A 144,179-nucleotide genomic window follows, 5' to 3' on the forward strand; every position below is an offset into this window, starting at 1 on the left:
GGGATTGTAGATAGTTCCATTTGGTCTTCAATTCCAACTTTGAAAACAGATTTCAACAAACTAAGCAGACTCAAAGAGATATTGTTTCAACAAGCAGTCGCTCTCAGATCAGCTCGAGAGACCTTCGAATTGCAGGTGGGGAGAACTGCAAGTGAGATAAAGTCATTACTAAACATGAATCTCCCACTTCATTTTGGAGGATTAATATATCAAAAAAGTAATGCCTCTAACACGGAAGGCCTCGCTTACTTTTTTACACTTGTGGGATCAGGCCTTATTTCTTCCTTTGAGACTATTTTTGGAGTAATACCAACCTTTATTCATTCTATTTTTTCCAACGCCTTCGAATGGTTTCCCCTGTTGCTCCTGTTGACTTGCAGTGTGCTGGTTCTTATACTGTTGCTTCAAAATGGCGGCTGGATTTGTGGAACTGCCAGGCCCGGTCCAGTTGCAGCTGTAACCATGATCAGATGTGGCAGCTTTTTGGTTCTATGCCAGTGATGTCCTTTGCTATCGACTATTGGCTGACCTTCCACTATGCCTACTTCACCTGCGTGCAACCTGTGTTCCATCGCCTCCGGTGCCCCTTTCAATTGGCCCTGGACCTCTGCCTCTCCAATACCACATGAGCCACCCTGGATTACAATCTGCTAATGGGTCCCTTAAAGGCCCATGACCAGGAATGTGCCATGGGTAGGCGCCTGTTGTGCAATCCTTTGCAGGAACGAATGGCAGAGTTGAGTACCTGCTCCCTGCACAGTGCCTCATTACTGAGAGTTTCGTCGAAGTTGATGCAGGTTGCCCTGAAATGCTCGTAAGAGCCTTTGGATATGAGGAGCATGTGTGTTCGTTTGATCTCATCAACTGGATGGCAAACGTTTTTGCAATGGAAGGGACAGAAAACATTCTGGAGTTCATGGCATTCCGCTTTTCCCGCAATGTTTTGGTCACCGACGACGACATGTAAATGGATGGGCTTTCGAGCACCCAATTGGCAAAATGTTGTCTTTCCAAACAATATACTCTTGAAATTATAAAAAATGTTGAGCCTTTTTGCCAATCTCAATTGGACTCTGACTAAGACGCTTTGCCTCTGCTTATCTCTGATTTCTGATTCCACATATGGCTAACGCCTTGGCCAAGGGTATCGCTGTGTTCACTCTCTGCAAGTTCCTGGGATTTTGACTGAACATTATGTGCATGGTCGAACAACAATGCCCCCTGTTATTTTGTTTTGGCAAGACCTTAGCCCTTAGAGAAAACATACTGATGCAGCTGGTGTCTGGACAGTGTACTTGTTTTTTTTAGGAGGGTACATGAAGAGGTGAGACACACTTGGAGAGGGACCTTTCCAGGGAGAAGACATATGACATAATATATACCATCTATAGGCTAAGGTATGGGGTCTGCTGACAAAGCCCAGAGATCTTATATTATATAATAATACTTCTTCTTAGCAAGGGGAGGGGGGTTAGGAACTGTAGTCTTTTTCTCCAAATTTGTATTAGGCATTTTCCTGCTTGTTGTGGCACATATACTGCATGTAAGGGCACATTAGTTCAAATAAATATTTTAAACTGTTTCGTGTCTGTCAGATCTTATTGTGGACAAGTAGAACAGTGTGAGTGAAAGGGTGTGCCTTGTTACTGCGATTCCTGAGAGATCTGGGAGTGTTGTGTTCTAGGTTGTCTGTCATGGGTTTGTGGGTACTAAGGTGGTAGGAAGACCCAGTCTCTATAGACCAAGGTCCCATAGTCCTGTGCATAGTTCTGTATTGGTGCAGAATCCCTGCAAGAATACTAGACCTATAGGACACAGGTATACATTTGAATGTTTCTTTTATATATGACTAGCTTACCCGTCGCGCGTTGCTGGGATCTCCGAAGAAAGGAAATTCAAGGAAACTCGTTATGATAACATTCAATTTACATTGTGTCATTTTTATTGAAACTTGTTCATTTTAAAAACATTTCAAAGTGTTGTTTTAATTCTATTTATTTATTCGAGTGCTTGTGGATACATGATTTTTTGGTTTTCCGTCTGGTGCGTTCATCAGTATTCGAAGAATTATGAGAGCCCTGGGGGGCCGATATTTAAAAAAATGTTATGCCAGAAACCTTTGCGGGAGTGTACTCAACAACTTACAAAAGTTTCCTGGTGATCGGATGAATGCTGTTTTAATTCTATTTATTTATTCGAGTGCTTGTGGATACACGATTTTTTGTTTTTCCTTCTTCTGCGTACATCAGTATTTGAAAGATTATAAGGGCTCTGGGGGGCCGATATTTAAAAAACAATCATGCCAGAAACCTTCGCGGGAGTGTACTCAACAACTGTCCAAAGTTTCATGGCGATCGGATGAATGGTGTTTTAATTCTATTTATTTATTCTAGTGCTTATGGATACACGATTTGTTGTTTTTCCGTCTGGTGCGTACATCAGTTTTCGAAAGATTATGAGGGCCGTGGGGGGCCGATATTTAAAAACATTTTATGCCAGAAACCTTCGTGGGAGTGTACTCAACAACTTCCCAAAGTTTCCTGGCGATCGGATGAATGCTGTTTTAATTCTTTTTATTTATTTGAGTGCTTGTGGATACACAATTTTTTATTTTTCCGTCTTGTGCGTACATCAGTATTCGAAAGATTATGAGGGCCCTGGGGGGCCAATATTAAAAGAAATTATGCCAGAAACCTTTGCGGGAGTGTACTTAACAACTTCCCAAAATTTCATGGCGATCGGATGAATGGTGTAGTAATGCATAAAGGCCAAACAGACAGACAGACATACATTCGTTTTTATATATATAGATGGAACTAGCAAAAGGCACAGACACATATCTGCATGGTTTCAGGAACATCGTGAGAGTTACAACAGAGGAATGCTTAGAGATGCTGCTTTATATTTGGTTAAGCCCAACACTTTGAGTAGTCACTGAAAAGTGAAACCACAAGATAAAAGTGAGGTTTAAGACTTGCTGGCAGGGCGATTAGTGATTAGGCTACGTTGTATGAGTCTGTGGAAAGGTACACTTCAGGTACACCATAAAAAATGTAGGTATTTGCTTGAAATGGGAAGTACAGTCTGTCAAGTTGAAAGAATTGCATGGAGTTGTGACTGAGGTATGTCTGGACTTATACATGTATTTTCACACGTGTTATGCATCTGAATATGCAATTCCTATAAAACACAGGTACACATCTATTTGTATGTTTTTTTTATGTTTGATGCCACTAGCAAAAGGCACAGACACATGCCTGCATGCTTTCAGGAATATAGGGAGACTAGTGGTTGAAGTGGGCAGGATCGGCAGGGCACGGCGTGCCCCTACTTCTTTAAATCAATAGATTACGTTCCCTTACTTTTTAAATTTAAACATGCGTCCCAGGATGGTAGAAATACCCAAGGCCTACAAAAATGGCTCAGTGTTTTTGGCCATTTGAGGACGGGCGGGGTGGGCAGAGAAGGAAAAGGACTCTGGGGCAGATTTATGATAACTGGCGCATCCCCAGGGATGCGCCAGTTATTTTGCGCCGCTGCTCCGCCACCCATGGTGCGCCGCATTTACAATGCGGCGCACCATGGGGCAAAAACGGCACAGATGCGTGACGCATCTGTGCCGTAAAGGTGGCGCATTGCTGGAGTTGCGTCGCAAGCGAGACGCAGCTCCAGCAAGGCTCGGGGGTGCCCCATCTATACAATGCTGTGCAAGACCTACGCCTGCTTCAAGCAGGCGCAGGGTTTTGACGCAGCATTGGCCTGAAAGTGACTGAGTGAAATCTTATAGATTTCACTCAGCCACTTTTGCGAGGCGCACCTGCCCCGGAACGCCCACCCTGCGCCGGAACGCCCACAAGTGACGCAGCGCTTTACAACGTGACGCATCTGCCTAGATGCGTCACGTTGTAAATGGGTCGTAGGGATGCGCCACGTTTACGCCACAGTTGCGTGACGCAAACGTGGCGCATTCCCATCATAAATCTGCCCCTCTGTGTTTTCCTTCTTGCCTAGAGAAGACAAGTACAGGGTCCCCTTTTGCCCTGCCTCTGGCAGCTGCCCACTTCCTCTCTTACTACCTCTTATTAACTCTCTTTCTGTCTAGCTGCTCCTCACTTACTGAAAACTGTGACTTCAAGAAACAGTGCTAACCCTCTCTTTCCTCCTTTTGTTTTCACTCACCAGTGAAATGGGTAAAACAAAACACTGGAAATGTCTTCTTTTTTGACATTTTTCTATTCCAAAGTGCAGCCTCAGAAGTAAATGGTTCAAAATCTGAAAATAAAATAAATAACTAAATAAAGTAAGGCAGAGTGGTCGCAAAGTGGCCAGAATTATTTTATTCACACCCAAACACATTAGTGACACTTTAGAGTTTACTAGTAAAGCGCTACTTTTGTTTTCTTGTCTTTGTTTGAACAGCATTGTTTTCCCCTGGTGGGGAAGCGCACCAATTCTGGATCTACTGCAATACCTGATTGTTGGGTGAATTGGAAAACAAAATGTGTACCACAGCTCTGTGTTCATGGATGTGTTCTTTTTACAGCATACTTCTTTACATTTTGTAAGAATATGAGCAATGGACATTGAAAGGGGTCCCTTCCGGGCCCTGTAGTCATGTCCTTAATATTTCAGGCAAAAGCACTCACTAATTTCTGAATAGTGAGTGTAAAAGCGTTAAGGTAACCATGTTGTTCCTGCTTACATTTCACATGCTTCACTTAATCTTGTATTCCCTATTAGGGTTTTCTTTTTCCAGGATGTTGTTACTTTTTTTTATGCAGCATATTGCCCTTGTTTAGTGCGTAATTTGAAATAAGGCGCATCCAGGTGTTTATAGCGTGGCACAATTGGGTTGTAGCTGAAGGCAGTTTGAGTTTCTCTCAGTTGGGCAGTATGGTGCTCAGTGGGGGAGAGGATGTGGCACTATGATCAGAGCTGCCGAATTTGGAACTGGGAACCAGGCTCAGCCTTCATGATCAGTCCCCCAGACCACTCTTCTGAGGGAGCACATTCCCATGGTAGACCTTAGAAGCCCCGGTGCCTAAGCACCGGCAGGTGGACCCTAGTAGTGGCAAATGTGTATTAACCTTGAAGGCCTGTCCACCACAATCCACACTGAAGTTCACCTCCGGTCTTGCAGGCAGGCCTATGAAGCAGCACACCCTAGCGCATGAGGTCACAGGACCCTTGAGAAGGGCCAGTGCCACTGTTGTGCCCACACCTGGCGCTGACTTTGGGTGGGGGCATCAGCAACAATGAAAATGTCATGATAACTCAGGTGATTAATGTTCTTCTTAGAGAAAGAGATCCGAGTTTTGACTAGTGGAACTTTTGACTCATAGAAAGGTAGCACAGAGGGATAATGTGCCTGCTGCAAAGACCCCATGCAGATCACAAAGTGCACATAATGTAAGAAGGTCACTGGGTCAGTGCTTTTGTCAGAGAGATCCTTTTGTTACTTGTAGTTTATAAGTTAAAATCCTAATATAGAACAGTTATGAGCTACTTTCTGTCATATAAGAACTGCATGCAAACTGCAAGGTATAAATTAGAGCGTTATGTTTTTTTCCCCCCAGTCTTTGATTATCCTAATGTTGCAAAAAGTGTTCATTTGGATGGAAATCACTTCTGATTATTAACCCCTTCCATGCTCATGACGAGCTCATCTCGTCATGCAGTACAGTGCTCCTGTGCTCATGACGAGCTGAGCTCGTCATGAACAATGGGAAACAAGGATCTGCAGCACCGCAGGATAATCTCCCTAGCAGTGATGCGGTTAAAGAGAACACCCCAACCATGTTATTATGTTTTAAATTCTGAGTTTGTGTTTCTCGAGATCAGTCACTATTAAACTCTACTGCCTACTAGTATGGTTGTCATGTGACTCTACATCTTGTAGTCCTTAGTCATATGTAGCCTTTCCTATACAGGGATGTACACACTTAGAATTTATTGTCTCTGTGTAATGTATCTGATGTAAAGTGCTATGACACCCTACACTGGTATGAGTAGGGCTGTAAATCAAATTAAATGCATGTGAGAGAGAGTGTAGTTATGGAGACTTGAAGGGCACTGTTAAATGGTCGTAGTGAGGGAATCCGTGGTGGAGGTGGTCATTGTGGAGCACCAACAAACATTATTTCACAGGGAGCTACCAGCGCTAAAGCCAGCCCTGCCCTTGAGGCCAGTTCGCCTCACCCATATATTACCTCCAATGGCGTTGTTTCACCAGTAGTCACTGCAACTCACCAGAGATCGGCAATGAAGGATTTGCACGCACACCAAACTAAGTTAGCACACTTCACAGTCTCTCTGCTTCATGTACAAGCACTTTTAACATGTGCTGGCTGCTTTGGGCCCACTGGAATTATGCAACAAAGGAGGACACAATGATGCAGCAGAGTTGAATAAATTATGCAGCAAAAAAAGCTGCAGCGTAATGCAGTATATTTTCTGATACTTTATTATTTTTACATTTTACACATTCTAACAGTGTTTAACTGAAATGAACAGAGCTCTTTTGCACGGTTCCGTTTCAGATTTGTTTTGGTTCACAAGAGGATTGTGAAGAATGTGACAGCTTGATAAGTGTAGGTGTTGAAGAGCATGCGAAAGACATTAGTATTGATGAGTTTGCAACAGAAATTACAAAGTTTAAGACAGATTCATGTGAAAAACCAAACTATGGGGTCCATTAGAACAGCGGTCGTAAAACCACCCGACCGCCATGGCAGTGGAAATCAACCATCTGCTGGTACCGCGGCAAAACCGGCGGTCCTTTTAGGATCAACCGCCAAAAACTCCCACCAGCGGCGGAATGAGGCAGCGAAAGACCACGGTAGCGGGTGGAGCTAGTGAAAATCCGTCTATGGCGGTCGGATTCGCTGCGGAAACACACTAAACTTACATTTCACATGCTTCACTTAATCTTGTATTCCCTATTATGGTTTTCTTTTTCCAGGATGTTGTTACTTTTTTTTATGCAGCATATTGCCCTTGTTTAGTGCGTAATTTGAATTAAGGCGCATCCAGGTGTTTATAGCGTGGCACAATTGGGTTGTAGCTGAAGGCAGTTTGAGTTTCTCTCAGTTGGGCAGTATGGTGCTCAGTGGGGGAGAGGATGTGGCACTATGATCAGAGCTGCCGAATTTGGAACTGGGAACCAGGCTCAGCCTTCATGATCAGTCCCCCAGACCACTCTTCTGAGGGAGCACATTCCCATGGTAGACCTTAGAAGCCCCGGTGCCTAAGCACCGGCAGGTGGACCCTAGTAGTGGCAAATGTGGATTAACCTTGAAGGCCTGTCCACCACAATCCACACTGAAGTTCACCTCCGGTCTTGCAGGCAGGCCTATGAAGCAGCACACCCTAGCGCATGAGGTCACAGGACCCTTGAGAAGGGCCAGTGCCACTGTTGTGCCCACACCTGGCGCTGACTTTGGGTGGGGGCATCAGCAACAATGAAAATGTCATGATAACTCAGGTGATTAATGTTCTTCTTAGAGAAAGAGATCCGAGTTTTGACTAGTGGAACTTTTGACTCATAGAAAGGTAGCACAGAGGGATAATGTGCCTGCTGCAAAGACCCCATGCAGATCACAAAGTGCACATAATGTAAGAAGGTCACTGGGTCAGTGCTTTTGTCAGAGAGATCCTTTTGTTACTTGTAGTTTATAAGTTAAAATCCTAATATAGAACAGTTATGAGCTACTAACTGTCATATAAGAACTGCATGCAAACTGCAAGGTATAAATTAGAGCGTTATGTTTTTCCCCCCAGTCTTTGATTATCCTAATGTTGCAAAAAGTGTTCATTTGGATGGAAATCACTTCTGATTATTAACCCCTTCCATGCTCATGACGAGCTCAGCTCGTCATGCAGTACAGTGCTCCTGTGCTCATGACGAGCTGAGCTCGTCATGAACAATGGGAAACAAGGATCTGCAGCACCGCAGGATAATCTCCCTAGCAGTGATGCAGTTAAAGAGAACACCCCAACCATGTTATTATGTTTTAAATTCTGAGTTTGTGTTTCTCGAGATCAGTCACTATTAAACTCTACTGCCTACTAGTATGGTTGTCATGTGACTCTACATCTTGTAGTCCTTAGTCATATGTAGCCTTTCCTATACAGGGATGTACACACTTATAATTTATTGTCTCTGTGTAATGTATCTGATGTAAAGTGCTATGACACCCTACACTGGTATGAGTAGTGCTGTAAATCAAATTAAATGCATGTGAGAGAGAGTGTAGTTATGGAGACTTGAAGGGCACTGTTAAATGGTCGTAGTGAGGGAATCCGTGGTGGAGGTGGTCATTGTGGAGCACCAACAAACATTATTTCACAGGGAGCTACCAGCGCTAAAGCCAGCCCTGCCCTTGAGGCCAGTTCGCCTCACCCATATATTACCTCCAATGGCGTTGTTTCACCAGTAGTCACTGCAACTCACCAGAGATCGGCAATGAAGGATTTGCACGCACACCAAACTAAGGTAGCACACTTCACAGTCTCTCTGCTTCATGTACAAGCACTTTTAACATGTGCTGGCTGCTTTGGGCCCACTGGAATTATGCAACAAAGGAGGACAAAATGATGCAGCAGAGTTGAATAAATTATGCAGCAAAAAAAGCTGCAGCGTAATGCAGTATATTTTCTGATACTTTATTATTTTTACATTTTACACATTCTAACAGTGTTTAACTGAAATGAACAGAGCTCTTTTGCACGGTTCCGTTTCAGATTTGTTTTGGTTCACAAGAGGATTGTGAAGAATGTGACAGCTTGATAAGTGTAGGTGTTGAAGAGCATGCGAAAGACATTAGTATTGATGAGTTTGCAACAGAAATTACAAAGTTTAAGACAGATTCATGTGAAAAACCAAACTATGGGGTCCATTAGAACAGCGGTCGTAAAACTACCCCGACCGCCATGGCAGTGGAAATCAACCATCTGCTGGTACCGCGGCAAAACCGGCGGTCCTTTTAGGATCAACCGCCAAAAACTCCCACCAGCGGCGGAATGAGGCAGCGAAAGACCACGGTAGCGGGTGGAGCTAGTGAAAATCCGTCTATGGCGGTCGGATTCGCTGCGGAAACACACTAAACTTACATTTCACATGCTTCACTTAATCTTGTATTCCCTATTAGGGTTTTCTTTTTCCAGGATGTTGTTACTTTTTTTTATGCAGCATATTGCCCTTGTTTAGTGCGTAATTTGAATTAAGGCGCATCCAGGTGTTTATAGCGTGGCACAATTGGATTGTAGCTGAAGGCAGTTTGAGTTTCTCTCAGTTGGGCAGTATGGTGCTCAGTGGGGGAGAGGATGTGGCACTATGATCAGAGCTGCCGAATTTGGAACTGGGAACCAGGCTCAGCCTTCATGATCAGTCCCCCAGACCACTCTTCTGAGGGAGCACATTCCCATGGTAGACCTTAGAAGCCCCGGTGCCTAAGCACCGGCAGGTGGACCCTAGTAGTGGCAAATGTGGATTAACCTTGAAGGCCTGTCCACCACAATCCACACTGAAGTTCACCTCCGGTCTTGCAGGCAGGCCTATGAAGCAGCACACCCTAGCGCATGAGGTCACAGGACCCTTGAGAAGGGCCAGTGCCACTGTTGTGCCCACACCTGGCGCTGACTTTGGGTGGGGGCATCAGCAACAATGAAAATGTCATGATAACTCAGGTGATTAATGTTCTTCTTAGAGAAAGAGATCCGAGTTTTGACTAGTGGAACTTTTGACTCATAGAAAGGTAGCACAGAGGGATAGTGTGCCTGCTGCAAAGACCCCATGCAGATCACAAAGTGCACATAATGTAAGAAGGTCACTGGGTCAGTGCTTTTGTCAGAGAGATCCTTTTGTTACTTGTAGTTTATAAGTTAAAATCCTAATATAGAACAGTTATGAGCTACTAACTGTCATATAAGAACTGAATGCAAACTGCAAGGTATAAATTAGAGCGTTATGTTTTTCCCCCCAGTCTTTGATTATCCTAATGTTGCAAAAAGTGTTAATTTGGATGGAAATCACTTCTGATTATTAACCCCTTCCATGCTCATGACGAGCTCAGCTCGTCATGCAGTACAGTGCTCCTGTGCTCATGACGAGCTGAGCTCGTCATGAACAATGGGAATCAAGGATCTGCAGCACCGCAGGATAATCTCCCTAGCAGTGATGCGGTTAAAGAGAACACCCCAACCATGTTATTATGTTTTAAATTCTGAGTTTGTGTTTCTCGAGATCAGTCACTATTAAACTCTACTGCCTACTAGTATGGTTGTCATGTGACTCTACATCTTGTAGTCCTTAGTCATATGTAGCCTTTCCTATACAGGGATTTACACACTTATAATTTATTGTCTCTGTGTAATGTATCTGATGTAAAGTGCTATGACACCCTACACTGGTATGAGTAGTGCTGTAAATCAAATTAAATGCATGTGAGAGAGAGTGTAGTTATGGAGACTTGAAGGGCACTGTTAAATGGTCGTAGTGAGGGAATCCGTGGTGGAGGTGGTCATTGTGGAGCACCAACAAACATTATTTCACAGGGAGCCACCAGCGCTAAAGCCAGCCCTGCCCTTGAGGCCAGTTCGCCTCACCCATATATTACCTCCAATGGCGTTGCTTCACCAGTAGTCACTGCAACTCACCAGAGATCGGCAATGAAGGATTTGCACGCACACCAAACTAAGTTAGCACACTTCACAGTCTCTCTGCTTCATGTACAAGCACTTTTAACATGTGCTGGCTGCTTTGGGCCCACTGGAATTATGCAGCAAAGGAGGACAAAATAATGCAGCAGAGTTGAATAAATTATGCAGCAAAAAAAGCTGCAGCGTAATGCAGTATATTTTCTGATACTTTATTATTTTTACATTTTTACACATTCTAACAGTCTCGGGAAAGATTTTGCCTTATTAGTACCTGTATAACATACAAATAAAACAGTGAGAAAGGTCATCAGTCAACCTTTGCAAAGGGCCGTCCACTTAGCAGCAACACAATTCAAATTTTTTAGTAACATTTGATCCATTTGAGCTACAATGTATTAGTTAAAATTGTCAGATTATGCAGCAGATTATGTATTATGTGGCAAATATGGAAGAGCCATAATTATATAGAAAACATTTGCAAACTTGGATATTTTGCCATTCATGTTTGAACTGATCTTGTGGAAAGGGAAGGAGAAGTGCAGACAGAAACACCATGGCTCGGAGAAAATGGCTTGTGCTTTCACTTTTTAAGAGTATTTGGGACATTATGTGATTGGAAACATATTCCATTTTGTTAATGTATTTTAATGTCAATAACTCATATTAAACCTTAAATAATCAAGCGCATCCATTTGTTGAATTAAATAATGTAACACACTGTAACTGGTCAGTGAAATGCCAAACAAATACTTAAAATTGGAATATTTTGTGCCTTCTGGCCACACCTCTGACTGATCCCATCCTCAGGTTGTTTCTGCCCTCTGATTCTCCGCCCACAGTTCGCCTACATTTTTCCCCACTTCGACCACTGGGTGAGACTTACTACAGAGACATGGAAGGGTTGCTGCTTTATATTTGGCTAGGCCCAACACAAAGAGTAGTTGCTGAATAGTTAAGCCGCAGTCTGTGGAAAGGTATCATTGGAGTATGCCGTATAATTTTAGGTGTTTGCTTGGAATGGGAAGTGCAGTTTGTCAAGTTTCAAGGTCTGCATGGTCTAGTGACTGCGGAATGTGCAAAAGTATTCTCATATGTGTTATGCATCTGAACATGCTACAAGTGTGTAGTACAGGTGTACAACTATTTGTATGATGCGTCCGCTAAAAGGTAAAGATGCATTCATGCATGTTTTGAAGAATATGGTAAGGCTTACAAGAGTAACGTTGCAAATATTGCTGTTTTTAATTGCTGGAGTTCTTTTGCTTCTTTCTGCACTTCTCTGGATTCTTTCTGTATCCTTCTTGTCTGTTTTACACCTCTCTTGCTTCTTTGTGCACTTCTCTAGTTCTTTCTGCACCTGTTGTGCTTCTTTGTGCAGCCCTCTTTCCCATTTCTGCAGCTGTTTCGCCTCTTTCTACCCCTCTGGTATGGGTTACTGAACTTATCTTCTGTCTTTATGCACCTCACTTGCCTTTCTGTGCATCTCTTCATTCTTTATGTACTTCTCTTGCCTCTTTCTGCATATCTGTTGCTTCATTCTACACTTGTCTTCTCTTTCTGCACCTTTCTTGGTTCTTATGGCACTCATCTTGTCTCTTTGTACATTCGTTTTGTCTGTTTCTGAATCCCTCTGCTCTCTTTCTGCACTTCTCTTGCCTCTTTGAGCATCTCTTTCCCCTTTCTTCAGCTGTCTTCCTTCATTTTGCACCCCTTTTGGCTTTTTGTGCACCTGTATTCCCTGTTTAGCACTTCTCTTGCCTGTTTCTGCACCTCTCTTGTCTCTTTGTGCAATCCTCTTGCATGTTTGTGCCCTTCTGTTGTTTATTTGTGCATCCGTATTTGTCTCTTTGTGCACCTGTGTTGCCTCTTACTGTATTTCTCACATTTTTTAGTAGATGTGTTCTTCTTTGTGTATTTCTTTTTGGTGTTTCTAAACTTTTTTTTTCTTTCTCTCCCTTTCCTTCTCTTTAGCACCTTTTTGTCCTCTTTCTCCAGTTCTCATGCTTGTTTCAATAGTTATGCTTTTTTATTTGCAATAAAGAGAATAGCAATATAATTGTAAGTAATTGTTTACTAGTTAATATAATTAATGATATGTAAATTAATTAAAAATTGTTAATTGATGTAACAAATTATTGAAATTGTTCTTTGATTTTTAGAAAATTATTTTGTCTTGATCACAAATTGAAGATGGCAAGAAAACATGAAAAGAGAAGACAACAAAAAAACAGATCAGGTTAAACAAATGTCAAAAGAGTGTATTAGAAAAAGACAAACATTTTACCATGGATAAAGTCTGTTCTGGAAGGAGCACTAAACAGTTTCTTAACACAGTTGCAGAGAGATTAAAGAAAGTTTTACAACAAAGAAGGAGAAGAAGATATATTATGGTAAAATAAATTTGTTTTTGGAAAAACAACACATGCTACAACAAGAGAAAAGCAATTTAAAGAAATACGTATACAAATGTTTTAAAGTAGAGTAATTCAAAATTCATTAAAGCATTGTAAAAAGTATAAAAAAAAGATCAACAGAGTATAAGAAGAAGCAAGACATTGAAAGCCTAATAGATACTGCTTTTGAAATGAAACAATTTTTTAATATTAATATTGAAGAGAATGAGAACATTGGAAAAAATGATGGTATTTAAGAAGGAGAAAAGAATAGAAAAAGACTAGTAAATAGAAGTAACTTTTGTAAAAACTTTACTGGTGAATGGAAGCACACTTCCACTACTGAGCCTTTCTTTAATGAAGAAAGCTATTTTCAACAGAACACATTAGTTCATGCAGTTGATACTAGTGGTCGATGCTATGAGATGAAAGATGGTTGTTCCATTCCTAAAGAAAAAATGGTTGTTAGGAGCGTGGAGAAGTAATAGCTGAAGAAGTTCAAGGGAAGCGTACACAAGATCCTGTATATAAGTGGGATTGCAGCAGTATTTGCAGTATTCAACAGGAACCTATTGACAATTTGGCATTTTTTTGTTTTTAGGAGAGTATGCAAAAAAAAGTCTTAAACAGAAGATTAAGATTTTACAAGGACTAGATCCATGTAAAATAAGAAAATAAAGTAAGTTGCAGGGTCATTCTCTGGCTTGTCTTTCAAGAAAAGTGTGTAAAAGTACTTTTCATCATTTAAGAATGTTAGCAATACACCACTCAGAAATGCTAGTAATGTTAGTTGAGAGAGTTTACTATCTAAAAACTCCTGCATTATGTTTAACTGAAATGAACAGAGCTCTTTTGCACGGTTCCGTTTCAGATTTGTTTTGGTTCACAAGAGGATTGTGAAGAATGTGACAGCTTGATAAGTGTAGGTGTTGAAGAGCATGCGAAAGACATTAGTATTGATGAGTTTGCAACAGAAATTACAAAGTTTAAGACAGATTCATGTGAAAAACCAAACTATGGGGTCCATTAGAACAACGGTCGTAAAACCACCCCGACCGCCATGGCAGTGGAAATCAACCATCTGCTGGTACCGCGGCAAAACCGGCGGTCCTTTTAGGATCAACCGCCAAAAACTCCCGGCGGAATGAGGCAGCGAAAGACCACGGTAGCGGGTGGAGCTAGTGAAAATCCGTCTATGGCGGTCGGATTCGCTGCGGAAACACACTAAACTGCCGTCAGGCCAGCAGAGTCACCGCACACAAAATTAGGATTCCCCCAATGTGACAGTGGTACGTCCCACCCCTCAGCAGTGTGGTGCTCACCCCCCCAGCCAGAAGCATGTGGCAGCCATTGGATTATAACAAACAAACTTACAGGTAGGTAGCCATCTTCAAAGGGAGGGCTGTTTGGGGGTGTGAGGCCTGCCCCACAACTCCCACCAGGCCACCTGTCCCACCCCTGAGCAGGATGGAACACTCCTCCCACCTCCAGAAGCATGTGACAGTCATTGTATGGTTCACCTTCACCTAACAGGTAGGTAGCAATCTTCCCACGGAGGGGTGTTTGGGAGTGTGAGTCCTGCCCCACCCCTTAGCAGGATGAAATACTGCCCCCACCTCCAGAAGCATATGGCAGCCATTGTATGGTTCCCCTTCACCTAACAGATAGGTAGCCATCTTCCATGGAGGTCTGCTGGTAGGTGGGGGCCTGCACTACAACTCCCACCAGCCCCCTTTCCCACCCCTGAGCAGGATGGCGCACTCCCCCCACCCCCAGAAGCATGTGTCAGCCATTGTATTACAACAAACAAACTTACACGTAGGTAGCCATCTTCCCAGGGAGGGCAGTTTGGGGGTGTGAGGCATGCCCCACAACTCCTACCAGGCCCCCTATCGCCCCGAGCAGGATGGAGCACTACCCCACCTCCAGAAGCATGCGGCAGCCATTTTGTGGTGCACCTTCACCTAACAGGTAGGTAGCGACCTTCCCAGGGAGGGCTGGTGGTGGGTGGGAGGCCTGCACTACAACTCCCACCAGCCCCTCGTTCCAACCATGAGTAGGATGGAGCACCCCCCCACCCCCAGAAGCATGTTTCAGCCATTGTATTAGAACAAAAAAACTTACAGGTAGGTAGCCATCTTCCTAGGGTGGGCAGTTTGGGGTGAGAGGCCTGCCCCACAACTCCCACCAGCACCCGTCCCACCCTTAAGCAGGATAGAACACTGCCCCCACCTCCAACCATGTGGCAGACACTGCATTGCCCTCATCAAACTAACAGGTAGGTAGCCATGTTCCCAGGGAGGGCTGCTGGTGGGTGGGAGGACTGCACTACAACTCCCACCAGTCTCCCTGTCCCACCCCTGAGCAGGATGGAGTACTCCCCCACCCCCAGAAGCATGTGCCAGCCATTGTATTACAACAAACAAACTCACAGGTAGCTAGCCATCTTCGCACGGAGGACAGTTTGGTGGTGTGAGTCCTGCCCCACAACTCCCACCAGGCCCCTTGTCTCACCCCTGAGCAGGACAGAGCACTCCCCCACCTCCAGAAGCTTGTGGCAGCCTTTGTATTGTTCACCTTCACCTAACAGGTAGGTAGCCATCTTCCCAGGGAGGGATGTTTAGGGTTGTAAGTCCTGCCCCACAACTCCCACCAGGCACCCTGTCTCACCCATGAGCAGGATAGAGCACACCCACCTATCCAGAGGCATGTGGCAGCCATTGGATTACAACAAACAAACTTACAGGTAGGTAGCCATCCTCCCAGGGAGGGGAGCTTGGGGGCATGAGGCCTGAACTACAACTCCCACCTGGCCCCCTGTCCCACAGCTGAGCAGGATAGAACACTCCCCAACCTCCAACCATGTGGCAGACATTGGATTGCCTTCATCAAACTAACAGGTAGGTAGCCATCTTCCCAGGGAGGACTGCTGGTGGGTGGGAGGCCTGCCCCACAACTCCAACCAGGCCCTCTGCCCCACCCCTGAGCAAGATCGAGCACACAAACACACAGCCAGAGAGATGTGTCAGAAAGGCCACCCCAATGTGACAACAGAACAGGTAAATAGACAGTGCATGCACCCCCACCATTCCTCTCAAAAAGCATGGAGCCATGTGACAAGACTAGCCCTCCAATTCCACCAAAATTAACCCAGATACAATAACAAATTACAGTGTGCAGACAGCTAAGCGTATGTAACTGTCACAGAACAAAAGTGTGACTCACCAAATCCGATGTTGAAGAAAATCAGGGCACAAACATGCACAGCACTGAATGCTATCTGTAAGTTCCATGGGGTCTGAGCTTGAAGGACCATAGGAAAACAAAGCAAGCATGGTCTGTAGTACAAACACATCAAAGCACAAGACATGGCAAAGGTATGCATGGGATGACAATGGCTAGTCCAGCAGAGATGTTACACCTGCCAGGCAGAGTAATCAGCAAAGATGCCTCACATCAAGTTGTAGTGCCACCAGTTGTCAGATGACGTGTCCTCGTAATCACAAAATCTGCACGTGGGGCATGCTACCCATTGACATGTCACACCATAAAAAAATAATGTATGTACCTCCACGTCATGTCAGGAAGCACATTACTGTGCAGACATACAATGTGAGAACTAGTAAACTGTTTGTTGCATAACCTGGAAATAAGAAACATTGAACACCAAGCTTGAGGGGTGCACATGAATGACCATTTCCACTCTGTCCCAAAGGTGATCAAGAACTGACTGCAGAGGATGACAACACCAACCTGCAGAGCCAGTCTCCACCCCCGGAACATGGACTCTCTGATGATGACTCCCTGGATTTCGAGGATGCGGAGCAAGAATCCGGCCCATCTGGCATGCCAGGGTGCAACAGGTCCCAGGCCCCCACTGTCCCCCCGCCACCACATCAGCAACAACAACCACGCTGACTCCTGCTGTTACGACCTGTGCAGCCTCCACCACTACAACCACCACCACCAATGCTGCCTGCACCACTTTCCCTGCCCCAGAGGATGACCACTCCATCCCACCAACTGAGGAGGCCAGGGAGAGTAGGCAGGTGCGTACAGTGGTGAGGCAACAGGTCCATGACAGCAGGGCAGATGGGAGGGCAAGGGGGAGTCACAGATAACCGGACACAGGGACTGAAGCCCTGGATAACATTACCAGATTCCTTGGGGCCTATGAACAGGCCCAGGGACAAATGGGCCAGGCTCAGGAGGATTCCCGTGAGCTCTGCCTGCTGCTGAGGTCCATCGACACCCGCATGACCCAAATCGTGGACCTCTTGGGCCAGCTAGTGGTGGTTCTGAGGTACAGGCCTGCGGCACAAACAACACTTCCACCTTCCTCTGGTGGGCCACAGGAGGACAGTGACACATCCTTCCCTGCGGCCACGGTGGGGGGGACTCCTCAGACCCCACTGACCCGCAGCAGAGGCTTCCATACAAAACGACCAAGGGGCCATCTAAAGAAATCCCAGGGAGGATCATGTGGCAAAGCACCTGCCAAATGCCGGTTAAGGAGCCAGCAATGATGGCACCCTTCTTCACCTTGCCATTGACTTTGTTGACTGCCCTTCCCCACACTGCCATGGTTAATGGCATCCGTCTGTTGGATTGGGCCACCACATCAATGTGGTGGCTACTTGATTGTTTCATATTCCATCCCTGGCAACTCATTGCTTCACTAATCACCTATTTGTACATATTCACTCCCCTGTCACATATACCCATTGTAAATAAAAACACCCCATACACACCTATGTCGTTGTGTCTGCTCCGTGTTTATCACAGGATGTGCTATTCTCACGATGATCACAATGTACCATGAGCACGGATTGTTTGTAGGCAAGGAGAAGGGACCAAGGAAAACACAACAGAACAGCATTCACTAGTCAGGCGGTGGCATCACAGCCATCACACAACAAATGTCATCAAGGTACTCCAATCTGCATAAATTACATTGAGCAACAGTACTGACATAGACATCCTGAATCTGTGCATAACTACCCTGTCCCAGAAACATTGGCAGCCAGCACTGAGTCACCAACAGGCTGCAGTCACAAAGCCCACACAGACCTTTTCACCAACAAGACATCAGCAGACAAGAGCTCCATTGTACATTGTCACTCACCTTCAAGTGAATTAGCGGTTGATGAGCTGTTGACGCAGGTCAACACCTTCCTCCTCTCCACTATCCTCATCACTGGACATGGGTTGGTTTGCAGGTGGGGGCCTCAGCTGCTCATCAGTGTCCAAGAGCAGGGAGATCTCCTTGCGCAAGGCCAGGTTGTGGAGCATGCAGCATGCAACTACAATCTGACACACCTTTTTGGGCGAGCACATCAGCGCACCTCCGGTCTTGTCCAAGCAGCGAAATCTTGACTTCAGGAGACCAACAGTACGCTCTACCACACGACGTGGACATCATTGTAACGGACATCACTTGGGGTCCTGGGATTCCTCAGTGGGCTCAGCAACCAAGGATGGTTGGGACATGCAGAGTCACCTAGGAGTGAGTTTCACAGAACAGCTTTGTAATATAACTGTGGCAGAAGACAGCATGTCACACACACAGCATGCAACTTGACTCTGAGTACTCACCCACAATCGATGCATGCTCCAGAAGCAGATTAGCCATCAGCTGTGGCACAATGCTGTTATGCATGATGTACGAGTCATGGGCCGAGCCAGGAAATTTGGCACAGATGTGGGAGATGATCATATCCGCCTTGCCCACCACTTGCACATTGATGGAATGGAAATGTTTCCTGTTCCTGTAGATGTGCTCACATACCTGTGGTGGAACTAGGCCAACATGTGTGCAGTCAATGGCGCCAACAACATTGGGGATGTGCCCAAGGGCATACAAATCTGCCTTCACAGCTGCCAATTCATGCCTCCTGGGGAAATGGATGTATCCGTCCTTGTAGGTCATCATAGCGGACAGGACATGACGTAGCACCATGCTGAACATAGGTTGCGACATCCTACCTGCGCTGCATACAGTGTACTGAAATGATCCAGTAGTAAAAAAATACAGGGCCGTCATCACCTTAGATGTTGGTGTGGAAGCAGTCGGATATGTCCTGCGAGGCTGCAGGTGGGGCTCTAACAGAACACATAGGTCTTGTAGGGTTGGTCGATTCAGACAGAATTTCCGTATGACCTCCTCATCCTCCATGTCTGCCAGCACTGTGAAAGGACGATGCACATTTGGTTGCCTCCTAAGTGCGATGAAAGGGGACACATGTAAATGCAATCCACCATGATATGTGTCCAACATCTTAAGTTTTGAATGACACAACACCAACAATGACTGTCATCACAGTTCAGCTTACAGCCCAACTTACATGTAGGGATACCTTCAGCTACACTAGTCGTGCACTTGTCCACTTTTCACACAGCGAGTATCTCAAAAACAATATGTGACTATGTGAATGCCCAATGGGACCTGGCCACATCTTGCATGAGCAGCCCTGAGAGTAGTTCAAACAGCATTTGTGGGAAACTGCAACACTACTGTCTCCTACCTACCTGCTGTTCCGGCCACACTTTCTTACGTAAGTAGAACAGGGCATACATCAACAACACAATGAGCACAGTCTGTGCGTTAACAACAAGTATGTGCATGAGCCAAGCAAAGTAGACAGTGACATATGCACAATGGGTAGTCAGACATTCATCACTGTAAGGTGCTCTTCCCTGTCACACATTGACATGTGTACCCATTGGAGAGTCCATCACAACACTGTTCTGTGTACTTTCCCAACAATATCACAAGTGACATAGGAGGGAGTAAATGCCAATGTTTACAATCATGTACACAAATATGGCATGTGTAGTCAGCAGTGTGGTAAATGTTACATTGGCATTGTGTGCACAATCCTGTGCTATTAATCATGCGGCCACTGTGCACTGTTGAGAACTGCCCATTGGTCATTGACACAGCATGATGTGTCCATAGATGCTGTCAAAGTGCTCCGCTACCCAAATCACGGTAATTCTTTGCAATGTATGGCACCCATATCGCAGTAGCGACCACCTGGCACCTGCGGTGTGTCACTGCCAATGCCAAAGCCACACTCGCGGTAGTGATAGATATATACTCATGGTCAAATGGCGGTTGGCATCCTCCACCAAGCAAATCACGGTCATTCTTAGTAATGTGTGGCACCCATATCGCGGTAGCAACCGCCTGGCCACAGCGGTGTGTCACAACTAATGCCAAAGCCACACTTGCGGTAGTGATAGATATATACTCATGGTCAAATGGCGGTTGGCATGCTCCACCACCCATCATGATCATTCTTAGCAATGTATGGCACCCATATCGCAGTAGCGACCACCTGGCCCCAGCAGTGTGTCACAGCCAATGCCAAAGCCACACTTGCGGTAGTGATAGATATATACTCATGGTCCAATGGCGGTTGGCATGCTCCGCCACCCAAATCACGGTCATTCTTAACAATGTATAGCACCCATATCGCAGTAGCGGCCACCTGGTCCCTGCGGTTTGTCACCACCAATGCCCAAGCCCTTACATCCAATGGGAACCACAATCACGGTAGCCTAATGCAATTTTGAAAATCGCGGTAGGCGTGCTCTGCCAGCGTGGAGCCGGTCATTGGATGCATTTGAAAAAATCTGACCCGGAACACCAATTGCAGCAGCTTAGAACCACTGAAACTACCCCAGGGAGATATATATGTGTGGGAGAGAGCCTCACATTTCCACTGCTTCCAGAGCCTGCTGCCTGACACCCCTCACCACCAACTGCTGCTGCTCCTGTCTCCAGAGCCTGCTGCCTGTCACCCCTCACCAACAACTGCTGTTGCTCCTGTCTCTAGAGTCTGCTGCCTGACACCCCTCACCACCAACTGCTACTACTGCTGTCTCCAGAGCCTGCTGCCTGACACCGCTCACCACCAAATGCTGCTGCTCCTGTCTCCAGAGCCTGCTGCCTGACACCTCTCACCACCAACTGCTGCTCCTGTCTCCTGGACCCAGTGATGTCGAGGACTGAGAAGATCAGGGCCCGTCCCTTCACCACCGAGGAGCTGGAGGTCCTGGTGGACGAGGTGCTCACACAGTATGGGAACCTGTAAGGTGCTCCAGATGTCATAGTAAGTGTTTCAGAGTGTAAGAGAGAGTGAAGGGAGTGCACACATGAAATTGATCTGCTGCAGTATGTGCCTGAGAGTGTGGGGTTGTATCATACCCTGCCTGACATGGTGACTCCCGGAAAAAGAAGTGTATAGCCTATTTTTCACGTTTCACTGGCTGCACATCAGAATGGGAGGGACATGCATTGTTTCTTCAGCTTTACAGTGACACAGCAGGTTGGTTAATCGGAAATCAGGACAGAAATTGCCTGTGTGAATGGATGTGTGGGTCCATGATGTTCTTCATAGGCTCATCTGAGACATCACCAAGTCTGACCGCGGTATTCATAAGCGACCATGCTGTTTGTCTTCGTATTATGGAAGCTCTGATTCATACCTAGGTAGAGGCTGAATACGCCTCTCTCTGTGACTAAACGCCATGGAACGGATCGGTTCAACGTCACGCATATTAGGAGTTATAACTTTTCACCATCGGCGAACTCGTTATTGGTGTGCAGCTCTACTTTGGTGTGGCCCCACTTAAGACGTTGGTCACTACTCGGCATACCTCTGACATTCAAGGATGTGATGCCAGATAGACCAGAGTTGTTTGCCATCGATTTGCGGATACGTGTGGGTGCAGGATATTTCTCTTCATCTTTTTGAAAGAGTGGATTCACGCTAGTGGAGTTTTGAGTGACATTTTCTAGAATTGGAATACTGATTGACCATATTTCCGCCTAGGCGATTTCTAAAAAGAATCCCTCACCGTTCTGTTTAAGACATCCTGATATTATTCTAAGCCCTGACGAAGTTCCCGTGTTACTGGGAATGAAACGCATTGGCTCTGTGCCAGTTCTCTTCTGAAAAGAAACTTAATAAAAGAAGAATCTCTAAAAATATTATTTTGTCTGGACTTCAATGTTGTGCACCTTCCTTTTGGGTTTTTTCATCTGAGACATCACCAAGTGTTTACGTCCAGAGGGGGATATTCTCAAGAATGTGTGATAATTATCGCAAAATTAGCTTAATGCAACTCTTCACATTGCAGTCTATTGTGGGAAAATAATGCGGTATTAACGTTGTTAAAATTAACGTGATGCCGAAAAAATTCAAAACACGAACACGAAAATAGTAGCAATGAGGCCAATCGCGATAAAAAAATCAGTCATAAGCAGCAACAGGACTGCAATTCCCTCGCTTCATGCGGGAAAATGCACCATAAAAGTAGAACAGAAAAAAGGGGAAAAAAAGAAACTGCGTAGCACCATGGATGCATCCGGACCGTGTCTAGAGGCCAACGCGAACCCCACAAGCCCCACAGACCACCAGCAAAGAACCTCGGGGACGGGAAGGCCAAGGAGAAGAGGAAGAGGAAGACAGGGTTCTGTCCGCAGGAAAACCGGATATTCGTCACAGAGGTGATAGAACACTGATAACAACTGTTCGTCACCTCCACTGTGTCATTGGCAACACAAAAGGAAACATGCCAGTCCATTGTGAACAAGGTGAATGCAGTCGGAGTGTTGAGGAGGTCAATGGAGGAGGCAAGAGGCGCTGCATGGTGTGAAAAGCCAAACCAAGCAGAAACCTGCTGCAGTCACGGCGACTGGAGGTATGAGTCCTGCGCCACAGGAGGAGTTGGAGAAAATAGTGGCCACAGTCATCAGTGTGGAGAAGGTGCAAGTAGGTGGGACGAGGTGAGATGGGCACAATGGCACACATGCACAATCATGTGTAGCACACTGCACACCCACAATGACCCTAGATCATGTCCTTGATCCCAGTGGCACACTGCAGCACACATAAAAACACCAAGTAGGCCCCCGTCCACCATGTGCTGAAAGGGGTCCCACCCCACACATCACCAATCTCACAACCAACACATGTACACGTTCGCAACACAGCAAAGATGTGTATTTGTGAGCCACACTGACAATGCAAGTGACACTACATGACGATCAGCATGGCTGCAGTACAATCATCATGCCACAACACTGAGGTGGCTGAGTGTGGACCACATTCAGAAAGGTGCAGGTCACACATCCACGTGCACAAACAACCCCTGACGTCAACAATGCATCTGCAGACAAACAATACACAAGAGTACAAAAAACGTCCAAGAGTACAAATGCCAGTTACACTGCAGAACAGAGGACACAACTGGGTCCGCTTGTGTGTAGAAACTGGCCAATCACATCTGACATAGCAGGAAACTGTGAGATGAAAATGTACGTGTACAACCTCACATCCATCATGTAATCCAAATGTCCACTGTCCAGCATCAATTAGTCAGCTCCACCAAGAGTCACAATGTACATTGTCATACAGTCTCTATGTAAACTTGAACAATGCTCCAACATACATGTCAACACAATGTGAAAATGCATCTACCCTTCACATTAGAGAGGGACAAACAACACCTCCAGCAGAGCAGACCAGACAACGAATCATTGATGCTGAAGAGGACCTCGACACCTTCGACACCGACGCCCTACAGCAGATCATGGACAACTTAGGCAACCCACCTCCAGGAGCAGGGCAGCCCAGCCCAGCCCAGCTGCATTGAGGAGGCCCCACCCCCTGCACAGACCACACAGCAGGAAGCACCCACCACCACGGCTGGCTCCCAGCACCCCCCGAAGCACACATCGCATTCCAAGGCCAGGTGTTAGACTGCCAGAAGGAGGAGGCCGAACAGGTGCGGGTGGGGTTTGACATCATGGAAGCTGAGCTAGATCACATACGTGAGTGCCTAAGTCCCATCAGGGACCACTTACACTCCCCAATGGAGACCCACACTGTGACATAGACACATGCATTTGCACATTTCCAGAACTGAACCATGGCCAGAGCCCCGGGATAATCATTCACACCCCACACTGGACTTGCGTACGCCGGCCCAGTCCACTCCTCTTACGTATTGAGTGGGGGAAGACAGAGCTACATGTACAAGGTCTTACCCGCTGCCTGCGGTTACATGGTTGCGTCCGCTATACACAGCACAATGTAATGTTGTAGGGCCCGGGGCCCTCATGCATACATTATGACCACACAAACACACTCAGATAGTTTGTGGAACTGGCTACGGGCATGTGCACCTGGCACCTTTATTGCCAGGGTCACATGTACAGTGACGCCTGTGCTGGATGTGTGTGGAGTGAGTGTAAGCCAGCCCTCATGGAGTGGTTGGTGCTGGCAACAACTTCAACAGTTATCACTATTAATGTGGAAACAGAAAACACCAGCATTACACAAACAACTGCGAAGCAACATGGTGGTAGCCCACAGCAAAAAACTCAATCAGAAATGGTCAATGAGTTGTGGTGCACTGAGTTAGTGGCACCTGAAGAGCTGAGCAGGGTATCAAGCAGATGATGGCATCTATGACAGGTGTGAGCAACTTTGATAGTCTGGCAATGAGACTCTTTCGATTCTGACAGTTGTTGGTTGGAGGAGGTCCTGGCGATGGTGGCGTGTGCATCCTGCGGTGATGAGACGTCTGGACAGGTCAGGACTCAATTTGATGTGTGAGCCCTGGTGGACCGCAGTTGAGGCCGGAGGCAGCGGAAAGCGCAGGGCCACAGACAAATGGCTTTGATGACTCCAAGGACATTGACCCAGAGGCCATCCAATATTCTATCAGAGATGGTCCATGACTTGAGTTGCACAAGTCAGTGGCCCCGGAAGCACTGCAGCCGGCACAGGCACACCGCCACGGGACGTTAACTTGTGGTGCCCTGAGGTAGGGCCATGCGAGCTGAGCGGGTCCTCGTCAATGTCGAAGGTGCATGCCGTGGAGGGTGGCGGGGGACAGTGGAAGGTGTCCTTCAAGGGCATGATGTAGAGGGCAGAAGTCGGCAGACACAGGCAAATGGAGGAGTAGAATGCTACAGCCTCACTTTTTACTACCAAGTCAGTATCAGCTACGTGATGATGAAGACAACCCCCAGGCCATAGACTCAGATACCACCAAATTTCAACCAGAGAGTGTCCATGAATGTCGGGGCACAGGCTTAGTGGCACCAGAGCTGAAAGGGGATGCAGTCTGTGATGGGGCCTGTACAATGATATAAACTCTGCATAAATAAATCAAGATTCAGTTCCAAATGTGTGACCTACTCGACTGCAGTGTAGGCAGAAGGCAGCGGAGAGCAGGGGCCCATAGCCACGTGTCGTTGGCTTGCAATGCACAGAGTTAGTGACACCAGAGCAGTTGTTGGTAGTGTTCGATCACCTCCGTAACGATGATTCATTTTTGTCCTCTGGACTGAAATGAGTCTTCCTCTTACACCTCTCCTTAAGTGCAATGATATGAAGCCATAAAGAAAATAGAGGAATGCAATAAAGAAATAGAATCCTTCACATGCTATTTAGAAAAAAGGAAAAACGACAAACTAATGAAAGACAAGAGATATGCCACCATCGAAAACACATATCCCTACTTAAGACCAGATTTTTACCAACAGAACCATTACACTACTGACACTAGAGAAAACCAACAACAGAACCAACGAGTAAATACCTTTTCAGAAACTTCTGATTCTGAAAATGAAAACAACGAGGGGTATTATGACTCTGAACCACTTTATAACCAGACCCCCAATAGAGGCACTCGTAGACAGCCTTTTTTAGGGAACCGCAGGGGAGGACGGGGGCGCCCCAGAGTCCATTTCCAGGGTCAACCAAGGGGCAATTACCAACCTCAACACCACCACCATCAAGAAGAACCGCAATTTGTGCGAGAAACCCGAAGCAGACAATATTGGAAGCAGGGAACATAATTCCAATTTTCAATCTAACCAAAATAGAGTTAGACAATCATAGTACTAACCTGCTCTCCAAAGGACTATCATATGTTCCACACTCTACCATAAATTTGTTTGAATTATACTGTGATGTCATTTCATTTTTTCGCAAAATCCGTTTAAAGAAATTTTTCTCTCAAAACATAGCCATTGAAACTGATAGTCCTTCTATTAAACCACTTTGTCTCCCATCTACCTTCTGCCCAGGCCTTGAACAACTAGGACCGGAGGTAGCCACTTTTGAATTAGTGGTACTTAAAAAATTAGATCAAACTCTCAGATACATTCCCAAACCCATCTACAATTTAGAGAGAGAAGAACATAAGGCCTTAACATCCCTCTCCAAAAATAAAGATCTTACCATCAAAGGATGCGATAAAGGTGGTGGAATCGTAATCGTTGATACTGTAGAATATGAAACAAATATGCTCAAAATGTTGAATGACCCTACCTTCTATGTTCCACTCAAACAACATTCCGCAATTAATCTATCCAAAAGAATCTTGTGCCTAACTAAATCTGCTCTAGAAGATGGTTTGATCAACCCTAAAGAGTTTGATTTTCTGAACCACAACCAGGGTAAAATTGCCTGCATTTATGGCTTACCGAAGATACATAAGGATGCCATAAACCCCCCCTATAGACCCATAGTCTCCACAATAGGAACAGCCACTGAGCCACTCTCTAAATACGTGGACAATTACCTACGTCCCTTTGTCCCCAGAATAGAATCATACATTCGCGACACAGGTCACATAATACAGAAGATCGAAGGAATTGCCTTCAACTCCAACAATGACCTACTGGTCACAATGGACGTAGAGTCGCTATATAGCAACATCCCTTTGATAGACGCACTAGAGACCACTAGTTGGTTCATAGACCTACATCAAATTCCCTGTCCAAAAAGGTTCCTGCTTGCATGTCTTGAAATTGTACTCACAGAGAACGTATTCGAATTCGGCAACCATTTATTCCGCCAAATAAAAGGCGTAAGCATGGGTGCTTCAGTAGCTCCGTCCGTGGCTAACATTTTCATGGCATCATTTGAAAAAGAATTTGTACATAATGAAGTTGCGCCTTTCTACGAGTCAATCTCCCATTGGTCCAGATACATTGATGACATCTTTTTTGTCTGGACTGATGGGAGAGAAACTTTACTGGAATTCCTTGAATGGATAAATGGAGCTAATCCCAACCTTAAATTCACCTCTCATGTTAACAACAAGAAAGTTGAATTTCTAGACATAGAAATTTTAGACAATGCAGGGACTCTGGAAGTTGACCTCCACATAAAGCCCACAGCAAGAAACACCTTACTTCATTATCAAAGCTTTCACCCGCGTACTCAGAAAGATAGTATCCCTTTCTCACAGTTTTTACGTGTGAGGCGCAACTGTACAAATATAAAAGATTTCGATAAACAAGCGGCAGTAATGAGAACTAAATTCATCGAGAGAGGTTACCCTCATCGATTAATAAGAGAATCTTACAAACGAGCCCGATACTACGACAGAGACTGTCTTTTAAAAACTAAACCAACTAAACCGAACGATCAACTTGTTTGCATTACGCGACACTCAACAATAAATGAAAAAATAAGACATGTCATTAATTCGAACTGGCACATCCTAAATAGCAACTGTGCAAACGATGAAAAACTGTTGAAACCGATTTACGCACACAGGAGAAACAAGAACATAAAAGAGTTTATTGTTCACTCCCGATTTGCCAAGAATGCTACAAATGACACGCTGAGTCAACGTTCAATCTCGACCAATCATCCCCTAAGAGGTACTTTCCCCTGTTCTTCATGTAAATCATGTAGTAACATTTTGCTAGGTGAGGATTTCGAATATAATGGCCACAAAACGAAAGCACAAGAGATGTGGAATTGTAAAACTAACAATGTAATCTACTTTATTCAATGTCCATGTTCTCAAGGATATGTAGGTGAGACCTCTAGAGCAATTCAAACACGCTTGAACGAACACCGTTCAGCGATAAAAACCAAAAAAACCGTATGTCCAATGGTCAAACATTTTTTAGATAAAGGACACCAAGCTGAGGACTTCAAATGGAGGATTTTAGAGAAAATCCACGTTCCAGATTCAAAAGGAGGCATGTCCATTCGAAAGAAAAGAGAAGTCTTTTGGATTTTTGTTTTTAACTCATTCAGACAGGGCCTTAATAGCGAAATTCCGTGGGAACATGCAATAGTTTAATATCCAATACCCTCAGAAGTCATTTGCCATACATGATCATGTCCCCATAAGTTAAAGTCACTATACATTTAGTGGCTCTAAGGAACTAAATAGACATAGAGTCACCATACAACTAAAGCCCTGAAATATAACTAGGAGGTCAGTATAGATCTACCTCACGTTTTAATTATAAGACGATATGCATAGAGAACGTTTAACATTTCCCCTTTCTTTCCCCCAATAAACAAAATGTTAATGAATAAACCATAGAGATTCCTTCTCTATATACGTTTTTTAGTCTGTAATAGATTACACGAGACTATTACAATCTTCTTATTGCTTCTCCCAAAATATGATATTATAACCAACATAGAGCTATGCTCCATCTGAAATACCATTTATAATAACAGCCAATAAATGATTCATCGCTATCCAATGTATACATACATGCGTCTGTCTATCTGATATTTCGCATTAAATTATACGAGGCTAATATAATCTACCGATTGTCCCGTTTATAACTTAAACATGAAAACTAATTTAGAGCATTGCTCTATCTGAAATAATACATTTAGCGAAAGCTAATATAAATAGAAATTCGTGTCTACTAATTTGGACTTTAATAATTTGAGCGTGAAGGATAAGGAAAAAGTATTCAACCAATATTAGATCTAAATAGCAAATATGTCAAATAAATAGTGAACAACTTATAAATACAACTACCTATATATCATCTTATGTACTTCGGGCAAAGAAGAAAATACATCCTAATGTTACGTGGTTTCGACCAATACCGCCGTTTGTATACATCAAAAGAACCAATAGCTGGGTCGCTTTGTATAAGTTTACCACCAATACCGACTTGAGTAGACATCTAATGAGCCAATAGGAAGGCCATGTTAAACACGCATCCAATCAGGGGTTGACTTACAAAACCTCGCCTGACTTAATCTGAACACTCCGCTAACTTCGCGCCAAAGAGCCGAATAGAAAGAGAAAAAAATAGTTAAAGTACAGGTGTAAGGAATCCCGAACAATTAGATGACGTTGTGAACTCCAATATAAACCCCACCAACGAGCAGTCGTTCACCAGTATTCGCCGCGCTCAGCATCTGACGAGACGTACCGCCCGCCACCGGACATAGGGAGCCCTGCTAATCATTCTTTGGTAAGACTCTACCCCTGAAAACTTTGTAAAACTTAGCATTAAGAAGCAGGACAAGCAAACTTTACTATCCGCTGCTTACCTATACCGTTTCTCCTATCACAGGCAGGGAGATCTTTTAATCACCCGAACCCAGCGCCATTGGGAATCAAGAAATCCTTTCCTTAGAAACCAGTAAAGAGAAGCACCAACTTTGCAAGTAAGATCAGCAGGGATACAAATAAAAACCATACTTGTATAAAATAACTAAGATATAGCGGTAGCTTGAATATATTTCTGATATGTTTCCTTTAAAGGGTTCATACCGGCGCCATAAAAGAAACAACAGACCGAGAAACCATGTCAAACCTAGTATAGGTAAGAGGAGCACAGTTGCCATTAATAACACAGATCCCAGAGCGTTATATGTACAAGTAATATTTTTAAAGCGTTGAATTAGGTGAAGTATTAATAAATAGACATTAAACTTCCCTTTGCATCTCTCCTCCTCGCCAGAATAAAGGTCCCTAATCTAGACCACCAAGGACAAACCTTACCAAGCACCTATCTATCCTAAAGGGTTCCGGTTGGCGGGCGTTAAATTCAAATAAGTCTATTTTATCAGGTAACAACAATGACAACTGATATTTTTGCTTATAGAAATACACATCTATTCCTGTACACTAATAAACATTTTTTATTGTGCTCATTATCTTTCACCACTAGCCATATCCGATTTGAAATTGAAAAGGCTTTCAAAAAAGACAGAATCTGAATATCATTTCTATAAAAAACTGTCTTCTACTAACCATCTGCTAAGATTACTACTTAGTAAGTATCAGACCTATGCTATAAAAATGAATGTTTTTTATTGTGCCAGATTAAAATACCATATTTCCATTTAAGAAGACTCCTTACTTAGACTGTGTCAAAGTTATCCTCGCAATTAAGTTTCCCTGACTTATTCTTTTGACAAATAGATTATTTGCTGTACATCAGAGTGCAGTTAAATAGTCGGCACTAGAAAACTTGTTTGATAAATTCCCTACCTCTCATTTGAAATAACTGAATTGAACTCCCGTAAGGAAATGACAATACTATACGATAACATAAATGCAACTCAAAAAGGAATTTCTATCAACCTATAGCTGCTGCTTAAATTGTTTTCTTTTAATCTTTATGTTTTGTTGAACAACATGCAATTACAAGTTCTATAAGCAAGAAACGATATAACTATATATATCTTCACCTTTAGATATTGTGTGGCTGCTCCAGGAAGAAGGCGCTGGCCGCCGAAACGCGCGTAGAGATCGAATTTTCATGCCACCTGCTTTAATTAAGTTTTTTAATGTCTAGAAATTGTTAATTTATGTCTGTCAATTGTACCCTATGGAATTTTTACATTTGTATTGTTATTTTAATGTGATATTATAAGTTCTCATTTTTAACTTATGTTAATTAATTAATAAAAACATGTTTTTTAAGCAGCTTTAGTCTATTGCTATATATCTTTTGATCCTGTGGAAAACTATTGTGCTCAATTGCCTAGGGTGTTACTTTTCAAATATCTCTTTTTCCCTGACCTAGGAATTACGATTTCATTTTTTCAGGGGGTCCTTGTTACATATGCAAATGATATGAACTCTGCCATTGAGAAATCCAGACTCAGTTCCAAATGTGTAACCTACTCGACCGCAGTGTGGGCCGAAGCCAGTAGTCAGCGAGGGACCACAGACACATGTGGTTGGAAAGCTATGCAAAGAGTTGGTGGCACCACATCGAAGGGAGTACAGTGATATCAAATGTCCCATGAACATATGAACTCGGCCATCAGGATTTCAAGACTCAGTTCCAAATGTGTGACCTAGTTGACCGTAGTGTAGGCCGGAGGAAGCAGTGGATTACGTGAACGAGAAAGGAGTACTGCAGGCCTGTGTTGCGGAGGTCGTGATGGTATGAGGAGGCTGCCAAGGTAGCGGGCCTTGGAGCTTGCACTGGCATGTGGTTGGCCCTCTTTGACAGACGCTGGAGTCGGCAGGTGAGCAGTGAGGCTGGGTGGCAGGGGCGGCCAAGATGGGTTCGGGGACCAGCGGCATGGGGTGCAGCAGGTGCACAGGATTGCAGGCAACACGGCTGACGGTTGACGGCATCGGCCTCGTGGCGGGGTGAGAGGTGCCACCCTACAGACATGTTGGGCTCACGCTTACAGGGGGGGATATAAGAAGCTACATTGCCGCAATCTTCCCCACTGGCTGGGGTGACATGGTTGCGTCCACTGTCCACTACACTCCAAACACCAGCAGTGTATGTCAACATGGATATGTCTGTGGTTGCATACTGCAGTCTGGGGAGCTGATCCATGCCACACTCTGCATGTGTACATTCTCATTCATGGGTCACTTGCCTCCTTCACACATGCCTGGTTCCCACCTCTCGCCACATTCTGCTATAGTGTGGCTGATGTGCCATGCCGTTGATGGCTCATGTACATGGCTAGCCCAGGTTACCACAGTAAGTTGTGCTGTTGTGTCTGGTAGGTGGGCATGTTGTTTGGCGTGTTGTATGTGAGTTTGTAACGTGTGCATTCCCAGAGTTGTGACTTACATGATTGTGGACTTGAGGTGTGTTGTGTGTTCTTTTGGTACTTACCAACTAGCAGGGCATTTCCGGAGGTGCCATCCGGAAGATGTAGGAATCATGAACACTGCCTGGGTAGCTGGTGACGACATTGATGAATAGTCCCCGGGGTCCACTATTGCCTGCACATTGATGTGTGGTTGCTTTCTGTTGCGGTAATTGTGTGCAGTGTCGGCGAGGGGCACAAGTGGGACATATGTGCAGTCAATTGCGCCGAACAAGTGCAGGAAGCCAGCTATGGCATTGAAGACTTGCTTGGTCTCCAGGTGTTCCTGAGCAGTGTGGTGGAAGTGAAGGTGCTGGGGTACCAAGCTGATTATGGCATCCAAGAGAGTGGTGATGAACTTTGATAGGGATGGCTGTGAGACTCCTCCGACTCTGGTGGTTGTTGTTTGGAAGGTACCAGAGGCCAACAAGTGCAGCATGGCCAGCAGCTTTGTCTGCGGAGGGATGTTGGTTGTCCTCTGTGTTGGTACCGTCAGCCTTTGTCTAATGATGGTCAGGATGCGGAGGATGGTTCTCCTTTTGAGCCTGTAGTGGGCAATGACATCCTCTGGTGTTGGGTCTGTGAGGCTGGTGCATTTTCTGTAGGTCCGCTGTCTTTGTCTGCGTTGCCTCTGTGGTGGTCCGGAGGGGAGGGTCCGGGGGCGGGCCTGGGGGTGGTGGTGGTGGGTGATGTGGCCCTCTTGGGGCTCCGAGCTGCATGTCAGTGGCTCCAATGGCATCTGTTGTTCTTCTGGTGTGGCTCTGGGCTGGGCTACCTTTTCTGGTGCAGGTTGTCATCCAACTTTACACCAGGTCAGAACAGGTGTTAAATTCCTAATGCTAACGCGCCTTATTGCCTGTTTTAGGATCTTATTGCCGTTCTGGCTGGTCGTTGAGAATGTTGCGGAGTGGTGTTTTCGTGGCTTTTTGCATGGGAACGCCTACTCTGCATCTCATTAGCGATAGTTGCAGGGCTCATCTTTGGCAATGTTTTTGGTGGCTGCTATCGCAGGTAAACTGGTGATATCGGCTGTTAGCACCAGCTTGTGAATGGTGCGTATTAATAAAACATGCACAAGGCAAAATGTATTTAACAAAAAATTCACGATAATTCTTATTCCATAGAGACGTCTTCTCAGTTTTTCATTGATTTCTTTTATTCTTTTAGACAGATTTTCATGATTCACAGTACAATTTCTACAGCGGCTGTAGAAATTGTACTGTGAATCATGAAAATCTGTCTAAAAGAATAAAAGAAATCCAAGAAAAACTGTGAAGACGTCTCAATGGAATAAGAATTATCGTGAATTTTTTGTTAAATACATTTTGTCTTGTGCATGTTTTATTAGTACGCTCCTTCCTAATTCTTTCAAATTTAACTTGGTTGTGGGGAGGCTGGCGGTACCTCTGAAGGGGGTTGAGCGTAATTAATAGATACTATTTAGTAAAATTGCCCTGTAGTGTGACCAATCTAGCAACCCCACATCGCCAAATTCGTGTCAGTAGTCCAGCTTGTGAATGGGGCGATAAATTTATTGTCACTTTGGCTGCGACATAGTGCCAATAACTCAGCGATATGTCCTTGAGAATATGCCCCAGAGGGTACTGATGGAATGGATTTGGAATTTCCACCATGTATGGGTCAGCACTATGCACAGCCTTAAATGCCAGAGGGTGACACTCTTGGTGTATTTCACCTATGACCCAGCAGATTCTAGCACTTTTGTAATGAGCCCTTTCCTTTTTCTTCGACATGTGTACTGACTAGCATGTGTAGGCACTGTTTACGCTCTCATATTGTCCCTGCATGTGACATTTCTGATGCTCCATGTTGGACCTCAGTGGGAGCCCACCTGGCCTGCACAGTCACTGCCCAATCTGACAAGGACACCTCACTGAATGTACAGAGTGAAACATATGGGTTGTCTGCTATACTATCCATCAAAGAGCTATCACAGCCCTGTAGATTGCACACAACAGACCTTGTGAGAAGTGTGTGAGATTTTAAGATCATGTCCCTAAATGTGACCTCCATGACACAGTGAGCCATTCACAGGGCAAGGACATTGAGGGCTGCGTAGTGTTGGACACAGTGAGTCTGCCCCGAAACATAGTTGCAAATGTAATGTATGTCTTGCTCAACCAAAAACTGGATAGCAGATGTGGGCCCTCTACACATAGCTTTCAGTGCTGGCATCCTGCATGTGTATGAGAAGGGCAGGTACTGTGTCCACCCTCATACCTGCAATGCATTATTGTATGATTCCCCCATGCTTATGTACTATGTGAGATGCTGTATTATCACTGCTAGACATATCTGTGAAGTAGTCCTGAGTTAATATCATTCTCCTGTACTGAGAGGTAGTGGTACATAACCCTGTGTCACTAATTTTCCCACTCTTATCTCCCATGCATGCAGCTCAAAGTCCACCAGCGTAAGGCCGTGTGGAGGGCCATTGCACGCAAGATGCGGGCTTTGGGTGTCTCCAACCGACTGCGCACACACTTTCACAAGAGATGGGATGACATCTGCCGGCTGAGCAGAAATGTGGCAGAGATGACGCTGGGGCTGCTCCCTTGGACTGGAGGTTGGCACGCTGGAGCATGACACCTCTAATGACCCGCATCTTAGCTGTGACACAGCCTGAGCTGGATGCACGTTTGAAGGAGCATCAGCAGCAAGCTGAGGGTGAGTATTCTGGGACGGGTGGCTTTGGTTGTGAGTGACTGTGTGTTCCAAGCCTAGGCCAGTGCTGAGCTCTGTGAAGTTGCTAGTGTGATGCAATGGCTTATAAGTGGCCTCTGTGTTGGGTGCAGCTGTCATGCATTTTCCCTACCTGTACTTTATCACGTCATATCATTGAAGTTATGGCCCTTGACATTGCATTCTGAGTTGTAGCCTTCTGGCATCGTCTGCATTGGTGTAGTCAGGGACATACCATGGAAGGGAACTGCAGTGTGCCTCATCTGAGTGTGCTTACTTCAATGTGTGCAGTGCCTGACCTCAGAATTTTGAGGACTACACATCTGACAACAATGTGTAACTGTAGTTGTGCCCCAAAGTACAACATGGTGGATGGCCTGAGCTCATGGCCATTGGGGACTGACATTTGGTAGTCTATATTTGTGCTGTCCCCTTCTGATGCTTCCAGATGTGACTGTGGCAACATGTTGGGAGGTACATATTTTCACCCCTCAGGGACCTAGGTATGCTCAGAGGGATCTGTATGTCTGGTTCCATGGAGCCACAGGCAGCCTATTTGGCTGTGTGGTCTTCACATGACTCACTTATGCCATGATAACATGCACAATTTCGGTTTTGAATTGAGGTAGCACAATGTTACAGCACAGGGTGGTGTGCCAAATCGGGATATCATCATCTTGTTTAGTGCTTTGCTTGCATATGCTGTTGGTTTTAATGCCACCGAACTGACCCTATGTCTCTGTCTCTTGCAGCATCTACCGTGAGAACAGAAGGACCGGGGACGGACACCAGTGGTGAGGCATCAAGCATGACTGCTACACACGAGCACACTGACACTGATGTGACCAGCGCCTTGGAGGGGGACAGGAGTCTGCTTGAGGAATCACAGCCAGAGACACCAACCTAAACGTCATCTGACGCCAGTGGTGACACCTCTACGTTGGCAGGCATAGGGAGCGGGAACTCTGCCTCCTCTTCCACCACACAGCGTCCAGTGCCCGTCCTCCCAGCTACTTCCACTAGTGCTGCATGTGCTCGCATCAGTAAGAAGGGAAGAGTGTCCTTCACCCCAGGCACCGCTGCCCCTGTCTCCCCTGGAGACTTCAGTGCTAAGGCTGTGGACCTTTTGCACCAGCTGTGTGTGGGTCAGACAACTCTCCTACATCTGATGAGAGTGACCACATACCACAGACCTCAGGCTCAAGATACAGCACACGCAGCACACAACAGCAGCAGCCTAAGCGCGCCAGAGCGCAGACAACATCCCTAAAAAAATCCAAGTCCACCCCAGAGCGCAAAGGCAAAAGCCCTTCAGCTGACACTCAGGGCATAAAGCCAAGAAGCAGGCCTCAATCTCACATGCCTCCGAGGCATCCTCAGCCAAGGACTCTCCTGTTCCAAAAGCATATCGCAAAGAAAAGCAGACAGTTGCTGTGCCTGCTGAGAAGCTGGTGCCTGCTAAAAGTCCACATAAAAAGAGCTCCAAGGCAAATTCACCCACAACCTCAATTCCCATCCACACCCCTGTGAAGCAGGGTAAGGAGGGCGCTGTAGGGGTACACCTGGTAAACAGGGGATGGAGGGGCAAAGGCAAGGCCAGGCCAAGTGTACCTCTGGATTCAGCATGGCCCCAGAGGCAGGGCCACTGGCTGCACATGATGCAGCTTTGGTGGAGAGTGTGCCTGTTGTGGCCGCCCCACCTCCCACTCCTACCAAGACAGGAAAGCCATTTAGACTCCCCAAGAAGTGGAAAGGCACCCTTCCACATTCTCCCACCCACACTGTAACACACAGCAGCATGTCTCCGCCTCCACGTGCCACCACACCACCTGGTCCAAGCAGCCCTCCGGCTCCCAAGGCCACTGATGCCTCTACCTCAGCTGGCCCTCTCTCTCCCAGGTCCAGTCTTCCAACTGGCCACGACACTCAGCCACCTCCCAGCCTAACTGACAGCCAAGTCTGAGTCAAAGTTGCCCTCACACACCTGTCTCTCCCACAGTGGTGCATGGACTGCCCATTGTTTTCCCCCGAACTGTGTTGCTGACCATGGCAGTGTACAGTCTCACCCATTCCCTGTGCAGGATCTAATGCACACATGTGCCTACTCTGCACTTTGTACTGGCCACTGGCCTTGCTTTTCATTGCTGTCTGCCCATTCCCTGTGCAGGATCTCGTGTAACTACTCTGCACTTTGTACTGGCCACTGGCCTTGCTGTTCATTGCTGTTCGTCCATTCCCTGTGCAGGATCTCATGTACCTACTCTGCACTTTGGACTGGCCACTGGCCTTGATGTTCATTGCTTTGTTTGACCATTCCCTGTGCAGGATCTCATGTACCTACTCTGCACTTTCGACTGGCCACTGGCCTTGCTGTTGTCTACTTTTGATTCATATCTGTGTAATATTTGAATACAGACAGTTACTCCTGTTGTCTGCTTTGTCAGTATCCTTGCTAAGTAAAGGGTTTTATGTGTGGGTATGGTTTCATGTGACACATACTCTGTATGCCACTTTAACATTGCCAATGGCTGATTTGTCTTTTTCAGGGTTTTGCAGAGGTGACAGGTACTTCAGTTCTTCTTGACTCTGAGGCTTGGGGGGTGCAACGATGGTTGTTTGTGATGAACTACTGTTATCATAATCAAACAATGGTGCTGTTAGCTAAATTGTAGACATGTGATGTTTTGATGCACTGCCAGCTCAGAGTGGAATTCTATCCACAAGATTGTAGGCAGGCTGGCCAGGGTCCATCATGTCTGTGTGACCTTTCTTGATATGTGGACAGCAGTGTTGGTGTGACCGTCATCCTAGTCACATGGGCAAATTTCAAGGTGTTCACTTGGGTGGTCATGAATTGTGCAGTGTGAAGGCGTGACTTTGTCAGTGGTGTTGATGTGTGTGTGCCCCTGCGATGGCAATGGCACACATGTGTCAACCTGGATTTGAGTTCCTGTTGGTTGGATCGGTCAGCCCTCTGCTTGTGATTGCGTGCACATGTGGGAGTTGTAGGTTGTGTACTGTGCAATGTGTTGGTGTGTCCTTGCACTTCTGGGGGATACCTACTTGTTGTTCATGGCAATTGTGAGTATGCAGAGTGTGTGACGGGCAAGTCAGTGTTGTGTTATGTTGATCAGCCATGTGTGTTAATACTGTTTGTGCTCACTGTTCAGACATGCTCAGCCACACTACCATTGAGAGTGTTTTTTCTCATGCATTTCTGTCACTTGAGAAATATTTTGATGCAGTGTGGCATGGGGGATGTTGAGTTGTACCATCCCCTATCTGTGCTTATGTTGACTACCCATTGTGAGTGGACACTCCATGCATTTGTGTATGGTGCACTCCTGCCATGTCAACTACTGACGTACACACCACTCCACTCTCATGTTAGCTATCCCCTTGGGTTGCCAGTGTGTGTCCCTCCCCACCACTTAATGTGTTACACTTTGCTTTGTGTTGCTGATCCGTGCATAGGACCAATGTGCCACTCAGGACAGTTTCCCAATTGGTTATGTGGGATTTTCTTGTACTGGTTTGCAGTCGGGGTTGCTCATATGCAGTGCAACTGTTTGTGCTGCACAGTCCTCTGGTCATGTTGTTTGCACCTGGGTGTCTCAGACTTGTGCATATGTGGGTGATGGGTGAGCGGTATGTGTGTTTGCTGAGGTACTGCTACCCTCCCTGAGTGTGATTTTGTCTGTGTGCTGTGTTGATTTGTGTTGTGGGGGTTCATTTTGTGACACTCAGGTATGTGTGCTACTGGATTGGTTGGTGTGCACACACTGCTTGTTGTGCATCCAGTGCTGTCAGTGTATGTTGTCTTGTAATTGCCTGTTGTGCATATCCTGATGTACAGCTGTGTTTTGAATATGAAGGATTAGCATGTGCATCTGTTGTGTGTTTGATGTGGATGTGCGCAATGTTTGCCCTGTGCTGTCTCTTTCAGCTGACAGATGCTCTGATGCTCTGTGTGTTATGTTCTCTTTGCATGTCATTGTGTGTGAGTTGTTAGTGCATTGTGATACATTCAGATGTGTGTTGCTAGTTTAGTGTGTATTACTTGTGTGTCTGTCAAATGCACTTATGAGTAATCTTGTTCCTGAGCTTGTGTTCAGTGTGCCTTGGTGGTTTTGCCTCTTATATTTGAGCTGTCACTTGTCCATTGCGCTGTATCCATTGCGGTCGTGGCAGGGTGGAAAGGGCCGGGATTCTGGTTTGGGGCTCCGCTGTCGTGCTTCTGCCGTCTGTGGTCTGGTAATTTCTCCGCTGGGGTGTGACTGGCTGTTTGGGGCATCCTGACATGTACAGCGGTCGGGACGTCATTCAGCATGGCGGTGAGTCTCTATTGGCTCCCACAGCAGCGGTGGTGGGCGCATTTTCATTGTGGTTCACGTTGCACCACGGCGGACGGGAAATGGGCTATGTTTACCCATTGTAATATGGCAGGAGCAAGGACCGCTGCTCGCGTGCAGAAAATGAAATTTTCTGCCACCGCCAGCACCGCAGAGGTGCCTCCGCCCGCCATCATAATGAGCCCCTATGTTTGTATTTGTTGTTGACGTACTTATTATAGAAGTCAAACTAGGAATGTAGATTTATATTTAAAAAGTGAAAAGGAAAACAATAAGTGGCAGAAATGTTGTGCTTATTCGTTGGTGGAAGGTCCCTTTGAGTTGGCTACTGACCAAGTTATTTGTAAATATTGTTACAACAAATTAGAAGAGAACAAAATGCCAGCTATAGCAGTACATAACAACTTAGAGTTGGTAGCTATTCTTCCAGAACTGTCACATTTGATACCTGTCTGCAGGTATTTTAACCATAGGTTTCAAAGTATGATGCCATTTATCTTCAATAAAAATATTCCTCCTCTTACAAAAGTTACTGATTTCTTTTGGCGAATAGGGGGCGGGGCTGAGAACCTGTTCCCAGCTCTCCAGATTCGGTGCCGGTGCGTGTGGCGGGAGCAGGCGATTGGAGAGCTGGGTTGAGCTCGGGGCGTTGGAGGAGAGCAGACGAGGAGCAGCTGAGCGGCCACCGAGTTGGAGTTGGGGAAATATGCGGCGAATGCATTGAGGCAGACTGGGCGATTGCCGCGCTGTTGTATGGATGGTGCTCCTGGCTCAGTTTCTGCGTGTGTGCCTCCAGAGCAGGTAGAGGGGGCTGGATTGGGGGCTAGGAAGGGCCAGCAGGGATTCAAGGCTGAGGAAATCTTGGCGGTTTTTGTGAATGTGTCTCAGCCACTTTGTCCACCTGTGGGAGCAGTATTCTTGGGCTAGCGGTGGTTATTTTTGATTTAATAAAGAACAAATCATTTTTACACCCCCCTCTCCCCCAGTAACAGGAAAGACATACCTGAAGGTAAACCTGAAGGCAAACCTGTTTCAGTTTAGTTAATATTCTAGTTAAGGTTTTGTCTGACTGTATGGAGAGTGGGGTTTTTGAGCAAGAAGGTACCTCTCCCCCCAGACCCACTAGATACTCGTTAAGGGCCAGGGCAGCACATATTGTCTCAAATAACTTGATTACCCACTCAATTATCCCCCAGCGAGTCCCCCCCACCTGTAGCTGAAGTCAACATTGTGGCATAGGAAGAGAAAACAGATTAAACAGGAGGGATGCTTTGGAATCCCAGCTACCCCGTTTTTTTTTAAAGCGCAAAGGGGTAAGACGAAACTAAGGGATGAGAAACCTGCAGAGGCTAAAGTAAGAATTACCCCCTCTTTGAAATCCTATCACCAGGTCGTCTCTTTCCTACACAAAAATGAATTCTCAACCCCAACTCCAAGTCCCTTCTGGTCCTGAAGCAGCTTCTACACCAAGATTAGAGCCTGAGCAGAACAGTAAGCAGCAGAAGGAGAGCCCCTTATCTGGGTTGAGAGGCGTAGCTGGTACGAATGCCACATTAAAATTAAATCAGGTTTTGGAAGTGCATCCAGCAATTACCCTTGTTAATAGATTCTCCGCTCTAGACCAACAGGAGAAGGGCATCCAGGGGTCAGACCAACTGTCCAGTAAACAACAAACTCAACCCAGGGAGGAGGGAGGGCATGGAATGGGTAACCAAGATGCATCAGAGCCGTTAATAAAAGGGTAAACCAAAGAGATGGCAAAAAGATCCGCCTTCCCCCCAGAAATTAAGAACACTCCAGCTCCAATTTCCCATTCGTTGGCTGATATTCTTTTGGCTCTAAAGGACGAGATGGCAAACCAAGCCGATTTGGCGAATAGATTTCTGGTTTCCGAGGCAAACCAGGCTGCCATCCGATCCTCGTGTGAATTGCTGGCCCAGACACAGGAACTTGTAACCGCAAGGACTGATGCAATTGAGGAGGAGATTCCCAGGATTAAAACCGTAATGGAGGCCACCGCGTCAAAGCTGGAAAAACTATCTATCCAAAATAAGGATCTCAAAAATGATCTCGGGAGGTTGGAGAACCATTCAAGGAAAAATAACCTGAAATTCATGAATATCCCTGAAGCAATGGAGGGAGATGACATTAAGGGTTTTCTGATCTCTCTTTTGAAACGCACAGTCCTGAAAGACCACCCCTGAATAGACTTAAGCTTTGAAATCCAGAGAATCCATAGAGACCCATTTAAAAGGAATCCTGGTCGGTTGAAACCCTGGAAAATTCTGGTTAACTTTTAGTCCTATTCAGTGAAAGAACACATTTTATCCGCTGCTCTAAAGGAAGGTGCTATCTCCTCTCCAACAGTCACCTTTTTCATTCCTTATTAGATCGGATATTTCGCATATAACAGTGGAAAGACAGTGGGAATTGGAGAAAAAGCTATCCGAGTTAAATGGGTTGGGGGCGAAGGCTCAACTGAGATTCCCAGCCACACTGCGTGTTATGTGGAACAACCACATGCACATGATCCGCTCACCACAAGAAGCTGATACATTAATAGCAAAAATTCAGCTTGAAAAACAGGGAGGCTTGTGAGAGGGGTATGTACAAGCTCAATGTTACGCCTGGAGTCAAGCCGCTAGTTTACGTTATGTCTTAATGTTTTTTTTCTAAAGCCCGGAGAGGGGAAGAGCCCAAACTGGCATTTGCCTTTTCGGTAGGTAGGGTTCCAAAGGGTGTTAGGGGGTTAGGGGGTCATGAAGGGGATAGGGTGGGAAGGGGCGGAGGGGGGATGGGGGAGTGGTGGGGCACAGGGTGGCAGGAAAAAAGTAAAAAAAAAACTCTCATCTCCCTGGGTATCTAAACTATTCTGTAAAAGTTATTCGCTAAACAGGGAATCCACTGTGGAAAGATTAAATGAAGGGGGGGGGCCATAATATTCAATTTATTTCTTGGAATATAAATGGATTAAGATGCCCTAGATGACAAAGATTGATTTTTAAACATTTAGAGATGTTACCAGTGCAGGTTTGCATACTGCAGGAAATTCATCTAAATCAGACAGAGTCCAAGAGCATCTTTTCTAAACTCCCGTGGATACAATGTTTTTGCCACTCTCAACAAACAATAAACTGCCGAGGGGTGGCAATCCTGGTCAAGAAGGGGTTTAGTTTTGAAATAAAATCGGTATTAACAGATCAATCAGGAAGATGGATCATCGCCCAGTTGGATTTTGAAGGGGAAAATTTAACTTGTTCCTCATTCTATGGCCCCAACGTGGACGAACCCTCTTTTCTGGTTAAATTACAGGATAATTTTATCTTAGCGCCTCCCCCTTTAATAGTGGGAGGCGATTTCAACGTCTGCCTTGACCCGGTTAAGGATAGATCCAATCTAAGTCATACCATTGGATCCCCTAGATCCCGAAGGGTCCTGAAAAATCTTCTACTTAATATCAATATGGTGGACGTATGGAGAGCCAAGATGGGTGGTTCACAGGGTTTTACTTTCCACAGTAAAACATACCATCATTCAGCCAGGATGGACTACGTCTTGATTAATAAAGAGGCTATATATAAGATCCTTAGTATCTCTATAGCTCCAAGCCATCTCTCAGACCATGCTCCTCTGCTCTTTTTATACTCTACAAGCAGTTCATGTCTACAAACAAGGTGGACTTTTGAACAGAGTATTCTTGTCAGATGCAGAGATTATCCAGACAATTAAGGTGGCTACCACTGAATTTTTCACTTTTAACATTGGCTCCACTTCGATAGATCAGGTCTGGGACGCTTATAAAGCCAATCTGAGAGGGGTGCTGGGTACCCAAATAAGAATTAAAAATAAAAAGAAGATCTTGGAACTACAGTCCCTGGAGTCAAGAATATTGGCTCTTGAAAGGAACCTCATTAACCTCATTAACCAAGAGAACCCTAGGGACCTGACCGATTTGGAGGAGGAACTTGAGAAAGCCAGGCAGAATCTTAGGATTTTCCTAGATGAAAAATGCAAGGCCCAGTGGCAAGCACGGAATATGGAGAATTTTGAATACGGGGAAAGAGCCGGAGCATTACTGGCATGGAAAGCAAGGTTGGACCGGGCAAAAAATGATATAAACGAACTTATCATAGATAGTGCGGGTACAAAATCAAGTAAGCCTACCGAAATACAGGAATGTCTTTGGTCCCTCTTTTCATCCCTGTATAGTGAGGAAATAACACCTTTCCCTGAAGTAATTAGCTCATGGTTAAGCGAGAAGTCCTTGCCCGTGTTAACTACAGCCTCCAAAGATTCGCTAGAAGCACCTATCTCCATGGAGGAGATAGACGTCCAAATTAAGAGGGCAAAAAATAAAAAAGCGGCCGGCCTCGACTCTCTCCCTAATGAAATTTATAAATTGTTAGCCGATGAGCTTTTGCCTATTCTCCATACACTTTTTAATTCAGTCTATTCCTCCTCCGGGGTGGTTCCAAGATCTTGGAAAGAGGCCACAATAGTTTTAATATTGAAGCCAGGGAAAGACTCCCTGTTGGCAGACTCCTACAGACCAATCTTCCTGCTGAACGCCGACTATAAGATCTTTATGGGTATTTTAGCAGGGAGGTTGGCAAAACTGGCACTAAACCCCAAACAAAAAGGCTTCATGGTAGGGAGATATATGCAGGAGCAAACTCAAATTTTGATCGGTAATATTGACTTGGCAGAGAGAAGGAACGATCCCTTAGCGGTAGTGGCCTTAGACGCCGCTAAGGCATTTGATCGAGTGTGCTGGAAATATCTCTGGGGGGTGTTAGAGACTGTCGGAATGGGCCCAGTATTTGTGCAGACCTTAACAAAATTTTATACTGGGGCGTCAGCGAAAAGTTTGTTAAATGGTTCCCTCATTCCATGCTTTGAAATCCAGAGAGGAACAAGGCAGGGATGTCCCCTGTCCCCGCTTTTATTCAATATTTATATTGAACCCATGGTGCAGATGATCAGGCTGGATGATGGTATTAGACCATTTAAATCATTAGACTATCAGTGTAAAATTGCCCTTTACGCTGATGATGTTATCATTTATACTAGTGACCCCAATATTGCCATCCCTCGGATCGAGATATTGTTACAAGAGTTTGGCTAATTGTCAGGATACCTTGCTAATTCGACCAAAACTGAAATCATGTGCTGGAACACAGTCTACAGGGGAGGTTCAGAAAGCAGGGAGTTTAGATATCTCGGGATTCTGACTATGGTGAATTGCGTCCTCTTAGCATCCTGCATCAAGTTATAAATGGTGGTGATATTATTGGAAAGGGAGGTGGAACGCAGGAGGAAAGTGAGGGGTGGTACATCTGGGGGCCCATGCATGCCATCTCCTAGTAGCTCATGTAAAGCGTGCCTAACTCTATAAAAGTGGTATTGTGTTACTGGAGTGACAAAATGTCCCTCTATATCTGCTCAGTCACATATATTGCCGTCTGCAAATGAGTCACCCATCTTGTTGATGCCTAGCTTTGTCAAGGCTTGTATGAGACTGTGGCACCACTCCACAGGTATCAGGAATGAGTACATGATTGTGCCAGCTTGCATGTTCAATAGATTATGCCAGGCGTGTACTGTGGTATTGATAGAGTCCAGTGTCCCAGATAAACAGCTTTTGGGGCAGAGTGAGAGGGTCCACTGCCACCTTCTCTATCTGTAAGTGCAGGAGATTCTGTGGGCCATGAATCCAGGAGTGCGCATGGGTGCTCTGTGCAGTTCTATAATATAATTCTAGATCTGGCACATTGAGGCCACCCATGGAATAGGGCAAAGTGAGGGTACTCCATTTCACTCTAGGTTGCTTCCCTGCCCAGGCGAGTTTAGTTAACAATTAGTGAAAAAACTTGAAATAAATGCTTCAGTAGTATTATTGGTATGTTTAACCCCTTCGCTGCTGGGGTTATTTTCCCGCTGTGCTGGGGGGGAGGGGTGCGTGCACGGCGCCCGCATGCTCATGACGAGCTCAGCTCGTCATGAGGCACGGCGCCCTCATGCTCATGACGAGCTCAGCTCGTCACAGGTGCATTACCTGCCGTGGAATTATCCCCGCATGCGAGCGTTCCACGACTCATGACAAACTGAGCTTGTTATGAGCACCGGAGCGCCGTGGCTCATGACGAGCTCAGCTCGTCATGAGCATGGAAGAGGTTAAGAACAAAAATAGGAACCTAGTTAGTACTATAATTTTCATGAGGGAGATGTGTCCTATGAGTGATAATGGGAGTCAAATCCAACGATTAATATCATCTTCAAGGTTGGACACTGCTTTCCCGTAGTTCTCATTTAGTACAAGTTTCATATTTGTGTGGACTTGGATACCTAGGTATCGAACTGGGTCTGTGGTCCATTGCAATGGGAAGTCCAAAGCTATTGGGAACATGGATGGGGTCAGAGAGAAGATAACAGATTTGGCCCAGTTTATTTTGAGACCTGATGCTGCTCCAAATAGTATAACCTCATTAAGTATTGGGGTTAGGTTGGTGCCTGGTTCCCGGACATATAAGAGAACATCATCAGCGCACGCCGAAAGTATGTGATTGTAACCAGATATTCAGATACCCCTGTGGCCATGATACTCTCATTGGGCAAAGGCCCGAGGCTATGCCACTATGGCGTACAGCAGGGGAGACAATTGGCAACCCTGACACGTGCCCCTCGATTTAGCAATGGGGAATGGAACAGTGTTGCCAACCATAACTGTAGCTACCGGCTTGTTATATGAGTGTGACCACTTTGAGGAAGACCTCCCCTACACCCACACATCGTAGTACTGCCACCCTGAATGCCCACTCCACAGAATCAAAAGCCTTCTCCGTGTGCAGAAAGACGGCGGCGGCCTTGACCTCTTGGCTGGTATGTTGAATGGCCCGGCATACAGTTCTTAAATTGTATGTTAGCGTGCGCCCCGGTACGAAGCCCACTTGTTCTGGGCGGACCAGATATGGAATCAATGGAGCGAGTCTGTTCACTAAAATTTTGGCAAATATTTTAGTGTCTATGTTCAAGAGTGACAGCAGCTTATAGGACGAACATTCGCTCAGGTTTCCCCGGTTTCAGCAAAGTCACTATCATCGCCTCCCTCTACCATTTCTTCAAATAGTATAACTAAATGCGGCATGATTAAGTCGTGAAAAGCTTTATAAAAGGTCACTGTGAGCCCATCTTGACCTGGAGCACTGCCATCACGCATGGCTTGAAGAGCGATACGGATTTCAGTTGGATCAATAAGATCAATAAGATGTTCTCTGTGAGTATTATTGAACCATGGCGTTTGTATATGCTCAAGGTAGTCCTGTGTAGCGAAATTGTATGGAAGAATCTTAGAGCTACACAGCTCCGCGTAATATCTGCAGAATCTGTCTGCAATCTCCTATGGCTCATTTAGTAGGTCCCAATCCTCATTTCACATCTCGACAATCGAGGCGGATTCCCTGCTTCGCCTCTGCAGCACAGCAAGGACCAAGCCAGGATGCTGGCCCTCGCCATATGTCCTAGCAGTAGCATATTTACCCATGTGCTTCACCTCACTGTCTGTGATCTCATGATATTCTTCAAGAGTATTTTTTTTTTATCTTCTAGGACCTTGGCGTCCCTACCTTTCAGAAGTGTTTTCTCCATCTGAGCCAATTGCCTCTCGAGTAATAACAGTCTATTCCTAAACGTGCGGCGAACCCCTGCATGTTTAGAGATAGTGACTCCTCTTATAAATACTTTAAATGTGTCTCACACTGTGGAGAAATGGTCTACCGATCCGATATTTGTGGAGAAAAGTCATCAATGGATGTGGCCAGTTCTCTTTTAAAGACTGAGTCTAATCAGAAAAACGGGCAAAACCTGAATGTTTCTCACACTGTGGAGAAATGGTCTACCGATCCAATATTTGTGGACAACAAGTCATCAATGGATGTGACCAACTCTGTTTTAAAGACTGAGTCTACTAAGGAATATGGGGGAAACCTCCATGTAATGGGGGCACTCTTCCTGGGGGGAATATATATTGTGTGTTACATTTAATCAAGAACTTTTGAAACTGGGAAAAGAACAAATAGTGGAAATTGAAGTTATTGATAAAATTGAACACCAGGAAGTGACTATTCTTCTCACAGAGAAAATACAGGCTAAATTGTATTCTTTGGAAAAGTCTTTATCTAAAACTACAGGCGTAGAAAATACATTATATGTACATATAAACTGGGGGTATTTTTACAGTGTAATTTGAATGTAGAAAAAGGTTTATTAAATGGAGCAATGGGAAGAGTTGTTGATTTTGTAAAATTTCAGAACAGAGATGGAATAGAATTTTTGATTATAAAATTTGATCAGATTAAAGAGGTAAGATAGATTAAGCATTGTGTTGTGCGTTTTATGCTTATAAAAGATTTGTATGTTCAGAGAAAATAGTTTCCTCTGTTGTTAGCATATTCAGTAACTATTCATAAATCTAAAGGTTTAAGTATAGCCAGTGCCTTTGTAAACATCGGATGTACAGTGTTCAAAGAGGGACTGGAAAACGAGTAACAACATTGGCTTGTATTTGATAGATTTCGATGAGAAAAAGGTTAGTGCTGATGCAAATTGTGTAAGAGAGTATAATCGTTTAAGAACACTTTATACACCTGATTTAAGTGAATATCCCATATATGAGAAACGTGTAGTGTGTCCAAAACAGAAATATGTCAAGCATTCAACTGAGGTTGAAAAAAACAAAATAATTTAAGAGAAACTTGAAGGTGTAAAGAAAAAGAGAATGGAAACTGTTGGTGACATTGTAGGATACCAGTTGGAAAATAGTTCAGGTATCAGCTGTTATGCTAATGTGATTCTGAATGTTGTGTTTTACGAGATCTTCTGTTTTTTAATTTGTTTTTCAACAAAAGAGAAAATACCAATAGTGGCAGATGATATTAACCAATATATATACATCAAACAACAAAAACAAACAATAGAGAAGGAACAAAATACATGAGGCGGGTAATGCCAAAAAAAGAAAAAAGTAAGGAACATAAGAAACAACATGGAACAAAAAAGCTGGGTTGTGTATACATTTTGACATTTTTACATCTTAACAATGATAGGCTGATAAGCTATTTACTGCTTTAACCATTAATCTAACGGAGTCCAAATCTTACATGGCCAGCTCACGCCTCCGCCTGCCCCTTAATGTGAAAACTGAGGACTCCAAATGATTTAAGGCAAGCAACCTAGCTCTCCTATTAACGAATGTGAGTACTTCTGGACTTAGCCATTGCGAGGTAATACACAGCCGAATCATTGACACTACGAACAAGTAGGCAGACTCATGCCTCATGCTTTGAGCCAATATAGCACCTTCAAACCCCATTATCACCATCTCCGAGGACATGGATAGCGAGATATTGAGTGTCGAATTTATAAAACACTCCAAATCATGCAGAAATTCACGCAAGTTCGGAGAAGAGTAAAACATATGTATAGAGTCGGCTGCTTGACATCCACACAGCGCACACCGGTCACCCTTCCTGTGATTCCATTTCGCAATTTTTGCTGGCGTGTAATACAGGTCGAACATTGCCATGTAACTTTGAGTCCGAAGACTACCTGAAACCAAAACATAACTAGCTAAATCCAATGCCGGCCTTATATCCACCCCAGTCTTGCCAAATTTGCAATCCCATTTGGAGTTTTGCAAATCAAGATCATTGGAAGGATCAGACAGTAAGTACTGATACATTGTCCCTATTCTAGCCTTCCTTTGAATAAATTCAAATATGGGAACTTTATCTAACATTGTAGGAGTTTCGTGTGAGCGTTTATCAATAAAACGTCTAATCTGGAGATATTTAAAAAAATCGTGACTGTTTAACTGAAACTTATCCCTCAACGATGAAAAAGAGGCGATTTGCCCTCCAGAGACTAAGTCACCTATATTGTTCCGACCCAATAGCTGCCATCTAAAAACAATCTGATCCTGAAAGATGGCAGGCAGAAATCGAGCAGCTCTAAACGGTGTGTGGATGTTAACATTTGGAATAGATAATTTCTGCCGAATTTTCTGCCAGACTGAGAACATAGCTACAATGACCTTGAACCTTTTCTTCTTAAAATAACTCGTCTCAAGAATGTGCATCAAAATACCCTTAGCGGCCACACCCAGGCCTATCTCATAAATGGTGGCTCTGTTAGAGGGGGGGACCTTGGCCCTATCTCCCAACAATGGTAACCCAAGGTGTTGTACCATAGCAGACCAGAATGTGCATCAAAATACCCTTAGCGGCCACACCCAGGCCTATCTCATAAATGGTGGGTCTGTTAGAGGGGGGACCTCGGCCCTATCTCCCAACAATGGTAACCCAAGGTGTTGTACCATAGCAGACCAGTGATATAATACAAGATTTGGAACCGCCCACCCACCACGATCCCGGGCAGACACATCCATTTAGCTGCCCCACGCGAGCGGCGATATCCCCAGAGAAACCTGTGGCAAACCTTTTCAGCCCTGGCCAAGCTGACTCGTGATAATTCCAATGGGATGGTTCTAAATAAATATAAAAACTTTGGAAGAACCAGCATTTTGACAACACTGCAGCGACCATACTCAGAAAGATGCAAATGATCTATGCGTTCCATTTTAGTGGTAACAGATTCGACTACCGGAAGAATGTTCAAATCCGGAATGGTGTCAACAGAAACAGTGATTTTAACCCCTAAATTAGTTGCTTCGCTGACGACTGGGGCATCGGAAGGTCGCATGTTAGTTGATTGGACGACCTGTGTTTTTGCAACATTCATCTTATAGCCTGATAAACGACCAAATTATTCGGCACAGACCTTTATGGCAGAAAAATCCGAGTCATCATCAGAGGTTAAAACAACGATATCATCCGCATAGGCCAAGGTCCTATACTCTGTACCATCGACCCTAATCGGTTATACTCGATTTTACTAAGGAACGGGTCGATGTACAGGGCAAAGAGCAGGGGGAACAAGGGCACCCATGCCTAGTGCCTCTACTGATATTGAAATACCCTGACTCCCGACCAGAAATGCGTAAGGCTGCAGCTGGAGAGCTATACAATGCTTGGATAGCCTGAATGAATTCAGTACTAAAGCCCTTCCAGCGGAGCACCGCCCACAAGAACCCCCAGGAGACCCTGTTGAACGCCTTCTCGGCGTTCAACAGGATCACACCGAGGGTAGAGGCAGTAGCTTGGGCCCAATCCAATAGAGCAATGACCCGCCGGACATGATCGGCCGTATCCCGACCCGGGATAAAACCGTGCTGAAGCAGGAAAACCAGTGGGGTGATCACCTCCGCGAGCCTAGATGCTAATATCTTTGAATACATTTTACTATCGGTGTTTATCAAAGAAATTGGCTAAAAAGATGAGGGATTTAACTCGGGCTTACCCTTTTTTTTTAAACAGGACAATTGTGGTTTGACACCATGATTCAGGTACGACACCCCCCTGTGCAGCCCTAAAGACTGATAAAAAGTCCTGATGCATCTCTGTGTAAAACACTTATAAAACTCTAAGGGAATAACTTCAGGGCCAGCAGCCTTCCAGTTGGCTAAAGCTTTTATTGCCGACTCAACCTCCTCCCACATGATAGGGGCGGATAAGACCTCATTCTGTTCCATTGTAATCTTAGAAATATCTATGTCTTGAAAAAAGTCCTCTACCAAAGACTCGGTCAAGATATCACCATTTTCCTCAGAATAGAGAACCGTATACAACTTTTGGAACACGTCCAAAACTCCCTCTTGTGTGTCCTGAACCACCCCATGCTGATCCTGAATTTTTGTAATGCGATTAAGCAGGCCTTTCTGTTGGAGTCTCTTAGCTAATACTCTACCCGAGTTTTCACCATATTCAAACATCATTGTGCGATATTGAAGATACTTTGCGGACAGATCCTGCCCGAAGGATTCCAAAAGTTTGGACTTCATTAAAGCTAGGTTTTGCTGGCTCTCATCCATATTGAGGCCGTCCTTAATTCTACATTTTAATTCCACCTCTGCGAGCTCGAACTCCTCCACGCGGCCCTTCACCTGCTCTTGCGCAGTCTTCCACCGAAAAGATGCAAAGCTCTTGGTCTACCAATGTACTGTGGCTTTTAATGTATCCCAAATTATAAAGTCAGGAGCAGTCCCCCTATTGATATTTAGAAATTCGATTAGCCATTTTCTCATGTGGGCCTGATAGGTCTGGTCCAACAGAATTTTTCCTTTCAAATGTCCATGTCTTAGGGGCTCTAACCGAGTGAGGTCAAGGACAAGCGACTACCAGTGGATTATGGTCTGATAGGATTCTTGAGGGGGCTGAAATGGACTACCACCTGATCAGAGGCAAAGAAATAATCCAAATGGGCCATTTTATTATGGGGGGCAGAATAGTACGTAAACCCATCTTTATCTTTATTATGCCAATACCAAAGATCTATCAGGCCGTGTTCATGAGCTAAAGTCTGAAGGGCCTTGAAGACTCTAGGTTTCCTGCCAAAGTATTTGTGACCCCCTACCAGCCAAATTAATATTCATGTCCCCGCGCATGAACATTGGAAAGGGCCAGGCTGAAAGTTCTACATTTAGATATTTCAACACTTCTGGGTCATCTACATTTGACCCATAAAGCATACTAATTGTTAAAGGTCTATTATCTACCACTATTTCGGCTAGGGCCCATCTACCCGCACCATCATCTCGAACCCTTTTACAGACCCCAACTCCTCGCTTCAACAGAATGGCCACCCCTCTGATTATGGATGTCTGCCTAGAACAGGCAATTAAATCATATCCAGGTATTTTCCAACAGTCCCGCTTCCCCCAGGGTACATGCGTCTCTTGTATACATAGCACATCCAGTTGCATAGTGTGAATGATTTTAGAAAACAGGGTCCGTTTTTTCCCATCGTAAGACCAGATATGTTCCATGAGCTTTATCGCAATTTACCCTGCCCCATAAAAACTCGAAAAATAATCTTACCTCCAATGTGAGCCTTTAAGCTTTTTATTCACGCACTGCAACATGTAGCGAGACTGGTTAATATTAATGCCACAACTATAGAGTAAATCCAAAACCTTAGTGAACCCCCACCATCCCTCCCACAGACCCCCACTTGTACCACTAGCCCCACCCTTAACCCCTTTGCCCCCCCCTCACCCACCCACCCCCTACACTCCCCTTGTGCGGCAACAGGACGGAAGTCCTTGAGATGGAATGAGCTGATTCCCCCGTTCTCCCCTAGATCCCTCACCCCGTCATTACTAACATCTGGGGATAGACGCCAATTGCAATCCAGAAAGAAGGAAAAATAAGGAAAAATAGACTAGTAAGGGTAAACACCCCACGCAATCGGCTTAACCCCCCCTTTAAACCTATAGCCCTCTGGGATGTAAAAAAAAAAAAAGGAGAGGGAAAGAGAGAGACATAGAAAAAGCAGGGAGACCCCAAGACGTCTTAACTATATAGAACCCAGATATTCCTTTGCCTGAATTTCCGAGAGGAAAAATTTGGTGTGACCCTGGTAAATTACTTTCAGTCTAAAAGGGAAGAGCAGGAAAGCTTGAGCACCCTAGGCTTGAAACGGGGCTATTAGCTGGCGGAGCTGCCACCTCCGCTCAACTGTTGCTGGGCAAAAGTCTGGCCTAACAAAAAACTCAGTTTTTCCCTGCCCTTTTTCTATCGGGTCTAGGTAAATCATAGATCTTCTCCCTCGCCAAGAAATTATTTAGACAAATCAGTATTGCCCGAGGCTTATCCCCAGCTAGTCCAGATTGTTGTCGGAAAGCGATGCGCACATTGCATTTCAAGCTGCCAATCCCACAGCTTTACTTCTGGGAAAGCCTCAGAAAAAAGTTCCACAACAAACTTCCTGGTGTCACCCCCCTCACAGCCCTCTGGGATCCCCAAAAATCTTAAAATTGTTCCTCCTGGCCCTGTTCTCAAGCTCAGTCAACTTCCAATGTATACAAAACACAAGTGGAATCTGGTGGTCATCTCAGAGGACTACAACAATGAAGCAGGTGAGAGGAAATGCAACTACTGTGACACACAAATCACTATCAAGGGTGTCCCATCCCTAACAATACAGTAAAAATAATTCTTGTTGTCACATAGGAAAATGTCTTGTGGATTTCCATCAACTGACCTTAGTGGCCAGTGTCATCATTTGGAATTCCATCTTTCCTGTCACAGCACCTCGTTGACACAAGAGGTGACACTGTGCAAAGTGCACTAAGATGTACAGACAACAGGAACCAGAAAATGACCTATGCCGACCAACCTATGTATAAGAGCCAACAAAAAGTGCAGTGCAATTCGTGAAGTGTAAGTTAAAAAGGATATGGAAGTAAGCAGATAACTGTATTGAAATATTGCTTCCAAACCTAGTTAAAAATTGTGCAGAGACGTCGTTTAACAAATATGCCGTTGTTTTCAACTATGGTCTACTAGTTTCAGCCAATATGAGCATCTTGTCCTGGCTTTCTTCAGGACCAAAATCAATTAGCTACTGCAAATGGTGATGAAAAGTAAGAATAGTGTTGAGTAAAAAATACCTCCATACAGGCAGGGTGAACTTCACTCCTGTAAGAGATAAAAGTATAGAAAACATGTATGTACATATAATACAAACAACACAGTAAATTGCAATCCTCCACTTCCTCCACCTAGTCCATGAACAGATACACTCACCTGTCCTGTGCGAGGTAAAAACCTCACCTCTTATGGTACTCACTCAGGTGTCGAGAGACCCCGCCCTAAAGAAAACAGATAGAGATATTTCTTTCAGTGTGGGTCTCAGCATCAAAACAAGGGGGCGTTTGGGCATATAGGGGTTGATCACCTAGTCTCATTCCTTCTGACTGGCCTCTGTCGCACGTCACCCTCCTACGATATCCCTGACTATCCATGCGGATACAATCAATATTCTCAATTATGTACCAAACCTTGAATCTCTCTGTTACATAATGTCATCATTTTATGTTATTTTAAATGTTATTTGAATTTATTATGAAACCCTGATATTAATAGGGTGGTCCAGGGAGAACTAGTGGGACCCTACATGATGTTCCCTCTATTTTCGGACAAAGCAACCTTCCAAGAGACATTTAAGAGAGACTTGGATGAATAAATATCAAGATATTTTTTTAAATATTTTAGTTGTTATCAATAATGTAGTCCCATCTGTGCCAATTGAACTGGGCACAGTACATCCAGCAAAACCCAGTTCTTAGATCTAACTCTTGTGTTGCCCCTTCTGAACAGCAAGAAAAAACAGAAGGGGGGTTCAGCCGTATATATTACGGTGGTGTTATGAAGTACAGCAAGAGCCTACAGGAGAAATTAGACTTGATAAGGTACGGCGCGCTTAATATGTGTTTGCTGCATTAGCCCCTTAACAGTCAGACACGAGGCGATACTGGGGAAAAGCCCGGTGTAAGTGCGGGCGTACAAGCTAAATAGGCAAATACTCACATCACACAATGACGGCGACCATGTGCCAAAAGCCCTCATCTTTTTGTGCGCCAATCACGTCAGCTAGACCCTTCTGAGTTCTCAAGGCATCCTCTAGATTGGAGATCCTCTCCTCGGCCTCTCCGATTCTGGCAGCAATTTAGGAACATGTTTTGGCAAGTCTGCAAATTGAATTTTGCACCCTGCGGCATGCTCCCTGTGTGCAGGCGCTCTCCTGGCGTGATTCTTCACGATGGGCCATAATAGTCTGATAGATGACAGAAAGTGTCATTTTCCCAGGTGGCACCAGAGAAGGATTGGACAATAGAGCAAGTTCCAAAGCTGAGCATTGTCAGTCGAGCCAGGTTGCGTAGAGAAGGAATAATCCAATGACATCGAACTGAGTGATCCTGGATCCTTGCTTAACAAGAGGGCCCTTTGTTGTTTCGAGCTAATAGCCTTGCGGACAGTGCGGGGCTACGGGGTGAGACCTCATGTCTAAGCACTTCATTGACTCGCCAGTCTCCTGCGCCACTATCATCATCAGTCCATTCTCTGTCTTGGTCTTCATCCTCGTCTGCCGATGAACCGGTATGTTCGGACAATGAATAAAATGTATCCCCTCCTTCAGGCTCCCTAGAGGACTCATTGACCCCAGCAGAGGTAGCGGAGGTAGTAGGAAGTACCATTTGCTCAGGCATGCTCACAGCAACAGCACCGTGGGCAATTATTTCAGAGAGAGGTTGAGCCCGAACAGAGGTACTTTTGGCTTGTGGGACTACAGCTCCCGTAGTTCCATTGGGTGGAAGACTAAGTGTAGATTGGGGCTCCCTGGTTGCTGGATCGGTGCCGTCAATGTCAGCGGCTGGCCTAGGCACACTATGCACCTGACGAGGAAATTTACTTTGCTCAGAAGGCAGAGCCAAAACATCAGCCCCACATACAACGGAGTCCGCAATGGTACAGACAGAATCCGGCAAAATGGAATCAGCGGGTGCCGACTGCAGGGGTGTATCACACTTACTGGTCCCAGCATCGACGGGGGTCTTTACTCTTCCAGCCTGATTTTTAAATAACGCGGGTAAAGTCTGCTTTGACTTACTGCTGACAACAGGTGCCGTCTGGTTGTTCCCCGGTTCTTCCGCCGCAGTCGTGTCTCCTCCGCGAGCTGATTGTGGCGCCTTACTCACGCTAGAGGGATTTGCGGGGCTGTTTGCTCCAGCTGCAGTGACTCAGGACTTCGCAGAGACGTTTTTGGCAAGCAGTTTCGGAGCCATATTTACAAAGTGGATCCTCAGGAGACTGCGAGAGCAGGAGTATACACTGCGGTAGGAATGTGATCCAAACCAGAGCCAGGATAAATTGTTGAAAAGAGTGTTCTGTAAATATGACTCCACCCTGAACATGACAGTTCATGGCTTACAGTCGCATAACAGCTTACAAATACTGCTTCAAAATCTCAACTTTCCAGCATCCCAGAGGCTTCCAAAATTAGAAAGGGTGAGTTAACCAGGAGAGAAACAGCACCAGCTCACACAGCCGAGTGCTCGGCCGCCATCTTGCCCATTAGCTAGCTACAAGATCTTCATCGTGAAATCATGAAAAAAGATTGTGTTCTTTACTACATCATGTATTTCAGCAGTTGGTAACTAACAGAAGTAAAATACATACTGCTTCTGGCATTCAGCATCTTTTGGATATATGTACTGGTTCATTGACATTTACTCTCAATATACAACAAGATGCACAAGAATTTCCAAGGCTTATGCTTGGAGTATTAGAACATGAAGGAATACAGATTGAAAACTTATTTGGACTATTTGGACACAATGATTCATATACTTGACGATACCAGACGGCAAATCAGTACTTTTTAACACATTGATAAAAACAGACAATCAGGACATGAAATGTTCGCATTGTAGTTCAGAAATTTTGTCTACATTACATACAGAAAGATTAGGCAAATATCTCTTTTTAATACTACAACGTTGTATAGCAAAGGGAATAAAATTGGAAACCGAAGTTACATTTTTTAATGGAAGTCAAATATCTATTGCAGGAAGAAATTATATAGCAGTGGCTTTTATTTTCCATAATGGACCTACTACAACATCTGTACAAGGAAGGACACATTGCAATGATGCCCACTTGGAATTCAAACCTAGATTGCCTTATGAATTACCAAATTCATATTTGATATATTTGAAGCAAAAGTTTTGAATACATCATTCGGCCTATTGGGAAGATGTGAACAGAGAGTAGACAGCACTGCAAACAATTAGTATTTATAATTAGTGTTTGGAATATTATTTGCGCTAATTGATATTGTATTTGGACAATTGTGTTTAAATGGAAATAGTTTATATATTTGTTATGTATATTGTACCAGATATAAATGAGAGTCTACATTTTGGCAAATGAATTTGACATAAATAATAGAGTTAATGTGGATGAAGGAAATAATTAACAAAGTGTACATAGAAAATCACATAGCTACACATATTGAAAATTATGCTCTTCGCCAGAGGTCTTCAAACTTTTTTAGGTTGAGCCCCCCCCAGCTGAATTTTTTTAGATGTTGGGCCCCCCCACCACCTGACAGAAATTTCCTGAATCTGGTACACTACATGATCGACTGCCACGCGCATATTACGGGCCATATCCGGCAAATAATGTTCAACACATTAAGAGTGTTTAGTAAACTGCAGGTTTGTGAGTGGGTGTGGTGAAATGACAGAGGCATATTACACAGCTCAAAACATAATTTTCCAAGATAAAATGTGTGAAAATTATTTTTACTAGGATGCTTTGTTTTACACAGGACATAGATAAATAATAACACCACCAACATGAATGTGACGGGTGTGCCGTTGTTTAGCTACATTTAGACTCTCAATCTTTGGGTGGATTTTTGCTACTGCCATCCTCAGGTTGTGCTCCACATCCAGTCTTGAACGGTACTTAGTTTTTAACACCGCAAGTGCTGAGAACCCAATCTCACACACTCCTTAATAAATAAATAAATACATTGTAAGATGTAAAGCACCATGCATAAGTGAACTAAAGGGAGGATTGCTGTGACGAACCCACTATAGGGAACACATTATGGGTGTTTCATTAAGTGGAACTTAAAATATGGAACCTGACTTTGCTTATGGGGGCTTTTCATTCAAGTAGCAGTTGGATGTCACACAAAATGTCATATGCACATAGAATACAGAATAGTAACACATAGGCAAGGGAGTAGCTAAACAATTTAAATACCTCCCACTCTGAACTACAGCTCTTATGGCACCAAGAAAGCAATGTAAGTCATCACAACCCTCCCTATTTATCATGTACATTTTGTCATCTATTAACTCTTTCACCATGCATTCTGTCCTTCCATCTGTGTCCCATACATATCCAAACCTATACAACCATTTGCAAACCTATCCATCATCTATCCTTCCATCCATCATTTCACTCATCCATCCCTCCATCCACCCTTTCACTCATCCATCCATCATCCATCCATCCTTTCACCCAATCCATCATTTCACTAATCCATCCACTCTTCCACCCATCCATCCAATCACTCACTCATCCATCCAACCATATACCCTTTCACCCAAGCTATCCTTTCACTCATCCATCCACTCTTCCACTCATCCATCCACTCTTCCACCCATCCATCCATTCACTCATCCATCCAACCATTTACCCTTTCACTCATCCAGCCATCCTTTCACTTACTCATCCATCCACCCAGTCACTCATCCGTCCACCCATTCAACCTTTCACTCATCCATCCACCACCAATCCATCCTTCCTGCTCTCCACCCTCCCTTTCACTCATGCATGCATTATTTGACTCATCCATCTTTATGTTCTTCTTTTCACTCATCCATGCACACATTTGCCCATCCATTCTGCCAATCATTCATCCATGTTTTCACTCATCCATCTCTCCATCCTCCCTTTCTCTTTCCATTCCCCTTTCACTTAGCCACCCATCCTTCTATCCACCCTTCACCCATCCACCCACTCATCCATTTACTCATCCACTCATGAATCCATCCATTGACCACTCATCCACCCTTTCACTCTTCTATACATCCTTTTGTCCATCTACCCTCCTCAATCACTCGTCCATCCTTACATCCACCCTTTCACTCATCCATCCATCTATCTATTCATTCATTCACCCTTTCACTTATGAATACATCAATCCATCCATCATTTCTCTCATCCATCCACCCATTGACTCGTCCATCATCCACCCTTTCATTGATCCATCCTCCATTTCACTTATCCATCCACCCTTTTACCCATCCATCTACCCTTCCAACCATACATACATCTATTTACTCTCATCCTTCCACTCATTCATCCATCCATCCTTTCTCTCATTATCCATTCACCCTTTCACTCATTATCCATCCACCCTTTCACTCATCTATCCATTCTTTCACTCATCCATCCACCCTTTTACCCATACATCCACCATTCCACCCATACATCCACCATTCCACCAATACATCTATTTATTTATCATTTCCCTCATCCATCCTTCCACTCATTCACTCATCTATCCATCCTTTAGTCATCCTTCCATTCACCACTTTACTCATCCAGTCATACTTTCACTAATCCATCCAGCTATTCACCCATTCCTTCACTTATTCACTCACCCCCCTTTCACATTAATTATGAGCTAAGCCTTTGTCTGTAGAGTTGCAGACAGAAGAGGCCCATCAAGAACTTAGCCCCTTCTGTATTTCTTAAAGCAAGGGGTAGGGTGAGGTGGGGGGAGGGTTCACTATGCCCCTGTACATGGGCAATCTAAAAACTAGGAAGTCATGAGTCATGCATGTTGCACAGTGCCAGGACCTCAGGTGACTGTGATATGGTATTGTTTCCAAGGCTAAGTAGGATGAAAAAACTGAGGGTCGATCCAAGGGGCCTGTCTGATGTAATTAAGGGCGTGTCTTAAAACACTGACGCTAAAAATATGTACTGAGCATAATGTGCAGCGACTGGTATTTTGCTGTTTCTATCATTGCATCCAATAACATAAGACCTACAACAATCCATGAAAGTAGGCTTTGTCAATGGATGTTAGTTGCATAAAATGAAAAAGCAGCAACTATGGCTTCCTTGTGTAACACATTTTGTCTGCAAAATGTCTGTAATACACATTAAATATGAATGATAAAAAAAAACGCTATTTACAACATTGTGTTTAAAAATTACTCAAGGTCATGAGGGCAAGACTCTGTAGAACAGAGCTGGCTCCTTCGCCCCCACCCCTTCACTCCCACCCCCTTTGAAAGGTTGTGGCCCTGGGCCAGAGCCCACTTTGCCCGTGCCTTAAAACTTCTCTGGAAACTTTCTCTCCTTTCTGGGAAGAGCTAACTCTCCCAGGAGGGGGTTAATTCACGGAGTTGACAGCTTCAGCTGCAGTGGGAGGCAAGGGGTCTCCTCTGCTAAAACTGAAAGCGTGTCTGTTTGTTTGCTTTCGTTTTTAGCAGAGGAGACTCCTTGCCTCGCACTGCAGCTGAAGCTGTCAACTCCGTGAATTAACCCCCTCCTGGGAGAATTACCCAGACAAAGGAACGGGCACGCAGTGCCCCATCAAATTCCCCTCTCACCCTCCTCCAGCCATAACAGAGTTCGGCACACAAAGGGAAGATTAGAGTGGAGTGCGCGCCCCCCCTGGGATGGTGTCGCCCCCCCAGGGGGGCGCGCCCCACAGATTGAAGAACCCTGCTCTACGCTGATGTGGTTTTTTTTCTGCAATCAATTGTTTTTTCCCCTGCTGTTCAATTATGAAACTACATTGAAATCACTGTGTATGGTGAAGTGAAGTGGAATCTACAGCAAAAAGGGCAACTGAAAATGTTACATATTTGTAAATTCATGTTCTTAAAAATATAATGTTATAATTTCTGTAAAACATTACATTAAATAACAGGTTTTCTTCTTTTTTAGTAGCTACTGTGAAGTTTAAAAATTGTTTAATGCTGTTTAGGACAATACTACTCTAAAAGAATTTTACTGAGCAATGTATGTAATATACCTCAAAGGTAAGAATACATATGGCTGCCTTTCAGAGCTCTCCCTAGTGAGAGCACTAGGGCTGCGAGCCAGTTCGGACCGAACACTCATCTTTGCTGTTTTATCACGCTGTTGTCAAATCGTTTTAAGGACTTTTAACCTGTGTAACTATTTTGCTGTTGGGGGCTCTAAATTACTCAGTTAAAAGGGGAATTTTATGAGGCACACTGACACCCCTCCACACGCTATTGCATCTTGCTCCCTGCCTCGCCCAGCCGTTTATTGAGCCGGCTCTAAGCGACGGTGGGCGCCATCTTTGGTGTGGCTGGGGCTGCGCTCTAGTCGCGCCGCCCTCCCGCCCTCCCAAGCTATTTAGCGTGGCCTGAATCTCGCTTCGCTGCCTTTCAGAGCTCTCCCTAGTGAGAGCACTAGGGCTGCGAGCCAGTTCGGACCGAACACTCATCTTTGCTGTTTTATCACGCTGTTGTCAAATCGTTTTTAAGGACTTTTAACCTGTGTAACTATTTTGCTGTTGGGGGCTCTAAATTACTCAGTTAAAAGGGGAATTTTATGAGGCACACTGACACCCCTCCACACGCTATTGCATCTTGCTCCCTGCCTCGCCCAGCCGTTTATTGAGCCGGCTGTAAGCGACGGTGGGCGCCATCTTTGGTGTGGCTGGGGCTGCGCTCTAGTCGCGCCGGCCTCCCGCCCTCCCAAGCTATTTAGCGTGGCCTGAATCTCGCTTCGCTGCCTTTCAGAGGTCTCCCTAGTGAGAGCACTAGGGCTGCGAGCCAGTTCGGACCGAACACTCATCTTTGCTGTTTTATCACGCTGTTGTCAAATCGTTTTTAAGGACTTTTAACCTGTGTAACTATTTTGCTGTTGGGGGCTCTAAATTACTCAGTTAAAAGGGGAATTTTATGAGGCACACTGACACCCCTCCACACGCTATTGCATCTTGCTCCCTGCCTCGCCCAGCCGTTTATTGAGCCGGCTGTAAGCGACGGTGGGCGCCATCTTTGGTGTGGCTGGGGCTGCGCTCTAGTCGCGCCGGCCTCCCGCCCTCCCAAGCTATTTAGCGTGGCCTGAATCTCGCTTCGCTGCCTTTCAGAGCTCTCCCTAGTGAGAGCACTAGGGCTGCGAGCCAGTTCGGACCGAACACTCATCTTTGCTGTTTTATCACGCTGTTGTCAAATCGTTTTTAAGGACTTTTAACCTGTGTAACTATTTTGCTGTTGGGGGCTCTAAATTACTCAGTTAAAAGGGAAATTTTATGAGGCACACTGACACCCCTCCACACGCTATTGTATCTTGCTCCCTGCCTCGCCCAGCCGTTTATTGAGCCGGCTGTAAGCGACGGTGGGCGCCATCTTTGGTGTGGCTGGGGCTGCGCTCTAGTCGCGCCGGCCTCCCGCCCTCCCAAGCTATTTAGCGTGGCCTGAATCTCGCTTTGCTGCCTTTCAGAGCTCTCCCTAGTGAGAGCACTAGGGCTGCGAGCCAGTTCGGACCGAACACTCATCTTTGCTGTTTTATCACGCTGTTGTCAAATCGTTTTTAAGGACTTTTAACCTGTGTAACTATTTTGCTGTTGGGGGCTCTAAATTACTCAGTTAAAAGGGGAATTTTATGAGGCACACTGACACCCCTCCACACGCTATTGCATCTTGCTCCCTGCCTCGCCCAGCCGTTTATTGAGCCGGCTGTAAGCGACGGTGGGCGCCATCTTTGGTGTGGCTGGGGCTGCGCTCTAGTCGCGCCGGCCTCTCCGCCCTCCTCACACCCTATATAACTGTCACCATGACCAGACGGCGCAGCGGGCTGGCGCAGCGGGTGCGCCGGATGCGTGCCGAAGCCGCGCCTAAGCCAAGCCCGTCTGCGCCCGTCCGCGACCGGACACGGCCCAGGGCCATGACCCCTGGCCCTTCAGTGTGTTATTCTCCCCTACAACTTAGACAGCTTAACCCTGGTTATTTTTGTCAACATTGTATCATTCAGCCTACGGCTGTGGGTATTACCCCTTTCCCTTGTCCTGGGTGCCAATACCAACTTCCGCCTCCATGTTTGCCAGATTCGTCAGTTTCTGACGCACCTACTAACATATGCTCTATCACTTACTTTCATGGCTGCTGAGCAGCGCTTATCAACACGCGATCCCTTCCCTGCCATAGCTTATATATTAGTGAGTTTATCATTGCTCATGATCTTGACTTCCTTTTTGCCACCGAAACTTGGGGAGATGCGGGCTCAGGACCGGATTTTTGCCAGGCAACCCCTGAGGGTTACAGTGTTGTGAGACATGACAGACACTTAGGAAGAGGTGGAGGACTTGCTATTATCTATAAGAATCAGTACCGCACTACGCTTGATCCAATTCAATCCTCTAACTGTGAAGCAGCCACCTTTGCTATCAACATTAATTGTAAACAAACCCTTAAAGGTATTTTGTTATATCGACCTCCTGGACCTCGGAACTCCTTTCTTGCTTCTCTCTCTGAGCTAAATGACCATATTATATGCTCGACGGATTACATGATACTGGGAGATTTTAACTTCCCTTTGGAAGAACAGGCCAACCACGATACCATTCAACTCACTGCTGATTTCCTAACCCTAGGACTTCAACAATTGGTAAAGGGAATTACTCACCAGGCGGGACACACATTAGATGGTTTGTTCTCTAACAACCCACTCATCTCTGTATTAGATATTCTGCCCCTCACGTGGACTGATCATAGGGCCATTATCTTTGGTATACATACCCGGCCGGTTAACCTTCCCCCCTCCAGACCACCTTTAGGGTAGGAACCCGTGCCTGGAAGAATGCTGATATCCCTCAGATGGCAGATATCCTGACACTATCCTCCCCTATGAGAGGACCCAACCCTGTCCCCTCAGCCTCCGATTTTCAAGATTGGATCAGGAATGCTGCTGATCAGGTAGCCCCGGAGAAGTCTATACGACCTAATAGAAGATCCCCGTCGGCGGTGTGGTACACAGAAGAGCTTACGCTTCACCGACAACACTGTAGGAACCTAGAAAGGCGCTGGAGGAAATCGTATTGCTCCATAGCTAAGCAATCCTACAAAGATGCCTTGATAATATATAAAAAGGCTATCACTGCTCAAAAAATCATCTTTTTCTCGACCCAAATAGATAATGCCAGGAACTCTGCCAGAGAACTGTTCTCAGTGGTCACCTCCCTGTCCACTCCTTCCTCGGGTCCTGGAGCTGAACCTTCCCAGCCTTTCTGCAATGCCTTGTCCACCTTCTTCATCACTAAGGTGGCAGATATTTACGCATCTTTTGCTGATGATGTAGAGACAAGAGCTAGAGTCAGCAGTAAGGAAGAACTTGTCACTGACCATGATCCCTTCTCCTCGTTTGTCCCCACCACACAAGACCAAATCAGCAGACTTATCTCCACCACCAAGTCTGGCTCCCCCTTGGACCCTTGTCCCCCCTCAGTGATGGCCAATCTAAGTGAGGTGATCTCTCGCCCACTTATGGAAATTTGTAACACCGCATTTCAAACTGGCCACTACCCTGCCCCGTGGAAGAGGGCAGTGATTAAACCTCTTTTAAAAAAATCCACCCTGGATCCCACTGCTCTGACCAGTTACAGACCCATTGCGTGTCTCCCCTTTCCTGCCAAAATATGCAAAGCACTGATGAATAAACAACTCTCAGAGTTCGTCGATACTTACCAACTTCTAGACGAAACACAGTTTGGCTTCAGGAAAGGGCATGGAACTGAGACCGCTTTAATTAAAGCCTCAGATGAGATCAGAGCTATTATGGACCAGGGAGGGGTGGCCGTTCTGATCCTTCTGGACCTGTCCGCAGCATTTGACACGGTCGACCATGCTATTTTGGTCGACAGTGTCACAGCTCTGGGGATAAACGGTACGGCCAGAGATCTCATTTCATCCTTCCTGGCCGACCGTACCCAGACAGTCAAGTTGGGTAATTTCTACTCTCCCGTCTCTGCACTACCTTGTGGAGTTCCACAGGGCTCCTCGCTAAGTCCTACGTTATTTAACATCTACGTAGCGGACTTAGCGAGGGTAATAAAGGCCCATGAGGTGCGATTGACATCTTATGCAGACGATACCCAACTGGTGCTGGCGATCCACAAGGACGGCCCAGTGGTGGCAGCCAATTTCCAAGGGGCCATGCTTGCTGTTAGTACTTGGATGTCTTCCAACTGTCTGAGGCTTAACTCGGACAAAACCGAGGTTATGACCTTTGGTAAACTCTCCCCAGAATGGTCCTCCATTTGGTGGCCCAATCAGCTGGGCTCTCCACCTGTCCCAGTTGAAAAGGCGAGAAATCTGGGAGTTATTTTTGACAGCAAGTTGACTTTCAACCTTCACGTCAACAAGGTTGTGTCATCTGCTTTCTTTATTCTAAAGAAAATTAAGAAATTGCTGCCTTATCTCCCTACCTCAGCTGGGAAGACCCTAGTTACCACCCTTGTGTTTTCCAAAATTGATTACGGAAATGCTTTATTTCTTAACTCTCAGAAACTTGTTCTGTCCAAACTGCAGTCTATACAGAACGCGGCTGCTAGAATTCTTTTAGACATTCCTCACCGCCAGCCTACTACTCTCGCCATTCGCCAGCTTCATTGGCTTAGAGTAGAGTGTCGAATTAAATTCAAGGCCCTCTGCATTGCTTATAAGGCAGTGCATGGCGTAGGACCCAAGTTTCTGACTGATGCTTTTCAGTTATACACCCCTAAAAGACTGCTGAGATCCGCCAACACTTGCCTCCTATCGGTACCTCGCACAAGAACAGCAATTGGGGAGACAGACGTTTTTTGGTTGCTACGCCAAAGCTTTGGAACCTTCTGCCACTTACTATCAAAAACGCCCCCAATCTGATCAGCTTCCGCAGGCTCTTAAAGACATGGTTGTTTAACCAGTGAATTCTGCTGTTTTCGGTCCTGCTAGCCCCCACATGCGCCGAGACACCTTCGGGTATTTGTTTGCGCAATAAAAATTCCATAAATAAAATAAATAAAAATAAATAAATAAAATAGTATGGATGATAAAACTTTATTTATATGTTATTTGTTTCTAATATAAATAATGTTGATCCTTTACATTATTTGGAGACTATCATCATGCTGTTGATATAATCAGCCAGGCAGTCATCCTTTCACAAAAAACTACCTGTGCTGTTATCCATTCTCTCTAGCAAAATGCTTTCACTAATAGCATAAACCAGGAATTATCCTTCCATTCTTCCTTTCACACAGGCACAACCCATGCACTCATCGAATCACCCAGGCACTAGCCTGTACTCATACAATCACTCAGACCCTACTCTTGAACTCAACCATTCTCTCAGGTACTACACAAGCACTCATGTAATCACCCAGGCAGTACTCCTGCATTGGATTTTTCACTCAGGCACTACCCATGCATTCATCCATTGTCTCATACACTACCCATGCACTCATCCAATGACCCAGCCATTACTCTCACAGTCATGCTTTTACTCAGGCACTACCCATGCACTCATACTGTTAAGGAGGAACTATCTATACATCTATACATATTTATTTTATTTAAGAAATTTATTGAGCGCACAAATACCCGTAGGTGTCTCGGCGCTGTGGATCCGCTGACAGTAAGAGGCAAATTTATTGATTGAACAGCCAAGTTTTTATCTGCTTCTGAAATGTTAATAAAGAAGTGCTGGTCTTAATTTTGAGGACATACAAACAGTCCCCTGGTTCACGCCTGATCTGGCACAAATACACCTTCATTGTAAGCATCAGGAGCAAAAGTGCAAAAGATCGTATAACCCTGAGGACAGAATAGTTTATAAAAATAGCAGAAAGCTCTGTCACCACCAGATTAAACTTGCCAAAAAAGAGTACTACTCAAGGAAAATAAAGGAGGCCAACCAAGATCAAAAAGGTATCTTCTCGATCATCAAGTCCTTTACAAACCCTGAAGCGCTTCAGAAAGAATTACCTCCTTCTCAAACACTGTGCAATAAAATTTCATTCTACTTTGAAGAAAAAATTCATAATATCCAAAAGGACTTCTTAACAATTCCCATCCATGACCAGGATGTCACCCCAAGCTAGTAACCCTTGGCATCGCCCACTGTATCAACACTTTTGAACCAGTATCACTAGAACAGACTCGCGAGGCCATAAGAGCCTGCAAATCAGGATCACCACCGGATTCCTGCCCCCCTATGATCCTCCACAAAATCATAGATACGGTCAATCCAGTTAGAAATCAGATAGTTAATTCTTCCTTAAGCTTGGGCATAGTTCCAGATGAATGGAAGCTTGCTCTGGTAAAACCACTGAAGAAGAAACAAAATATTGACCCCTCCATGCTCTCAAACCTCGTTCCCATTTCACTACTCCCCCTGCTAGGCAAAATCACAGAGAAATTCGTACATAAAGAGCTAACCAAGTACATTGAAGCTGCTAATATTCTCCATCCATAACAATCGGGCTTCCGTCCGAAGCTCAACAGAATCGGCCCTTCTGGAAGATACCGACACACTAAAAACTATAGCCGACAGGCAAGAAAGCGGTCCTGATCTTACTCGACCTGTCAGCCGTGTTCGATACCATCTCGCATAATATTCTGAAGAGACTCAAACGCTTTGGTATTTCAGGTACTGCTCTCAAATGGATAAAATCATTTCTTACTAACTGCAGACAAGGGGTGACCCTTGGTACTTTCTTCTCAGCGGAAAGAAACATAACAACAGGAGTCCCACAAGGCTCATCTCCCTAATACGATCTTTCGGGATTGAAGTAACATCCTATGTAGACGATATTCAAATGATCCTATCTCTGGATAACAATTCTATAGATGCCGAACATATTTTCAAATGCTGTCTATCCGAAGTCATCCAGTGGATGAAGGATAACCACTTCAGATGTAACAAGGACAAAACTGAAATCCTTCCTATTGGGAAAGATGTATCATTCCAGCCGGTCAAGTGGTGGCCAGAGGAAACTACACCTCCACAGTACAGTTTGATACCGCGCTTTCCTTCCTTCCACATGATATGGCTATGGCTGGGACCTGCTTTAGGCTCATCAAATCATTAAACAAATTATTTGATCTTATTACACTCTCCGCAAAGAAATCAGTGGCAGTGGCCTTGATTCTCTCGTGCTTGGACCACTGCAACAGCCTATTTGCAGGAGCCAACACATCAACAATAAAAAAACTACAAATTGTCCAAAACGCTGCGGTGTGTCTAGTTTTAAAGCTCCCATGAAGATCTTCAGCATCGGCGGCATTAAAAGTCTTCCATTGGCTACCGATACATAAGAGAATCCTCTTTAAAATCCTTTTATTCACCACGCTTAAATCAGGACCTAAGTACCTTTAATCACGGTTCTCCACCTACATCACAACCAGGACTCTTAAGTCCTCATCAGCCAACCTCCTTAAACCACCCATTTTTAGATGGAAAACAAAAGGAGGAAAAAGAGTGGCCGCTCTGGGGACCAAAGCCTGGAACGTACTACCAACCAATCAAAGACTTCTAAAAACAGAAACTCAATTCAGGAAGGCTCTGAAGACCTTGATATATGGTACCCCAGATGAATTTTGCCTTGCACTCCTTATTTAGCACTGCTAGGGCCCTCTCTCACCTCCAACCAACCAGCGCCAGGATACTCCTTGTGGAGTGGCAGTCAGTGCTTTACAAATTCCAATTTCCAATTTAAAACATTTGTAAAGCGCAACGTTCACCGTACGGTTTCTTGGCGCTAGTGAAAGGTCCGGCAACTGAGACTAAATAAGCCTGTCGTAGGGCAAAAAAGGCCTATTACACAGAGAAGGCCTGTTTAAAAAGGAAAGTTTTTAGGTCTTTGCGGAAAGAAACATAATGAGTGGCAGAGCGAAGGTGGTCGGGGAGGGATTTCCAGAAAATAGGAGCCAAGGTAGAAAAATTGGCTCCACCCCACTTTTTACGTTTGAAACGTGGGATTTGAAGGAGAGACTTAGAAGAGGAACGGAGCTCTCTGGTGGGGACGTATTCGTTTATCAGCGAGGTAATGAAGGCAGGGGCAGTGCCTTGGCGGGCCTGGAAGACCATGCAGCCGGTTTTAAAAAGGGAGCGTTCCTTAACAGGAAGCCAATGAAGCTCCCTGAGAAGCGGTGTGGAGTGGTGGTAGCGCGGAAGACCATAGACCAGCCGGGCCGCCTGGTTCTGGACCAGTTGGAGCCTCCGCAGGCTGTATGCCGGGATGCCGTTGTATAGGGCATTGGCATAATCCAGCCGCGATATTACCAGGGCGGCCATAATCAACTTGAGTGCCTGGGGGGAGAAGAAGCGTGAGACGGTGCGGATGGTTCGGAGGGTGAGGAAGCAGGAGGAGACTACAGAGCTAATTTGTGAATGGAGGGTGAGATGGTGGTTCATTTTGACACCCAGTGTTTTGACCGTGGTAGAAGGAGTGGGGGCGGGACCAAGAGAAGAGGGCCAGAAAAGAGAGTTCCAGGGACTGGAAGAACCACCAGTGAGAACCAACTCGGTTTTGTCCGGGTTCAATTTGAGATGGTTGTGGTTCATCCAGTCCCTGATAAAAATCATAATAGACTGGAAATTAGAGACAGAGAGGGGAGAAGAGGATAGATCAAAGATGAGCTGGAGGTCATCCGCATAATTAAACACGGTGACCTCCAGCTGCTGAAGAGCGAAAATGAGAGGAAAGATATAAAGGTTAAACAGTAGGGGGGAAAGAGAGGAACCCTGGGGAACACCGCAAGTGACAGGGAGAGAGGTAGTCGTGAAGTCTCCCAGCCGGACCGCCTGGGTGCGGTCCCTCAGGAAGGAGGAAAGCCAGACCACGGCTGATCCCTCGATTCCAGCCGCCCTGACATGGGACAGTAAGATGGTGTGGTCCACCGTGTCAAAGGCGGCGGAGAGATCGAGGAGCACCAGCGCCTGATGTTTGTTGTAATCCATTCCCTTCCTGAGGTTGTCTAGGACCGAAACCACAACTGATTCCGTCATACCAATTTACATTACATACAATCAATCAAGCATTACCTACGCAATTGTACAATCACCCAGGCACAAGTCTTGCACTCAACTATTCACTCAGGCACTACCCATGCACTCAGCCATTCCCTCAAGGACTATCCGTGCATGCATCCAATGACTCAGACACTAGCCGCACACTCATCCAATGACCCAGGCATTACGCTTGCAGTCATCCGTTTACTGAGGCACCACCTATGCACTGATCTAAGCACCCAGGGGCATATTACCAAGCTATAGCGATAATTATCGCTAAGCTTGGTTAGCGGGCATTAAAATATCGCCGCGCTCCGACGATTTTTACCGCTGAGATACCTTGATATTATCAAGGCTTATCTCAAAAGCGGTAGAAATCGCGGGAAATGCATGAATATCGCTGTAAAATCAGCGATATTCATGCATTATCGTGACAATGCTCTTAGCCATGTTATCCACCCCTTCCATTGGATAACATGGCTTAGAACTGCTCTGCGCGGGCGTTAGCTGTTGGAGATAATCACGCTTAGCGGATTATTTCCAAAAGTTGGTAATAGGGGATAGCGATGTTAGCGACTGTTTTCAGTCGCTAACATCTTGGCACGCCCACTTTGCATGTCATTAGCGATAATCATCGCTGACATGCAGAGTGGGCCCCTAAATGCCCGCTATCGCCTATTAGCTGTCGCTAACTGATGTTAGCGACAGCTAGGTAATAGGGCAATAAAATTATCGCCGCTTTAGCGGAAACATTCCCGCTAAAGCGGCGATAATGCCCTTGGTAATATGCCCCCCAGTCATTACCCTTCCACTCAAGCACTACCCATGCAATCATCCAATCACTCAGGCAGTACCCTTGCAGTTATGCAATCACTCAGGCACTACTGTTGCACTCAAGCATTCACTCAGGCACTACCCATGCACTCATCCATTCACTCAGGCACTACCTATGTACTCATCCAATGACCCAGGCATTAACCTTGCACTGATATTTTGACTCAGGTACTTGCCATACACTCACCCAATCACCCAGGCGTATCCCTGCACTTATGCAATCCACTCTAACATTGATCATACACACATTCATACAAGCAATGACTTTCACTGCGTCCAAATTTTCTATTTTTAACCAGTTTAGGTGGTTCCGTTAGAACCACTTTGGGGGGGAGGTTGATATTTTTGGAGATTTTCATTTTTTTTCTTATTTTTTGGGTGTTTTTACAAAAAATACAAAAAATAAAAGTTAAGAGTCCAACTTTGCTGTTTCTTTTCAACAAAGAAACACAAGTAACAACAAAAGAGAATTAACATCTGTGAGCTCTGCAGAGAGTCTTGACAGTGTCCATTGAGAGCTCTCAGCACTCCAACACACAGTGGTCAAACATTTTCTGCAGTGGATGCCAGCATCCGCCAACTCCGGAACAATGAGAGGTTGTGGTGTACTTAAAACAACCCCTGCAGATGTTTATGGTTGAGTTCCATCATCATTGGCTGCTTCTTCCCTTCTTCGGTGCTCCACCTCTCTTGTAAGACGAACAGGGTGTATTTTATCAAGATGTTTTTTCATGGAAGAAGTACCACATGAGTACTTATTTTCTGATCCTCTTGACATGACTTTGTGACAAATTGCACATGTCACCTTACGGGCGTTCACTTTCTTTTCACCTTCAGGCATAGTGAAAAAAGCCCACATGATGCTTTCTCTCCTCTTCTTCTCTGGCTCCTCTACCTCATCCGTCTCCTCATCCTGCTCTTCAAGGAAACGCTGATGCCATTTTTTGGGGGGAAAGATGAAAAACAGCCTAAAAAATAAAAAATTAACAGAGCCTACAAAAAAGGTAGACTTCAAGACATACACACCCAAAATGAAGAGGTCTTGGTTCCACCCACCAACAAAATGAAAACCTCTTTAAGCAATAAGAAGCTTTCTTTCTATGTGACATGAAGTCGCGTAGGGGTTGTGCACCCGTTGCGCGTAAATTAAGCACCCATACTAAAAGTAGGCCAGGTCGCTCCCCACGCCGCACAGCTCCACCCGTGTGTCTGTGCCCTCTCCCTCCATGCCTCCGCTGCTGCCATGAGTTCGAGTCCCAAAGGGCTCTTGTCTGCCTGCTTGCGTTTTTTGCCTGATTGTCATCCTTGTCTTCATCTCTGTAACTGCTTGGTATTTGTTTTCCCCCACTGTATGTGGTATTTGTTTTCCCCACTGCACCCCTGCACCGTAGCTCGTCACCCCCACCTCCCCCTTTTCTCTTCTGTACCCTCTAGCTGTCCCTGCCGCAGCTCCCCTGTAGCCCCGCCCCCCCGCCAGCCGATTCGCTGCCCTGCTCCCGCTTCCCAGCTGCTCCTCCCCGCCTTAAATGGCGGCCACTGCGTGGCTGCGCAGCGGATGCGCCAGAGGCAACCCCGTCTGCACCCGTCCACGCCTGGACCGCGCCCAGCGCCAGACCCCCTGGTACCCGCGACCGCCACCGCGACGTCAGAATCCGATATTACAACAGCACTCTCCTCACACTCAACGCCGGACGAGACCACAGTTGCTTCCAGGCAGCCACGAAATGCACCCACGGACCCTTCTCCTGCCGCACCTGCAGCTTCACCTGCGACAGAGCCACCAACCCTATTAGGAACGGACCCAACCACCTTCGCTGCATACTCCTCAACACTCGCTCCGCATGCAAACACGCCGTCGGCAGGAATAATGACCCCTACACGTCCTCTGCACGATGGTGCTGCGTACATAAAAATGTGCTTCAAAACATCGTAAAAATATTGCACAAGAACACTAAGACTAATTTTTAAGATTGATTAATGAATCTCCAAGTTAAAAAAATAAATCATTTCAGTGTAAGTATGTATTTTAGGGTTACATTTGTGTAACGGCTTCGCGCATGCAATGTGTAGATCCGCGTCTGGTAAGCGATATCATCGCGTCCACAAAAATCAAATTGATAACTTCTTTATTGCTATTTTTATGTACTCAGTAATAAACCTCTACGTGAAAAATATATATATTAATTCATCCTAAATATGTTTTTAGAGTGATATTAGTATAACGGATTTGTGCACCCACCGCGTAGGGTAGCGAACGTCACGCCACCCTTTTTTCAATAAAAAAAGAATAAAAAATAAATAAATATATATATATATATATATATATATATATATATATATATATATATATATATATATATATATATATATATATATATATATATATACTATTACCTACTGGCGCTTGCTCGTAGGTAGGCATAGTTAGGACCAAGTTTCTATAGGAAGAACATTTTTTGTTTTGCTTATTACATTGGCGTCGTTTGATGAATCTTCATGACATTTTCAAAACAAATTCTTTGTTGATATCAGCTCCTATTTTGAAAGTTTGAGGTTCATTGGTTAGAGGGGCTGAGAAAAAAGGGGGGGTCCCACAACGCGTTTTCTCCATGTTAATTTCCATAGGAAACTCTAGACAAGGCTACAGGTTGAACGGGTTAACGGAATTACCCCAAATTAGGCAGGTAGAAGGGTCGTGGTCTAGAAAGCCCGCTTTGGTTTATTTGGTGTAAATCCCGTTCAGTAGATTTTGAGAAATATCAAAATTGACAGGTATCGATATTTGGGAATTCTGCCATCTGATTGGCTGAGGCGTTACGAGCACGAGCTTGCTGCTGATTGGCTGCGAGCCCTGCAAGCGGTTGCAACTAGGAAGTTTTGGCCTCCATTTTGTGATTCCGTTGAAGCGAGTAGGGGGAAAAGAGGGCAAAAAAAGTGGGAAACAGGAGGGTAGGAGCAGTGTAACCTCTGTGGCATGTTTAGGGTGTTGTATAGAGGGGGTGCGAAGTAAAGTATTCACCCCTACCGGTGTGAAAGTGCTGGGCTACGGAAATTTTGTGAGGTATTGCATAGAGTCTGATGGTGGTACGGTGAGGTTGTGCGGGACTCGGGGATTAAAGCGTGAGCCCAAACTGTGTGTCTTATGCTGTGAAGTCATGTGCTGTGGCCGCCGCACTACAGCTGTGGAAGTAGTGTCAGCATGTGTTGATACCTACTAGGATGAACTACTGACCTATACTAGTCTGAAAGTCCTGGGGTACGGAAAATATGTGAGATACTGTCTAGAGTCTCATGCTGCTAAGCTGAGCTGCTGCTGGACTCGGGGATGAAAGCGTGAGCCCAAACTGTGAGTCATATGCTGTGAAGTCATGTGCTCTGGCCGCTGTGCCACATCTGTCCACGTAGTGTCAGCATGTAGTTATACCTACTCGTAGGAACTTTTGTTTCGAACAGTGTAACTTGTGTATGGGGCTTAGGGGGTGTTATATAGGGAGTGCGAAGGTAAATTTGCGCCTATCAAATTAATTTGGTATTTGTAAAGTGGAAAGCACTGAGTCCTACGGGTCTGATGGCGCTGGGGGTGTAAGTTGAGGTGCTGCTGGAGTTGGGGATAAATCTGATGAACTACTAACCCCATTTGTGAACTTTTAACCTGCACATGCCATTAAATGTACGATAAAATGTTGCAAAAGTATATCGTTAGGTTAAACAAAATTGATTAACTTTTAACCTGCAGGTGTTGTAGAATGTTCCAAAAAGTGTGGTGATAAAATAGGTTGAACTTGTGAACTGTATGTGGCACGGAATATTAAGTAGCTTTTCGTATGGAAAATCAAAATTAACCAATGGAGATACGTTTTGGAATGTCGTTGAAGGAATGAAGTATTATGATTTGTTCTTCACATGTATTTATGTGTGGAGCAACAGAGAAATTGTGCCATTACTGGTTCCATTCTTGATGAAATTGGTGCTTTACATGTCCTTTGTGACAAAGAAAGAATTGTATGTGCGTGTGACATTTGAAATCTGCATATCAACTACAAAGGTGAGTTAGAAATGAACAAGGTGTGTTATGTGTTCTGTAGTAGTGATTTAGTGTAGTAGTGATGTTTTTAAAGTATTTTTTATTTCAAAATAATATAGTGTTAATAAATTGTGATGTTTGATATTGGTTATAAAATATGCATAAATTTTGACCTGTTGTTAAATAAGTCCATACTAATATTATAAAGAGAGAGCCCAAACCTTTGAGGCGGGTAATCTCAGTAACCACAACACTTATCACAACACCCAATACAAAGTTGGAAAGGGCAGTTGCAGCAGAAGGACATAGGCTATGCAGACGGCCACCATATACATTTTTTTTTTTAATTTTCAAGAAACAGTGGTGTTCATCACAATCATACAGTGCAAGACATTCAATTGTACCGTAGGACACCATATACATTTAAAAGGTAAAGGAACCGTGCCAGCAAAGTAGTCCCTTGTGGGCGTGTCTGCGTTGTGCTGTGGGCGTGTGCTGGGGCGTGACAAACGCTGGGGGCGTGACAAATGCTGGGGCGTTTGTCCGCCCTTCATGCCATGTGAGTCGTACATACAATCGCCAATTAGGTTGCTGCGCAGCATCAAGGGGCACGCTGGGGGCGTGTGCCCGGCCTTCATGCCATGTGAACGCAATTGTGCCGCATCAAGGGGCACGCTGGGGGCGTGTGCTACATTCCGCCCTTCATGCCATGTGGGTCGTACATTAATCAGAAGATCGTCTGCTGTGGCCGTGTGCAGGGGGCATGACAAACGCGTTCAGCTGGAGGCCTGGTAAGTAACATTACTGCAGCCTCTCCTGCGCGCTGTTACTGAACTCTCTCATTCAACAAAATTAGACGCGCCTGCGACCATCAACCAGGGCTCTAGCCGGGCTCAGGCGGCGGATCGATACACTAATTACACACGCCTGATAACATCAACCAGGGCTGCAGCTGGGCCTCAAGCGGGGGAACACGCGCCTGCTAACATCAAACAGGCCTGCATCTGGGCCTCAAGCGGGGGAAAACGCAAATGAGCGTGTCTGCGGGGACAATTACTGCAGCCTCTCCTACTCGCTGTCACTGAACTCTCTCATTAAACTGATTTACCCGCGGCTAATAACTCTCTCATTCAACGACATTACACGCGCCTGATAACATCAACCAGGGCTGCAGCTGGCCCTTCTCTAATTCTAATGAAACAAAAAATGTTGTCTACCGCGAGATTTTAAAATAAATTGCCCTTGCCAAATACACACATTACACACATTCTATTTCATACCCGGACAACGTCAGGACGGACTGCTAGTACTTTATATATGTTTAGGAATTTATCAGAAAGAAGAAGTGTAGTTTGTCATCTTTAAAGGACTGCATGGTTTTGAAAATGAGGTACAGCGTTAATTTGAGTTTATAATGTATTTGGGCGAGATAAACAAAATGTCCCACGTTTGCAAATTATACTTTTTGTGCAAATAGTGGGGTGGGTGGGAGGCCGTCTAGAGTGTTTGGAGATTACATGGAGAGAAGATGGAGATAGTGAAAGTGATACGTTCCTTTTATATGTACGCATAGTTTGAATCATTTGATTCTCTGTTTATGTAGAGCTCAGTGCTCTCTTCTTTTCTTCTGGCCTCTCTGCAGTCTCAATTCTTCATTTCTTTACAGTTTCGTGAACCTCCTGGTCTCCTGGTTCGTCATAGATGACAGTACAGTTCTTCATCTCCGTTCATCCTGAAGATAAGGAATAATGACATGCAAGAATATACTCACTGAGAGCATGACATTTGAGGAAATTGTCATGATCAATAAAGTTGAAAAGAACAAACTATGAGAAATAATTGGAATTAAAGGTGGCAAACATTCTGGATGCATGATTAGGAACTGAGGAAAAAGCGGAACTAAGGCATGAAGCAGCCGCTGAAACACCCTAAAAGAGTAAATAAAGTAAAAAGACTACATATCGCATAATCCCTCCTAATTGGCATAAATGGGAGAACATATAAGGAAGAAAGAGATAATGGACTCACACACCGTGAGCAAGACCTATTGTAGGTTGAAACGCGTTGGTGGTGGTAACTGGTGAATAATTGCACAGAATAAATCCTTGGAATACGACCTTGTTGGAGTGCGGTGTTTTCCTTTACCTAAAGGAACCTTGTTGTTTTTGATATTGCGAGGATAAGCCCATCCTCGGCACCAGCACCCGCTATGCGAAGTGCGCTCTCCTTGGGGCTGTTTGTTGCTGGATTAATGTGAAGAAGAGGCGCCCAATATCCGAAGAAAATCACATCGTGAAGACAGTGACACACAGTAACCGGCATTGGAAGCGCCGGTGGTCTGGAATTAATTAAGAGCATACGGAGGCAGCGGAGTGACAAAAATTGCCCCGTTTAAATCCCTTGTCATCGCAACACGGAAATCGCGTGTATTCAGAAACACAGTTTACACTCGTATGAAGGAATCGGAGAAAAGAAGAAGAAAACGAGCACTTGCCTGAGAACGTCTTCCCGCGGCGACGAGCCAGGACGCGTCGGACAGGAGACCGGTCAGGTAGGAGGCCTCGTTAATTATTTCTTCTTTTTTGAAAATGGATATTGTAGCTAACACGAGTAAGGCGAGGGAAGCCTGAACAGCATAGACAAGGTCAGAAGGTTGTGCACACCCAAAAGAAATTTGTACCACCGAGTGTGAGCTCTAAACGGAGAATCCTTTACCGATTGGGGTGAAAATTAAAAATTTAAAAGAAAACAAAACTGCTATGGAAGCAAGAGCAGCTAAAAGAATTCAGTGGGCAGAAACCATGTTCCGTCAGGGGGGCCTCTGGTGGTGCTATAAGTGAACATAGTACAAGCCAAACAAAGAGCCTGAAACAGTTATTTGTGCAACTTGAGAGACTCATGAAAAAAGAGATTACAAAGAGCTGGGAAGTGATTACACTCGAAAAATACATAGAATGTAATCGAATACCAAGAGGTCTGAGAATCTTCACTCTTCCCAATCACTCTGACACCAAACCTGAAATGTTGGAAGAGTGGGGTAAGAACAATATGGAGTGTTCAAGAAATATGGTATTAATTATCATTAAATATGCCAAAAAAGACATTGATGAATTACACGTAGCCAGCCATAAGTGACATTGAATCTCAAATTGCTGATCTGAAAAAAGAAGATGAATGTGCACATCTTAGAAAGGAAATGGAGAAGAACTTAGATAGAAATGAAAATGAAGTTGAACAGCGGAAACAACGCAAATTTAGAAGGGACGAAGTAGATTAGGCGACAGGAGCTATCTATACCTTTGCAAGAAGATTTGAGATTCTAAAAGACAAAATGGATAAAACAAAGAGAATGGAAATAAATATGCCGGTGACAAGTGAATCAGAGTCGGATTTGAGTGAGGAGGAGAGAAGTGTGGGAACCAGAAAGCTGTCCTTTTTAGAGGAGATGAAGTTGATGTACATCGACCAGAAAACCCCAAGAAGTCAAGGACGAGGGGGAGGACGAGGGAGAGGCAGAGGCCAAGGCTATCAACCCAACTCAAAAGAAGGAGAAAAACAAGAAGAGGGGACGGCACAAATAAGAACCTATCCTTTGAGAAATCGGGTGAAGAAGTAGTAGACTCTAGAACATCAAAAAAGAAAGCAAAACAAAACCTGATAATTAATCTGTCGGATTATGAACTATATCTCAAGGAACGCAATGTCTTAACCCCTTCCACGCTCATGACGAGCTGGGCTCGTCATGAAGTAGCCTCCTCGCACGCTGATGACGAGCCCAGCTCGTCATGAAAGCATGAAGATCCAGGAATCCCAGCACAGCAGGGGAATTCTCATAGCATTCAACGTGTTAAATAAAGGCTTGACATTCTGTCCAGAACAACATCACAACTTTGTGGACACTCGAATAGAGGTTTATAGATTTGTAAGAAAACTGAAACTGGCGAAATTCTTCAGTAAATGTGATAACAGAAGCACTAGGAAAGAGAAAGATAAAACCATGAGACCAGAACTAGTATTAAATGATTTACCCGCCCTTAGAGCCATTCAGGGATTGGCGACAGAAAATGAGGAAACTACGGAGTCACAAACCATGGAAAAACTGAACATGACTATGAATGCTAGAGAATCAAGTGGGTTCAAAGCAAAGTCGAAGTTCTGTCCAATCTTAAGTCCTGGAAATAAAATCGACTTATTTCATGATTTGGTGGTGAGCGACCTGGAAACATTACAAAGGACGAACCATCACAATAAAAGAGAAAACTTAAATCAGAAACAAAGAGAAGCAATTGACACCCTTATGAAAAACGACCAACTGATAATAAAGCCGGCGGATAAGGGTGGGAATATAGTGATTCAAAATAAATCAGACTATATAAAAGAGGCTATGAGACAACTGAACGAGGAGAAAAATTACAGGAAATTATCTGTGAACCCGATCAATGATCTAACTCTGGATTTAGAGAAAAGAATAAAAGAATGGCATAATGAGGGGCTACTCACAGAGGAAGAAGGTACATTTCTGAAAAATTAGAGCCCTATGATACCAACAATGTACTTCCTACCAAAAGTACATAAGACACTCATTAATCCCCCAGCAAGACCCATCATGCCAAGTTGCAACTCATTATATGAGAACTTATCAGACTATATAGACTATTTTTTGGCACCAATAGTCACAAACCTCACATCATACATACAAGACACGGGAGATTTTCTAAGAATCCTTTCGAATACCGGTTGGCAGAAAGACTTCTTTTTAGCTACTATCGACATAGTTTCCCTAAATACCTCGATCAGTCATGAGGTGGGATTACAAGCCATAGAATATTTCCTCAGACAGAGAAACATCTCTCAATTGAAACATACTAGGATGCTACTAAAAATGGTGGAACTGTGTCTTTACAACAATGTATTTATCTTCAACGGCCAGATCTACTCCCAGCAGTGTGGAACAGCGATGGGAGTTTCGTTCTCTCCAAGCTATGCCAACCTCACCATGGGTTGGTGGGAGACAATAGTAGCTTGGAGAGACGAAAATGAGAGGTACACAGCCAAAACAGAGATCTTGTTTCGTTTTATAGACAACTTATTCATCATCTGGAGTGGCAGCCGGAAGGAATTTGTCAAATACATGAACGTACTGAACAATGACATTGGCTTGCAATTCACGTTTAACCTCAGCAACAAGGAGATCCAATTTTTGGATGTAACGGCATGTATTGAGAACAATTAATTGAAAACAAAGGTTTACAGAAAACCCACCTCAGTAAACAGCATTCTACATGGAACCAGCTTTCACCCGCCACAACTGAAGAAAAGTATTCAATACAGTGAATTCTTACGTCTGAGATGCAATTGTTCTGATGATGATCAAATGGAGAAAACCTTTGTGGAAACCGCAAACCAATTCAGGGAAAGAGGCTACCCGGAAAAGGATATTAAAATGGGAGAGGAGAGGGCAAGATCGGTCCAAAGATCGAAAACTCTGGAAAGAAAGGACAAAAGCGTGAAAGAAACAACAATCCGCATGGTACTTACCTATAGTAAAGAGAACTATGGAATAATCAACATCTTACAAAAACACTGGAATATCCTAAAGAAAGATGTGGACATTGGACCAAAAATAGGTGAGAGGCCCAGTATCTCCTACGGTAAAGCACCCTCCCTGAGAGACAAATTGGTACACAGCCATTTGACATCAACAAAATTTGAGAAAAGGAATTGGCTGAAGATTCAACAAACTGGATTCGTGAATTGTAATAAGTGCTAAGCATGCAAATGTGGGGTACACATGAAAGAGGTGAAGGACTTCATGGGAAGAACGTTCAAAATTATAGACCGCATCACTTGCGAGTCAATGTATGTGGTGTATGTGATTGTATGCTACTGCGGGCTTTGGTACATAGGCAGTACCATATGCCCTTTGAAACAGAGTATACTGGAACACCTACGGGCGATACAAAATGGAGGAACAAATTACGCCATTGTAAAACATCTGTAAACACATGAGAATGAGAGAGAAAAGACATAAAATATTTTGGCTTGACAACTGTACCAAAGAATGAGCAAGGAGGAGGCAATAGAACCTTAAAACTGCAAATATTGGAATCGCGCATGATAATAAGGTTCAGGACTAAGATCCCTTTCGGGATGAACGGAGATGAAGAACTGTACTGTCATCTATGACGAACCAGGAGGCTCACAAAACTGTAAAGAAATGAAGAATTGAGACTCCAGAGAGGCCACAAGAAAAGAAGATAGCACTGAGCTCTACATAACCAGAGATAAGGAATAATGACATGCAAGAATATACTCACTGAGAGCGTGACATTTGAGGAAATTGTCATGATCAATAAAGTTGAAAAGAACAAACTATGAAAAACAATTGGAATTAAAGGTGGCAAACATTTTGGATGCATGATTAAGAACTGAGGAAAAAGCAGAACTAAGGCATGAAGCAGCCGCTAAAACACCCTAAAAGAGTAAATAAAGTAAAAAGACTACATATTCCATAATGCCTCCTAATTGGCAAAAATGGGAGAACATATAAGGAAGAAAGAGATGATGGACTCACACACCGTGAGCAACACCTATTGTAGGTTGAAACGCGATGGTGGTGGAAACTGGTGAATAATTGCACATAATAAATCCTTGGAATACGACCTTGTTGGAGTGCGGTGTTTTCCTTTACCTATAGGATCCTTGTTGTTTTTGATTTTGCGAGGATAAGCCCATCCTCGGCACCAGTACCCGCTATGCGAAGTGCGGTCTCATTGGGGCTGTTTGTTGCTGGATATATATATGTATGTATATCTATATAAACACATCCATTGCAGCCTTCCTTAGACATGCTGAACAATGCTGCAAGAGAAGTCTTTGCACATAAATACATTCCAATAAAGCAGGGAGAAATAAAGCCTTTAAAAACTGCTTTATGGGGGCGTGGCCAAGATGGCGGCGAGAGCTGTCGCGTAAATCCTCAGCTCCCGCCGGCGGCCGATTTCCAGCACCGGTTCCGACGTACTGGCACCCGCGACACGGGGTCCCGGAGCTGTCGGAACCGCAGACAGCACTCACGGGACCAGAGAATCCACCGGGGGCACGGTAGCGGCAAGCTGCGGCAAGCGGTGAGCGGCAGGCGGCCTGGAGCACGAAGACCGCGGGCCGCCCCTCCCCCACGGCGCTCGAGCGGCGGCCTGGCCTGAGCGAGGGTGCGGAGCTTCAGCAAGTCCGGCGGCGGCGGGTGAATGGTCCCTGACTGCTCATCCCCTTCGAGACCGCAGCACACCAGCACGACCGGCGGGCCGCCTGGGGTCCGGAGGCCGCATGGAGCCCATCCCCCGCGGTGGGATAGCAGCTGAGCCCGCGCAGAAGCGCTGACGAGGGACTGGGTCCCGGAGAGTCCGGAGCCGCGGCCCTTGCGATAGACGACACCCCGTCCCCGGGCGGCTCGCAGGTGAGCAGCAGACACGCTTGCGGCGGAGTCCTGGGTGTGTCGGGAGAGATCTTTGCGTGCCCTGGGGAATGGAGGACCGGACCGTGCATACAGCGGTGGAGGCCCACGAGGCACAGTGAGTGGCGCGCAGCGCCGCCAACCAGTTGAGAGCTCTAAAAGACTTGAGGTGCCGTGGAGGGCGGCGCTGGTGGCGACAGGGCCTGAACTGGAGAGGCTGTGGAGAGCGGTGCCCGCTTGGCAGGAGGGCCCAGAACAAGTACTGGGGACACGGTGCCGGGGCCGGAGGAGGTGCCTCCCAGTAACGTAATACAGTGATCGCCCCTTGCTGGAGCCTGCGAGGCCACTTAGCGTCCTACCTGCCCGAGGCCCAGCTGGTCGTGCATCGCCTTTGGTGGTCAGCAGTGTGTGGTGATGCCGGGTGGGGGTCATCGGAGGCACGGAGACTCTCACACCCTGACTTCATCGGCCCTCACGGCCTGGGCACTGCAGGAAGCGAGACACGGGCTGGGCGACAGAGGGACAGAGAGGCACACCGTGGCTGAGCGGGGGCGGTTCCCGGCCTGAGGCCGGGCCTGACACGCGACGGCGTGCTACCGCACATATCAAGGAGATACAGAAGGGCACTCGTGCGGGGTGTCCAGAGAGAGCGCCCTGGCCTCGGTGGGACCCGCTACCAACCTGCGGGCACGCTGAGAGGCGAGATCTTTCAGACTGAACAAAGGGTCCTAGGGCTCCGGTTGGTCCGACTGCAAGGCAGGAGGGATGTCTACGGGCAGACAGCCCCGAGGCAAAACAGTGAAGGAGATGTTCGCCAAGTCTCAATCCCCCCCGCAGAAAGACGCAATAGCCCCGACGCCGAAGAACATGGAGCAGGCCTCGGACGCTGGTGCAGAGCCCATCACGAAGGCCTTTTTGGAGTCCCTCTTCGCTTCCCTGCGTGATGATATCCAGACCTTCAAGACGGAGTTCACCAGCGAAATTCGGGAAGTGCGGCGCGAGATGGATGGCATAGGGGAAAGGGTGGCAGACCTGGAGGCCAAGAGCGACGAACGGGAGGCAGAACTCTCCACTCAGCAACAGGAAATTATTTGACTGCAAGATCAGCACGTCGACCTGCAACTCCACCTGGAAGATTTAGAAAACCGCTCCAGACGCCATAACATTCGCATTCGCAATGTGGCCACGTCCGACGCTACCCAAGATGCGTTTCGCTACGCTAGAGAGCTCTTCAACCATGTCCTGGGGCGGCCGTTAGAATCTCCTCTACAGCTGGATAGGGCCCATAGGACTGGCCCACCCCGCGCGGCGAGGGCGCCCCCTCCAGACATACTGGTGTGTGTTCAGGACTTCCGTACCAAGGAGGAGATACTGCAGAAAGCACGCCAGAATCACCCGATATCGTTCAAGGGCACGTCCCCGCTGCTATTCCAGGACTTGGCGGCCCTTACACTGCACAAGCGGCGGCTCTTCAAGCCAGTCACATCTCACCTGCAGCAGAACAACATTCCGTACAGCTGGGGCCACCCCTTTCGCCCTAGGAACCGCTTCGGAGATGGAAGGGAAGAGGCCACAATGGAGCCAACAGCGAAGGCGGAGGCGAGTCAGGAAGCCTCCGGCGACGGAGATCGCGGCAGGACAACGCGCTGCAGTGGATGCAGTAGCCACGGACAATGGCGCCGGTTCCAAGGGATGAGAGCCTCACCGACGCCTATTGATCTGGATGTCCGTTCTGGCCGCATGGCCGTTGGCGGGAGGATGCTCCCGAACAGACTAGTAAGACTATCTTACTTTCTTCTTTTTTCCCTATTCAACCTTGGATGAGAGACAATTACAATTTGCAGTTGAGGGGATGGGGGGGGAGTTTGAGTTGGGGATGGTTTCTTGGAGTTGGGTGGCGGGAGGGAGGTGGGGTGGGATTGTGGTCCATGGTCCGATGGTGGTGTGGTGTGTCTGCTTCCCAGAGGGTGGGACGGTGGAGGTTGGATGGGGCAGGTGACTCCCCCGGATGGAGCAGTCTGGGCGCGACTCTAATGGCTACCTGTCAGACTTTTCCCCCTTAGATGACTCCCGACGACTTTGTTGTTCTTACTCTGAATGTGAGAGGGCTGAACAATCCAGTGAAACGCAAAGCAGTCCTCTTGCTCCTAGAGCAGTCCAGCCTCCTACAGGAGACGCACCTTTTAGCCAGGGACTGCCATCGCCTCCAATCCAGCAAGTTTCCACTGCAATTCTTTTCCTCAAGCACAGAGAAAAAGGCGGGGGTGGCAATTCTAGTGGCACGCAAATTTAAGGGGAAGGTACTGGGTAAGATCGCGGAAATCAGGGGTAGGCTGCTGGTTTACAGGTTTGCATTGGGAGACCTGATCTATACGATTGGCTCGATCTACGGGCCTAATGAAGGTCAGGAAAAGTTTCTGCACACTACGCTTACGGATGCGACTGACACGATGGACCGTCACTTTCTGTTGGGAGGGGATTTGAACTTGGTCCTTGATAACTTATTAGATCGGTCCTGTCAGCGCACTAGCCAGGTCGGCGCTTTGTCGGCAGCGGGCCTGGCCCGATTGAAGGATCTGGGGCTGGTAGATACATGGCGCGAACTTCACCCAGGTGAGACAGATTACACGCACTTCTCAGCGGCACATAAAACATATGCGCGACTAGATTACCTGCTTGTCTCCACAGCTGCGCAGTCACTTATCACCAGCGCCGAGATCGGTACAGCGTCCCTCTCAGATCACGCCCCAGTCACGGTCATTCTCGCTGGGCCGACGGCACCGCGCGCGGGCAGGGTGTGGCGGCTTCGGGACTCGTTGCTATACAAGAAAGAGGCAGTCTCCAGAATTCAGGGAGCCATAAAGGACTATCTGTCCCATAACAGTAACGGGGACACCGCGCTGGCTACTCAATGGGCTGCGCTCAAAGCCGTCTTAAGGGGTGAATTTATCTCGATCTCGGCTGCGGAGAACATAGAGCGTCAAGTCAAGAGGGATGAGCTCACCCAGAAAACCAGGGAGTTAGAGCAAATTCACAGGAGGACGGGTGCCCCGAGGATTTGGCGCCAATTAAAGACTGCTCGTCAGCAGTTGGCAGCATTGGACATTGATAGGGCGGAGTATGCAGCTTTAAGGCTGAAGCACGCATACTACACGGGGGGACAGATGCGGGCGGCTGCTAGCGCATAAGCTACGTACAATCACTCTGAAACGGGAGGTTAAGGAACTGAAAGGGAAGGATGGTACATGTGTCACCGGAGATCGAGCAATAGCAGGGGCTTTCAGTGACTTCTATGCCGCTCTACATGAAGCAGCCCCACCCGACCCGGAGGCGGAAACAGCCTTCCTGGCGGCGATCCCGTTACCAGCTCTAACTCAGGAGCAGGTTGATGGCCTAGAGAAGGACATCCGCCCAGAGGAGGTTATTTCGGCGATTTCCCGACTCAAACTCGGCAAAGCACCGGGACCGGATGGATTTCCAGCGTGCTTCTACAAAACCTTCTGTGTCCAACTGGCTCCGCTGCTGGCCAGACTCTTTACCTCGTTCGCGGAAGACGGGGCAATCTCCGGGGACTTACTCGAGGCCTCCATCGCAGTTATACCCAAACCGGGCGAAGACCACACTGACTGCGGGGCATTCAGGCCCATCTCCCTCTTAAATGTTGACCTCAAACTCTATACAGGGATCCTTGCCTCCAGACTGGGCCCATGCATGGGGGACCTCATTCAGCCGGATCAGTCTGGCTTCATCCCGGAGCGACAGACCTCCGATAACACTAAACGGGCCCTTCATCTCATTGAGAAAGCCTCCCGCACACAGGGCGAATACATGATGCTGGCCATTGACGCAGAGAAGGCCTTTGACAGGGTGCACTGGCCCTATCTTGAGAAGGTGTTAGTGAAAGCGGGAATGGGACCCAAGTTTCGGACCAGTGTGATGAACTGATATAAGTTCCCTTCTGCCACGGTCCGGGTTAATGGTTTATCCTCTCCCCGATTCAAGATCGAAAGAGGCACCAGGCAGGGGTGCCCATTATCCCCTCTATTATTTGCCCTCTATATGGAGCCGCTGGCACAGCTAATCCGAACAGACCCGGATGTTAAGGGGATTAAATTTGGGGCGGATGACCACGTCATAAGTCTCTACGCTGATGATGTCTTGTTGTCCCTTGCTGAGCCCCGGAGCTCTCTTCCTGCCTGCATGGATGATCTTGACAGGTTTGGCAGGGTATCGGGCTTTGAAGTCAACATGACGAAGTCAGTGGCCCTTGATCTGTCGCTGAATTTGAACACGCGCACTGAGCTACAGGACAGATTTCCTCTGCAGTGGGCGACAGATGCAGTTCCATATCTCGGCATAAAACTGGCTGCCTCCCTACAGACCACAGTAGAAGTAAACTACACCCACCTATGACGGAAGGTCAGGCAGGAGTTGGGACAGTGGAAACACTACCCGCTGTCCTGGCTGGGCAGGGTAGCAGCGATCAAGATGACGATTCTTCCCCAGATACTTTACATTTTTCGCACTATACCCCTCGCTCCCCCTAAAGGCTGGATTAAATTGATGCAGTCGGAGCTCTCACAATTTATATGGAATGGGAGGAAGCCACGCCTGAAAGCTCAGATAGCGATGCTTGCCCCGGAGCACGGAGGGATCGGGATTCCGAACCTAGCCGCATACTTCCAGGCGGCGCAACTGCGCTTCATGGCGGAATGGGTCCAATGGGAGTCGGGGAAGCACTGGTTGTTCCAGGACCAGGCAGTCGCTGGGAGAACATTGCAAGAGATCCCGTTTATGCACAGGGCTAATAGGCCTCACAACCTTTACGCGTCCTTCATGACGCGAGTCCCGTTGGAGATTTGGGATCAGGTTGGGGTTGCGCTCGGCCTCACCACCATGCCGTCACCACTCACCCCCATCCTTGATAACCCCGACTTTCAACCGGGGATGGATGGGAAGGCTTTCGACCGATGGAAGTCGGCTGAATGTCGCTCCCTTTGCCATGTGTATGGTCCCGAAGGAGTGGTCCCCTTTCCACAGCTCCGCCAAGAATTCGGCCTCCCGGAATCCGAGAGACGCCGCTACTTCCAAGTCAGGCACTGGGCCCTCAGCAAGACGGTGAGATCGGAGGCGGATAGGCGACTGACGGATTTCGAATACTGGCTTATCACGCGCAAGTCCGACAAGCAGCTAATCTCAGACCTTTACAAAATGATCACGTACAAGCACAGATACACCTACAGCGCGAGTAGGACTCGCTGGGAGAGAGAGATGGGGAGATCCTTTACACATAAGGAATGGGAAGGGATATACTATAGAGCGCGACACTCAGCTTACCATATGGGGCTCACAGACACTCTCACAAAGGTGGTGACCTATTGGTATTACACACCGGAGTGGCTGTATGAAATGGACAGTAGCAAGGACCCCTTATGCTGGCGGGGATGCGGACAGCTGGGCACTCTCATGCACATACTCTGGGACTGTAGATTTTTGCAGGAATATTGGCGTCAGGTATTGGATGATGTGGATACCCATTTTGACACCGAAATCCCACGCTTCCCTTCATACGTCATTTTGGGGCTCCCCAACGCATTGACCTATCCATTAAGATCGCAAAGGGGACGCTTGATGGCTATAGCGCTAGGCTCGGCGCTACAAAACATCCTGGCACATTGGCGTTCTACTCTTACCCCCATGCACCAGGGTTGGCTCCACCGACTGTGGATGGTCCTGGGTATGGAAAGGCTTTCTCTATATAAAGCGGGAGAGGGGGCCATGTATGCTGAGCTTTGGCAACCGTTTCTAGCCCTCCTGTCCTCAGAGTTTGTGGAGGTGACCTGCCCAAGGTACCTCAGATTGTTGAGGCTGACAGAGACTGACCAGGAGGGGAAGGGCACCAAATCCGCCCGTCAGACTGTTGGGTGATGTTGTAACACCAGTTGGAACGAGATCATGGACCACGAGGGGAGGGAGAGGGGTGGTATGGGGGGGTCGGGATGGCGGGAGTTGGGGTTAAGGGGAAAGGGGGTGTTGGGCATGGGGAGGGTTAGGTTTGTTAGGAAATTGGGGGGAGGTTGGGGTTTGTTGTTCAAAGAGTGTGTGAACCGACAGCGAAGCACTGCAATTTGGGCGGGCTAGGATCCACACCGGCGAAAGAAGGTGCCGGTCTACAGAGGGGGCTCTGGCAGTCTTGACATAGCACTGCAATGTTTGAAACGTGGCCGGCCCCTGCTGGGTTGTAGGCAGCTTGCTGTGTATAACCTCGACTTTGTAAATGCAGAAGTGTCCTGAAAGCCCTCTACTGTAATCGAACCCTAGCTTTTAGCGACCCGCTTGGCAACCGCTCACAAATGTTTGATGCCCGTACTGTGTTGACATGCTCAATAAAGATATTTAATACTAAAAACTGCTTAATTATACAGCAGAAAATGTAATCCTCAAGGAAAAATGAAAACATTGTCAGCACATAGGCTGCATTGTAGAAAAAACATCAGTGTAGAAAGCTGAAAAGCTAACCCACATACACAGCAACAATAAACTGGCACCGTGTCTTTAAGCCAGCCATGACCCCTAGCTCCCATCATGCCTCAGGGGTGACAGTTAGGTCAGTTGTTCTTTGCAGATAACCGCAGACCATTTTAGAAACAGATGTATGTATCATGTTCACTTGCCCGGGTAGGTGGGTGGGTTGCTTATGACTTTGATGAGGATACCCCTGGAAGAGAACTTGGGGCCTCATTTATGAAAAGTGACGCATTGCTGCGTGAAAACAGCGATGCGTCACTTTTCACTGCGCTCTCCCTGCGACATGATTGATGCGTCATATTTATAATATGACGCATCATGTCGCAAGGAGTTACAGATACGTCAGTATTTCTGACGTATCTGTAGGCGCAAAAGTGACGCATTGCTGGAGTGTGTCACAAAAGTGACGCAACCCCAGCAATGCTTCCTTTCACATGGGGCAAGCCCCATGTGAAAGGGCCTGCGTCAGTCTTACGCCTGCTGTGAGGCAGGCGCAAGATTTTGACGCAACAGCGTCCTAAAAGTGACGCAGTGAAATCTCATAGATTTCACTGCGTCACTATTACGAGGTTTTTTGCGGGGGAACGCCTCCTCTGCATACAATATACCTGACGCAGGTATAATGTAGCGCAGGGGTTTACAAAGTGACGCATCTGCTTAGATGCGTCACTTTGTAAATAGTGCACAACAGGAGGCATGTTTTACGCCGCCGATGCGTCACAAAAAGTGACGCATCGGAAGCGCAAAACTGACGCAAGGCCTCATAAATGAGGCCCTAGGATTACAGGTAAGTAACTAATCCTTCTCTTCCAGGGGATCCTCATCAATAGTCATAAGCACATGAATAGAATAGCAAGCGCATCCCCTCATCTGAGTACCATTCAGATATAGGAAACCGCCGTTAGGCGTACACAGACCCCCGAAAAATTAACACTGGAACAGATTCCTCAAGGAAGCCTGGCCCACTTGGGTATCTGCTCTGGAGTCTGAATCCAGATAGTAATGCCTGCTAAATGTATGGACCGATTTCCAAGTTGCCACTTTGCAAATCTCGGCCATCGGTACATTGTGTAGGAATGCTACTGTTGCCGATTTGCCCCTAGTCGAGTGAGCTTTAGGAGAAGCGAACAAAGGTTTATTTGCCAACTGGTAAGATAACCTTATACAAGACACTATCCATCTTGAGATGGTTCGCTTAGAAGCTGGAAAACCCATTCTAACAGAGCCATAGTTCACAAACAATTGATCAGGCATTCTTATGGATTTTGTTGCTTCCAAATAAAACTTGAGAACCCTCTTGAGGGCTAGCGAATGCAGAGACCTTTCCGCTGTTGTGGTCGGATTGGGAAAGAAAGAGGGCAGAGAAATTGTCTGATTAATATGGAACTCCGACACAACCTTGGGTAGGAAGGAAGGATGGGTTCGCATAACCACCCTATTATGGTGGAAGACTGTATAGGGCTCTTTGGAAGATAGCGCCTGTATCTCACTTACTCTGCGCGCATAAGTGATTGCCACTAGAAAAAGTACCTTCCACGAAAGGTGTTGCAATGTTGCTTTATGAATGGGTTCTAATGGGGGGCCCATCAACTTGGACAATACCAGGTTCAACTCCCAAGGAGGAGAAGGCGTTCTAACAGTGGGATAAACTTTCTTCAACCCCTGTAGGAAGTCCTTAACCACCGGTAGTTGAAAAAAGGAAGGTCGGTTAAGAGATTTACGATATGCCGTAATGGCTGCCAAATGTACCTTTATGGAGGAGTATTTCAACCCAAACTTGGCCAAATAGAGCAAGAATGGCAAGGTGACTTCCTCTTGACTGTTAACTGGACTCCTCCCGTTCCGCACACACCACAAGTAAAACCTTTTCCACTTAAGAGAGTACGAGGTTCTTGTGGAAGTTCTCTTTGACTCTCGTAAAATGTCCATGCAGTCTCTAGGAAGATTCAGATGTCCGTACTGCAGGACTTCAGGAGCCATGCTGTCAAGCTGAGCGAGGGAAGGCTGGGGTGTAAGATCTTCCCCCATCTTGGTAAGAAGGTCCGACCTGCACTGAAGCCTCCGATGCGGACGAATGGACAGCTGTAACAGATACGGATACCACCATTGGCAAGGCCAGTCTGGTGCTATTAGGATCATCTTCATTCTGGATCTCATAAGTTTTGCCACTACCTTCGGAATGAGAGGGAGGGGTGGAAAGGCATACGCAAACGTCTCTGACCAGTTATCAAAAGTGCATTCCCCCTCATTCTTGATGGGTAAAACCTGGATGCGAAGGCGTGGCATTTTCTGTTTTCTTCGTCTGCGAAGAGGTTGATGCAAGGATGACCCCACTGCTGTAAGATGTCTGCCACCACGTCGTCGTTGAGCACCTAGTCTTCTTGCTATTGGAAGTGACGACTGAGGGAGTCTGCTTGAACATTCTGCTCACCTGGTGGATGGACTGCCATGATCGATAGGTTCCTGGCAAGAAGCCAGTGCCAAATCGCTTGGGCTTCAAGAGACGGAGGACGAGAGCGGGTTCCATCTTGCTTGTTTAAATAGTACATGGTGGTTGTGTTGTCCGTTTGAACCAATATTGATTCTGACTGTATTGCAGGTTGAAAAGCCTTGAGAGCCAAGTGAATTGCCCGCAGTTCCAGCAGGTTGATGTGATAAGTCTGCTTGTTGGGGGTCCACCTGCCCTGTGTCTGAAGTTGACCTAGATGTGCTCCTCAGCCCTGAAGTGAGGCATTCATAATCAGGGATTGCTCTGGCGAAGGTTGGTGAAAGGGAACTCCTACCAGGAGATTCTGCGGTTGCATATACTAGAGGATGGAATTCTTTGCAATAGGGGATAGTAGAATCTGGTCGTTCCATCGACCCGAGGATTGATTCCATTTGTCTTCTAGGTCTTGCTGTAATGGCCTCATTCGTAACCTGACATTGGGTATGAGGAAGATGCAGGAGGCCATTGAGCCCAGAAGAGAAGCCACTTGTCTCACTGATGGTTGAGGAGTTTGAAGGATGATGTTGCCTTTGACCCTCATTGATGACAATCTTTCCGCCAAAGGAAACACTTTTCCTAGGACAGAGTTGATATTGGCTCCCAGATAGTGGAGTGACTGGGTCGGTTGAAGGACTGATTTGTCCAGACTGACATGCAGGCCCAAACGTTGAAGGAGGTTCATACAGTTGAGAAGGTGTTCCTGCACCATGAGAGGAGATGATTCCTTCAGCAGCCAATCGTCCAGGTATGGATAGACGTGTAGGCCTTGGCGATGCAAAGCGGCCGCTACCACTGCCATGCATTTCGTGAATACCCTTGGAGCTGATTTTAGACCGAAGGGTATGACTTTGAATTGGTCCTACCATGAAACGTAGAAATTTGCGATGACGTGCTGTGATCGGAATGTGAAAGTACGCATCCTGAAGGTCCACCGACACATCCAATCGCCTTTCTTCAGAAGCAGAAGAATTTGATGAAGAGACAGCATCCAACATTTTTCTTTTTTTATGTATTTGTTCAGAACCTGCAGGTCTAAGATGGGCCTGAACTTGTTTGGTTGGTCTTTTTTCTGGACAAGGAAGTATCTTAAATAGATTCCCTTCCCTCTCTGCACTGGAGGGACCTCTTCTATTGCGTGTTTCTCGGGAAGGGTCGACAGTTCCTGCCGCAGGAGGCCCAGATGATGCTGTTGAGAATTTACTGGAAGAGAATCTCTTAGGGACGCACAAAAACGTAGAGCGTACCCATTGTCTAGTATATTTAGCACCCATTGATCTTCGGTTATTCTGCGCCACTCTTGAATGTAATGTGTTATACTTCCTCCCACTGGAGTGCGCAACAGTGCTAAAGGAAGCATTGACTAATTGCTTTCCTGTAGTCTTTGCTGTTGAGGAGGATTGCTGCTGGTGTCCTCCTCTTCCTCTTGAGGAGTGCCGGATCTGGTATTGGGATTTCCCCTGCTTGCGTTGTGACCATTGAGGGGTTTGAACCCTCTGTTCGTTACCTTTCCGATTATAGGACCTGTATAGCTTCCTGAACTCTTTCTTTTTCTCTAGGCCCCCGCCTTTAAGGTGTCCAATTTGGCCTTCATTCTCGCCATCTCCATATCTGTGTGGGTCCCAAACAGAGAAGTACCCGAAAAAGGGAGATTCAATATGCGCTGTTGCGCATCAGGCTTTAATGCAGTGAGACATAACTAGGAGGAACGACGTGCACATATGCCATGCGCATATCAATGAGCCGCCAGAGATACCCCATCTGCTGCCGTGCTTATCTCTTGGTTGGACACCAGAGCTCCTTCTTGAATAATTTCTGAGAAGTCCTGCTGATCCTCCTTAGGAAGCTTCTCTTTAAGACGATCCAAAGAATCCCACAAAGATCTGTCGTATCGTCCCAACAGGGCTGCAGCGTTGGACACCTGCAAAGAAGATGCTGCCGAGCCACAGGCTTTCCGTCCCCAAGAGTCTTGAGCTCTACTCTCCTTATCGGGAAGAGAGGAGGAGGAACTGAGTGCGTTTTCTTAGCTGCTGCAATAATAACCGAATCAGCGGGTGGATCTGATCTCAGAAACAGAGGATCTAATGCAGCTGGCTTGTATTTCTTCATGATACGTGCAGGAGGTGCTTTCGCTGAAGCTGGGGCCAGAAACACATCCATTACTGGTTCGATGACTCCCGGCTCCAAGGGGAGCAGCGGTCTTGTCGCAGATCTTTGATGTAGAGTCTCAAAGATAATAGACGTAGTTGTCTGTGTAGTGGACATGGTAATGCCCAACTTCTGAGCCCCCCTGGTAAGCACAACATGGAAAGTGTTCACATCGTCAATGGGTGACACTCTGCTAGGCGGACTATCTGTGAGGGTAGGACAGTAATCCGTCTTAGATGAGTGAGTTGAGGATGACGTCCAAGATGGTGTACGCCGTCTTTTGCGATGCCCCTGTGCTGACCTGCGATCAGGAGATCTGCCCCGGTGCTCACTGGTGCGAATATTGGGTGAAGCGCTGCAAAGGAGATCTATGCAATGCGCTGGAGTATTCCGCAGCTCATTGCGTATGCCCTGCAGATGCTGATCTCCAATGATGTAGAGGTTGCAGCCATCTGGGAGAGAGATGTATCGAAGGGGATCTCTGTCTCCTCGGAGAACTCCTTGGTGGCGAACCTGCAGGCTCTTGAGAATGGATCGAAGGGCTGTGAAATGACGCAATTGTCTGTGGGGAGCGTCGAATGGAATGCGAAGAGACCCCATGGGTTCTTGAGCACGACCTGCATCGCAATGAGCGATGAGATGACACTGGCGAAAGCCTTGACGTCGATCTACTCTGTGTCACCATAATGGGAGAGACTCCGGATCCTGATCGCCTCCTCGAGGCGTTCAGGATCTTTGTGCGTCTCGATGTTGAGTGGAGTGAAGCCAAATGCCTGGAGCCTATAGACCTTGTTCTTGAGGGTGAGCGTGCATGTGATCTCTCCGATGAACGGTTCGACGGAGAAATCCTCCTCGACATCGAACATTCTCTCGACGTCAAATTTCTTGGCCTTGACGTCGAATGTGACACTGGTGAGGATCTGGACCTCGATGCCGAACGTCGCTTCGACGCCGACGGAGGTGATGATACCTGTCTCGATGTCGAATGCCGCCTGGTTGACGTTGACGGAGAAGTATGCTTCAACGCCTGTCGCTGATGAACCTGCGATGGCGGAGCTTGACTCGACGGCGACGGTCGCCTGCTTGACGTCAATGGAGATCTGCGCTTCAACGTTGATCGCAAGTGACCCTGCGACGACGGAGCATGTCTTGACGTCGAATGTCGCCTCGACGGCGACGACGGAGACCTGTCTCTCGATGTTGGTCGAGCCTGCCTCAACGGAGATCGATGCCTCGACGCCGATCGTCACCTGGTTGACAACGGCGGAGGGATTGACGTACCTGTGATCTTCTACGACGACCGGTGTTCTCTCGTCAATGGTCTTTTCGTCAACGTTTTTGACGCTGAAGAAGGGATTCGAGGCACCGAGCCCAATGCCGATGGAGAGCACACTGGGATCTTACTTGCGAATCCTCTCTCTGTCCTTCAAAATTCTTTTGGACAGTAGCTGACAATGTTGGCAGGTTTGTGGATCATGATCAGAAGGCAGGCATAAAATACAGACAGAATGGGAGTCTGTTTTTGCCTTCTTTTTGCCACAGGAGGGGCAACGATCAAAAAGGAAGGCATTTCTGAATGAAAAACAATGCCCACACCCTTCAAAAACTGTTGAAAAATACTTCAACGCTCAAAAGATGTCTAGGTAAAAGTATTTTCTGACAAAAATCTGAAAAAGGTAGAGCTGAAGTAACCAGGGTCCTGTCAGAAGGAGCCTGAAAGAAAACTGACCTAACTGTCACCCCTGAGGCATGATGGAAGCTAGGGGTCATGGCTGGCTTAAAGGCACGGTGCCAGTTTATTGTTGCTGTTTATGTGGGTTAGCTTTTCAGCTTTCTACACTGATGTTTTTTCTACAATGCAGCCTATATGCTGACAATGTTTTCACTTTCCTTGCAGGATTACCTTTTCTGCTGTATATTAAAGCAGTTTGTATAGGCTTTATTTCTCCCTGCTTTATTGGAATGTATTTATGTGCAAAGGCTTCTCTTGCAGCATTGTTCAGCATGTCTAAGGAAGGCTGCATTGTATGTGTTTATATATATATATATATATATATATATATATATATATTATATATATATATATATACATACATATATATATATATACACATATATAGAGCTACATATATGGTTTTCACGTATTTTTCTACAATGCAGCCTATATGCTGACAATGTTTTCACTTTCCTTGCTAGATTACCTTTTCTGCTGTATTATAAAGCAGTTTTTATAGGCTTTATTTCTCCCTGCTTTATTGGAATGTATTTATGTGCAAAGACTTCTCTTGCAGCATTGTTCAGCATGTCTAAGGAAGGCTGCATTGTATGTGTTTATATGTATATATACACATGTATAGAGCTACATATATGGTTTTCACATATATGATATGTGTTTCCGGGGTCCCGCACATGGGCGGGAATATTCATGTGCTTATGACTATTGATGAGGATCCTCTGGTGGAGAACTAAAGGTGATGTAGTACCACTGGGAGCACTTATAAAGCACCCTATGGCATGGTATATGTTTTACTCTCAAACTTGCATGTTTTAATACGCTTTGCTGATGGGCGTTCCGGCAGACAGTTGTTGAAATTAAGTTCCTGTATTGCTATAGTGGCTCTAGTAGGTTTGCTGGGGCTCTTTCTTTGATTTTATAAGGTTAAGGAAGGATGGGGAAGAGGGTGGTGTAGTGGCAGTGTCCCCATTTATGAATCGCTTTATGGTATGGTATATGTTTTTCTGGCCCATGTTTTAATACCTTTTGGTGATGAGTGTTACAGCAGACAGCTAGACAAATTACACAACATTTCTGTGAATAACAAATCTTCTTCCTGATAGACACTTTTGCACTGTGGTAGAAAGATGCCAGCGTTTATGGCAAATTATGAAACTTGGTGCCATTGTAGATTTCAATAGAAGCTTAGACTATTTCTTTGTTACTATGGTGTAGTCAATGTTTTAAGTGGGAAAAAAACTGGGGGGCTCTAAAAGGGATGGCAAACGTCTTAAAGGGGTGTGGGCTATGCAAGTAGGGGCTTGGTCTAAATCAAGATAAGTAGCATTGTGTGCTTTAGAAAATCCCCTCCAATTATGCTACTTTCAGAAAAAACATTCTTTAAAGGATTTCCCTTCCTTCTACAACGTGGCTCACCTAGCATGATGTCTCCAGTTCTTAGTAGTGAGCAAAATGAGTATGCGTATATCGATGTGCTTGCTCTCACTGCAGTGAATAAAAAGAAAAAAAATTGACTAACTTTGTGACGGCCAAAAATAGAGCCTAATAGAGACCCATTTGAAGGCTCCCTGAAAATAAGTGCTGGTCCTCAGACCCGGCCCAATTAAAGCCCAGCATCCATCCATCCTAACCACTGCGCCATTCAACCATATTTTATTTGATGTATACATTCCTACTTATATACATACATACATCTGTTCCTGCACTTATCTTAAGCATCTATGAGCCCACTCGCCTATGGTAAGCAATGTGCCATCCATGCAGCCATACGCCTATATATCCGTAGATAGATCTGTCCTAGAACCAACCCTAAGCATCTATCAGACCACCCGTCTATCCTAAGTACTGATCCATGCATTCATTTATCCTTCCATACATACATTGATACATTCATCCATTTACCTATCCCTTCATCCATCTGGCCATGCATCCACTCGCCCTTTATTCAACTATACGTTCTTATTTCCGAGAACCCTCCGCCCCCGATTCTAAATACGACGTATTATACTCGTCCACCAAGCCTCTTAAGGGGTCGAAAAGGCTGGTGATAAGCATTGACACAGATGTTTCTTATGAAGAACACCAAAGCTTTGAGTTGCTCTTTGTGGAGCATACTTCAGCACCCTTCTCTGGTGGTGTTTTAAACAAAGGTACATTTAGCGAAAGAAATGTAAAGGAGCTTCTCAGTGTAAGACGTTAATTTTGAAACATAACATTTTGTCGAATTGTATATAGGAACACTGCTTTAAAGTGCCCGTGACTGACAGATACTGAATACCTGTACTTCTTACATTTAAGAAAGTATACCAGAGAGCTAATTTGGGGTGGTGAGAACCTGCAGTTCTATATTTCCATGTGAAGTACAGTATAGGAATATAAAAGTAATTGCAAAGCTTTTATCTTCATATTAAAGAGGGGGGGTGAGAACTAAGTGAGCCAGGCAAAGCATGTATTTTCGTCGCACTAAAACAAGACAATGTGTAAGGTCAGAGCAGGGTCGTGCTGGAGTTACCTGCTTGTGGTCATTTCCAGAGGCGCAACCAGAGTGAAATTTCGGGGAAGCCTAATTCTTTCAGCAATAGGCAGAGTGGGGAGGTAGGGGCTGTAAACAGGGGTGAAAAAGAACACAGTCTCATTTACGAAAAAATGGTCTTTTGAAGACCTGTGAAGTACTAGGGTGCAGGTCTGTGTGTGCGCCCGGGAAGCTGTCTCAGAGAGTCCAGGGCAATAGAAGTTGTGCGCCTGGTGATCTGTCTGCTAATCACCCCACGATGATTTTGCTCCTTCGTAGTAAAAAGAGAAGGGAAATACTGAGAGGAAATGGGTCTCTTTAAAAGCTTTCCCTTGTCCTACAATGCGAGTTACCTGGCATGATGTCTGCACTTCTCAGTAGTGAGCAATGTGCATGCTCTCACAGTCTCACTGCAGTGCAATAAAAGAAAACGGATTAGCTTTGCAAGGCCTGAAAATAGAGCCCCATAAAGACTCGTTTCGAGGCCCCCAAAAATAAAGTGCTGGTGCTCAGACCCCCACAGACATCCTCCCACACTTAAAGCCCTGGGTGCAGTGTTATGTTTGCGGAGTGGTAGATAACATTGATAGGCTAATAATGGTAATTTTGTGTGTGCTGTTTGGTTGATATTAACATCCTAATTACATAGATTACAATTTTTTAAAATACTATCTACAATGTTGTCTGCGGTGGGTTGCAGGGGGAGTGCTGTAGGGTGGTGGGATGCAGCGGAGAGGTGAAAAGTACGGGGTAGTGCAGTTACATATCAATTATAAAGGTGTATGTAAATAATTAAATAAATATTTGCTGTATGTTCTATGGCACTACTTGTCATCCTAGTGCTCTCCTGTCGTGCTCCATCACATTGCAGCACTGGGTCTGGAAGTTTTGTAATTGTATGTTATTATTTTAATATATTGAACAAATGTGAAAAATAATTTAATCTATTTTTTGTTTTTCTGGAAATTATTTTGTTTGTATTAAAATTTGGAACTGCCTATAAGAAGTGAAAAAAAGAAAAGAGTAGAAAAATATATATTTGACGAAAAGGAAAGATCTTGAATAAAACAAATGTGAGTACTACAGAAACAGTTTGTTCTACTAAAAGCAGAATACAATTTTTGAAAAAAATATTGCGAACATTTAATGAAAAAAACATCACACAAAGCAAAAAGAATAATTTTTCAAGTAAGGTGAAGCCGACTTCAATTCCAAATACCAGGAAAAAGAAACATGATAAATAAATAGTATCTGTTACTCGGAGACAAAAGCAATTTCAAGAAATTCGTCAGAGACTTTTTTGATCTAGAATGATTCAGAATTTAATGAAGACATGCTGCAAATATAAAAGGAAAGTGTTGCAATTCAAAGAGAAGCAGTGTATTGACAGTGTAGTGGATACTGCTTTCAACTTAAAACAGAAGTTATTCATTCTGATTTTTAACAGAATAAAACAATTGGATAAAATAGTCTAAGTGCTGAAAGACAAAAGTAGAAAAAAAGAGACTTGTGAACAGAACCAACTTTTGCAAAATCTTTAGTGGATATTGGAGACATACTTCAACTAGTGAGCCTTTTTTTAATTAGGAAAGTTACTTCCAGGAAAATAGTTTACCATTTGTAGTTGATACTGGAGGTCGTTGCTACGAAGTTCAGGATGGTTGTCCTCTTCCAAAAGAGGAAATGGTTGGTAAAATTGCAGTAGAGTTAATAGCTGAAGAAGTGCAAGGGAAAAGTCCACAAGCTCCTGTGTATAAGTGGGGTTGTAGTAGTATTTGTAGTATTCGACAGGAATCCACGGATATAATGCGAAATTTGTTACGAGAATATACACAGAAAGGTATTAAACAGAAGATTAAGTTGTTACAAGGAATAGATCCATGTAATGTAAGAAAATATACTGAGAAGTATGGGCATTCTCTGGCTTGCCTTTCAAGAAAAGTTTCTAAAAGTTTTTTTCATCACTTGAGGATGTTAGCAGTACACTATTCAGAAATGCAGAAGTTTGTAAGGAAGCTGTACTATGTAAAAAGTCCTGCATTATGTTTAAGTGAACTGAACACATGTCTTGTATATGGTTCTTTATCAGATGTTCAAAAAAAGTGTGATGATATTGAAATGCGATATTTTGGTTCAGAAGAGCAGTCCATAGAAAGTGAAAGTTTGACAATTACAGATTTTGTAGGAGATGGAAAAGTGATTAGCATTGATCAGTTTGAAGAAGAAATTGGAAAGTTGAATGTAGTTTGTTCTGAAATACCAAACTATGGGGCCGATTAGGATCGCAGTGAATCCGCATCCTCCGGGCCGGCGGAGGCCACCGCCGGCCCGGAGGATGCGGATTCACCGCTGCGGACACCAAAATTACCCCCCGCCAGATTAGGATGGCTGGGGGGGTCATGTTTCCGTCTGCTGCTTTTCCGCCGTGGTCGCCTTCCGACCGCGGTGGAAAAGCTCTAATATGGTGGCGGTGTCTATCAGACACCGCCAGCCATATTAGGATGCCGGCGGAGACATACTTTTCCATGCCGGGTTTTTTCCGCCGTAGAAAAGCATGTGGACATTGGTGTTTGGGGGCCCGTTGCGGGCCCCCAGGTGTGTTGGGGGGTGGGGGGTGCACATGGGGGGTACCTATGGTACCCCTCAACATTTACATGCACAAAGAGGCAGGCACCGCGCGGTGCCTGCCGCTTTGTGCATGTAAATGTAAAACATGCACTTTTAACAATGCAGCGGGTGCTGCTTTAAGCAGCATCCGCCGCAATATTAAACATACAGGATGTGACCGCCAGGGTGGCGGTCACATCCTAATTTGCACGGAGGGACCGCCCCTGCCCCTGCGGTCGGTCCCTCTACCTCTGGGGTGGCGGACGGACGCAGGTCCGTCCGCCATCCTAATCGGCCCCTATGTTTGTGTTTGTTGTCGACTTACTCATTATAAAAGTGAAAGTAGGAATGTTTATTTGTATTTGAAGAGTGAAAAGGAGAACATCGGTAAGTGGGTAGAATTTGCAACTTACTTGCTTGTGGAAGGTCGTTTTGAGTTAGGTAGTGATAAATAGAGTCGGAAAATATGTTAAGAATTTGTGGATGGTAATAAAGTTGAAAAGGCTACCTTATATCTTATAGAAAACAATATTTATTATATAAATGCAAATGTGGACGAACAGGTAATAAGTTTAGAAGATGAATCTGACATTTCAAGTGGTCAACTAGAGAAAGTGGACAAGTGTAGGACTGAAGAGACTATGAACATTGTCCTTTGCATTCAAAATAAGTAGTAGGAAGTAGTATTGAGTTATTTCAAATCAAAAGAGCACAGGGAACTCCAATGAGTGTATGGGAGAAAAGTTTGGCAACTCGTTGTTTTCCACAGCTGTTTCCTACTGGAGAAGGTGGACAATATGATGACCGACCTGTACAGATTCCAGCTTCAGAATATCGGTCAACAAGATTATATTCTGAAGATCCTAGATTTCGACAGTGCCTTCCATACATATTTGACCTTTTTTTTTAAAGTGATCTGTCTTTTCTGTCTTATGAACCACATACTTAAAACTGGAGTTCATCAATCACTTGTTTCTGCAAAAGAATTTGTGGAGAATGTTCAAGAAACATATGAAAATTTAAAAGCACAGTTAATCAATTTGATGGCATGTCAATGTGGAACAAATGAGTATTGGTATCGTCGTCATGGAGAACTCAAGTGTATGTTACGGAACTTAGGTACACCAACATGGTTTGTCACACTTAGCTGTGCAGAGTATGCATGGGAAGATTTGCTTGAGTTTTTAAGTAAAGCGAATTCCAATATAAAAAATGTTGAAATAAGGACTCCTGGTGAACTGTGTTCATTGGATCCTGTAAATGTGTGCAGATATTTTAATCATAGGTTTCAAGATATGATGTATTTTATCTGCAATAAAAAGAATCCACCTCTTGGAGAAGTTACCGATTTCTTTTGGAGAAAGGATTATCAAGCAAGAGGTGCACCTCATATACATATGCTACTATGGATCAAGGATGCACCTAAATTTGGAAATGATTCTGATGAAATAGTATTGTCTTTCATCGAACAGTATGTAAGATTGCAAAAAGAAAAGGAGGCGATAGAAGCTTGAGACAGCAAGTTTTATGTTTCCAAAGTCATCGTTGTGGAAAGTATTGCAGAAGAAAATACAAGTCTACAGGAAAATGTTACACCAAACGTTGGTTTGGTTTTCCCCGTCAAGTCATTTCTAAAGGAAGAGTAAATTCTTTTTTTTCTTCTGTAAGGCACACAATAACTCAGAAAGCTCCAAAGAATACCTACAACTTAAAAAAGAACAGAAGTGTCAAAGTATATCAATGACTACAATCCAGTCATTTTAAAAATGTGGAATGCGGACATGGACATCCAGTATGTTGCAGATAACCCAATTGCTGTTGCATTGTACATAACAAAATCAGAAAAAACAGAGATGAAACAAATGTGGGAAGAAATCGCACAAGAGAAAAGCCTTAGCAAAAAATTGTACAGCTTAACATTGAAAATGCTTTCCCACCAAGACATTGGATCCAATGAATGTTCAGACCCCTTGTGCTCTTCAAGTTTATATTCAAAATCACGAGGAATCATTTGGGTAAGTTTAGGTCTTGCCTGCAAACGAAATAGAGTGTTGAAAACATTGGAAGAAACTGAACAATTAGCAGCAAATGAGCCTGACAGTACAGACATTCTTAAAACTAATATGTTGGACACATACTATCCGAAAAGGAGTCGACATCTGGAACAGCTATGTCTGTATGAAGTACTTCAACATTATAGCTTCAAAAGAAATGATTAACAGAATTCAAAAGAAGGAAAGTTTGCAGTAGTTGGATGTCATTGTTGTTTAGTAAAACATGCAAAGGGTAATCTTATAAACCACAATAAACTTAGGGCCAGATGTAGGTAGGCCAATACTGGTCAGTAACGGGCAATTTTACTGATTTTCGGCCGTTACTGACCGGTATTGGGCATTCGGGATGTACCTGGCCCGAAAACATCAGAATCGGTAAATATACCAAATCGGTAAAGTTTCCGATTCGGAAACCTTACCGAATCGAAAAAAATACAGAATCGGAAAATATACCGATTCTGTAAATTTTACAAATCGGTAAATTTACCGAATCGGAAAAAAAAACCGAATCGGAAAATATTCCGATTTGGAAACATTACCGAATCGGTAAATTTACCGAATCGGTAAATAAGAAATGGTAAAATGAGTTTTTGAGATATAGGAAACCTCTTAAATACCGATTTAGCAAAGGTACAGGCTGGCTCCCCAAACTATCCTGGACCTAATCAGGGACCTTCACCCACTATTGAAACATCCAACCACAAGGGCACACGCCATCCCACCCCATGTGCAGGTGCTGTGCTGTGGGTAGCATCTGCTTGCTTCTGGGAGTTACCAGAGTGTGGTTGCTGTGGTAGGTGGGGTGTCCCAGAGCAGTCTGTCACGTTTAAAAAAAAAATTCCTTGATGCCATGTTGCAGAGAATGCATTTGTACATCAGCTTCCCTGCAACGCATGCAGATCAGCTAAGGACAAAGACAGACTTTTATCAGATGCCGCATTTCCCAAACATAATTGGATGCATTGATGGTACCCACATACCAATATGCCCACCTGCTGCCACAGAGTACATTTATCGGAACCGGAAGTCCACCCACACCATAAATGTACAGGTGATCTGTGATTCCAAGTACATGATCACTGACCTAGTAGCCAAATTCCCCGGGAGTACCCATGACTCCTACATCTTCCAAAACAGTGGGATCTACACACGCCTGACAGCGGGGGAATTTGGAGAAGGATACTTGCTAGGTAACACACTGTGTGAAACTCCCTTGATACGTATTACAGGTGGATGTGTGTGTGTGCATGTGAGTAATGTTTTTCTCTCTTGCTATTAGGGGACAGTGCATATCGCCTCTGGTCCTTCATCCTCACTCCCTACCTCAACCTTACAACACCAAGTCAGAGGAGATATAACAGGGCACACAAGACAACCCGTAACATTGTGGAGCGCACCTTTGGCATTTGGAAGAGCAGGATTCGCTGCCTCCACAAGAGTGGAGGTGCCCGCCAGTACACACCAATCATCTGTTGCAAGATGATTGCAGCCTGTGCTATGCTGCGCAACCTTGCGGTCAAGAAGGGCACTGCAGTGGAACTCTCAGATTACGAGGACCATGATGATGAGGAAGCAGTGCCTGAACCACACGCATCTGGAGTTGCAACACCTACTTATGGCAGACACAGGTGGGATGAGATCACACGCAACTACTTTTAAGTAAGTAAAGAGACACAGACAGGTGGAGTATGCACAAAATGTAGTTTAATTTGGTAAAGAGGTAGATTTTTAAAGCACAACTGTTCAACAAAAAGTATTTAACAGCAATGATGTCAGTCCTGGTTCACATCACCATGAACTTTAAAAGTCATTTCCTTCCTCGCTTCCCTGTGACACCTGTAGGTTGCTCACCCTGCTCACTGTCTTGCTGGCCTGTGGCCTCAGCGTGGCGCCTGCTCCTCCTTGTTTCATGGACAAGGGTGCTTCCTATGCTTCTCCTGCTTGTGCTCTCCTCACTGACAGGCACATCCAGAGCAGCTGTATGTGCAGTTTGGGCATTTAACAGTGCCTCAAGAGCACTGGTCATCCTGCCCATGCCCCTAGTGATCTCATTTGTGTTTTGGGTCATGGCCTCCTGCATGTTAGTGCTTCTCCTGCATGACAGGGATGTGGCAGTGGCCAGGCGGTTGATGGATTTAGTCAGTCCATGACCACGCTGCCTTTCTCTGCGCTGTGCCTTGAAATCAGTGTCTAGTTTGGTGCATAGCAGCTGCACCGAGTTGCCAATAACGCGCATCCCTGCTGACATCTCTTTGTTGACCTGTACCAGCTCACTGATGCCCTTTCCTATTTCTCCAATGTTGCTGTTCAGGGACCGCATTTGCCGTTGGCATGCCTGGATGGCTCTTCCCTGCATCCTCTGTATTCTGACCATGCTCCCCACCAGACCACGGAACACACTTGGACCCTCAACTGGTGCATCTGCCGGCCTCTCTTGGACTCTGCGGCGTCTTGCACCACTATGGACCACCCCTGCACTGGAGTGCCTTGTACCAGTGCTGACATCTGCAGTCAAGTTGTGTGTTTCGTCGCCCTCACTGTCAGCTGCTGCAGACTCCATTTGTGAGAGTGGGGCCACAACATGCCTCCTGCTGGGTTGTGATGCAGGTGTGGACTCTTGCTGTGATGCTGGCATTTCTGGGGATGACAGCAACAGAGGGGATTGTGATCTGTCAGGGGACGCCAGGAAGTCTTGAGGCATCTCTGTGTCTGGTGCAGGAGGATGGCTACTTGATGCACCTGTGTCCTGTGGTACGGTGTGGGTAGTTGGACCTGCTTCCTGACTCTCCTCCCTCTCAGGTGGTGTGTCTTCTGTCTCCTGTGAGCGCCTGCGAGACGTTTCACCTGTGGACATATGAGCGTACATTAGCTTAGGAAGCTTCTCTTTAAAACGATCCAAAGAATCCCACAAAGATCTGTCGTATCGTCCCAACAGGGCTGCAGCGTTGGACACCTGCAAAGAAGATGCTGCCGAGCCACAGGCTTTCCGTCCCCAAGAGTCTTGAGCTCTACTCTCCTTACCGGGAAGAGAGGAGGAGGAACTGAGTGCGTTTTCTTAGCTGCTGCAATAATAACCGAATCAGCGGGTGGATCTGATCTCAGAAACAGAGGATCTAATGCAGCTGGCTTGTATTTCTTCATGATACGTGCAGGAGGTGCTTTCGCTGAAGCTGGGGCCAGAAACACATCCATTACTGGTTCGATGACTCCTGGCTCCAAGGGGAGCAGCGGTCTTGTCGCAGATCTTTGATGTAGAGTCTCAAAGATAATAGACGTAGTTGTCTGTGTAGTGGACATGGTAATGCCCAACTTCTGAGCCCCCCTGGTAAGCACAACATGGAAAGTGTTCACATCGTCAATGGGTGACACTCTGCTAGGCGGACTATCTGTGAGGGTAGGACAGTAATCCGTCTTAGATGAGTGAGTTGAGGATGACGTCCAAGATGGTGTACGCCGTCTTTTGCGATGCCCCTGTGCTGACCTGCGATCAGGAGATCTGCCCCGGTGCTCACTGGTGCGAGTATTGGGTGAAGCGTTGCAAAGGAGATCTATGCAATGCGCTGGAGTATTCCGCAGCTCATTGCGTATGCCCTGCAGATGCTGATCTCCAATGATGTAGAGGTTGCAGCCATCTGGGAGAGAGATGTATCGAAGGGGATCTCTGTCTCCTCGGAGAACTCCTTGGTGGCGAACCTGCAGGCTCTTGAGAATGGATCGAAGGGCTGTGAAATGACGCAATTGTCTGTGGGGAGCGTCGAATGGAATGCGAAGAGGCCCCATGGGTTCTTGAGCAGGACCTGCATCGCAATGAGACGACACTGGCGAGTGCCTTGACGTCGATCTACTCTGCGTCACCATAATGGGAGAGACTCCGGATCCTGATCGCCTCCTCGAGGCGTTCAGGATCTTTGTGCGTCTCGATGTTGAGTGGAGTGAAGCCAAATGCCTGGAGCCTATAGACCTTGTTCTTGAGGGTGAGCGTGCATGTGATCTCTCCGATGAACGGTTCGACGGAGAAATCCTCCTCGACATCGAACATTCTCTCGACGTCAACTTTATTGGCCTTGACGTCGAATGTGACACTGGTGAGGATCTGGACCTCGACGCCGAACGTCGCTTCGACGCCGACGGAGCTGATGATACCTGTCTCGATGTCGAATGCCGCCTGGTTGACGTTGACGGAGAAGTATGCTTCAACGCCTGTCGCTGATGAACCTGCGATGGCGGAGCTTGACTCGAAGGTGACGGTCGCCTGCTTGACGTCAATGGAGATCTGCGCTTCAACGTTGATCGCCAGTGACCCTGCGACGACGGAGCATGTCTTGACGTCGAATGTCGGCTCGACAGCGACGACGGAGACCTGTGTCTCGATGTTGGTCGAGCCTGCCTCAACGGAGATCGATGCCTCGACGCCGATCGTCACCTGGTTGACAACGGCAGAGGGATTGACGTACCTGTTCTCTTCTACAACGCCCGGTGTTCTCTCGTCGATGGTCTTTTCGTCAACGTTTTTGACGCTGAAGAAGGGATTCGAGGCGCCAAGCCCAACGCCGATGGAGAGCACACTGGGATCTTACTTGCGAATCCTCTCTCTGTCCTTCAAAATTCTTTTGGACAGTAGCTGACAATGTTGGCAGGTTTGTGGATCATGATCAGAAGGCAGGCATAAAATACAGACAGAATGGGAGTCTGTTTTTGCCTTCTTTTTGCCACAGGAGGGGCAACGATCAAAAAGGAAGGCATTTCTGAATGAAAAACAATGCCCACACCCTTCAAAAACTGTTGAAAAATACTTCAACACTCAAAAGATGTCTAGGTAAAAGTATTTTCTGACAAAAATCTGAAAAAGGTAGAGTTGAAGTAACCAGGGTCCTGTCAGAAGGAGCCTGAAAGAACAACTGACCTAACTGTCACCCCTGAGGCATGATGGGAGCTAGGGGTCATGGCTGGCTTAAAGGCACGGTGCCAGTTTATTGTTGCTGTTTATGTGGGTTAGCTTTTCAGCTTTCTACACTGATGTTTTTTCTACAATGCTGCCTATATGCTGACAATGTTTTCACTTTCCTTGCAGGATTACCTTTTCTGCTGTATATTAAAGCAGTTTGTATAGGCTTTATTTCTCCCTGCTTTATTGGAATGTATTTATGTGCAAAGACTTCTCTTGCAGCATTGTTCAGCATGTCTAAGGAAGGCTGCATTGTATGTGTTTATATGTATATATACACATGTATAGAGCTACATATATGGTTTTCACATATATGATATGTGTTTCCGGGGTCCCGCACATGGGCGGGAATATTCATGTGCTTATGACTATTGATGAGGATCCTCTGGTGGAGAACTAAAGGTTATGTAGTACCACTGGGAGCACTTATAAAGCACCCTATGGCATGGTATATGTTTTACTCTCAAACTTGCATGTTTTAATACGCTTTGCTGATGGGCGTTCCGGCAGACAGTTGTTGAAATTAAGTTCCTGTATTGCTATAGTGGCTCTAGTAGGTTTGCTGGGGCTCTTTCTTTGATTTTATAAGGTTAAGGAAGGATGGGGAAGAGGGTGGTGCAGTGGCAGTGTCCCCATTTATGAATCGCTTTATGGTATGGTATATGTTTTCTGGCCCATGTTTTAATACCTTTTGGTGATGAGTGTTACAGCAGACAGCTAGACAAATTACACAACATTTCTGTGAATAACAAATCTTCTTCCTGATAGACACTTTTGCACTGTGGTAGAAAGATGCCAGCGTTTATGGCAAATTATGAAACTTGGTGCCATTGTAGATTTCAATAGAAGCTTAGACTATTTCTTTGTTACTATGGTGTAGTCAATGTTTTAAGTGGGAAAAAAACTGGGGGGCTCTACAAGGGGCGGCAAACGTCTTAAAGGGGTGTGGGCTATGCAAGTAGGGGCTTGGTCTAAATCAAGATAAGTAGCATTGTGTGCTTTAGAAAATCCCCTCCAATTATGCTACTTTCAGAAAAAACATTCTTTAAAGTATTTCCCTTCCTTCTACAACGTGGCTCACCTAGCATGATGTCTCCAGTTCTTAGTAGTGAGCAAAATGAGTATGCGTATATCGATGTGCTTGCTCTCACTGCAATGAATAAAAAGAAAAAAAATTGACTAACTTTGCGACGGCCAAAAATAGAGCCTAATAGAGACCCATTTGAAGGCTCCCTGAAAATAAGTGCTGGTCCTCAGACCCGGCCCAATTAAAGCCCAGCATCCATCCATCCTAACCACTGCGCCATTCAACCATATTTTATTTGATGTATACATTCCTACTTATATACATACATACATCTGTTCCTGCACTTATCTTAAGCATCTATGAGCCCACTCGCCTATGGTAAGCAATGTGCCATCCATGCAGCCATACGCCTATATATCCGTACATAGATCTGTCCTAGAACCAACCCTAAGCATCTATCAGACCACCCGTCTATCCTAAGTACTGATCCATGCATTCATTTATCCTTCCATACATACATTGATACATTCAGCCATTTACCTATCCCTTCATCCATCTGGCCATACATCCACTCGCCCTTTATTCAACTATACGTTCTTATTTCCGAGAACCCTCCGCCCCCGATTCTAAATACGACGTATTATACTCGTCCACCAAGCCTCTTAAGGGGTTGAAAAGGCTGGTGATAAGCATTGACACAGATGTTCGTTATGAAGAACACCAAAGCTTTGAGTTGCTCTTTGTGGAGCATACTTCAGCACCCTTCTCTGGTGGTGTTTTAAACAAAGGTACATTTAGCGAAAGAAATGTAAAGGAGCTTCTCAGTGTAAGACGTTAATTTTGAAACATAACATTTTGTCGAATTGTATATAGGAACACTGCTTTAAAGTGCCCGTGACTGACAGATACTGAATACCTGTACTTCTTACATTTAAGAAAGTATACCAGAGAGCTAATTTGGGGTGGTGAGAACCTGCAGTTCTATATTTCCATGTGAAGTACAGTATAGGAATATAAAAGTAATTGCAAAGCTTTTATCTTCATATTAAAGAGGGGGTGTGAGAACTAAGTGAGCCAGGCAAAGCATGTATTTTCGTCGCACTAAAACAAGACAATGTGTAAGGCCAGAGCAGGGTCGTGCTGGAGTTACCTGCTTGTGGTCGTTTCCAGAGGCGCAACCAGAGTGAAATTTCGGGGAAGCCTAATTCTTCCAGCAATAGGCAGAGTGGGGAGGTAGGGGCTGTAAACAGGGGTGAAAAAGAACACAGTCTCATTTACGAAAAAAATGGTCTTTTGAAGACCTGTGAAGTACTAGGGTGCAGGTCTGTGTGTGCGCCCGGGAAGCTGTCTCAGAGAGTCCAGGGCAATAGAAGTTGTGCGCCTGGTGGTCTGTCTGCTAATCACCCCACGATGATTTTGCTCCTTCGTAGTAAAAAGAGAAGGGAAATACTAAGAGGAAATGGGTCTCTTTAAAAGCTTTCCCTGGTCCTACAATGCGAGTTACCTGGCATGATGTCTGCACTTCTCAGTAGTGAGCAATGTGCATGCTCTCACAGTCTCACTGCAGTGCAATAAAAGAAAACGGATTAGCTTTGCAAGGCCTGAAAATAGAGCCCCATAAAGACCCGTTTCGAGGCCCCCAAAAATAAAGTGCTGGTGCTCAGACCCCCACAGACACCCTCCAACACTTAAAGCCCTGGGTGCAGTGTTATGTTTGCGAAGTGGTAGATAACATTGATAGGCTAATAATGGTAATTTTGTGTGTGCTGTTTGGTTGATATTAACATCCTAATTACATAGATTACAATTTTTAAAAATACTATCTACAATGTTGTCTGCGGTGGGTTGCAGGGGGAGTGCTGTAGGGTGGTGGGATGCGGCGGAGAGGTGAAAAGTACGGGGTAGTGCAGTTACATATCAATTATAAAGGTGTATGTAAATAATTAAATAAATATTTGCTGTATGTTCTATGGCACTACTTGTCATCCTAGTGCTCTCCTGTCGTGCTCCATCACATTGCAGCACTGGGTCTGGAAGTTTTGTAATTGTATGTTATTATTTTAATATATTGAACAAATGTGAAAAATAATGTAATCTATTTTTTGTTTTTCTGGAAATTATTTTGTTTGTATTAAAATTTGGAACTGCCTATAAGAAGTGAAAAAAAAGAAAAGAGTAGAAAAATATATATTTGACGAAAAGGAAAGATCTTGAATAAAACAAATGTGAGTACTACAGAAACAGTTTGTTCTACTAAAAGCAGAAGACAATTTTTGAATAAAATATTGCGAACATTTAATGAAAAAAACCTCACACAACCAAAAAGAATAACTTTTCAAGTAAGGTGAAGCCGACTTCAATTCCAAATACCAAGAAAAAGAAACATGATAAATAAATAGTATCTGTTACTCGGAGACAAAAGCAATTTCAAGAAATTCGTCAGAGACTTTTTTGATCTAGAATGATTCAGAATTTAATGAAGACATGCTGCAAATATAAAAGGAAAGTGTTGCAATTCAAAGAGAAGCAGTGTATTGACAGTGTAGTGGATACTGCTTTCAACTTAAAACAGAAGTTATTCATTCTGATTTTGAACAGAATAAAACAATTGGATAAAATAGTCTAAATGTTGAAAGACAAAAGTAGAAAAAAAGAGACTTGTGAACAGAACCAACTTTTGCAAAATCTTTAGTGGATATTGGAGACATACTTCAACTAGTGAGCCTTTTTTTAATTAGGAAAGTTACTTCCAGGAAAATAGTTTACCATTTGTAGTTGATACTGGAGGTCGTTGCTACGAAGTTCAGGATGGTTGTCCTCTTCCAAAAGAGGAAATGGTTGGTAAAATTGCAGTAGAGTTAATAGCTGAAGAAGTGCAAGGGAAAAGTCCACTAGCTCCTGTGTATAAGTGGGGTTGTAGTAGTATTTGTAGTATTCGACAGGAATCCACGGATATAATGCGAAATTTGTTACGAGAATATACACAGAAAGGTATTAAACAGAAGATTAAGTTGTTACAAGGAATAGATCCATGTAATGTAAGAAAATATACTGAGAAGTATGGGCATTCTCTGGCTTGTCTTTCAAGAAAAGTTTCTAAAAGTTTTTTTCATCACTTGAGGATGTTAGCAGGGATTGGTGTCACTACAACGCATGCTTTTACATCGCATGCCTTTACAACGCGGTTTTTACATCGCATACCATTACAACGCATAATGCTTTTAGGCGCTGGATAGTGAATTATTTAATTTACTATTCCAACTCCAGTCCCCGTGGATAGCAGGGAAGGTGTTGGATAGTATATTAAATACATTCCCTATCCTAGAGCGCCCCCCAGCGCATTGCGTTGTAATGGTTTGCGTTGTAATGGTTGCGATGTAATGGTAGTGCGTTGTAAAAAATTCGTTGTAAGTGATGTTCCCCGTTAGCAGTACACTATTCAGAAATGCAGAAGTTTGTAAGGAAGCTGTACTATGTAAAAAGTCCTGCATTATGTTTAAGTGAACTGAACACATGTCTTGTATATGGTTCTTTATCAGATGTTCAAAAAAAGTGTGATGATATTGAAATGCGATATTTTGGTTCAGAAGAGCAGTCCATAGAAAGTGAAAGTTTGACTATTACAGATTTTGTAGGAGATGGAAAAGTGATTAGCATTGATCAGTTTGAAGAAGAAATTGGAAAGTTGAATGTAGTTTGTTCTGAAATACCAAACTATGGGGCCGATTAGGATCGCAGTGAATCCGCATCCTCCGGGCCGGCGGAAGCCACCGCTGCGGACACCGAAATTACCCCCCGCCAGATTAGGATGGCTGGGGGGGTCATGTTTCAGTCTGCCGCTTTTCCGCCGTGGTCGCCTTCCGACCGCGGTGGAAAAGCTCTAATATGGTGGCGGTGTCTATCAGACACCGCCAGCCATATTAGGATGCCGGCGGAGACATGCTTTTCCACGGCGGATTTTTTCCGCCGTAGAAAAGCATGTGGACATTGGTGTTTGGGGGCCCGTTGCGGGCCCCCAGGGGTCTTGGGGGGTGGGGGGTGCACATGGGGGGTACCTATGGTACCCCTCAACATTTACATGCACAAAGAGGCAGGCACCGCGCGGTGCCTGCCGCTTTGTGCATGTAAATGTAAAACATGCACTTTTAACAATGCAGCGGGTGCTGCTTTAAGCAGCACCCGCCGCAATATTAAACATACAGGATGTGACCGCCAGGGTGGCGGTCACATCCTAATTTGCACGGAGCAACCGCCCCTGCCCCTGCGATCGGACCCTCCACCTCTGGGGTGGCGGACGGACGCAGGTCCGTCCGCCATCCTAATCGGCCCCTATGTTTGTGTTTGTTGTCGACTTACTCATTATAAAAGTGAAAGTAGGAATGTTGATTTTTATTTGAAGAGTGAAAAGGAGAACAATGGTAAGTGGGTAGAATTTGCAACTTACTTGCTTGTGGAAGGTCGTTTTGAGTTAGGTAGTGATCAATAGAGTCGGAAAATATGTTAAGAATTTGTGGATGGTAATAAAGTTGAAAAGGCTACCTTATATCTTATAGAAAACAATATTTATTATATAAATGCAAATGTGGACGAACAGGTAATAAGTTTAGAAGATGAATCTGACATTTCAAGTGGTCAACTAGAGAAAGTGTAGGACTGAAGAGACTATGAACATTGTCCTTTGCATTCAAAATAAGTAGTAGGAAGTAGTATTGAGTTATTTCAAATCAAAAGAGCACAGGGAACTCCAATGAGTGTATGGGAGAAAAGTTTGGCAACTCGTTGTTTTCCACAGCTGTTTCCTACTGGAGAAGGTGGACAATATGATGACCGACCTGTACGGATTCCAGCTTCAGAATATCGGTCAACAAGATTATATTCTGAAGATCCTAGATTTCGACAGTGCATTCCATACATATTTGACCTTTTTTTTTAAAGTGATCTGTCTTTTCTGTCTTATGAACCACATACTTAAAACTGGAGTTCATCAATCACTTGTTTCTGCAAAAGAATTTGTGGAGAATGTTCAAGAAACATATGAAAATTTAAAAGCACAGTTAATCAATTTGATGGCATGTCAATGTGGAACAAATGAGTATTGGTATCGTCGTCATGGAGAACTCAAGTGTATGTTACGGAACTTAGGTACACCAACATGGTTTGTCACACTTAGCTGTGCAGAGTATGCATGGGAAGATTTGCTTGAGTTTTTAAGCAAAGCGAATTCCAATATAAAAAATGTTGAAATAAAGACTCCTGGTGAACTGTGTTCATTGGATCCTGTAAATGTGTGCAGATATTTTAATCATAGGTTTCAAGATATGATGTATTTTATCTGCAATAAAAAGAATCCACCTCTTGGAGAAGTTACCGATTTCTTTTTGAGAAAGGATTATCAAGCAAGAGGTGCACCTCATATACATATGCTACTATGGATCAAGGATGCACCTAAATTTGGAAATGATTCTGATGAAATAGTATTGTCTTTCATCGAACAGTATGTAAGATTGCAAAAAGAAAAGGAGGAGATAGAAGCTTGAGACAGCAAGTTTTATGTTTCCAAAGTCATCGTTGTGGAAAGTATTGCAGAAGAAAATACAAGTCTACAGGAAAATGTTACACCAAATGTTGGTTTGGTTTTCCCCGTCAAGTCATTTCTAAAGGAAGAGTAAATTCTTTTTTTTCTTCTGTAAGGCACACAATAACTCAGAAAGCTCCAAAGAATACCTACAACTTAAAAAAGAACAGAAGTGTCAAAGTATATCAATGACTACAATCCAGTCATTTTAAAAATGTGGAATGCGGACATGGACATCCAGTATGTTGCAGATAACCCAATTGCTGTTGCATTGTACATAACAAAATCAGAAAAAACAGAGATGAAACAAATGTGGGAAGAAATTGCACAAGAGAAAAGCCTTAGCAAAAAATTGTACAGCTTAACATTGAAAATGCTTTCCCACCAAGACATTGGATCCAATGAATGTTCAGACCCCTTGTGCTCTTCAAGTTTATATTCAAAATCACGAGGAATCATTTGGGTAAGTTTAGGTCTTGCCTGCAAACGAAATAGAGTGTTGAAAACATTGGAAGAAACTGAACAATTAGCAGCAAATGAGCCTGACAGTACAGACATTCTTAAAACTAATATGTTGGACACATACTATCCGAAAAGGAGTCGACATCTGGAACAGCTATGTCTGTATGAAGTACTTCAACATTATAGCTTCAAAAGAAATGATTAACAGAATTCAAAAGAAGGAAAGTTTGCAGTAGTTGGATGTCATTGTTGTTTAGTAAAACATGCAAAGGGTAATCTTATAAACCACAAGAAACTTAGGGCCAGATGTAGGTAGGCCAATACTGGTCGGTAACGGGCAATTTTACTGATTTTCGGCCGTTACTGACCGGTATTGGGCATTCAGGATGTACCTGGCCCGAAAACATCAGAATCGGTAAATATACCAAATCGGTAAAGTTTCCGATTCGGAAACCTTACCGAATCGAAAAAAATACAGAATCGGAAAATATACCGATTCTGTAAATTTTACGAATCGGTAAATTTACAGAATCGGAAAAAATACCGAATCGGAAAATATTCCGAGTTGGAAACATTACCGAATCGGTAAATTTACCGAATCGGTAAATAAGAAATGGTAAAATGAGTTTTTGAGATGTAGGAAACCTCTTAAATACCGATTTAGCATGAAAACCGGTATTTAAGAGTCGGTATTTACCATGGATTCAAATCAGATGGTAAACAGGTGCAAGGTATAAAAAAGGCCCCAAAATGCAACATTTTCACCAGAATGGCAGCATTCTATGTAATTGCGAGGCGGATACGGCTACAGGCAGAAGGAGAGAGGGTCTGGAGGAGGGAGGAGCAGGTGTACAGGCAGAGGATCACTCTATTCCAGCTTACTGAGCCTGAGATCCTTCAAAGGTACAGGCTGGCTCCCCAAACTATCCTGGACCTAATCAGGGACCTTCACCCACTATTGAAACATCCAACCACAAGGGCACACGCCATCCCACCCCATGTGCAGGTGCTGTGCTGTGGGTAGCACCTGCTTGCTTCTGGGAGTTACCAGAGTGTGGTTGCTGTGGTAGGTGGGGTGTCCCAGAGCAGTCTGTCACGTTTTTAAAAAAAATTCCTTGATGCCATGTTGCAGAGAATGCATTTGTACATCAGCTTCCCTGCAACGCATGCAGATCAGCTAAGGACAAAGACAGACTTTTATCAGATGCCGCATTTCCCAAACATAATTGGATGCATTGATGGTACCCACATACCAATATGCCCACCTGCTGCCACAGAGTACATTTATCGGAACCGGAAGTCCACCCACACCATAAATGTACAGGTGATCTGTGATTCCAAGTACATGATCACTGACCTAGTAGCCAAATTCCCCGGGAGTACCCATGACTCCTACATCTTCCAAAACAGTGGGATCTACACACGCCTGACAGCGGGGAAATTTGGAGAAGGATACTTGCTAGGTAACACACTGTGTGAAACTCCCTTGATACGTATTACAGGTGGATGTGTGTGTGTGCATGTGAGTAATGTTTTTCTCTCTTGCTATTAGGGGACAGTGCATATCGCCTCCGGTCCTTCATCCTCACTCCCTACCTCAACCTTACAACACCAAGTCAGAGGAGATATAACAGGGCACACAAGACAACCCGTAACATTGTGGAGCGCACCTTTGGCATGTGGAAGAGCAGGATTCGCTGCCTCCACAAGAGTGGAGGTGCCCGCCAGTACACACCAATCATCTGCTGCAAGATGATTGCAGCCTGTGCTATGCTGCACAACCTTGCGGTCAAGAATGGCACTGCAGTGGAACTCTCAGATTACGAGGACCATGATGATGAGGAAGCAGTGCCTGAACCACACGCATCTGGAGTTGCAACACCTACTTATGGCAGACACAGGTGGGATGAGATCACACGCAACTACTTTTAAGTAAGTAAAGAGACACAGACAGGTGGAGTATGCACCAAATGTAGTTTAATTTGGTAAAGAGGTAGATTTTTAAAGCACAACTGTGCAACAAAAAGTATTTAACAGCAATGATGTCAGTCCTGGTTCACATCACCATGAACTTTAAAAGTCGTTTCCTTCCTCGCTTCCCTGTGACACCGGTAGGTTGCTCACCCTGCTCACTGTCTTGCTGGCGTGTGGCCTCAGCGTAGCGCCTGCTCCTCCTTGTTTCATGGACAAGGGTGCTTCCTATGCTTCTCCTGCTTGTGCTCTCCTCACTGACAGGCACATCCAGAGCAGCTGTATGTGCAGTTTGGGCATTTAACAGTGCCTCAAGAGCACTGGTCATCCTGCCCATGCCCCTAGTGATCTCATTTGTGTTTTGGGTCATGGCCTCCTGCATGTTAGTGCTTCTCCTGCATGACAGGGATGTGGCAGTGGCCAGGCGGTTGATGGCTTTAGTCAGTCCATGACCACGCTGCCTTTCTCTGCGCCGTGCCTTGAAATCAGTGTCTAGTTTGGTGCATAGCAGCTGCACCGAGTTGCCAATAACGCCATCCCTGCTGACATCTCTTTGATAACCTGTACCAGCTCACTGATGCCCTTTCCTATTTCTCCAATGTTGCTGTTCAGGGACCTCATTTGCCGTTGGCATGCCTGGATGGCTCTTCCCTGCATCCTCTGTATTCTGACCATGCTCCCCACCAGACCACGGAACACACTTGGACCCTCAACTGGTGCATCTGCCGGCCTCTCTTGGACTCTGCGGCGTCTTGCACCACTATGGACCACCCCTGCACTGGAGTGCCTTGTACCAGTGCTGACATCTGCAGCCAAGTTGTGTGTTTCGTCGCCCTCACTGTCAGCTGCTGCAGACTCCATTTGTGGGAGTGGGGCCACAACATGCCTCCTGCTGGGTTGTGATGCAGGTGTGGACTCTTGCTGTGATGCTGGCATTTCTGGGGATGACAGCAACAGAGGGGATTGTGATCTGTCAGGGGACGCCAGGAAGTCTTGAGGCATCTCTGTGTCTGGTGCAGGAGGATGGCTACTTGATGCACCTGTGTCCTGTGGTACGGTGTGGGTAGTTGGACCTGCTTCCTGACTCTCCTCCCTCTCAGGTGGTGTGTCTTCTGTCTCCTGTGAGCGCCTGCGAGACGTTTCACCTGTGGACATATGAGCGTACATTAGCTTAGGAAGCTTCTCTTTAAAACGATCCAAAGAATCCCACAAAGATCTGTCGTGTCGTCCCAACAGGGCTGCAGCGTTGGACACCTGCAAAGAAGAGGCTGCTGAGCCACAGGCTTTCCGTTCCCAAGAGTCTTGAGCTCTACTCTCCTTACCGGGAAGAAAGGAGGAGGAACTGAGTGCGTTTTCTTAGCTGCTGCAATAATAACCGAATCAGCGGGTGGATCTGATCTCAGAAACAGAGGATTTAATGCAGCTGGCTTGCATTTCTTCATGATACGTGCAGGAGGTGCTTTCGCTGAAGCTGGGGCCAGAAACACATCCATTACTGGTTCGATGACTCCCGGCTCCAAGGGGAGCAGCGGTCTTGTCGCAGATCTTTGATGTAGAGTCTCAAAGATAATAGACGTAGTTGTCTGGTAGTGGACATGGTAATGCCCAACTTCTGAGCCCCCCTGGTAAGCACAACATGGAAAGTGTTCACATCGTCAATGGGTGACACTCTGCTAGGCGGACTATCTGTGAGGGTAGGACAGTAATCCGTCTTAGATGAGTGAGTTGAGGATGACGTCCAAGATGGTGTACGCCGTCTTTTGCGATGCCCCTGTGCTGACCTGCGATCAGGAGATCTGCCCCGGTGCTCACTGGTGCGAGTATTGGGTGAAGCGTTGCAAAGGAGATCTATGCAATGCCTGGAGTATTCCGCAGCTCATTGCGTATGCCCTGCAGATGCTGATCTCCAATGATGTAGAGGTTGCAGCCATCTGGGAGAGAGATGTATCAAAGGGGATCTCTGTCTCCTCGGAGAACTCCTTGGTGGCGAACCTGAAGGCTCTTGAGAATGGATCGAAGGGCTGTGAAATGACACAATTGTCTGTGGGGAGCGCCGAATGGAATGCAAAGAGGCCCCATGGGTTCTTGAGCACGACCTGCATCGCGATGAGACGACACTGGCGAGTGCCTTGATGTCGATCTACTCTGCGTCACCATAATGGGAGAGACTCCGGATCCTGATCGCCTCCTCGAGGCGTTCAGGATCTTTGTGCGTCTCGATGTTGAGTGGAGTGAAGCCAAATGCCTGGAGCCTATAGACCTTGTTCTTGAGGGTGAGCGTGCATGTTATTTCTCCGATGAACGGTTCAACGGAGAAATCCTCCTCGACATTGAACATTCTCTCGACGTCAAATTTCTTGGCCTTGACGTCGAATGTGACACTGGTGAGGATCTGGACCTCGACGCCGAACGTCGCTTCGACGCCGACGGAGCTGATGATACCTGTCTCGATGTCGAATGCCGCCTGGTTGACGTTGACGGAGAAGTATGCTTCAACGCCTGTCGCTGATGAACCTGCGATGGCGGAGCTTGACTCGACGGCGATGGTCGCCTGCTTGACGTCAATGGAGATCTGCGCTTCAACGTTGATCGCCAGTGACCCTGCGACGACGGAGCATGTCTTGACGTCGAATGCCGCCTCGACGGTGACGACGGAGACCTGTCTCTCGATGTTGGTCGAGCCTGCCTCAACGGAGATCGATGCCTCGACGCCGATCGTCACCTGGTTGACAACGGCGGAGGGATTGACGTACCTGTGATCTTCTACGACGCCCGGTGTTCTCTTGTCGATGGTCTTTTCGTCAACGTTTTTGACGCTGAAGAAGGGATTCGAGGCGCCGAGCCCAACGCCGGTGGAGAGCACACTGGGATCTTACTTGCGAATCCTCTCTCTGTCCTTCAAAGTTCTTTTGGACAGTAGCTGACAATGTTGGCAGGTTTGTGGATCATGATCAGAAGGCAGGCATAAAATACAGACAGAATGGGAGTCTGTTTTTGCCTTCTTTTTGCCACAGGAGGGGCAACGATCAAAAAGGAAGGCATTTCTGAATGAAAAACAATGCCCACACCCTTCAAAAACTGTTGAAAAATACTTCAACACTCAAAAGATGTCTAGGTAAAAGTATTTTCTGACAAAAATCTGAAAAAGGTAGAGTTGAAGTAACCAGGGTCCTGTCAGAAGGAGCCTGAAAGAACAACTGACCTAACTGTCACCCCTGAGGCATGATGGGAGCTAGGGGTCATGGCTGGCTTAAAGGCACGGTGCCAGTTTATTGTTGCTGTTTATGTGGGTTAGCTTTTCAGCTTTCTACACTGATGTTTTTTCTACAATGCTGCCTATATGCTGACAATGTTTTCACTTTCCTTGCCGGATTTCCTTTTCTGCTGTATATTAAAGCAGTTTGTATAGGCTTTATTTCTCCCTGCTTTATTGGAATGTATTTATGTGCAAAGACTTCTCTTGCAGCATTGTTCAGCATGTCTAAGGAAGGCTGCATTGTATGTGTTTATATGTATATATACACATGTATAGAGCTACATATATGGTTTTCACATATATGATATGTGTTTCCGGGGTCCAGCACATGGGCGGGAATATTCATGTGCTTATGACTATTGATGAGGATCCTCTGGTGGAGAACTAAAGGTGATGTAGTACCACTGGGAGCACTTATAAAGCACCCTATGGCATGGTATATGTTTTACTCTCAAACTTGCATGTTTTAATACGCTTTGCTGATGGGCGTTCCGGCAGACAGTTGTTGAAATTAAGTTCCTGTATTGCTATAGTGGCTCTAGTAGGTTTGCTGGGGCTCTTTCTTTGATTTTATAAGGTTAAGGAAGGATGGGGAAGAGGGTGGTGTAGTGGCAGTGTCCCCATTTATGAATCGCTTTATGGTATGGTATATGTTTTTCTGGCCCATGTTTTAATACCTTTTGGTGATGAGTGTTACAGCAGACAGCTAGACAAATTACACAACATTTCTGTGAATAACAAATCTTCTTCCTGATAGACACTTTTGCACTGTAGTAGAAAGATGCCAGCGTTTATGGCAAATTATGAAACTTGGTGCCATTGTAGATTTCAATAGAAGCTTAGACTATTTCTTTGTTACTATGGCGTAGTCAATGTTTTAAGTGGGAAAAAAACTGGGGGGGCTCTAAAAGGGGCGGCAAACGTCTTAAAGGGGTGTGGGCTATGCAAGTAGGGGCTTGGTCTAAATCAAGATAAGTAGCATTGTGTGCTTTAGAAAATCCCCTCCAATTATGCTACTTTCAGAAAAAACATTCTTTAAAGTATTTCCCTTCCTTCTACAACGTGGCTCACCTAGCATGATGTCTCCAGTTCTTAGTAGTGAGCAAAATGAGTATGCGTATATCGATGTGCTTGCTCTCACTGCAGTGAATAAAAAGAAAAAAAATTGACTAACTTTGCGACGGCCAAAAATAGAGCCTAATAGAGACCCATTTGAAGGCTCCCTGAAAATAAGTGCTGGTCCTCAGACCCGGCCCAATTAAAGCCCAGCATCCATCCATCCTAACCACTGCGCCATTCAACCATGTTTTATTTGATGTATACATTCCTACTTATATACATACATACATCTGTTCCTGCACTTATCTTAAGCGTCTATGAGCCCACTCGCCTATGGTAAGCAATGTGCCATCCATGCAGCCATACGCCTATATATCCGTAGATAGATCTGTCCTAGAACCAACCCTAAGCATCTATCAGACCACCCGTCTATCCTAAGTACTGATCCATGCATTCATTTATCCTTCCATACATACATTGATACATTCATCCATTTACCTATCCCTTCATCCATCTGGCCATGCATCCACTCGCCCTTTATTCAACTATACGTTCTTATTTCCGAGAACCCTCCGCCCCCGATTCTAAATACGACGTATTGTACTCGTCCACCAAGCCTCTTAAGGGGTCGAAAAGGCTGGTGATAAGCATTGACACAGATGTTTCTTATGAAGAACACCAAAGCTTTGAGTTGCTCTTTGTGGAGCATACTTCAGCACCCTTCTCTGGTGGTGTTTTAAACAAAGGTACATTTAGCGAAAGAAATGTAAAGGAGCATCTCAGTGTAAGACGTTAATTTTGAAACATAACATTTTGTCGAATTGTATATAGGAACACTGCTTTAAAGTGCCCGTGACTGACAGATACTGAATACCTGTACTTCTTACATTTAAGAAAGTATACCAGAGAGCTAATTTGGGGTGGTGAGAATCTGCAGTTCTATATTTCCATGTGAAGTACAGTATAGGAATATAAAAGTAATTGCAAAGCTTTTATCTTCATATTAAAGAGGGGGTGTGAGAACTAAGTGAGCCAGGCAAAGCATGTATTTTCGTCGCACTAAAACAAGACAATGTGTAAGGTCAGAGCAGGGTCGTGCTGGAGTTACCTGCTTGTGGTCGTTTCCAGAGGCGCAACCAGAGTGAAATTTCGGGGAAGCCTAATTCTTTGAGCAATAGGCAGAGTGGGAAGGTAGGGGCTGTAAACAGGGGTGAAAAAGAACACAGTATCATTTACGAAAAAATGGTCTTTTGAAGACCTGTGAAGTACTAGGGTGCAGGTCTGTGTGTGCGCCCGGGAAGCTGTCTCAGAGAGTCCAGGGCAATAGGCGTTGTGCGCCTGGTGGTCTGTCTGCTAATCACCCCACGATGATTTTGCTCCTTCGTAGTAAAAAGAGAAGGGAAATACTGAGAGGAAATGGGTCTCTTTAAAAGCTTTCCCTTGTCCTACAATGCGAGTTACCTGGCATGATGTCTGCACTTCTCAGTAGAGAGCAATGTGCATGCTCTCACAGTCTCACTGCAGTGCAATAAAAGAAAACGGATTAGCTTTGCAAGGCCCGAAAATAGAGCCCCATAAAGACCCGTTTCGAGGCCCCTAAAAATAAAGTGCTGGTTGTCAGACCCCCACAGACACCCTCCAACACTTAAAGCCCTGGGTGCAGTGTTATGTTTGCGAAGTGGTAGATAACATTGATAGGCTAATAATGGTAATTTTGTGTGTGCTGTTTGGTTGATATTAACATCCTAATTACATAGATTACAATTTTTAAAAATACTATCTACAATGTTGTCTGCGGTGGGTTGCAGTGGGAGTGCTGTAGGGTGGTGGGATACGGCGGAGAGGTGAAAAGTACGGGGTAGTGCAGTTACATATCAATTATAAAGGTGTATGTAAATAATTAAATAAATATTTGCTGTATGTTCTATGGCACTACTTGTCATCCTAGTGCTCTCCTGTCGTGCTCCATCACAGTGCAGCACTGGGTCTGGAAGTTTTGTAATTGTATGTTATTATTTTAATATATTGACCAAATGTGAAAAATAATTGAATCTATTTTTTGTTTTTCTGGAAATTATTTTGTTTGTATTAAAATTTGGAACTGCCTATAAGAAGTGAAAAAAAAGAAAAGAGTAGAAAAATATATATTTGACGAAAAGGAAAGATCTTGAATAAAACAAATGTGAGTACTACAGAAACAGTTTGTTCTACTAAAAGCAGAAGACAATTTTTGAAAAAAATATTGCAAACATTTAATGAAAAAAACCTCACACAAAGCAAAAAGAATAATTTCTCAAGTAAGGTGAAGCCGACTTCAATTCCAAATACCAGGAAAAAGAAACATGATAAATAAATAGTATCTGTTACTCGGAGACAAAAGCAATTTCAAGAAATTCGTCAGAGACTTTTTTGATCTAGAATGATTCAGAATTTAATGAAGACATGCTGCAAATATAAAAGGAAAGTGTTGCAATTCAAAGAGAAGCAGTGTATTGACAGTGTAGTGGATACTGCTTTCAACTTAAAACAGAAGTTATTCATTCTGATTTTTAACAGAATAAAACAATTGGATAAAATAGTCTAAGTGTTGAAAGACAAAAGTAGAAAAAAAGAGACTTGTGAACAGAACCAACTTTTGCAAAATCTTTAGTGGATATTGGAGACATACTTCAACTAGTGAGCCTTTTTTTAATTAGAAAAGTTACTTCCAGGAAAATAGTTTACCATTTGTAGTTGATACTGGAGGTCGTTGCTACGAAGTTCAGGATGGTTGTCCTCTTCCAAAAGAGGAAATGGTTGGTAAAATTACAGTAGAGTTAATAGCTGAAGAAGTGCAAGGGAAAAGTCCACAAGCTCCTGTGTATAAGTGGGGTTGTAGTAGTATTTGTAGTATTCGACAGGAATCCACGGATATAATGCGAAATTTGTTACGAGAATATACACAGAAAGGTATTAAACAGAAGATTAAGGGGCAGATTTATGAAGGCCCTGCGCCTCTGGTGCGTCACTTTTTCCCATGTTAAAAGTGACGCACCGGCGGCGCAGGGCCTTCATAAATCTGCCCCTAAGTTGTTACAAGGAATAGATCCATGTAATGTAAGAAAATATACTGAGAAGTATGGGCATTCTCTGGCTTGTCTTTCAAGAAAAGTTTCTAAAAGTTTTTTTCATCACTTGAGGATGTTAGCAGTACACTATTCAGAAATGCAGAAGTTTGTAAGGAAGCTGTACTATGTAAAAAGTCCTGCATTATGTTTAAGTGAACTGAACTCATGTCTTGTATATGGTTCTTTATCAGATGTTCAAAAAAAGTGTGATGATATTGAAATGCGATATTTTGGTTCAGAAGAGCAGTCCATAGAAAGTGAAAGTTTGACTATTACAGATTTTGTAGGAGATGGAAAAGTGATTAGCATTGATCAGTTTGAAGAAGAAATTGGAAAGTTGAATGTAGTTTGTTCTGAAATACCAAACTATGGGGCCGATTAGGATCGCAGTGAATCCGCATCCTCCGGGCCGGCGGAAGCCACCGCTGGCCCGGAGGATGCGGATTCACCGCTGCGGACACCAAAATTACCCCCCGCCAGATTAGGATGGCTGGGGGGGGTCATGTTTCCGTCCGCCGCTTTTCCGCCGTGGTCGCCTTCCGACCGCGATGGAAAAGCTCTAATATGGTGGCGGTGTCTATCAGACACCGCCAGCCATATTAGGATGCCGGCGGAGACATGCTTTTCCACGGCGGGTTTTTTCCGCCGTAGAAAAGCATGTGAACATTGGTGTTTGGGGGCCCGTTGCGGGACCCCAGGGGTGTTGGGGGGTGGGGGGTGCACATGGGGGGTACCTATGGTACCCCTCAACATTTACATGCACAAAGAGGCAGGCACCGCGCGGTGCCTGCCGCTTTGTGCATGTAAATGTAAAACATGCATTTTTAACAATGCAGCGGGTGCTGCTTTAAGCAGCACCCGCCGCAATATTAAACATACAGGATGTGACCGCCAGGGTGGCGGTCACATCCTAATTTTCACGGAGCGACCGCCCCTGCCCCTGCGGTCGGACCCTCCACCTCTGGGGTGGCGGACGGACGCAGGTCCGTCCGCCATCCTAATCGGCCCCTATGTTTGTGTTTGTTGTCGACTTACTCATTATAAAAGTGAAAGTAGGAATGTTGATTTTTATTTGAAGAGTGAAAAGGAGAACAATGGTAAGTGGGTAGAATTTGCAACTTACTTGCTTGTGGAAGGTCGTTTTGAGTTAGGTAGTGATCAATAGAGTCGGAAAATATGTTAAGAATTTGTGGATGTTAATAAAGTTGAAAAGGCTACCTTATATCTTATAGAAAACAATATTTATTATATAAATGCAAATGTTGACGAACAGGTAATAAGTTTAGAAGATGAATCTGACATTTCAAGTGGTCAACTAGAGAAAGTGGACAAGTGTAGGACTGAAGAGACTATGAACATTGACCTTTGCATTCAAAATAAGTAGTAGGAAGTAGTATTGAGTTATTTCAAATCAAAAGAGCACAGGGAACTCCAATGAGTGTATGGGAGAAAAGTTTGGCAACTCGTTGTTTTCCATAGCTGTTTCCTACTGGAGAAGGTGGACAATATGATGACCGACCTGTACGGATTCCAGCTTCAGAATATCGGTCAACAAGATTATATTCTGAAGATCCTAGATTTCGACAGTGCATTCCATACATATTTGACCTTTTTTTTAAAGTGATCTGTCTTTTTTGTCTTATGAACCACATACTTAAAACTGGAGTTCATCAATCACTTCTTTCTGCAAAAGAATTTGTGGAGAATGTTCAAGAAACATATGAAAATTTAAAAGCACAGTTTATCAATTTGATGGCATGTCAATGTGGAACAAATGAGTATTGGTATCGTCGTCATGGAGAACTCAAGTGTTTGTTACGGAACTTAGGTACACCAACATGGTTTGTCACACTTAGCTGTGCAGAGTATGCATGGGAAGATTTGCTTGAGTTTTTAAGCAAAGCGAATTCCAATATAAAAAATGTTGAAATAAAGACTCCTGGTGAACTGTGTTCATTGGATCCTGTAAATGTGTGCAGATATTTTAATCATAGGTTTCAAGATATGATATATTTTATCTGCAATAAAAAGAATCCACCTCTTGTAGAAGTTAACGATTTCTTTTGGAGAAAGGATTATCAAGCAAGAGGTGCACCTCATATACATATGCTACTATGGATCAAGGATGCACCTAAATTTGGAAATGATTCTGATGAAATAGTATTGTCTTTCATCGAACAGTATGTAAGATTGCAAAAAGAAAAGGAGGAGATAGAAGCTTGAGACAGCAAGTTTTATGTTTCCAAAGTCATCGTTGTGGAAAGTATTGCAGAAGAAAATACAAGTCTACAGGAAAATGTTACACCAAATGTTGGTTTGGTTTTCCCCGTCAAGTCATTTCTAAAGGAAGAGTAAATTCTTTTTTTTCTTCTGTAAGGCACACAATAACTCAGAAAGCTCCAAAGAATACCTACAACTTAAAAAAGAACAGAAGTGTCAAAGTATATCAATGACTACAATCCAGTCATTTTAAAAATGTGGAATGCGAACATGGACATCCAGTATGTTGCAGATAACCCAATTGCTGTTGCATTGTACATAACAAAATCAGAAAAAACAGAGATGAAACAAATGTGGGAAGAAATTGCACAAGAGAAAAGCTTTAGCAAAAAATTGTACAGCTTAACATTGAAAATGCTTTCCCACCAAGACATTGGATCCAATGAATGTTCAGACCCCTTGTGCTCTTCAAGTTTATATTCAAAATCACGAGGAATCATTTGGGTAAGTTTAGGTCTTGCCTGCAAACGAAATAGAGTGTTGAAAACATTGGAAGAAACTGAACAATTAGCAGCAAATGAGCCTGACAGTAAAGACCTTCTTAAAACTAATATGTTGGACACATACTATCCGAAAAGGAGTCAACATCTGGAACAGCTATGTCTGTATGAAGTACTTCAACATTATAGCTTCAAAAGAAATGATTAACAGAATTCAAAAGAAGGAAAGTTTGCAGTAGTTGGATGTCATTGTTGTTTAGTAAAACATGCAAAGGGTAATCTTATAAACCACAAGAAACTTAGGGCCAGATGTAGGTAGGCCAATACTGGTCGGTAACGGGCGATTTTACTGATTTTCGGCCGTTACTGACCGGTATTGGGCATTCGGGATGTAGGGGGCCCGAAAACATCAGAATCGGTAAATATACCAAATCGGTAAAGTTTCCGATTCGGAAACCTTACCGGATCGGAAAAAATACAGAATTGGAAAATATACCGATTCTGTAAATTTTACGAATCGGTACATTTACCGAATCGGAAAAAATACCGAATCGGAAAATATTCCGAGTGGGAAACATTACCGAATCGGTAAATTTACCGAATCGGTAAATAAGAAATGGTAAAATGAGTTTTTGAGATGTAGGAAACTTCTTAAATACCGATTTTGCATGAAAATCGGTATTTAAGAGTCGGTATTTACCATGGATTCAAATCAGGTGGTAAACAGGTGCAAGGTATAAAAAAGGCCCCAAAATGCAACATTTTCACCAGAATGGCAGCATTCTATGTAATTGCGAGGCGGATACGGCTACAGGCAGAAGGAGAGAGGGTCTGGAGGAAGGAGGAGCAGGTGTACAGGCAGAGGATCACTCTATTCCAGCTTACTGAGCCTGAGATCCTCCAAAGGTACAGGCTGGCTCCCCAAACTATCCTGGACCTAATCAGGGACCTTCACCCACTATTGGAACATCCAACCACAAGGGCACACGCCATCCCACCCCATGTTCAGGTGCTGTGCTGTGGGTAGCACCTGCTTGCTTCTGGGAGGTACCAGAGTGTGGTTGCTGTGGTAGGTGGGGTGTCCCAGAGCAGTCTGTCACGTTTTTAAAAAAAATTCCTTGATGCCATGTTGCAGAGAATGCATTTGTACATCAGCTTCCCTGCAACGCATGCAGAACAGCTAAGGACAAAGACCGACTTTTATCAGATGGCGCATTTCCCAAACATAATTGGATGCATTGATGGTAACCACATACCAATATGCCCACCTGCTGCCACAGAGTACATTTATCGGAACTGGAAGTCCACCCACACCATAAATGTACAGGTGATCTGTGATTCCAAGTACATGATCACTGACCTAGTAGCCAAATTCCCCGGGAGTACCCACGACTCCTACATCTTCCAAAACAGTGGGATCTACACACGCCTGACAGCAGGGGAATTTGGAGAAGGATACTTGCTAGGAAACACACTGTGTGAAACTCCCTTGATACGTATTACAGGTGGATGTGTGTGTGTGCATGTGAGTAATGTTTTTCTCTCTTGCTATTAGGGGACAGTGCATATCCCCTCCGGTCCTTCATCCTCACTCCCTACCTCAACCTTACAACACCAAGTCAGAGGAGATATTACAGGGCACACAAGACAACCCGTAACATTGTGGAGCGCACCTTTGGCATGTGGAAGAGCAGGATTCGCTGCCTCCACAAGAGTGGAGGTGCCCGCCAGTACACACCAATCATCTGCTGCAAGATGATTGCAGCCTGTGCTATGCTGCACAACCTTGCGGTCAAGAAGGGCACTGCAGTGGAACTCTCAGATTAAGAGGACCATGATGATGAGGAAGCAGTGCCTGAACCACACGCATCTGGAGTTGCAACACCTACTTATGGCAGACACAGGTGGGATGAGATCACACGCAACTACTTTTAAGTAAGTAAAGAGACACAGACAGGTGGAGTATGCAACAAATGTAGTTTAATTTGGTAAAGAGGTAGATTTTTAAAGCACAACTGTTCAACAAAAAGTATTTAACAGCAATGATGTCAGTCCTGGTTCACATCACTATGAACTTTAAAAGTCATTTCCTTCCTCGCTTCCCTGTGACACCTGTAGGTTGCTCACCCTGTTCACTGTCTTGCTGGCCTGTGGCCTCAGCGTGGCGCCTGCTCCTCCTTGTTTCATGGACAAGGGTGCTTCCTATGCTGCTCCTGCTTGTGCTCTCCTCACTGACAGGCCCATCCAGAGCAGCTGTATGTGCAGTTTGGGCATTTAACAGTGCCTCAAGAGCACTGGTCATCCTGCCCATGCCCCTAGTGATCTCATTTGTGTTTTGGGTCATGGCCTCCTGCATGTTAGTGCTTCTCCTGCATGACAGGGATGTGGCAGTGGCCAGGCGGTTGATGGTTTAGTCAGTCCATGACCACGCTGCCTTTCTCTGCGCCGTGCCTTGAAATCAGTGTCTAGTTTGGTGCATAGCAGCTGCACCGAGTTGCCAATAACGCCCTTCCCTGCTGACATCTCTTTGTTGACCTGTACCAGCTCACTGATGCCCTTTCCTATTTCTCCAATGTTGCTGTTCAGGGACCTCATTTGCCGTTGGCATGCCTGGATGGCTCTTCCCTGCATCCTCTGTATTCTGACCATGCTCCCCACCAGACCACGGAACACACTTGGACCCTCAACTGGTGCATCTGCCGGCCTCTCTTGGACTCTGCGGCGTCTTGCACCACTATGGACCACCCCTGCACTGGAGTGCCTTGTACCAGTGCTGACATCTGCAGGCAAGTTGTGTGTTTCGTCGCCCTCACTGTCAGCTGCTGCAGACTCCATTTGTGGGAGTGGGGCCACAACATGCCTCCTGCTGGGTTGTGATGCAGGTGTGGACTCTTGCTGTGATGCTGGCATTTCTGGGGATGACAGCAACAGAGGGGATTGTGATCTGTCAGGGGACGCAGGAAGTCTTGAGGCATCTCTGTGTCTGGTGCAGGAGGATGGCTACTTGATGCACCTGTGTCCTGTGGTACGGTGTGGGTAGTTGGACCTGCTTCCTGACTCTCCTCCCTCTCAGGTGGTGTGTCTTCTGTCTCCTGCGAGCGCCTGCGAGACGTTTCACCTGTGGACATATGAGCGTACATTAGCTAAGCGCTACTATCTCACAGTCACTACAATCAAATGTGTATCACATTGGCTATATTCTCTATGCAGTCATTTACTTCACTAGTTGGTTGTTGTGCTGTATGACATGTTATTGCATCTCTTGACTACATTTCGCATCATGACTTGGGCCTGTATAGTGCTAGCAGTACTGGACTGGGGTTAAATGGGCCACAAAGGGTACAGGTACAGATGATGGTATGGGGGGTATTCTGTGCATGTCTCTTACTTTTTTTTGTTGCAGCTCTCGCAGAGCTGTCTACTTCACCCAGTCCGTAGACGCTGTCCGGTTCGATGGTTGAGGCCACCATCTCCTCCAGGTCAGTAAGGGGGGGTGCTGGGTTCTTGCCTCCACCAGTTTTGGATGCCTGCTTGTGATGTTCACCCATTTTCTTTTTGGTTTGGCTCCTGAGGTCATAAAATCGTTTTTTCAGGTCCTCTGTGTCTCTGTTGGTCACCCCAACTGCATTGACTTTATCCAAAATTTCCAGCCAGATTTTTCTTTTGGCAGATTCTGCCACAGTGAGGGACTGCCTGCCAAACAGTCTGTGGTGCACCTTCACCACCTCCTCCACAAGGACCTGCAATTCCATACTGCTGAATTTGAGTTTCCTCTTCCTCTCAGGCTGCCTTTTTTCCTTGCTGCTTGCCATTTTACACTTTTAAAAGTGCACCAAATCCTTTCTGCTGCTCAGTGACTCGGCTCTGCTCCAACTGCCTTTCCAGGAGCTTCTAATTAGTTGCAGCTGCCTGTGTAGCCACTTCCTTGGAGGGAGGGGGAGGGTGGTAGCACCTGATTGGCTGTCTGCCAAAGTTTCACTTTTGTTTTTCTCAATGCATTCCTATGCGGCGAAAGGCCCATAGGAATGCATTGAGGATTCCGATTCGGTGAATACAGATTCGGTAAATACAGATTCGGTAAATACAGAATCGGTAATTGCAGAGACGGTATTTTCCGAATGTCCGATACAGATTTTTACCGATTCGGTATTTTTTACCGATTATTTATCTACATACCATTTACCGATTCTAAAATACCGATTCGGTAAAATTCGGTATTTTCGAATCTGTAAAATCGGTTTACCTACATCTGGCCCATAGTTGTGAAACTCCAGATAAGCGAGAATTTTACTATTTAGCACTTCTGCAACTGTTTAAACCATGGCGTAGCGAAAGTGAATTACTTGGAGAGTTTGACTGCTACGAAGATTCTTTTAATGCATGTAAAGATAGCATTGGATGTACAATTTTCCCTACATATTTAAAAATGTTGAATGATGAAGTTGAACAGGAAAAGACTATTACAGCTGAAATAGCTCATGAAAGTTCTCAAGATAGTCAAAGTAGTGGTCCATGTAGTCAAGATCCTCTTGGACAACCAATGCTGTAAAATGAAGTAACGATTGCTATGCATGAAGTCGAAATTGCAATGCAACAAGCACACAAAGAGAATATTACATTGGAGAAGTTAGAAGAACAAGTAAATATTGAACAGATAGAAATATATGTGCAAGTGAGAGAATTGATAGAACATGGTTTGTTGCACGAAAACAAGAATGTGTGTGTTCATCTTTTAAACCTCTTCTGATGTACATCAGTTGTCAAGCTGGGACAGGCAAAAGTTTTTTAATTAAAGTTTTGACCAGTTATCTTCAAATATCTACTGGTTCTCATTTATGTTGTGTGGTAACAGCTCCAACTGGATTAGCTGCACACAATGTTAAAGGAGTTACTTTGCATAGATTATTGATGTTACCAGTTGAGCATGATAATAAACTAGAATATCAGAAGTTGTCCGGAAGAGCTTCTTATGAAGTGTCAAGAGTGCTGAAGAAAATGAAACTTTTAATTATTGATGAGGTGGTCTCAAACTTAATGCTTGCTTTTGCACACTTAGAAATGCAACAGGTATTAAAAACAGATTACAACGTTCTCTTTGGGGTCAAACATTTAATTGTATTTGGAGATCTGCTACAACTAACCCCTGTAAAAGGAGAACCTGTGTTTAAAACACTCCTACATGAAGACACTGAGAAATCTTTGGGAAGTATTGGAAATGTGAATCTGTGGTTACATTTTGAATATAAAAAACTGACTCAGAATATGCAACAAGCAAGAGATGAAGATTATGCAAATATTCTAAAAGATGGAAGAATTGGTGTTCTAAGCAAACATGGTAAACAAGCTTTTCAAAGTCGTCTACTAAAGAACTTGTTTACAAATGAAAACACACCAGCAGAAGTAATGTACAAGAAAATGAAAGAAAAAAGTCTATAACTTGCTTAATGCCTACAGTGGAAGAGTGTTATACATTTCATAGAGAGCTTATGAAATTGGAAAATCAAGAAATAGTTCACATTGAAGCTATTGATAAAATCGAGAATCAAGGAATAACAATTGTTCTTTCAGAAAAACTACAGACTAAATTGGATTCTTTGGAAAAGTCTGTATCAAAAACTGCTGGCTTAGAATTTTTTTTAGATGTATGTTTAAACTGTCGGGTAATTTTGAAGAATAATCTGAAAGTAGAAGAAGGTTTAGTGAATGGAGCAATGGGAAAAGTTGTTGATTTTGTGAAATATCAAAATAGAAATGGAATTGAATTCTTGAAAGTTAAATTTGATCAGATTACGGAGGTAAGAAAGATTGCTTGTTCTGCTGCACGTTTTATGCTTGTAAAAGACTTGTATGTTCGTAGAAAACAGTTTCCCTTCTGTTTAGCATATGCAATAACTATTTATAAATCTCAAGGTTTAAGTGCAGATAATGCTTTGGTAAATGTAGGAAGGAGTGTGTTTAAAGAGGGAATGGTATATGTTGCATTATCATGTGTTAGAACGTTGTCTGGTTTGTATTTAATTGATTTTGACGAGAACAAGGTTAGGGCTGATGCTAATTGTGTAAGAGAATATAATCATTTGAGAAGTCTTTATGCTCCAAGTTTAGGTGAATATCCTATTTATGAGAAACGTGTTGTGTTTTCAAAAAGCAAACATGTTGAAGAATCAACTATGGTTGAAAAGCAGAAAAAAAATCAAGAGAAAAGAAAAAATTTAAAGAAGCAGAAAATACAAACAAGTGATGATGTTGTTGGATACCAATGCTTCTGGTGTCAACTGCTATGGTAATGTTATTCTAAACCTTATATTTTATCTTGAAGTTGTTTATAGTGAAATTATGGAAAGTCAAGAAAAAAGATTATGTTCTGCACTTTATAGTTTATTTCAAGAATTGGGAACTGATAGAAGTAAGATCCATGCTGCTTCTGGTATTCGCCCAACTACTGGATACAGGTACTGGAACCTTAACGTTCAGTGCTAATATACAACGAGATGCACAAGAATTTCTGATGGTTATGCTTGGAGTATTAGAAGATGAAGGAATTCAGATTGAGAATTTATTTGGACTTAGTTACAAATGGGAACATAAATATAAAGAGTGTTCATTAACTTCAAGTGCTGTAGTTGACAGAGAGCAATTTCTATATTTAACAATACCTGACTGCAAATCTGTACATTTTCCAAATTAGTAAAAGAAGCTGATCATGAGATGATGTGTTCTCGTTGTAAATCAGCAATGCTATCTACATTATGCCTACAAAGATATGGAAAATATTTGATTATAATGCCGCAACGCTATAGACTAAATGGAAGAAAAGTGGAAACCAAAATTAAAAATGTTGTTGCTAGTCAAGTTTCTATTTCTATTTTTTGCAACAGTTGCTATTGTTTTTCATGCTGGAAGTACTACTACAAGTTTATTTAAAGTGTCATAATGGATGGAGTCACTGCAACAATACACACTTGGAAATGAAACCGAGGCTGCCTTATGAGTTACCCAACTCATACTTGATATTTTTAAACAAAGATTTTAGATACACCATTCGGCATTGTGAAAAGGTGTAAAGATACTTTAAGGAATTCATACTGGATACTTTCAAAGCGCAATTTGTGATACATTATTTGGCATATTCAGAATATGTGCACAAAAACTATGAAGTAAAGGTAAGATTTGAAGATTGAAAATAGTATGGGTTATTCGTGTTGATTTTGTATTATATTTGTGAGAATTAGGGATTTGTTTTTTTTTTACAATCTAGTTGATTGTTTTTTTCCCCCTGCTGTTTATGAAGAAAATATTCTGACATCACTGTGAAAGGGAGAAAAATTGTTATCTGAGTGTTAAAATATTTAAAATATCAGTGATTTCACTGACCATGTCATGAATGATGTAATATGTGATGTCATCAGCAGTGCATTGCGGGGGCGCAAGTTATAGTTAGCTCAACTAACTATAAAAGGCGAATTTCTATCGTTTTGTATGAGTGAAATGTCCAATTAACCCCCGCAAAGCACTGCTGATGATGTCATATATTACATCACTCATGACACTGTCAGTGACATCACTCATGACATCTCAAATGACATCACTGATGACATCATCCTGTGAGTGTTTCTAAAAAGTTTATGAATGTTATATATATATATATTCACTGAAAAAACCATAGGTTTCACACCAGTTATAGCTAGCTGAACATTTTACTCATACAAAACCATTGAAATTCCCACGTTATAGTTAGTTGGACTCACTATAACTCGCGCGCCCGCAATCCACTGCTGATGATGTCACATATTACATCATTTATGACATGGTCAGTGACATCACTGATGACATCTCAAATGACATCACTGATGACATCACTGATAACATCTCAAATAACATCACTGATGACATCATCCATGTGATAATACGATGCACCTCCTCACACTCTAATCTAACCTTTGATACACCCAGTGTGAAATACAAACTACCATTCCTGAAATTATTGACACACCAATACCCGTAACTACATACCCACTCACTGATTCCTAGGTCTACACACACATCCACTCATTCACCCATACAATCACTCATACATACAGTCACTCATCAATAGGACACTATCATATCCACTCATACACCTATACAGACACTCACACGCTGACACTCATCCACAAAGTTACTCACACACCTAGTCAGTTATGCAAAGAATCAATCACACTCCCATTTCCTCAACTACACAGTTATACACACTAAACCTTACTTATTCAAACATATACTAACACATACTTACTCTCTTTTACAATCACTGATACAAGTACACATTGATCCATACAGTCACTTACGCAATCACAGGCTCTCATATTTAGTCATTTATATATGCCAACTCTCACATGCACTGTGTTTTACATATGCACTTACTTGGACATGAAGCACTGAGATAGCTATTCACTCACCAACACACCCATGCAGACAGTCAACCACCCATACAGCTCTTTCCACATGCACTGTTGAACACATATACCAAGTGAATCAACTGCTCACACATATATGCACAGAGTCACACACCTCCCAGCCACCCACACACACACTCACCCTCACATACAAATACTTGGACAACCAATCAATAACCCATATAGCCACTCATATAGCTACTGATCAACACATGCAGCAGCTTACACAACAACAGACATAATGATGCACACATTCAGACAGTTTAGTCACTAACCCATGCATTCAGTAAGACACATTTAATCTCCCACTCATACAGTAAGTCATACACCTACTAAATCCATTATCCAAACACTTATACATACACTTATTCTACAATATGTTAAACACATTTTTAATTTTTAATTTTCAGGAACACACATTTACTGGATGATGTCATCAGTGATGTCATTTGAGATGTCATCAGTGATGTCATTTGAGATGTCATCAGTGATGTCGTCAGTGATGTCACTGACCATGTCATGAATGTTGTAATATGTGACATCATCAGCAGTGAATTGTGGGCGCGCGAGTTAAAGTGAGTCCAACTAACTATAATGTGGGAATTTCAATGGTTTTGTATGAGTAAAATGTTCAGCTAACTATAACTGGTGTGAAACCTATGTTTTTTTCGGTGAATTTGAAAGGTTTTTTAAATGCTAATTCCTAACTATAACGAGTGTGAAACCTATGGTTTTTTCAGTGAATTTCAAAGGTTTTTTAAATGCTAATTCCTAACTATAACGATTGTGAAACCTATGTTTTTTTTAGTGAATTTCAAAGGTTTTTTAAAAACTAATTCCTAACTATAACGTTTGTGAAACCTATGGTTTTTTCATTGAATTTCATAGTTTTTTTAAAAGCTAATTCCTTTGTATATCGACTTTGTAATCTACGATCTTTTTTTATTAGCTGTTTTTTACAACAATTAATTATATATTTTTTTTTAAAAAATTATTTGTTCAATGTATATTTTTTTTAACATTTTTTCCTGGTGCGCTCAGGGTGCGCGCACCGGTAAGCTCTTCCGAGAGCGCACCGAGAGCGCTATTTCTGCGTTCGTAAAAAAAATATGTATGAAAAGTAAATAATAATGCAAGACATTTAGTACCATACTTATAAAAGCAGTATTTTTGATTTACGAAATGAAAATGATTTTGCATTTCCGTAAAGCTATCAAAACGTCACTCAGGCGCGCCGTGTAAGCGCCCCCGGAAGCGCCTCCGTTCGCGCCACGTAAGCGCCCCCGGAAGCGCTCCGGTGCACGCAGCGTAAGCGCGTCAAGTCATGTGACCTTAAAATAACTCTTTTCATTGGTTGCTAACAGTTTTTTTTACAAAGAATGAAATCCCCACCCATTTCCTTCACTTTTTCTTTCACTTTTGTGACTGCAAGACCTGTCTTTTTTCTCTTGAATCTTTGTTGGATTATCATGGCTGCCAGAGCATCCAGCAGTGGTGATGACACAGAGGGATTTATAGATGAAGAGGTTCCTCAGCCTAGAGTTAAGGAGCATTTTATCTGGACATTTTTTGATGTACCTGAGGGACGTAAGAAAGTAAATGCTCCAAAGGTGGAGTGTAAGATCTGCCATACTGTGCTTTCGAGAGGAGACCCCACAAGGAAGTACAGTTTTGGTAATTCTACCATGATTAGCCACGTGCAGAGAAGGCATCCCCAGAAATATGCCCGGGAGAGTGTCAGGGCTCTGGCATGAGAGGCTCCCAGGGATGTTGCCTCTACTTCAACCGGAGGACCAACTACATCGGTGAGGGGGCGACCAGAAGAGCTGATCCCTAATATTCAGCCTGCTTTTAATGAAGCCGTAATTAAATGCAGACAATGTGATCAGCTACTTTGTTATGGGGAACAAAGTGTTATGCTCATGGTCCGAGCAATAGAGAACTACCGCTGCCGTCCCCAGTCCTAATTTTGATTATTTTTTTTTGCTCCTGTTGAGCAGTTTCCCATTCCCTGTTTTTTGTTTTTGTTAAAAAAAAAGGAAAAAAGAAGAAAAAAAAAGTTCTTTTCAGAACTACCTCTAATTCTCATCAAAGAGCTGTATTATTAAAAAAATGAAAAAGAGTAACTGAAGTTGAGTGTAGTGAGAGAGGAGAGGAAAATGAGTGAGAAAGCAAAGAAAGGGACGAGAGGGGAAGGAAAGTGAAGTAGGGGGACTGAAAGAAGGTGAGTGTGGGGAAGGAGAGTGAAGAGAAGGAGAGTGAACATGGGGAATGTGGATAAGTGAAGAAAATGTAGTAAAAGAACGGTGGTGTGGAAGGGTAAGAAAAGAGCAGTGATGTTTAGGAAAGAGTGGAGATACAGACTGGATAAAGACAATTGAGTGTGAGACAAGGTGAGTAAGGCAGTGAAGAAACAGAGAAAGTGAAAGAAAAAGTAAGAGTAGAAGACTAAAGGCCTCATTTATGAGGCCATGCGTCACTTTTACGCCGCCGGTGCATGACGCACCAGTGCTGTAAAAAATGCACCCTGTTGAGTCATATTTACAAAGTGACGCATCTAGGTAGATGCGTCACTTTGTAAACCCCTGCGCCACATTATACCTGCGCCAGGTGTAATATATGCAAAGGGGGCGTATTGACGCAAGAAAGGGTCATAGAAGTGATGCAGTGAAATCTATGAGATTTCACTGCGTCCCTTTTAGGACACCGTTGCGTCAAAATCTTGCACCTGCCTCACAGCAGGCGTAAGACTGACGCAGGCCCTTTCACATGGGGCTGGCCCCATGTGAAAGGATGCATTGCTGGGGTTGCGTCACTTTTGTGACACAATCCAGCAATGCATCACTTTTACGCTTACAGATACGTCAGAAATACTGACGTATGTGTAACTCCTTGCGACATAATGCGTCATACATTAAATATGACGCATGAGTAGAAGACTGAAGGCCTCATTTATGAGGGCATGCATCACTTTTACGCCACCGGTGCGTCACTTTTTGTGACGCACCAGTGCTGTAAAAAATGCACCTTGTTGAGTCATATTTCCAAAGTGACGCATCTAGGTAGATGCGTCACTTTGTAAACCCCTGCACCACACTATACCTGCGCCAGGTGTAATGTATGCAAAGGGGGCGTATTGACGCAAGAAAGGGTCGTAGAAGTGACGCAGTGAAGTCTATGAGATTTCACTGCGTCACTTTTAGGATACCATTGCGTCAAAATCTTGCACCTGCCTACAGCAGGCGTAAGACTGACGCAGGCCCTTACACATGGGGCTGGCCCCATGTGAAAGGATGCATTGCTGGGGTTGCGTCACTTTTGTGACACACTCCAGCAATGCATCACTTTTGCGCTTACAGATACGTCAGAAATACTGACGTATCTGTAACTCCTTGCGACATAATGCGTCATACATTAAATATGACGCATGAGTAGAAGACTGAAGGCCTCATTTATAAGGCCATGTGTCACTTTTACGCCACCGGTGCGTCACTTTTTGTGACGCACCAGTGCTGTAAAAAATGCACCTTGTTGAGTCATATTTACAAAGTGATGCATCTAGGTAGATGCGTCACTTTGTAAACCCCTGCGCCACATTATACCTACGCCAGGTGTAATGTATGCAAAGGGGGCGTATTGACGCAAGAAAGGGTCGTAGAAGTGACACAGTGAAATCTATGAGATTTCACTGCGTCACGTTTAGGATATCATTGCGTCAAAATCTTGCACCTGCCTCACAGCAGGCGTAAGACTGACGCAGGCCCTTTCACATGGGGCTGGCCCCATGTGAAAGGATGCATTGCTGGAGTTGCGTCACTTTTGTTACACACTCCAGCAATGCATCACGTTTGCGCTTACAGATACGTCAGAAATACTGACGTATCTGTAACTCCTTGCGACCTAATGCGTCATACATTAAATATGACGCATGAGTAGAAGACTGAAGGCCTCATTTATGAGGCCATGCGTCACTTTTACGCCACCGGTGTTTCACTTTTTGTGATGCATCAGTGCTGTAAAAAATGCACCTTGTTGAGTCATATTTACATAGTGACGCATCTAGGTAGATGCGTCACTTTGTAAACCCCTGCGCCACATTACACCTGCGCCAGCTGTAATGTATGCAAAGGGGGCGTATTGACATAAGGAAGGGTCGTAGAAGTGACGCAGTGAAGTCTATGAGATTTGACTGCGTCACTTTTACGACGCTGTTGCGTCATCTTCTTACGCCTGCCTCACAGCAGGCGTAAGACTGATGCAGGCCCTTTCACATGGGACTGGCCCCATGTGAAAGGATGCATTGCTGGAGTTGCATAATTTTTGTGACACACTCTAGCAATGCATCACTTTCCTCTAAACACTCTACTCTATTTTTTTACACTGTTTTTCCCCGTGGTGCGCTCAGGGTGCGCGTACCGGAGCGCGCACCTGGGAGCGCACCCAGCGCTTACCCCGCGAAAATGTTAAAAAAAAAAGGTTTTTTGCCCTTCAGGGTCCTTCTATGCCCCCCTTAGAAAACCTAGGAGGTCAGGGGGTGTCTACTCTGCCCCCTTTTAAATATTTCCCCCTTTATTTTTCACCCCTTGTGTCTCTGTTCTTCAGAGTCACAAGATGGCGGACTATGATGACCATTTAGAATGTTTACAGACACCCAAGAGCCAATTAGCTTTTGAAATTTAGAACCAATTAAAATGTTTCTTTGGTTTTGAATTTGTGTGTGATGAAGTTTCATTGGTTATCTACATGAATATACATGAAAAATGAGAGGGAAACACAGCCATTTTGTGATAGTACTCTTTGAGGTACATTTGTGAGGAATGTTTGGTGTTCTATTTCTGGTGTGAAATTTACACAGTACTAACTCTTCTACTGCTTTCTAAAAGGTGAGTTGTTAATTTGTAAGGGGAATATAATACTTGATAAAGCTAGTTTTATATTATCTATTACTAAAAACAATAAATTAAAGTGATTTTTTTTCTGCAATTTACAGCAAGAAATTTGAAAAGAATATAGATCTCAATGAGGACACCGTTGATATTAATTTTGAAATTTCTGCGACTTTTGTTGAGGCAAGTTTTATTGAGGTCTTAAATGATCCTGTTGATAACACTATCCATGAAGAAGACCTTTTTTTGAGAGGAGATGGAATGGAGGATTTTAATGATGAGACTTTGGATGCTGAATTAATCGACTTTTTGGACTATATTGAGTTCCAGGAGTCATGTATGGAGACTTCTGATGAGGAGATTCCTGATCAGTTAATGTTAGAAGTTCTTCTAAATTATGAAAATTCTGAAGAATAAATTTATATTTAGAAATTATACATTGTTTGAGATATTTTTTATTATTCTATTTGTAATTTATGAGATAGTAGTGAATTGATTGTGGTATAAAGTGAGACTTAGAGTATAGAGTGCAACATTTCTGTGTTACATAATAAGTTTACTCACAGTTACTTCCCTTCTCCCACTATATTTTCTCCAATGTGCATTTCACATCTCTTCTTCATCTCATGCCTTCTTTCTCTCACTGTCTCTCTCTAATGTACACTATCGCCGCCATTTTTTGTATTTACAGAAGACAGTGAAATATAATGCTCCAAAGGTGGAGTGCAATATCTGCCATACTGTACTTTCCAGAGGAGACCCCAGAAGGAAGTACAGTTTTGGTAATCCAACTATGATTCGGCACGTCCAGAGGAGGCACCCCCAGAACTATGCCCGGGAGAGTGTCAGGGCTCTGGCACGAGAGGCTCCAAGAGATGGTGCCACTACTTCAACTGGAGGAACAACTGCATTGGTGAGGGGGCGACCAGAGCAGCTGATCCCAAATATTCAGCCTGTTTTTAATGAGGCCTCCATCAAATGCAAACATTGTGATGCCCTACTTTGTTACGGGGAACAAAGTATTATGATCATTGTTCGAGCATTAGAGAACCACGGCTGGCGTCCCCAGTCGTAATTTTAGTGAGAGAGGAAAGGAAAATGAGTGAGGGAGCAAAAAAAGGGACGAGAGGGGAAGGGAAGTGAAGTAGGGGGATTGAAAGAAGGTGAGTGTGTGAATAGAACTAAGTTATAGGGAGTGAGCGTGACAGAAGAGGAGTGAGAGACTAAAGAGACGGAGAGAATGAGGCTAACAGAGAGATAATGAGGTAAGGGGAGTGTAGAAGTAAGAGGATAGAGGGAGTAAGACAAGGAATTAGTGAAGTGGATTAGGGAGAGTAAGGGAAGGGAAAACAGTGAAAAGATGGGAAGAAAGAGGAAGGAAAGTAAAAGAGAAGGTCTGAAAGAAGATGAGTGTGAGAGTATGGCTCAGTGGGAGCTCATAGGGAGTGAGCATGATAGAAGAGGAGTGAGAGACTAAGAGGATGGAGAGAATGGGGGTGACACAGAGAGAGTGAGAAAAGGGGAGTGAGTAAGTTAGAGGACAGAGGGATTGACAGAAGCAGTTACTGAACTGCAGAAAGAGGAGTAAGGGAAGGGAAAAGAGGGAAGGAGTGAAGGATGGGAAAAGAGAGGAAGGAAAGTAAAGGAGAAGGTCTGAAAGAAGGTGAGTGTAGGAGTATGGCTGAGTTATAGGGAGTGAGCGTGATAGAAAAGGAGTGAGAGACTAAGAGGACAGAGAGAATGAGGCTAACAGAGAGAAAATGAGGGAATAGGAGTGTACAAATAAGAGGACAGAAGGAGTAAGAGAAGGAGTTAGTACAGTGGAATAAGAAAGTAAGGGAAGAGAAAAGAGTGAAGGAGCAAAGGAAGGAAAGAGAGAGGAAGCAAACTAAAGGAGAAGGTCTGACAGAAGGTGAGTGTGGGAGTATAGCTGAGTTATAGGCAGTGAGCGTGACAGAAGAGAAATGAGGGACTAAGGGGATGGAGAGAATGAGGCTAACAGAAAGAGATTGAGGGAAGAGGAGTGTAGAAGTAAGAAGACAGAGAAAGAAAGAGAAGGAGTAAGTGAAGTGGAGTAAGGAGAGTAAAAGAAGGAAAAAAAATAAAACAATGAAGTAAGAGAAGAGAGAGGAAAGAAAATAAAGGAGAAAGCCTGAAAGAAGGTGAGTGTAAGAGAAAAATGTGAAAAGAGAGTAAACGTGGCGAATCAGAATAAGTGAGGCAAGCGCAATAAGGGAACAGAGGTGTGGGAGTATCAAAGAAGAGTAGTGAGGTTATGGAAAACAGTATAGTGAAAATAAATATTGTACATGAAACTTACCTTATAAGTAATGTACATTTAATATATTTCCATTAAAATTTATATCTGTGAAAGACAAAAAAAATAGATTATTTATAATATATATTTTAGAATACAAGAGACAAAGTAAGATAAGTAAGGGAGTGTGGGTGATGGAAGAGGAGTGAGAGAGTAACAGGATCGAAATACTGAAGCTAAGAGACAGGGAGAAAGGGAGTGAGGATGTGAGAGGACAGTGGAAGTGAGAGAAGGAGTGAGTGAAGTGTAATAAGGTGAGTGAGAGAAGGGGAATTATTGAGGAAACAAAGAAAGAAAACAACGGGAAAGGGAGTGAAGTAGAGTGACTGACAGCTGGAAAGTAGTGAATGGGAGAGAGGGAAAGGGCATTGAAGGAGTGGTTAATAAGAATAAGTGAGGAAAGTGGAATATGGGAAGGGAGGTGAGGGAGAGTGAAAAAAGGCCAGTGAGGGTGAGTTAAGAGGAGTGATAGAGGGTGGAAATAGGTGAGTGAGCATAAGAGAATGGGAAAGTAATATATATTTAATAATAATTTCAACATCATGTTCAATGGTTTATTTTTGCTGTTCTCAGAATGTATTGAATTTCACTTAAAACAGTGACTTCAATAGTACTGATCATATAACAGCGGGCAAAAAAAAACACAATCAAAATGATTGTGTTTAAAAAACCCATTGAATAATTTCTTAAATAATGTAAAATTTTAAAAACCATATCTAAACTCACTTTTGATCCATCCACTTTTCCACGAGGCCAAATAGTATATGGAAAGTCCTTTTCTATGGAAATTAGTCCAGAGTATTCTTAATGTCTCATTTACCCGACTTTCTGAAAGAAAAGCTCCAACATCTTTTACAATATGAAACAAGAGTTTTACTTCCACCTCTAGCTTACTTTTTATAAATAATTTCTATAATACTCACAGCACACACTATATGATAAACATATACTATCTCTATGAGAACTACATGTTTTTTATTATCTTCATCACTCTCATTCAGAAAGTAATTTTGAAGAGCAAACTAAGTTATATTAACTGCTGCAATCTTCATAGGCCAATTACCTTCTCTAAAATTTCGGTTGTAAGAACACTAGGTAAGAATTTAGTAAGACAGAAGGCAAACGTTGTTTGAAAGTCAATTGAGTATCATTACAGAGCTTCCAACCTTTTTGACATTTTAAATAACATGTGTAATGTCCTGATGTTGTTGAAGGACCATCATGGTAAATAATTGCTGCAGTTGTAAAGGTTCTTCCTGAAATTGATAATTGAGAAGCCACACATTTTGGGGCCGATTAGGATGGCGGTCTTCCGGACGTGGGAAATGTATGTACTCATCCTTGTACAGCATCATAGCTGTTAACACATCCCGAAGAACCGTGCTGAACATGGCCTGTGACATACCCCCGGCACCTCCAACTGTATACTGAAATGTGCCAGTAGCGAAGAAATGTAGTACCGCCATGACCTTTGCAGTGGGTGTAAACGAGCCAGGATACGTTCTACGTGGCTGCAGATGAGGAGACAATTGAGCCACAAGCTCCAGCAACCGACGTTGATCCAGCCTGAATTTCCGAATCACCTCCTCGTCTACCATATCCTCCAGCAGAGTGTATGGGCGATGCACATTTGGAGCCCTCCTGTGTGGGAGAGAGATGTAACTTAGGTCAACTTACAAACGACGCATACGTGTACAACTCCATCACATGTGTACCTTACTGACAAAACTTCAGTCGTCACCCTAATGTATCGTAGACACATCACAGACACTCATGCAACTGCATGCACACAAACGATAAGTTTACACACGCCATGTCATCAAGCACAAATGCCACCACCAATGATGATGTGCATACGGTAATGACATGCATGGTGACAGAACGTAGAAATCACATACACGGAATGCATGTGTACCACCACCACTGTAGTCACCTCGACACAACAAGAAACTGACAACAGATGCATTAATTGGCCACACAGCCGTGATGTACTGTGTAGTTGTGAAGATGTAACAACGTCTGTAGGGTCAAACCCGACGTCAACACGTACAAATGCACATCTGTTGCCCATTGTGTGCCGACCGATGTCCATTGTATGGACACACATGCTATATTGTATGACATATGACCTTTCACAATCACGCTCACATCCCTCATGACGCAACTGCACACAACACATCACGGTGCAGCGTCTGACAAGATCACATATTTGGCGCCGCCATGGCGGTGCTCAACTTCCGCTACTTCCCAAAGGCCATATGCGGCCTGCGTCCCTCTTCCCATTGGCTGCATGTGCAGGGACCGTCACGGGCACACATCGGCAACCGCACGTGCAAGCTTCAGGCACTGATGCTTCAGTTGCAACAATGTACTATCACAGGCGCCTCCATGGCGGTGCACGTACACAGCGGGGGAGGTGCAGGCCTATACACCCTGCAGATGTACTCAATGGACATGCCAGTTCATGACCCCCCTTACAGTCACCTTGCATCATCCACCGTACACCGGCCGGAGCGGCCGGCCCATGAACAACCGCCGGTCC

This window comes from Lissotriton helveticus, chromosome 2_1 (genome assembly GCF_964261635.1).
Source record: "Lissotriton helveticus chromosome 2_1, aLisHel1.1, whole genome shotgun sequence".
Classification (NCBI taxonomy): Eukaryota; Metazoa; Chordata; class Amphibia; order Caudata; family Salamandridae; genus Lissotriton; species Lissotriton helveticus.